Below are 144179 nucleotides of genomic sequence, written 5' to 3'. Positions count from 1 at the left end.
CAGTGAGTTTGGAATATGAATATATACAGTGGCAAGGTACCTATATTTCACATAAAGCAGAATAATTTAATGATGTGTACCATGAAAAGTTAAGTGTGCATATTGTAACACCCAGAGCAACCAATAGTGATAACACCAAATAGGCATAGCTATCAAAGACTAAAAACGGAACTGTAAAATAGAGTAAGAATCACAAAAAAAGTAGGAAAGGAGCAACAGAAGGAAAAACTGGAGGGGATAAATAAAGTAAATTTAAAAATAGTATATATAAATAAAGCTGTAATAACAACTACATTTAATGTTAATGAAGTAAAAATTGTCAGAACAGACAATAAAGAAAATTCTAACTATGAGCTATGTATGAGAAATGTCTTTTAAATACAAAGAAACAGATGCTTTGAAAATAACTTAAAGGAAAATTCTATACCATACAAACCAAAAGAATAAGAAAGATGGAATAGCTACATTAATATCAGATAAAATAAACTTCTAACATAAAAAGTAGTTTCTGAGATAAAGGGGAACAGAGTTTACCATAATAAAAGGAATGGTATATTACTGACCTCAAAACTTATTATAAAACTGCATTAATCAAGATAAAGTGGTATTGGCATACAGATTAATAAATAGAGCTATAAGTTAGAATAGAGAGTCCAGAAATAGATTCTTACTTTTACAATCATTTGATCTTTAACAAAGGCACCAAATCAATCCTATCAAACCTTTTCAACAGTTGTGTTGGCATCCCCAACTCTGTGGGATGTCCACAGAGAAAAAACAAAAAATAAATAAAATAAAATTTGACTTTACTTCAAACCACACTCAAGAAATAATTTTGAGGTTATAAATACATGAAAGATAATATTGAGATTAACTACAAATTAGCTAAAATACTTTTAAAGTAAAACACAAGATATGATCTTTATGATATGGAAGTATATAAAGTGCATAAAGATTTCCTAAAGCAATTATAGAACGAAATATATATATATGTATATATAACATATATATGTATACATATTACTATATATATAGTTATTTATATGATTATTATATAATCTACCTATATGTATATAATAGATTATGTAAGAATATAATATCTATATGTAGGTTATATATACATATTGCAAATGACTAATTAAACTTCTTCAGAATTAATTTCATTTTTTTAAAGATTTTATTTACCTGAGAGCAAAAGCAGGGTGAACAGCAGGCTGAGGGAGAAGCATGCTCCCTGTTAACCAAGGAGGCCAGTGGGTTACTTGATCCCAGGACCCCGGAATCATGACATGAGCTGAAGGCATATGTTTAACCAACTAAGCTACGCAGGTGTCCCCATTTAAGAAATTTTAAAAAGCAGGTCACACACTAGAATAAAATAATCTGTAAAGTATATATCTGACAAAGATTTATAACATATGGCCATACTGATTTACAGCATGTAGTTAGAATACTTAAAAGTTAACAAAATCAATAGAAACAATCCAGGGAAGCCTGAGTGACTCAGTTAAGCATCTGCCTTGGGATCAAGTCATGGTCCCAGGGTCCTGGGATCAAGTCCTACATCAGGGTCCCTACTCAGTGGAGAGCCTGCTTCTCCCTCTCCCTCTGCTGTCCCCATTCTCGTCTTATGGATGTTCTCTCTCTGTCTGTCAAATAAGTAAATGAGATCTTTAAAAAAAAAAAAAAAAAAAAAGGAACAACCCAGTAAAATAAGTGAAATTTTAGCAGACACTCCATCAAAACCATATAAATGTCCAGTAAATACAGGCAGCATTACTAAACATAATCAGCCATTAAACAATGTAAATTAAGAGCATAATGAAAGACCACCTCACATGCACTGGAATTAATAAAATGGTAAAGATGTGAAACAACTGGATATTTCACAGCTTCTTGGTGAATGTGCAAAAATGACCGTATCTTTAGGAAAAATTTTAACCATTTCTTATAAAACTGAACATAAACATCTAAATGTTTCTTATAAAATCTACACTGTGATCCAGCAGTTTCACTCATTGGTAGTTACCCAAGAAAATGGAAAATGAATTGGACTGATTTGTGCAGAAGCTTTCTTTTAAGTTAAACACTGGAAACAACTTTGGTGTTCAGTAATAAGAGATTGGAAGTATGTTTAGGTGGAAAATACACACCACCTGAATGCCTCTCAAAATCTTATGCTGACTGAGATAAACATCTGAGCAAATACTATATGTTTCCATCTATATAGAGTTCTTAAAATGGATACATATGTAACAAATGTTTATAGCTAAATGTGTATGGTGAATCTATGTGATCACTATAAAATTCTCTCAATTTTACTAAATGATTGAATATTTTCATAATAAAAATCTTATAAATTAATAGAAAAAGAAACAAATTTACTATAAGGAATAGATATTTAAATTCTTTACTTGGCTCTTAAGAAACCATGTACTATTTTATTGGGGGGGGTCTTATTTTACTGAGAGCTACTTAATTTTCCTTGCTGAATCCTTTCATATTTTTGAAAATCATTGAAGGGTCCTAGAATTAAGAGTTTATCTTCTCTCTTCTGTTACAAATGTTACCTTGGTAAACTCATTTGGCCTCTTGTCATAAAATACTGTCAAATCACAGTTGTGTATCTTTCGACCAGACCTCTCTTTCAAAACCCAGATTTTTTTCTACTTAGCATCTCTATTATAATCTGGAGTCTAATTGTCATTAAAACCTTAATATCCATTACTGATCTACTGGTGTTTCTAAAACATTCTATGTCTGCCGCCCTTCCTTCCTTAGTTTATTACAATATCATCTTTCCAGTTGATGAGACCAAAATTGTTAGTGTCCCACTTTATTTCTTTATTTTTCTCTCAAACCCAGTCCCTTTGACAGAGTAGTCCACTACCTATTTTTTGGCCCTTAATTCATTTTATTAATATATTTTACATACATGAAATAGAAAAATGATATGTCAAAGAATGATGCTTCTCACTCCATTATTTTATGTAGAAACACATGTCCACCTGCTAAAAATTTAAATTGTGTGAGTAAAACAAAAGGTATATTTAAGCTCGGCCCAAAAGTAACTTTCAACAGAAGATGGTTGCCATTTGCTTTGAATAAGGAGCCAAAATTGTGGAGTGATTTTGGATGGAACAGGATGTATGTCATCTATGCTCTTGAGCTTCTTTTGACTTTTTTTTTTAATTTTTTTATTTTTTATAAACACATAATATATTTTTATCCCCAGGGGTACAGGTCTGTGAATCACCAGGTTTACACTCTTCACAGCACTCACCATAACACATACCCTCCCCAATGTCCATAACCCCACACCCCTTCTCCCAACCCCCCTCCCCCCAGCAACCCTCAGTTTGTTTTGTGAGATTAAGAGTCACTTATGGTTTGTCTCCCTCCCAATCCCAACTTGTTTCATTTATTTTTCTTCTACCCCCTTAACCCCCCATGTTGCATCTCCACTTCCTCATATCAGGGAGATCATATGACAGTTGTCTTTCTCCACTTGACTTATTTCGCTAAACATGATACCCTCTAGTTCCAACCACGTCATCGCAAATGGCAAGATTTCATTTCTTTTGATGGCTGTGTAGTATTCCATTGTGTATATGTATCACATCTTCTTTATCCATTCATCTGTTGATGGACATCTAGGTTCTTTCCATAGTTTGGCTATTGTGGACATTGCTGCTATAAACATTCGGGTGCATGTTCCCCTTCGGATCACTATGTTTATATAGGGTAAATACCCAGTAGTGCAATTGCTGGGTCATAGGGTAGTTCTATTTTCAACATTTTGAGGAACCTCCATGTTGTTTTCCAGAGTGGTTGTACTCCACTACCTATTTTTAAAATATATTCAGAATATAGACACTCTATCTCCAGGAGTCCTGTGCTTGTCTCCTAATTGTCTCTTTCCACCAACTCCATTCTCAATAAAATGGAATAATCCTATGTTAAAACAGAAAGGAGATAATGTCATAACTCATGGTCTCATGTGAGTAAAAGCCAAAAGCTTACAAAACTATCTAGCTTCCTATGTCTTCTTTGACTTCATCTGTTATTACTCTCATTCAGGTTTGGTTACCTTTCTACAGCTTGCTGTATCTCAGAATGGCTGGGGATATACCCCGTAAGAGAATTGTATAGGCTGTTTCCTCTGACTGGAAAAAATATATTTGGCTCACTCCTTCACAACTATGACATCTGTACATAAAAGTTGCCTTTCGGGTGCCTGGGTGGCTCAGTGGGTTAGGCCGTTGCCTTCGGCTCAGGTCATGATCTCAGGGTCCTGGGATCGAGTCCCGCATCGGGCTCTCTGCTCAGCAGGGAGCTTGCTTCCTCCTCTCTCTGCCTGCCTCTCTGCCTACTTGTGATCTCTCTCTGTCAAATAAACATTATCACCACTGCTATTCAACATAGTACTAGAGGTCCTAGCCTCAGCAATCAGACAACAAAAGGAAAGTAAAGGCATCCAAATCGGCAAAGAAGAAGTCAAATTATCACTCTTTGCAGATGATATGATACTAAATGTGGAAAACCCAAAAGACTCCACTCCAAAACTGCTAGAACTTGTACAGGAATTCAGTAAAGTGTCAGGATATAAAATCAATGCACAGAAATCAGTTGCATTTCTCTACAGCAACAGCAAGACAGAAGAAAGAGAAATTAAGGAGTCAATCCCATTTACAATTGCACCCCAAACCATAAGATACCTAGGAATAAACCTAACCAAAGAGGCACAGAATCTATACTCAGAAAACTATAAAGTACTCCTGAAAGAAATTGAGGAAGACACAAAGAAATGGAAAAATGTTCCATGCTCCTGGATTGGAAGATAAATATTGTGAAAATGTCTATGCTACCTAAAGCAATCTACACAAATAAATAAAATCTTAAAAAAAAAAAGTTGCCTTTCAAGGAGGCTAACTTAATCATCTTGTACAGTGTTGCAATCCTTCAATTTTACCATACCCACATTAATGACACCAATTACCTCGTTTTTTTTCTCTCATGTGATTTATTATTTCTAATTTATAGTTATTTAGTTAGTTTTTACTTTGTTTCCTTATTTGTCCTTATAGAATACAAACTCATTGGGAGTTGGGATTTTCAATTTTTTTTTTTTAAGGATTTTATTTATTTATTTGAGAGAGTGAAAGAGAGAATGCACAAGCTGGGGGGAGGGGCAGAGAGAGAGAGAGACAAAGGAAGCCGACTCTCCTGTGAGTGAAGAGCCCCACACAGGTCTGGATTTCAGGATCCTGAAATCATGACTTGAGTCAAAACCAAGAGTTGGATGTTTAAGTGACTGAGCCACTCATGGATCCCAAACCTTCAATGACTTTCTCACATCTATAGTGGGGCTGGCAAACTTTTTTTTTTTTTTTTTTTTTTTGTAAAGTTCAGACAATGAATATTTTGGAGTTTGGAGGCTACATAGTCTCTGTTTCAGTTATTCAGCCTGGCCCGTGCAGTACTAAATCAGTCACAGGCAATACCTGAATAGATGATTGTCACTGTGATCTAATAAAACTTAATGCAACAACAATCTGTTAATAGTCCAGAATTAGTCGATAGACTTGGTTAGCTTTCATTTTAGCAAACGATGTTTTACAGAATCATGTTGAAACAACCGACAAGAAGAGAATCTGAGTATCTGTTCTACTTTGGATTTTCCTCTATTTCAACTCACACCACCACTATGAGCCAAAGCATATTTTATTGCACTTGCCCACCTTAATCTTTCATCGCCTCCTAATTTCTGTCACACATTCATCTTCCTCCTGACACTAAATAACTTAGATACTGCACTTCTGCTTTTGAAATACTCAGCTCATTTCCAATTAAAGTCTAATTCTACATACCAAATGACAAATTACATTGACTTAAGTTCTCACAATCTCTTGTGTATCCATTCATTACATGCTCCAAATATCCTCCCATACTTCTTATGGAAGCCTGGGAAATGTGTGGGATTCCCCTATGGTAAAATGTCAAGGGAAATAGTGATACATGAAATTCAAATTGATGCAGCCCCATAGTACTGAACTTTAGCTTGTCAAACAATTGTGAGGATTTATTCCCTTCGCTCCATGCTAATAATATAGCACTTACGGAGTGAAAAATAGAAAGAATAAATGAAACTAGTGTTCAAAGAGCCTGAAGAATTTGTTAACATTCATATCTTGTGGACTTCACCTCTTTTAGGCAATGAAATCTCAGATTTATTTGGTTACCCTTAGAAGAAAACAAATTACTGTGACATTCCCAAAACATTTGTAATTCTATCCACAGGCAGCTTTAGAGCTTCTCCTTCATTAAGGCTGCATTCTGTAGCTGCTGTTGTCTGTTAAAGTCACAGTAAACACTGTTGACAACCAGCTGTTCCTTTCTTATACCATAACTGAACTGCTTAGTGTAGATCATTACTTGGCTTAAATCCACACACATTATTTTTGCCACTCAAACAATAAAAATATTAATCTGCAAATATTCCTAATGTGAATTTTGAGTAATATGACACATTTCCCTAAGAGAATTATATTTCAAGTTACAAAATCCATTCTTAATTATACTCGAGAGTGAAAATACTATTGGATATTTATATTATTACTCTTTCTGCTTGGAATAGTGACTGGTTAAGAGGATTTGCTTTTTTTCCCTTCATGTGACATGACATTATTAAAAATGTTAAAGCACTATCTGTCAACTTCAGCTGTCAATTGTTCAATTACACTGAGCTTAAATTTTAGGCATTTAAAATGAATGTCATCCTTCTTCTGAAGTAAATACTGATATTTTCATCTTTGAATTTAATTCATGCAGATATTTTTTAATCTGAAGTTCAGTGAGATATGTGGATGTATTTTAGCAACCTTAAATCCTCTGAGTTCATATGCACAATTGTGCATGTCATTTTTTTTTCTGATGGGAATAAAAGTCTGTATATAGACATCAGTAGATAAAAAAATTGAATGATGAGCCAAAATGATCACCAATAGAAAAATGATTGCTATGACTTTAGTACTGAAAATATAACTTTTCAGTTTTATTTATCTTTTGATTTTGGTAATTTAGACTCTAAAAATTATTCTGCTTATGGATTTAAAACCTTTAAATTAACATTTAAAGATAATTTTGATATCACACACAGAAGGATACTGAATAAGATTTAAAAGAAATAATAGTAGACCCATGTCATTTGCTGAAATCAATAAATAACCTAATGTGACAAATGAATGTATTATAAGACAGAATTTTTCATTATGTTTCTTATAGTGACATATGACCTTGTGATATAGGACAGTTACAAAAACTTTTCAGGGCTGTGATGTAATCAAACTTTTCAAAGGTCTGTGCCAGAGGACTGACTGATTTTTTACTATATGCCATATGTAAAATCCCCAACAAGTTTTTGATGGTTGCTTGAATGACTTTGTTCTTTAGATGGCTTTCTCTATCAAAGTATTTTTAAACCATAAAATCAAGCTTTTGGAGTCTGTTCATCTAGCAAATAGGTCTGGGCTAGGCTAGAAGAGAGCTAATAGGGCATATTTCTAATTACCCTTATATTGCATTCAAATTAAAAATAAAATAGAATCCAGTTTCAGAAGAGTGAATAGAAGAAAAGATGGTTAACCTTCCTGTACCTTTAGTTTTATCATTTGTAAAATCTCTTCTAGCTTGAAAATGCTATAACTTCAGTTTCAAGAAAAGTCTAGCAAATGAATCATAAAAAACAATACTGCATTGATCAGTCTAATGGTTTGAATAAGATGTAATGAGTATCAGTGACCCTCTCTGAGAAATCAAGCTATTAAACTTCTAAGGTCAATTCCAGCCATCAGCTATTCATATATTTTCACATCAGCTTCCAGGTACATTTATTTCAGCAGAATCTGGACCTATATACTTGAATCAATAATATACAATGAACACAGAGGAACGATGTCTCAGGGTAATGAAGCAGACTTCATAAGCAGACTTCCTCAGGCTTATTGGATTGGCCAAAGAACAGTACTTGCTAAATTTTATACTGGGTTGGATTAATCACTCTTCAATGCTGTAGAGCAAGAGAAACAACAGAAACTCCAGCAGAGGTATATCAGAGATAAGAATTTTCTGAAGTGAAATAAATATGTGAGCCCTTCCAAGCTGCGATGGTCTGCTGAAGAACAACATAACTTCTGTTATTTTTTAACTCTATTAAAACGCTTGGCTATATTCATTATTGAAATGTGTAGAAATTTTAGTGATGAGAGTTAATTTTCATTTTGTTTATGTTTTATAAACATATATTTTCTTATATACATATATTTTTATCCCCAGGTCTGTGAATCACCAGGTTTACACACTTCACAGCACTCACCAAATCACATACCCTCCCCAATGTCCATAATCCCACCCCCTTCTCCCCAACCCCCTCCCCCCGGCAACCCTCAGTTTGTTTTGTGAGATTAAGAGTCACCAAGATTTTGTTTATGTTTTATACCAGAAGAATTGACCCTTTTCTTCAGTGAAATAGCACAAATAATTGCTTCTATTTAGAAAAATATCCAACTACAATTCTCAACACTTTCTAAGATTTGTAATTATTGTAGGGAGAGAAAGAGAGAGCACACAAGAGCCGAGAGGATGGGGCAGAAGGAGGGGGAGAGAGAGAATCCCAAGAAGACTCCTCCCTCGGTGTGGAGCCGTAGGGGGCCCTCAATCTCACAACCTTGAGATCATGACCCACGTGGAAATGAAGATTTGGACCCTTAAGCAACTGAGCCACCCATGTACCTCCAATTGCCAATACTTTTAAAGATTAAAGATGCTAATGAGAAAGATTCCTCCATCAAAATATATTAGAAATAAGCATGAGCAATTAAGATTAATGAATACAAATATAATATAATTATATTATAAAATATAATATAATATAAAATGTATTTATAAAATAGTATAAATACAAATATATTATAAAAATATAATATAAAAATATAAAATATAATATATAATAAGAATTATGAATGTTAAGAGCTAGAAATCATTGTTACATCTGTTCTCTTTGCCATCAGTTATGGTCAGTTAGAATCATAGATCATCTTTACTGGAATAACTGTATCTAAGTTTTGTTTTGTTTTGATTTGTTTAATACTACTCTTTCATTTAAGACCTTTGAACACCATGGTTTACTTTTGCAAGGTAGGAGGTTTGAGCATTGATCATATTAATGATAGATAAATTGAACATCTAAACTGATTTACATTTAAAAAACATATTTCCTTATTCAAGGAAAAAGGTAGATCTAAAATACGGGGAAAAGATGAAAGTGATTCTGTGTAAGAAGAGTTACCATTATAAATAAACCTTTGAAAAAAATAAATGCAGGGGCGCCTGGGTGGCTCAGTGGATTAAAGCCTCTGCCTTTGTCTCAGGTCATGATCCCAGGGTCCTGGGATGGAGCTCCACATTGGGCTCTCTGCTCACCAGGGAGTCTGCTTCTTTCTCTATCTCTGCCTGCCTCTCAGCCTACTTGTGCTGTCTATCAAATAAATTAATAAAATCTTTAAAAAAAAAAAGAAAGAAAGAAAAAAGAAATGCATAAAGAGGATATTTAGGTGTTTTTCCATTGTGAAGTGCAGTTCTCTCTCTCTCTTTTAAGATTTTATTTATTTATTGGACAGAGAGAGATCACAAGTAGGCAGAGATGCAGGCAGAGAGAGAGAGAGAGAGAGAGAGAGAGGAGGAAGCAGGCTCCCTGTAGAGCAGAGAGCCCAATGTGGGGCTCGATTCCAGGACCCTGGGATCATGACCTGAGCCGAAGGCAGAGGCTTTAACCCACTGAGCCACCCAGGCGCTCCAATCTCTTTTGAGCCTTTTCAGAGAACTGGAGAATAATTATTTTATATTACTTTTTAGATATCTGATCTAACTCTTAATAGAAAATCAAGAAAAATTATCTCTATGATTACATAGCTGTTTTGTTGTTGTTGTTGTTTTGGGTTTTTTTTTTTGTATTTTTCTAATTTTGTTTTTCTCCAAATTCCTAAAAGTAAGATAAGATTTTGTTTGGAGGAGGAAACTCAATGTTTAAAAACTGATTTAGCTCAGAAGTCTTTTATTTATGAGAAAATATATTCAAATCTAACTCTTATAGAAGAAAAACTAACAAAACTAACTTCCAAACAAAAGTAACTTCTTATAGAAGGACAATAATGAGTAAATTAAAAATTTTACTTTCAATTTTAATATTTTTCCTAAATTCATAATTGCCTATGTCTGAAAATCTGATGATGAGATAAGAAGTAGAAAGTGTTCTAATCTAAAGTATGACACCCTTCAAATACTGATTAAATTACCTGTACTCTATTCATGTAGTAGAATCATAACATCAAAACTGGAAACTAAAATGTTATTCAACTGTTGAAAGAATAACCCATCTTGTTACATGAAATAGTATATAGAAAACTACTGACTAATAATGAGGAATGAACTCTTGATGCACAAAACAACATAGATGAATTTAAATTCATTGCAAGTGAAAGAAGTCAGACTGGAAAATACACATATTATATGATTCCATTCATATGAAATTCTGTGAAAATCAAAATTATAGTGACAGAACAGATGCCTGCTTTCCATTGTTTGAGGATGAGTTGAGTAGTCAAATCAAGGAGAATGATAACAGAATTTTTTGGCATGATAGAATTGTTGTGTATAATTGATTGTGATGGCATATGTTACATGACTATGTATTTGTCACAACTCAGAACTGTCTACTAAAGGGAATGAATTTTTTTGAATGGAAATTAAAACAATAAATTGAGTTGTATAGCTATTTTCATTATCTATATAGTTTTCATGAAAAATTTATGTTAATTTAGTTATCACAATAGAATTTATTGAACTTTCATTTTATTGATACTTAGCTATTTTCTGATGTTTCAATGTTATACCTCTGCAAATAATATATTCATGCATGTCAATCCCTCATTCTCCATGTTTTGAAAAATTTCCCTAAATATATTCTTTACTGTTTAAAACCTATTTAAAATATAATGTCTATTTATCTTTTGAAGGGATTAAAATGAATTTTGACATGTCACATGATTAATAATTATATTTTCCCTTATCCAAATTTGATATTGCCACATTCATTTTCTCATTTTTATTATAATAAAACACACATAACATAAAATTTGCCATCTTAACCACTTAAAGTATACAACTGTATAGAACATTCATATTGTGGAAGCAGTGTCATCAGAAATTGCCAGAACTTGTTTCATATTGTAAATCTAAAACTCTGTACCCATTAAACAATAGCTCCTCTTTCTCCTCTTCACCTAGACTCTGGAAACACCATTCTACCTTATTTGATTTGAACTACTCTAGGCACTTCGTATAAGTGGAATTATATAGTCTCTGTCTTCTTGAGACTGCCGTATTTCACTTAGTATAATGTCCTCAAAGTTAATCCATATTGTAACATATGTGACAATTTCCTTCCTTTATAATGCTGAATAATACTTTATTATAATATATATTCAATATTATATATATTAATTTTTATATATGATATTTTTCTTATCTATTCAACTGTCTATAAATATTTTAGCTATTTTCATTATTTGTGAATAATGTTACTATGAACATGGGTGTAACAAAGATCTCTTTGAGACCTTATCTTCAAAGCTTATGGGTATACCCAGAAGTGCAAATTTTTTTTTAAGATTTTGAGGTTTTTTTAATTTATTTGAGAGAGAGAGAGAGAGAGAGAGAGCAAGCAGCGGGGAGGGGGAGTGGAAGAGAGAAATAAATAGAGAAAAGCCCAACTCAGGGCTCTCTAACAGGACCCAGAGATTATGACCTGAGCTGAAGTCAAACTGCTTAACCTACGAGCTACCCAGGCAACCCCCAGAACTGCAATATTTTGAGGAAACTTGTTTATTTATTTTTTTCCCCACAATAGCTGTACCATTTTACATTCCTGCAATAGTTCACAAGTGTTTCAATTTCTTCACACTCTTGTCAGCATTTATTTTCTATTTTGTTTTGTTTTGGTAGTAGTTATCCTAATATGTGTGAGGTGGTATCTACTATAAGTTTGATCTACATTTCCCTAATGATTAGAGATGTTGAACTTCTTGCAGTTATCTGACACTTCTTTGAAGAAAAGTTTATTCAACTCCTGTGTCCATTTTTGAATTATAAGCTACTTTTTTTTGCCTTTTACTCTGAAAATATAAAGATGCACAAAACATTCTTAAATTTCATGAAGTTCGATTTGTCTATTTTTTTTTCCTTTTACTTACCATGTTTTGTTGTCGTATCCAAGAAACCATTGGCAATTTCAATGTTGTAATCTCTGGTCTAAATTTTCTTTTAAGAGTTTCTTAGTTTTAGGGGCACCTGGGTGGCTCAGTGGGTTAAAGCCTCTGCCTTCGGCTCAGGTCATGATCCCAGGGTCCTGGGATTGAGCCCCACATTGGATTCTCTGCTCCGCAGGGCTGCTCCGCAGGGAGCCTGCTTCCTCCTCTCTCTCTGCCTGCCTCTCTGCCAACTTGTGATCTCTGTCTGTCAAATAAATAAATAGATAAATAAGTAAATAAATAAATAAATAAAAAGAGTTTCTTAGTTTTAGGCCTTACATTCAGGTCTTTGATTTATTATAAGATTGTTTGTTTTTTTTGTTTCTTTCTTTCTTTTTTTTTTTTTTTTAAGATTTTATTTATTTATTTATTTGTCAGAGAGAGATAGAGGGATAGAGCACAAGCAGGCAGAGTGGCAGGCAGAGGCAGAGAAAGAAGTTGGTTCCCCACTGAGCAAGGAGCCTGATGTGGGACTTGATCCCAGGAGTCTGGGATCATATCCTGAGCCAAAGGCAGCAGCTTAACCAACTGAGCCACCCAGGCCTCCCATGAGTTTTTCGTTTTTGTTTTTTTAATATGGTGATAGATAATACTCCAAACTTTATTATGTTTTTCTAGTGTGAATATTCAATTTTCCAGGTGCTATTTGTTGAAAAAACTGTCCTTGAATGATCTTGAGACCTTGTCAAAACTCATGTTTTTTGAGAGTTTATTTATGGGTACTTTATTCCACTCTATTGGTCTATATGTCTATTGTTATTGTATAATATTGCTTGGATTTCTGTAGTATAGTAAATTTTGAAATTAGGAAGTGTGAGTCCTTCAACTCTGTTCTTCTTTTTCATGATTTTTTGTGGGTATTTGAGATAGCTGAGATTTTATATGGATTTTAGAATGGCTTTTTCTGTTTTAACAACAATAAAAAAATCACTGGGATTTTGAAAGAGATTGCATTAAGACTGTAGATCATTTTGGAGATAGTAATAACATCTTAAAATATTAATTTTCCAATCCATAAAGATGGAATATTTTTCCATCTATGGCTCCTTTAGCTTCTTTCAGTTATGTTCTATAGTTTAAATCATATATGTTTTTTAACAGCTTGGCTAAATTAATTCTTAAGTATTTTATTTTTGGTGCTTTTGTAAAGGGAGCTGTTTTCTTACAATCCTTTTCAGATTATTCGTTGTTTGTATATAGAGTGGAACTGATTCTTTAGCATTGAAATTGTATCCTGCTAATTTATTGAATTCATTTATTAGTCCTAACAAGTTTTTTTTTTTTTTTTTTTTTTTTGTGGAATCTTTAGGGATTTCTGCGTATAAAATCACATCATCTGTGAACAGAGATAACTTTACTTTTTCATTTCAGTTTCAATGTCTATTATTTCCTTTCTTGCCTATTTCTTCTTCCAGTGCTCTGTTTAATTGAAGTGGCAAAGCTGGTGTATTTGCCTTGTTCCTGATCTTAGAGGAAAGATTTTAGTCTTTCAACATTCAGTATAATAGTCCCTGTGGATTTTTTATATATGAATAATGTTATAATGAAGTAGTTTCCTTGTATTACATAACTTGTTGAGTGATTTTATCATAAAAGGATTTTTTGGTCATTATTTTGGTCAATTTTTTTCCTGCATCAGTTGAAAAGATCATGTTTTATCTTACCTCTGTTAATCTGGTGTATTACATTAGTTAATTTTTGTTTTTTTGAACCATCCTTACATTTCCAGGAATAAACATAACGTTTAAGTTGAGATGAAATAAAATGTATTACAACCAAGTATAATGCATGAAAGAAAATAGACATATTAGAAACACTATATTATGACCAAGGAAATATAAATGATTGCTCTGGCGGAGTGGAATTTGAGATACTTATGACCCGATTGTGGAGAAACCTACATCCCGAAGTAACATATGAAAGGTTGTTCATAAACTTGAAATTTCCTAAGAGTAGATCTTAAATGTTCTCACCTTACACACATGCAAAAGTTATTATGGCAAATGATGAATGATTAACCTTATTCTGATAATCATTTTGTAACATATATTTGTATCAAATTACCATATTGCATATGTTAAACATATACAGTGTTATAGTCAGTTATATGCAACAGTATTAGGGAAAAATAATCCAACACCCAAAACCAAAACAAAACAAAACTGACCAGTTTGGTCTTAATTCTTGTATTGAGAAAGATCCACTTAATGGATTTAATTAAGGGAGATATATATCTAGATAAGTATATGTAACTCTATCCATTTTGTTGAAGAATGTCTATATTGACTAGGATTGGTTTTAATAATGTCATAGAAGTGAACATTACCAACCACAAAATATAGAGAAAAAAACAATTTATGACAGACTTTTAAGAAATAAGTTTCAAAATAAATTTTAAACAAATAATGTATATCTTCTATGAAAATGTTGATTCCAGCACTACTAGTTACTGACAGTGTGATTGCAGACAAACTATCCTATATATTAGAGAGTCTCAGTGTCAGCACTATTAATATTTTTAAATGGGTAATCTTCAGTGTTTGTGTGAATGAGGGGAAATTTGGTTAGGTGAATGCATTCTGTGAACTATAGGATGTTCAGTGGCATTCCTGGCCTCCACTGTCTAGTCATGACCTCCTATTCATGGCAATCAAAAATGTTCCCAAATATTGCAAAATGTTTCCTAGGGAACTAAGTCAACTCTGTTGTAAACCACTGCGTTATACCCTCTATAAACTCACTGTCTTTAGCAATAATATAGGATCTTATACTGAAATAGATGGTTGGGAATATTAAATTAAAATATGTTGTTTCTGATTGCCATGTAATGCTACTTATGTTGTGTTTTCTTTATAATATATCTTAATATATACAGGTGGTTTGTTTACTTTTTGAAATATGTGTAAATTGTGGAGATAACATTTCATAAAGATTTCTTCATTAATTAAATATATAAACACATGTTTCTCTCTACTTGTCTGAAAAATAAATTATGAACAAAGGAAGTTATGATTATGTTAGATTCTTCTGGGGAAAAGAAGATTGAGAAGACATGATAAACTCAGGTCAGTAGGTATAACTCTGTGTTTTGAGATAATGGAGAAAGCAAAGCTCCAAGAGGAAACTATAAATTTTCTTATGCAATTTGAACCCACTGAATAGTTCTCTTAAATGAAAAGAAGGTAATTATATGAATGGAAATATATCATAAATGTAGGGGTAGTTATTAGAACCATAACTGAATAAATAACTGAAGAACCATAACTGAATAAATAATCAGAGAAGTAAAGGGTAGCTGTTGGAGCAGCAAAAGAGATGCTAGAAGATAAGAGGTTCTCTAGTTCTCTATTTAATACAAATGAAACTCCAAATTATTTCTTTGCATCTCAGCTAGACTGTAACTGATTATGACCTACTGCCAAAGAAAGGGAGCTTCAGATGGAGATAAACTCTAAAAACCCCTCTTATGTTTAGTCTCTAGTTATTGAAAGGGATAACTATATTTATGATGACTAAGAAATAATCTCTCCTGTAGAATTTTAGTGCATTAGTTTGTTTGGGCTGCTCTAGCAAAATATCATAGGCTGGATGACTTAGGGGAAAAAAATATTTCTCACAGTTCTAGAATCTGCAAGTCAGACATCTGGGTGCTAGAGTGGTCAGGCTGTGATGTGGAACATTTGCAGACTGCCAACGTCTCCTTGTAACTTCATATGGTAGAAAGATGTGAGAGAGCTCTGTAGGTTATCTTTTATTAGGGCACTGATCCCACTCATAAGAACTCCACTCTCTGGGTCTAGTCACTTCCCAAAAACTTTACATCATAGTATCACATCGGGGGTTAGAATTTTGCAAAAAAGTTTTGAGGTGATATAAATATTCAGTTTATTATATTCAGACTGGGTTAAAATTATTAAAATTGTGCTTTAAAAATTCCTTGTTTTATATATTTAGAATACACTTGATATTTCAGATATTCTCAATTTATACCACAAATGTTTTTATAAATGAAATTAATTGATGATTACATCTTTATTTAACATTTGTGAATTTTAAGTATTATATGTGTATAGCTGTAATTTTATTTCAAAGACGTTAACTCCAAATTGAAAAAAATAGAAATGATTTCTATCAAGAAACTACAAAGAAGAAATTCATAGTTTCTTATGGTAAAATGCCAAATGTTTCTGAGTTTGGAGCTCTAAATCAGTTACAAACAGAAACAGACATTAATCTATTACACACATGAGTACACACACACATACACAAACATCTTTATATAGGTATTTTTTAAAATTTTAATTAATGAGTCTTCTCAGGAGTCTTTTCAGAATATGGAGAATGTTTTAGGAAGTTCCTGGCTCAGGAGAATGTTGCTGTAATTAGTAGGCACTGCATATAGGTTGTGTGGCCTAAAAACAACTGAATTTCTGAATTCCTAATAGAGCTCAAAAAGGATATTAAAAGGTAATATTTAATTTTCAGTTGCAAACTGCATTGCAGAATTTAGCATGGCTTGTGACTTATGTCCTAGACTCACTGGAATCAAATAATAACAAACTAAAATACTGTGAATGTACACATTTAAAAAATTGATAATCAAATTTTTATATTTGAATTAATATTCAAATAGGTTTATACTCCTTTATAGTTTGAGCTGCCAAATCTTTTTGAGACCTTAGAGATGGATTAAGATTTTTAATCTTCTTTTCTGTAAGAATTGCAAATTTGTCAATTCTCTCATTAAAAGTAAAAAACTAAACTCAAGATCAAGCATTTCACACATATAAATGGCAATCTCCAAACGTAAATCTCCTTTATTGTCAATTAAATGAAAAACATTCTTATCAATTTTATTTGGTTGAATTTTATCTCTTTACTGTTGTTGATTTTATACTGTACTATGAAGTTCATGTTGTTATTTAGGGGGAGGTTTTCTGTTCTACTGTTTTATCATTTGGAATAGCCAGTGCAAGTCTTTTTTTTTTTTTTTTTTTTTTTTTTTTTTAATTTTTTTTTTTTAATTTTTATTTTTTATAAACATATATTTTTATCCCCAGGGGTACAGGTCTGTGAATCACCAGGTTTACACACTTCACAGCACACACCAAATCACATACCCTCCCCAATGTCCATAATCCCACCCCCTTCTCCCAAACCCCCTCCCCCCGGCAACCCTCAGTTTGTTTCGTGAGATTAAGAGTCACTTATGGTTTGTCTCCCTCCCAATCCCATCTTGTTTCATTTATTCTTCTACCCACTTAAGCCTCCATGTTGCATCACCACTTCCTCATATCAGGGAGATCATATGATAGTTGTCTTTCTCTGCTTGACTTATTTCGCTAAGCATGATACGCTCTAGTTCCATCCATGTTGTTGCAAATGGCAAGATTTCATTTCTTTTGATGGCTGCATAGTATTCCATTGTGTATATATACCACATCTTCTTGATCCATTCATCTGTTGATGGACATCTAGGTTCTTTCCATAGTTTGGCTATTGTGGACATTGCTGCTATAAACATTCGGGTGCATGTGTCCCTTTGGATCACTACATTTGTATCTTTAGGGTAAATACCCAATAGTGCAATTGCTGGGTCATAGGGAAGTTCTATTTTCAACATTTTGAGGAACCTCCATCCTGTTTTCCAGAGTGGCTGCACCAGCTTGCATTCCCACCAACAGTGTAGGAGGGTTCCCCTTTCTCCGCATCCTCGCCAGCATCTGTCATTTCCTGACTTGTTGATTTTAGCCATTCTGACTGGTGTGAGGTGATATCTCATTGTGGTTTTGATTTGTATTTCCCTGATGCCGAGTGATATGGAGCACTTTTTCATGTGTCTGTTGGCCATCTGGATGTCTTCTTTGCAGAAATGTCTGGCCAGTGCAAGTCTTTAACAAAGTTTTTCCTTCTAAAAATCATTTTTTATTCTATGTAGATTTCAAAAATACCTATACTTCATCAATTATTTTGTGCTAACTAAATTCTCCCACCATACTGTATAGCTTTTCCTCATACCCCAAACAAGGGTTTCTTTTCTAATGACCTTTGTGTTCCCTTTCATTTCTATTGGGAAAACCAACAGAAGTTAGCATTGTAATTTTAGCTATATACCAAAAAATTAAAACATGGTATTGTGGTATTGGATATGTAAGGCAAGTGAGTCTTATAGATATAGATATAGACATAGATATTATAAGTATTATCAAAATAGACCCATATCTAGACTCTAAATGTACAACTTGTAGAAAATGATTTGGGTGCATCAGAAGAGCAATATCATTTCCTACTAAAATCTGAATTTTTTTCGATAAGATATTCAAGTTTTCAGGTATGCAAACAAGCCAATGTTATTTGCTGATCATATATATTAATAATGTAGTGTGCACATTTAAATATTCATAAAACTAGAATTCATAAAATTACAGTGAACTTACATAAAATGTGCACACATTGCAACATTTACATTTTTCAGGTGTACAAGAATTTACCAAATTAGACCATATGCTATGTAACAAAGTCTCAAAAATTTCAAAAACAAAAAAAGTAAAGAAATAATTTAGAGTATGTTTTCTGACCACATGGAATTAAGCTAGATTAAACAAAACATCTAGAAAAGAAGCCTAAATTCTTAGAGACTAAAAGCCTACTCTTAAATAATCCATGAGTCAAATAAGAAAAATATAAATTAAAATATATTTTTACTAAAATGTAAAATGTAGGGACGCCTGGGTGGCTCAGTTGGTTAAGCGGCTGCCTTCGGCTCAGGTCATGATCCCAGCATCCTGGGATCGAGTCCCACATCGGGCTCCTTGCTCGGCAGGGAGCCTGCTTCTCCCTCTGCCTCTGCCTGCCTCTCTGTCTGCCTGTGCTTGCTCGCTTTCTCTCCCTCTATCACTGGCAAATAAATAAATAATCTTTAAAAAAAAAATAAAATGTAAAATGTAAAATAATAAATGCATGACACATCACAACTTTGGTACCACATCAAAAGCTGTGGTTAGTGAAACATTTATTATAAAATTGAAAATGTTAAAAATAATTTTGGGTCCATTCTGAGAAAGTTAGAAAAGAAAGAATGGGGGAAAAAAAAGAAAATAGAAGGAAAAATATGATCATTACAATAGATGAAGAAATCATTTGAGAAAACTCAATACTCCATCATTTAGGGGCCAAGGGCAGGCAGCCCCAAGATAGGTCACTTTGACATGAACATTATTTTGAGTTAATATCTATCAAACCCAGCAGATTAAAGAAAATCTCTTTACTTTCCCCTCAATTGCCTCTTTGTACCAGGAAGAGAGCTATTAACAGAGATTCCTCTTTACTAAGAAATTTATCTGCACAGTAGGACAACCTTTGTTTTGGAAACATCTTTCACCTTACTGACAAGGATCTCTCTCCCCTTTGTATCCTCAAGTCCCTCTCTGAGCATATGTAAGTATCATGTTGTCTGTCTTTGGAATTTCCATATCTGTGTGGAGTCTCCATTTGTTTGTTATCAAATTAGATTTGCTCCTGTTAATCTGCCTTATATCAATTTAATTCTTCACCAGCTAGAAGAACATTGAAGGATAGAGGAAATTCTTCCTCTTCAACTATCATAAACATTTAACAAACTAGATATAGATGTAATATTCCATAGTCTGATAAGGAAGACTTACAAAAACCTAAAGGAAACCTTATAATCAATGATAAAACTTTGGAAATGTTTCTAAGTAAAAATGAAAATTATCTCTCATTTATACAATATTGTACTGAAAATTTATATATTTGCACATTGCATGATTAATGCCAAGAAAATCCAAATTATCTCCAGAAAACCATTAGAAATAATGTAACAAATAGCAACAACAACAAAAAGAATAATGCAAATACTTAAAGGTAATTTTATTTTTCAGATTTTTATTTATTTGACAGACAGAGAGATCACAAGTAGGCAGAGAGGCAGGCAGAGAGAGAAGGGGAAGCAGGCTCCCTGCTGAACAGAGAGCCCCATGAGCGGCTTGATCCCAGAACCCCAAGACCATGACCTGAGCTGAAGGCAGAGGCTTAACCCACTGAGCCACCCAGATGCCCCATACTGACATGCCCCATGTTCCCATACTGACAAGTGGAAGATTAGAAAGAAAAGATATACATTAAAATAGTGATAAAAATATTTGTTAAAATATATCTAATGAAATTCATAACGATCTCTACATGGAAACAATTTTATTGATAAATTGTAAAGACCATCTAAATAAATTGAGAGATTGTGAATTATAAAACCCAGTATCTCAAAGATCATTTTTTTTTTCTTAAATTAACCTATAGATTCAATAAAATTTCCATTTAAATTCCAGGAGATTCTTTTTAATTTACAAAGTGATTCTAAAATTAAAAAATATATATATATGGCCCAAATATAACCAAAACACTCTTTAAGAAGAGGAAGGAAAGTGTGATTAGGACAAATGTCACTTGGAAAGATGATTAAATGAAGATAAGGTAAAATTAGTGCAAGGTTAAACCTGAAGCCAAGCACAAAAAGCATGTCTGACCAGTGGAATAAAATTGTGAACCTCTAAAATTAACTTACATATATAGTCACTCAATTTGTAAAGATATATATTGGGGTTAGAGTAGAGCATGAATTCATCCAAAATACCTGGTTGCTTAGTAACATGGAGGTCGCTGGGGGCAATGGAAGGTTTTGGAGAAGGGATAGACCTTTGGAATGCCAAGGCTTGCGTGTTAACTCTGCTGTAGGAATGATCCATGGAGTTTCTTCCCCAAAGCTATCTTGGGCCAAACAGCAGCCCTGTGATATAAGAAATGTATGCATTGTCTCCTAGGCTATGTTTTTCAGAACTCTTAGAACATGCAAATTAGCACATCATATCTTTCATTCCTGTAAACTGATCCTCCTAGTTCCAGGAAAACCCCATGATGCACATCACGTGCTTGAGAAACAGTGTTAAAGACTTAAGATTATCCTAAAGGACCAATAAAGGTGTGAGCAAAAAGAATAAAGGGTCTTCATCTCTGATCATTGACCCTGTTGTCTTTTCCTCTCTTTGAAAGCAAATTTGGAGTAAACTTTCTTCCATCCACACAGTGAATACTGGTCATTCCTGGCAGGTATAAGGCAATGGGCATTTTTTTTTTTTCTTTATAAACAGTTTTAGGACATTAGCTATCTGTAATAAAAATGCATTTTGGCCTCCATCTTAATCTGAATACAAATCTATCCATTCCACATAGATTAGAGCTCAAATGTGTAAGATAAAATATTAAAGTTTCTAACAGAAAACTTTAAGAGGCAAAAAAACTTTTGAAAAAGACACACAAAATATATACATATATACAAGAAAATGATTAGACTATATTAATGTTAATGTTGCTATTAAAATATGCATTGAGGGACTAGAAAAGCAACTCACAGAACAAGAGAACACACTAGTTCATAGATCCATAGAAAAATAAAGAGACAACAGAGAAAATATAGATGGGTATAAAACAAGGAACTCACAACTTAAATACTAAAGATATCCTATATATCAATAAGAAAGAAATTCAATAGCTTTTTGGGTAAAAGACAACTGTTCACAAAAGAGGATACCCATATGACTATTAAGCATGTGAAAAGGTGATTAACTTCATTAGCTACCAGAAAAATGCAAATTAAATACACTGTGATATATCAGCACATACTCAACCAAATGTAAAATGGAAAATACCGTTTGTTGGAAGAACTGAATGTGTGAAAGCTATTTATTAAAGCTGAAAAATAAGGATACCCATTATACAGCATTATACAGCAATTCAGCTGCTAGATACATATTCAATCAGCCTATATATAAACTATATATAAACTATATATAAATTCTAGTTTTAGGTTATCACAAATAGCTCAGCTATGAACATACTAATACTTTTTTGGATATATATATATATATATATATACCCATGAAATTTAAATACCCATTAAAATTAAATGCCCATGAAAATTAAAACCGATAAAAAAAATCAAATAAAAATCAAAAAGGTATCACACACTAGTTAGAAGAAAAATATGCAAAAATACATGTAACAATACTTATTAACCTTGCATGGTTTGAATAAAGAAACACAGGAGTAACTCTTAATACATGTAAAATTAATCTGTGCTATTAGAAGTCACATAATTTTACTTTTAGGATGGATAGGGACTATAAGGTAGGTAGTGGGTAGGGTACTCAGGGCTGCTGGTAATATTCTCTTTCTGCAACACCCTAAGTACATTTAATATGAAAAATTAATTAACACTTAGAAAAATATATATTTTTTGGTATATGTATATAATAAAATTTCAATATAAAGTTTAAAAAAACTTTAAAGGAGTTCCTATTGTAAAATAATGTATGCAGATATTTAGCCATATAAAATCACATGAAAAGTTCAACACATGTTAAGTTGATCAGTGATTATATGAACATATAAAATATGAGGAAATATATTTGTAAAAGATGCTAGAGAAAGAAATGTAGGAACCAGCCTATGAAGAGTTTGGTATGTTTAATGATGGTTATTCTTTTCTTTATTTATAGTGAAATAGACCATACTTGTACATGCAAAAAAATATAGAAAGCATAGGACAATAGAAAAAATATCAATCTTCCTAATCCAAAATAATTCTTAATATTTTGATATCTTTTTGTGGTATTCTTGCTTTTATATTATTACTCTGTTTATATATAAATATGTTTGATCTTATCATCTTTGATAATTTTTTTTTTTTTTTTTACTTTGGTGTTGTAAAATGCCTGTAGGTTTAGATAAAGTGCTTATCCAGTTTTACACTCTGTTTTATTCATTTAATCTCTCACATGAGGATTTAATTATGCCAATTAAAATTCATAAAATATATATTTTAAAGCTACATGGTACTCCATGATTTAGAGCATGAACTGATTTGTTAGATCCAATAGCCATTTAGTCTACCTTTAATGTCTGCTTATGTATTGTAATCATGCTTATGCATATATATTACTATGCCTGTATCAATACTTTCTGGATGAAATTCTGGAGATTGAAATATTATTTGATGCACAGTGTTAATTTGAATATATATCCTAATTTTAAGATATAATAATAGCCTGATTGATTTTGGTGAGAAAATGACTAGAGATTTCTTTGGACCTAAAATCAATAACTAAGATTTAATTAATTTACCTGAATTTATTTTACCTATGAAGCTGTTATAGCACTTTTTGTCCTCATTATGTCCAGCTTTTTGTATAGCAATATTATATGGCTAGTCTTTCCAGAACAGTTTGTATTCATGGTTGCACAGTTCAGATTGGTCAATACATATGAAACTGTTTAGATATGGGAGCTATCAGAATTTTCTGGAGTGGTATCTTCTTCAGGGACAGTTTATGTACCCAGAAAAATGAGGTTTTGTGTCCTTCCAGGCTTTTCAAAAAGATGCATTTTCAACATGGGGGCTTAAGTAAGTAGGAGAAGAATCAATGAAACAAGATGGGATTGGGAGGGAGACTCTTAATGTCACAAAACAAACTGAGGGTTGCTGGGGGGAGGGGTTTGGGAGAAGGGGGTGGGGTTATGGACATTGGGGATGGTATGTGCTTTGGTGAGTGCTGTGAAGTGTGTAAACCTGGCGATTCACAGACCTGTACCCCTGGGGATAAAAATATATGTTTATAATAAATAAAAATTTTTTTAAAAAGATGCATTTTCAGAAAGATGCCGTCCCATAGGCTTTAATAAAGTTCTGCATATTCTAACAGAATGTCATTCAGGGACATGTTTGGCAAATACAGGTATGCTAGTGGTTATGGGAAGCTCTTACGCTTACAGATTAGACTTATTGGCACGGGAATGGTTTTAGCTCTGTTCACTCAGTCCAGTAAATGACTTCTTTTTTTTTTTTTTTTTTTTTTTTTTTTTTTTTAAATGACTTCTTAAAGATTCGAAATCTAGGTCCACCTTGCCTTCACTTCAACTCTTCCCTAGAATCTCTGACGTCCCATGGATGGAGGTAGGGCTCTTCCAAATTTTCTTCTTTATAAAATGAAAGCAAAACCCAGAGCATCCCATAGCAACTAAACATTTCTCCTTTTGTATATTACCGGATTCTTCTAAATGTCCTGCTGTGTCCTCTCTTTATCCACAACTTTTTGCACATAAGAAACAATTAATTTTTAAAAGAATATCACATCACATTATATTATTTATTGTCTTGCATCTTTTTTATTTCAGTTATAATAAAATCTAAATATTGGGGCAACTGGGTGACTCTGTTGCTTAAGCGTCTGATTCTTGGTTTTGGTTCAAGTCATGATCTGAGGGTCATAAGATGGAGCCCCAGGTCAGGCTCCCTGCTCAGTGCAGAGTCTGCTGGAGATGTTTTACCCTCTTTCTCCCTGCCCCTCCATCCTACCGTTGCTTAGTCTCATGCCCCCCCTTTCTATAAAATAAATACATACAATCGTAAAAAAGATCTAAGTATTATCCTCTTGTAAATTAACTTGATGCAATTTCTTTATGTGTCTCCTCTAACACATATGTATTCTCATATTCTATAGCAGAATTGAGTTTTCTACAATAATGCATCAAGTAATGTGAGATTTAGAGGCCTATGGGTCATGCATGACGTGTGTCTCCACTATTTCTCCAAACTCAGTGGCTCAGTGGGCATGACTCATTCTCTTATTAAGTATATTCCATTTAAACTGGATAGCTCACTGATCTTCAAGCATGCCAAGTTTTTCCTGTCTTGGTGGCTCTACACACACACACACACACATAGTGACTATAGGTGACTGAGTGTGTGTGTGTGTATATAAAGTTTCATTTGCCTAAAATATTCTTTCTGCTGTCTTTCACCTTGCTAAATACTCTGAATGTCTGCTAAAAGGTCATCCCCCTACAGAGTAAATTCTTGACCACAATATCTGCCTCATCTTATCCCTCAAATTCCTATTTTACTTTCTCATAGCACATAAATCATTTCCTTATACCATTGATCACAGTCCAAATTAGTTTGTCACTCATTTATTTATTTTTTATATTCCAATTTTGTATCTCAAATGCTCCAAGAAAGAAGAAATTTTAATTTGTTGAGGAAAGCTCAGCCCTGTATTTTAGGTACCACATACTCATAAATATACTTAATAAATTAGTAGAAATTATGTTATATAAAAAGAAACTTGGCCATATAATTCAAACATGGATTTTATGATATATAATTTTTGAGAGCAATAAGAATTGACAATAATTTGAAATAACAATTTTCTACAAGAATATTCGGAAAGGATATTATAGGTTACTTACCTCAAATATCTCATTTTATAGATAGGAATGCTCATATCTAAACAGGGCAAACTTTAGCCAGTGTCAGATATTTCACAATAATTCCTAAGGGATTTACTTCTTATTTCTATAAACTTCTTAAAGTAATAGTATTTTTTTTTAAATCTTATTGGATTATAAATCCTATTATATTCTCTTTTGAACAATAGATAAAGTGTAATGATTTCCTCTACTCGGAGCTTCTGTCAGGAAGCATGAAAAAGCTTGTGGAAAATAAACCATCTGGTGACTGGTTAGTAAGGAGGAAATCAGGAGAGGAAGAATGAACTGTAAGAATTTATCATAGAAATAACACTGATTTCCAGGCCAGTGGAATTACAAAATACACAGGAAATTATTCTTTGTGATTGTTTTGAACAATTTCTTTTTAAAGATTTTTATTTATTTGTCAAAGGGAGAGAGAGAGAGAGAGCAGAAGCATGGGGAGGAGAAGGTAGAGGGAGAAGTAGGCTCCCGCTGAACAAGGAGCCTGATGCCGCACTGGATTCCAGGACCCTGGGATCATGACCTGAGCCAAAGGCAGCTGCTTAATCAACTGAGCCACCCCAGAGCCCCGGTTTTGAACAATTCTTATATTTGTTGTAAATAATAACAATTTCCCCCTACCAGTCTTACAGAGCCTCATTTCTCAAATAGTTAAAGTGTATGTAAATATGTCTTCTTTATGTCTTCTCAATAAAATTAATCTAGGATGATTATAGTTTCATTTATTAAAAATATGTCTTAGCATTTTTTCTCACATATTTTAAGCACCATTATCAAGCTAAAGTTAAAAACCAAAATCTCGTTTTAGCAGGGAACTTCTGCCTCTGGAAATGCTTTTATGCATTTCGTCAACCAAACCTCCTCTGAAGGAAGGCTAATTATAGGCTTCAGTATGCACCTGGGTGAAAATTAACTTTTAAGCAGCCTTTAAAATAAATGGTTTTTAATTATTATCATTATGCAAAAGCTGCATAAATGCCCTTAATTGTGCTTATAAAGTAACATTTGCTATAATCACCCTTAATATCCAGGAGGAACATAAAGGTTTTCCTTTCTTCTTTACTAAAATAAAAGTAGAAAGAACCCTTATTATCAATTCACAGGTCATTTTATTTTATCTTATGAGAGTAAATGTTTTAATTGCAATACATCAACTACTAAAACTTAACATGTACTGAATACTAGTTACTTAAAGTTGAACTTAAAATACCTTGAAAATATGTTTAATTACTGAAGATTAAAGGTCAATATACAAGATATTCAACTATAATGTTGAAATTTCTGATTTGATAATGTTTGGAGATTAGACATAACATGTCTATAGGGAAGATAAAACATGCACATTTATAAAATAAGAATATGCTTCATTTACTTAAAAGTCATTTGACTTGACATATTTTTTTCTCTTAAGAAATGATAGTGCCTGGAATTGCAGTGTGTGTGTCTGTGTATGAGTCAGAGAACAACTTTTGTTTCCACAAAGCTTACTAAAAAGCAAAATGCACTAAATGTCTATTTTTATTCAAAATTAGAGGCAAAACATTTTTTTTAAAAACACATGCAAACAAACTGAAAACACCTATAAAATAGCAGCTTGAGGTAGACATGATGAAGGGGTGGAGAGCAGGAGCAGTATGCTGTGATAATTTGGGGTAGCATAGCAGCGGACTTAACTTTTGTTGTTCTCTTTTCATTATTTTCTTTCTCCAGCTACTTTTTATAAGAAATATGTGAGAGATGAAGATGTGATATTTTAAAAACACTGTTTGCAAATTTTTATTTGGAATTAGAGAAAGTATTATTCCAGACAGTGATTCAAAAAAGTAACTATTAGTATACTAATAGTTATCACAGGTGGTTGATTACATAGATGTATCTGGCGTATGTGGTTTAAAACATTAGTACCTCCTTTTAAGACTTTTGCATGATTCTGTGTTACTTTGCTGAATAGGTATTAGGGAGTTCAATTTGTTGTCTTCCTCTGAGATATTTTAATGCTATACATTTGGGAATGATAACAAAGCTTTTAAAATGGTGCTTTTGTTATCTTTTGAATAATTTGACACACATATTAATGATAGATACCCACAGATGAATACATACTTACACTTACCAAAATATTTAGTCAAATATGCATATAATCTAACAGCTTTAATAAGGCTATATTTTTTTAAAAGATTTTATTTATTTGTCAGAGAGAGAGAGGGAGAGAACGCGAGCACAGGCAGACAGAATGGCAGGCAGAGACAGAGGGAGAAGCAGGCTCCCCACTGAGCAAGGAGCCCAATTCGGGACTCCATCCCAGGACACTGGGATCATGACCTGAGCTGAGGGCAGCTGCTTAACCAACTGAGCCACCCAGGTGTCCTGAGGCTATTTTGATATATATGGAGAAATTTGAAAGGCTCTAGAAATGAACAAATCTAAAGAATCCCAATTTAAAAGTGAAAAAAACTCAAATTTGAAAAATAAATATTTAACGATTTTTCTATCAGTCATCTCCCTGTCATATACATGCATATTCAAATACACACTCACACATATGCAAACAAGCTTTGAGAGGACATAGGACATATTTCCACTCTCAATCTCAAAAGATCTTCAGTGTATTCTGTCATCACATATAATCAATTTGAAATATATATATATTTTAATATATATTTATATATAAAGATTATTTATATGAAAATATAAATATATATTTAATATGCAGTATACATTCAAATGATTTAGTAAAATGTCTAGAAAATATTTTAATTTTTATAGTTTCAGAATGGCAACATAGAATGTATGTATGAGTAAATGAATATGATAAGTTACATGTTTAACTTTTAATATAGGTAGAATTTTCATAAGAAATTGAAATGTACTTTTCAATAACATGTTGAACAATAAAGAAAATAATAAATTACTATCAAAATATGTAAAATTCAAGTGACTTAAATGTCACAATTTTTTTTTTAACCTTAGAATTCAGGTGTTTAATTGTCTTAAGCAAATAGTATTATAAAATATTGAATGAAGTAAAATCTTGTTTAAGGATCAACCTTTTGAAAATATATTGGGTACTATTTTTTATTAGTCATATTTGTAGTTTCTACTTTTTATTTGCCTCAGGTTTATCCTTCTAAAGATTTTTATTTATTTATTTGACAGAGAAAGATCACAGGTAGGCAGAGAAGCAGGCAGAGAGAGAGGAGGAAGCAAGCTCCCTGCTGAGCAAAGAGTCTGATGTGGGGCTCAATCCCAGGACCCTGAGACCATGACCTGAGCTGAAGGCAGCAGCTTAACCCACTGAGCCACCCAGGTGCCCCTGTTCTTCTAAATTTAGCTAGATTCTACCATTTAATACTTCTACTCAGTAAAAGTACTGTAGGTTTTTTTTTTAAGATTTTGTTTATTTATTTGACAGAGCGAAATCACAAGCAGTCAGAGAGACAGGCAGAAAGAGAGGGGGAAGCAGGCTCCCCACCGAGCAGAGAGCCCAATATGGTGCTCAATCCCAGGACCCTGAGATCATGACCTGAGCCGAAGGCAGAGGCTTAACCCACTGAGCCACCCAGGCGCCCCTCAGTAAAAGTACTGTAGTTTTTGAAATTCTGTTAAGTATAGTCAACAATTGCCCATGTCTGATTTATTGAGATTGTATAGTGTTCTTCTATACACTTTTCCTACAGTATGAATGGAATCATTGCTGATTTTCTATGCATATAAGAACTGAATTTCTTCAAATAAATCTTATGTTTCTTTTGTGCCCACAGAGACATCTGGATACTCATCAGAAGTGTAAAAATCCCAACTACAAAAAAAAAAAAAAAAGAAGAAGAAAGAAATAATTATTCTTATTCTTTCTTATTCCTATGATAGATATAGCAAGTTATATTAGAAAAAAAAATACCATATTTAGCTCTGAAAATATTTCTCAAGTACTTCATACTTCCATATCAATTTTCTTTACTAATATTAATTACCGAACATAATATATGTTCAACTATTTTTATTGTATGATTGAATAAACATAGAAAGTACATAGCAGAGGTCAAAATAAATCCACATTTTTTTTTTAATTTCTGACACAAAGTATTTCCAAATAAGGAATTTTTAACTCTGAATTCTTCAGTAGGAGCTTTCTGTATATATATACTATACATCTGCACACACACATGCATATGGCAAACTGTATTAATTATGATTCAAAAAATTTATACAGTGGAACAAATAATGGATGAAATGGATGTAATACATACCCTTTCCAATACATGCAGCCCATTTCAATTTAAATCTCCTATGTGTGTTAAAATGCCCAGCATTTAAGATCACACACTCATGCTCCCAGCCTTCCCTTCAGAGACATCATGGACACTTGAAGGACACAACACATACACATGTCTGTGTTCGTGCACAAGAGAGAGTTTCAAGTGAAGTGCATTATTACCACCATTTCTGTTAACAAATTCTTGGTGCTTAATAAATATGTTTGGGCTACATTTTCCAGGTTGGATTAAGCTATGGTTACCTAGATAATTTTGTTTCATTATATTTTAATACTGCTAAAAATATCCAAGATAAAAATAAACATAGAAGCCCCAAATCCTTTTGCATAAATGCCAAACTTTAGCACTATAGAAATTTGTTCTCAGAAACCACTTCTCCCAAAGGTGCATTTACTTAAACGTCAAAAAACCTAGGTCTTACCTGGCAGAGTTTGTGTCATGATTGTGAAACTAATCCATGATCCAATCTATTAGATTAAAACATAAATTAATAAATACCTAGATTAATATAGTAGTTTTTTTCATTTGTGATATTATATAGGTAATGTGAAAGCTTAAAACACAGTAAAAAAACTATGGGTAGAAATAAATTTCCCCCAAATAATACTTTTGTTGTTAAAAATGATAGTCATAATTCCATAAACAGCATCATATTCATAAAACAAAATGAAAGATTTTGTTCCAAACACTTTGAAGATATAAAAAGGAATCCTGAAATATCTTAAGACATTTTATATGAAGATTATATTTTTAAGTAAATACATGTGAAAATATTCAATTTTTGCAGGAAAAATTGTGGTTAAATGTTCCAATTTCCTATGTTTATAACTTGAATTGAAATCATATATCATAATTTATATCCCTGTGCCAAATCTACAGATAAAACCTGTTTATAATCATATATATTAAAGTTTAATATATATGTAAACACATAAACATATGCATTTAGCATATCATGGGATAAAGTTTAATTATTTACATAAATAAATAACATACCTCATAGGTGTAGTTAGGACATGAAACCAAGAAAAACATCCATGTGAAGGGGTTATAATTTGGACTTGGAAAACATGCATTAATTCCTTTTAGAAAGAAGGATATAAAATATCAATGATGATACATATTGCAAATTTAATCATATGTCTTATATAATTCTAAATTCCCTGGAATAACTTATACTACATAAAATGTCATCACGTATTTATAGAAACCTATTTCCTAAATTACTCAGAATCCCAGTTTCAAATGTTATGACCTTTTGACTCAAACAGAGTATCTGTCATTTTGTATGTCTATAGCTATGTTACAATAAAATTACAGAATATACCATGATAATCAGTTCTTTAAATTCCAATATATAAAGGTTATTTTGCATAATAGATGCAGCTGAATTGCATAGTGAAATAGTAAATGTGCTTTAACAATTGCATGCCTCTTCTTTTTTAGTATCAAAGAAGATGATGTTTTTGGTTGAGATTATTAAATACTTCAAACCTCCCTTTCTATTTAATTAGTGAAAATCCAAAGGGAATTTTATAAGGATGTCATTTATATTAGAAAAGTGTGAAAATCTCTCATAAGAGGATTACAATGAATATCAGCATAGTTAATATTCAGAAATACCACATAAATTACTTCTGCTTAGCAATCAGAATTGTTATTTACAGGTTTCATTATACTTAGCATATTGTCACTTGATTTTTGTGATTTTTTTTTGCCTTCTAATTTCTTTCAAGAAATGTTTTAGATAACAAATTTATAGTGATTTCAAGTTGAGCTTTGAGCAGTGACATTTGTAAAAGTAAATATGAATTATTACTGTTTATTCTCCATAGCAAATTTAATCAGATAACACATTAACTAATCTGTTTTAGTTATAATTCTAAAGTCATAATGAAATGTCAGTATGTTGTTTTCAGAAATGTAACTATTGTTAAAATATCAAAGTAAAAATATATATTAGGTACTGTGCAGATTTCATGTACTGCTTATTCACGATAAGGATAAATACATATACCATTTAATATTACAGATTCTCTTGATAACGTACATGCAAGTGCCTTTTTGTAACATCCATATATTCATCAGAAGAAAGGTGATTGAGAAACCTACTATCCATGTTATAAAAACTGCATTTCAGAGGTGGAAGATGCACAAAAGATAATCTGGGTTAAACCTAGTTTATGACTGTTCAGCCTCTAGTGGTAGTGGAAATGTTCAGGGATTCACAAACATGCATTTCGTCTACTTTGTAGATTTAATAACCAATATGTCTTGGGACCCAGAAAAATATATGTATATAGATACTATCTCCTGTATCTACTTACTGTTAATGTTAAGATGTAAGTCTAGAGGTTACTAATTTAGTACTTGCATTCCCATGAAAGGTTTTCTCAATCAATAGTTACTATTTCTAATAGAACTTCTATTAAATAAAAGTCAGAAGATTTTTTACATTGCAGTGCTGCACTTCCCAGATTCTTCTTCAGGTATGAATTTATTCCATGGCTTCAGCAATAACTGCTGGCAGAAAACTTTAAACTCTCAGCATCTTCTATGAAGATTGTCAGGCAGAAGATAACAACCTCACACAAGATCATACTTAATCTTTGGTGTAGCCACAATCCAATATTTGACCAATGTGGTAAGTAAAGGATTCATCTCAGAATAACACTGATTGTTCACTGCACCTGTAGCATGCCCCATAGGTTCATCTGAAACTTCCCTCGAAATTGCAGACTCTCAATTTTCTCCCCAAACATGACTATTTTTTTTCCATTCATAAAATCACTCTCTAAGATACCTCCTGAATGCTAATCTCCACTTCAGCATCTGCTCCACTTCAGCATCTGCATCCTAGAAAACTGAACCAACAGCACTTTTTTTTTTTTTTTTAGAATGGCATTTTAAAGTGGAATGACCTACTGAATAGCCTGCAATGAGTACTCCATCGTTGACTGTAGGTCCCAGATAGGGGTGGGTACAAGAGTAGCTCTGCAAATATAAAGACTTTCACCAGTGGTATGCTGGCTGCTATACTGGTGGAAAGGAATGCTTTATTTGGTCCAATGAAATTAAGTGGGGATTACTCTCAGTGCTCTTGATAAAGACAGCTGAAATTGAAATTGACAATTGGCAATTAAAATCCAGCTGTGAGAAAGTTAGAGGACCTCATCTGAGAAGCTCTAATCTCTTGCAATGAGAGAAAGACAGAGAGCTGAAGACCAGGACAAGGACTTACTTGAAAGAGTAGTCAGGCTTCAAAGAAAAGAGAACTCTGATCCAAACTAGGTCTGCTAAGCCAAGGTTGTTGTTCACAAAATCTTGGAATATATAGATTTCCATGTACTCTCTGAACCTGCAGAAGTCATCCACTCACCCCTATTAAAAGTTAGCACACTCCCTTGCTTAAAGGCAATACATATGCCACTATGTTGCAAGAAAATCCCCTCTAGGATATTCTCCATGCCCTCTCTTAATTCCTAAGTTATAGGCTAGGGTTCCCATTCAAAATAACCTACTTGAGTTTGCTCTGGATCTGATAAGGGAACAACAACAACAACAAAAGATTATGCCCCAATGGACATACAAAACCCAGCTACCATGTGGTAGCACATTATGGCATATTATAGCATGTGATTGGGGTGCTTGATGAAAAAGGTATAATATAAAATTGGACAAGAGTAGGTTTATTATGTTGACACAGTCTTCTGAGATAAAGGAAATAATGTTCTGCTAAAATGGTACAAACACACTAATGTGCACCTGGAAGCATGAGCAGAGTAATGGCACACAGTAAGTGAGGAAGAAATGTTGGAATTCCATAGCAAGCAGGGGAAAAGGTATCAAATGGTCTGGAAGAGCAGGGATCCTAGACTAGTCTATATAAGGCTGAAAAAGGAAGACTCCTTTCTATGGGAAAATTTTTTTTCATGTCCCATATTTCCATTTTTTTTTTTATGTTCTTAGAACTTAGAGCATTTTTCAAAGCTATAAGGAATGTTTTTGTGAAAGGGGCACACCAGCACTAAGATTAGTGTTGTTTTTCTGCAGTTCCAGTCTGCATATAAGTGATGTCATCTTAGAATTAGGATGAACTAGTAGTGATCGAGATTTAAGGATCCATACTTCCCCTTCTCCCAAATCAAGGCATTTTTAGTGTCAGTACTTAGCTGTCATAAGCCAGAATGTGTAGTAAATTCAGAAAAAGTTTGATCCACAAAGCATTATGGACAGTTAAAATAATGAAACATTCGTAGCAACTAGCTGATGTTTACTCAAGACCACTATTTCTGAATTTAAGGAAAATAAGAGATGAATAGAGATGAAAAGAGATTTGGGGCAGCTGACTTAATATAAAATCCTTTCCCAGTTTTTGGACTTCAACCAGTTGTAAGACACTAACCTCATTGGTAGAAGAGCACCCTGGGACCTCAGGAAAGAAGACCCTGCAACACTAGAACAAGTATCCATGAAAATTTTATCCTCCAGTTGAGGATTTAGTAGGGGCACCTGAATGATTGGCTCAGTCAGTTAACCATCTCTTGATTTCAGCTCAGGTCATGATCTCAGGGTTGAGAGAACAAGCCTCATATTGGGCTCCATAATGGGCATGGAGTCTGCTTAAGATTCTCCCTCTCTCTCTCCTTCTCCCCTTCCGCTGACTTAAAAAAAAAAAAAAAAAAAAGAGAGAGAGAGAGAGAGAATATCTAGGTTATGCCAATAGATAATCCCTGAGACATTAAATGAGAATGTTGAGGGTAAAAGGAATCTACCAATTTGTAGAGAAGAAAATTAGCACAAATCAGTTATTTTACCAAGACCATGTACAGTGGTTAAGGCTGTGTACTCTCCCACTAGCATGTCTCTTTTACATTTCCCCCAGAAAGAGAGGCCTACTGGCATCTTCACAAGGCTACTACAAAAAGTATACAAATTGGATCTGTGAAAAAAAAAAAAAAGAAAGAAAGAGACTGTGATGGTTTCTGTGATACACTGTCAAGATCCCCAGCAGGTATGATGTACTTCTTCCATAAATGCTGGAGTGCTCGTAGCAGAAAGTTTTCAATTATCAGACCCTCTGAGAGAATGGTTTTTACTAAAGAGAGCTGCCTTATCCTTTGTCATTCACATTTCCCAGAGAGATCCACACCTAAGTTACCTTTTTCCTACTCATTCCAACATAAGACACAAGTCAGCAAGATTATCCTAGCATCAGATACCCCTATAGAATTGACTGAGGCCACCCATGAGACAGCATCAATTTCTCACTTAGCAAAATTCTCCTTGCTTTCTTCTTTTCCATACTTTGTAAGAAACTTCTTTTTTTTTTTTTAAATTTTTTATTTTTTATAAACATATATTTTTATCCCCAGGGGTACAGGTCTGTGAATCACCAGGTTTACACACTTCACAGCACTCACCAAATCACATACCCTCCCCAATGTCCATAATCCCACCCCCTTCTCCCAAACCCCCTCCCCCCGGCAACCCTCAGTTTGTTTTGTGAGATTAAGAGTCACTTATGGTTTGTCTCCCTCCCAATCCCATCTTGTTTCATTTATTCTTCTTCTACCCACTTAAGCCTCCATGTTGCATCACCACTTCCTCATATCAGGGAGATCATATGATAGTTGTCTTTCTCTGCTTGACTTATTTCGCTAAGCATGATACGCTCTAGTTCCATCCATGTTGTTGCAAATGGCAAGATTTCATTTCTTTTGATGGCTGCATAGTATTCCATTGTGTATATATACCACATCTTCTTGATCCATTCATCTGTTGATGGACATCTAGGTTCTTTCCATAGTTTGGCTATTGTGGACATTGCTGCTATAAACATTCGGGTGCATGTGTCCCTTTGGATCACTACATTTGTATCTTTAGGGTAAATACCCAATAGTGCAATTGCTGGGTCATAGGGCAGTTCTATTTTCAACATTTTGAGGAACCTCCATGCTGTTTTCCAGAGTGGCTGCACCAGCTTGCATTCCCACCAACAGTGTAGGAGGGTTCCCCTTTCTCCGCATCCTCGCCAGCATCTGTCATTTCCTGACTTGTTGATTTTAGCCATTCTGACTGGTGTGAGGTGATATCTCATTGTGGTTTTGATTTGTATTTCCCTGATGCCGAGTGATATGGAGCACTTTTTCATGTGTCTGTTCGCCATCTGGATGTCTTCTTTGCAGAAATGTCTGTTCATGTCTTCTGCCCATTTCTTGATTGGATTATTTGTTCTTTGGGTGTTGAGTTTGCTAAGTTCTTTATAGATTCTGGACACTAGTCCTTTATCTGATATGTCGTTTGCAAATATCTTCTCCCATTCTGTCAGTTGTCTTTTGATTTTGTTAACTGTTTCCTTTGCTGTGCAAAAGCTTTTGATCTTGATGAAATCCCAATAGTTCATTTTTTCCCTTGCTTCCATTGCCTTTGGCGTTGTTCCTAGGAAGATGTTGCTGCGGCAGAGGTCGAAGAGGTTGCTGCCTGTGTTCTCCTCAAGGATTTTGATGGACTCCTTTCGCACATTGAGGTCCTTCATCCATTTTGAGTCTATTTTTGTGTGTGGTGTAAGGAAATGGTCCAATTTCATTTTTCTGCATGTGGCTGTCCAATTTTCCCAGCACCATTTATTGAAGAGGCTGTCTTTTTTCCATTGGACATTCTTTCCTGCTTTGTCGAAGATTAGTTGACCATAGATTTGAGGGTCTATTTCTGGGCTCTCTATTCTGTTCCATTGATCTATGTGTCTGTTTTTGTGCCAGTACCATGCTGTCTTGATGATGACAGCTTTGTAATAGAGCTTGAAGTCCGGAATTGTGATGCCACCAACGTTGGCTTTCTTTTTCAATATCCCTTTGGCTATTCGAGGTCTTTTCTGGTTCCATATAAATTTTAGAATTATTTGTTCCATTTCTTTGAAAAAGATGGATGGTACTTTGATAGGAATTGCATTAAATGTGTAGATTGCTTTAGGTAGCATAGAGATTTTCACAATATTTATTCTTCCAATCCAGGAGCATGGAACATTTTTCCATTTCTTTGTGTCTTCCTCAATTTCTTTCATGAGTACTTTATAGTTTTCTGAGTATAGATTCTGTGTCTCTTTGGTAAGAAACTTCTTTTAAACTTATTCTATATCAGATTGTATCTACCAGGGAACACATTTTGTGACATCTTGTTTAAATAATAAATGTTAAATGATCTCCCTATACATAACTTAGGACTAAAGCACTTCTAAGGAAGAGATATTATTATAAATTTTAATTAATACATAATGGGGAGTAAAAATTCAAAAGTAGCAGAAATTTTTCAAAGCCAACAAAAGAACTGGTATTTTTAAAAAGGAGTTTATGTAAGAAAACAAGAATTTACTGTATTATAGAAATCTAGAATTCATGATAAGAAAAAGAATGTCTACTCTGAGAAATGGTCTGATACTTGATAGGTCAGAACACTGGATATGAAGAACTGAAAGGAGATGAAATGATTTGGAAGCAGTGAGACCAGATGGTTTTCATCTTAGAAAACACTGCTTCCATGAAAAGAAAAGTAGTATCAAAGAGCAGTACATGGGGAAGACATAGCTTGGAGGTTTGGAAGAGAAGGAGAAGAAGAAAACAGTTTTGGGAATTGTGAAGTTAGGATAAAGGAGTGTTTAAAGAATCAAAAGACCCAGTAAAGAAACCCCCCATCCCCTCCAGAATACACTTTAGGGACTCTACTTCAAGCTTCCCATCTGTTATTCCTCTTTTAGGACAATCCATACACTTGAAAATGAACAGAAGTTGATCGGCATTTGTATAAGCTTCCTATGTCAATAAAATAGGAAGGTATTTTCTCCAAGCTGATAAAAACATCCCCCTAAAAAAGAAAATTGAAAAATTTTAACAGAACATGCCTACACAGAAGCATTTGCAGATACCAGAGTACATAACTATTAAGAATTGCAAAACTCCCTCTGCCGCAGCAACATTTTCCTAGGAACAATGCAAAAGGAAAGGGAAGCAAGGGAAAAAATGAACTATTGGGTTTTCATCAAGATCAAAATCTTTTGCACAGCAAAGGAAACAGTAAACAAAATCAAAAGACAACTGACAGAATGGGAGAAGATATTTGCAAACGACATATCAGATAAAGGATTAGTGTCCAGAATCTATAAAGAACTTAGCAAACTCAACACCCAAAGAATAAATAATCCACTCAAGAAATGGGCAGAGGACATGAACAGACATTTCTGCAAAGAAGACATCCAGATGGCCAACAGACACATGAAAAAGTGCTCCATATCACTCGGCATCAGGGAAATACAAATCAAAACCACAATGAGATATCACCTCACACCAGTCAGAATGGCTAAAATCAACAAGTCAGGAAATGACAGATGCTGGCGAGGATGCGGAGAAAGGGGAACCCTCCTACACTGTTGGTGGGAATGCAAGCTGGTGCAGCCACTCTGGAAAACAGCATGGAGGTTCCTCAAAATGTTGAAAATAGAACTGCCCTATGACCCAGCAATTGCAATATTGGGTATTTACCCTAAAGATACAAACGTAGTGATCCAAAGGGGCACGTGCACCCAAATGCTTATAGCAGCAATGTCCACAATAGCCAAACTATGGAAAGAACCTAGATGTCCATCAACAGATGAATGGATCAAGAAGATGTGGTATATATACACAATGGAATACTATGAAGCCATCAAAAGAAATGAAATCTTGCCATTTCCGACAACATGGATGGAACTAGAGCATATCATGCTTAGCGAAATAAGTCAAGCAGAGAAAGACAACTATCATATGATCTCCCTGATATGAGGAAGTGGTGATGCAACATGGGGGCTTAAGTGGGTAGGAGAAGAATAAATGAAACAAGATGGGATTGGGAGGGAGACAAACCATAAGTGACTCTTAATCTCACAAAACAAACTGAGGGTTGCTGGGGGGAGGGGGGTTGGGAGAAAGGGGTGGGATTATGGACCTTGGGGAGGGTATGTGCTTTGGTGAGTGCTGTGAAGTGTGTAAACCTGGTGATTCACAGACCTGTACCCCTGGGGATAAAAATATATGTTTATAAATAATAAAAAATTAATAATTAAATAAAAAAGAATTCCAAAACTCAAAATAGATATGGCCAAGAAAAAAAGAATATGAAAGGTGATTGTACTCAAGAAAGAAATTGTAGAAAAGGAAAAAAGACTTCTCAGTAATACAGACATTTCGATTTGCCTGAGTGGAATGTTTAATAGAAAATGAAAGATATTAACATATAAAGATATAACTTATATATAATTTACCCCCTGATAATGCCCACAATGCAACAAAACAAATTTTAAACTTCTAGAAATTAAAAAAAAAAAAAAGACATGAATCAACCTCCTGGAAGATTGCATCATGTTTTTGGGAAAATTGTCTTGAAATTATGGACTCTAAAACATATCTGACAAAATTAATAGAATTAGTGGTAAAGAAAAAGTCTTTTGAGTCTCAAGGCAAAAGGACCAAATCAATTAGTAGAGAAGACAAGATTAGATTGGCATCTGCTTTCTCGAGCTACATACAAGCGAGATAAAAGATGAAGTAAATACTGAAGAAAAGTCTTTTTCACATGAACAATTCCAAAGTCCTGTTTGACTTCAGAAACAGAATGATTGAAAATTTTCATTTTCAAATCATGATACCATAATCCAAATAGATGAAGAAACTTGAGCAAAGTTTTCCTTTGTAATTCTATATATTATATGAAAAAAAATATTTTGGAAAATGTTTCACCAACCTGCCAGAAATGTGCAAGTCAAGAAAATGTTAAGACAACCAGGTAGATGTTAAAAAACACTTGAGGCAATGCAGCTTTATATTTGCAACTAGACTGATAACAGCATGAATTCCAAATGTTGACTATCGCCATTTGAAATTATAATTAGGGGCGCCTGGGTGACTCAGTGAGTTCAAGCTTCTGCCTTCAGCTCAGGTCATGATCCCAGGGTCCTGGGATCGAGCCCCATGTAGGGCTCTCTGCTCAGCAGGGAACCTGCTTCCCCTCTCTATCTGCGTGCCTCTCTGCCTACTTGTGATCTCTGTCAAATAATAAATAAAATCTTTAAAAAATAAAATAAAATAAAATTATAATTAAATTATGTATCATACACAAAAAACAGTATGAATCCATACCTATAATTAAACCTGAATGAGAGGATTGATTTATGAAGAATATCATTATATAAACACTGTGAATTTTGTGAAATACTTTAAACTAACTACTAAATTCAAAATGTCCTCCCTGGCATTGCTATTTCAGAGCTATGGAATTTGCCAAACAAAGATCACTTTTATTAGAAAAAAGTTTAAGTCACTTGAAATAGAGTGGGATTATATAAATTTTAATGTAAATTAGATCAAGATTGGGAATCAAGCTATAATATTGGCATTTATCCTGGATTTTGTACTGCCTTAATTCTTAATCCTCTGTTTATTTTTTACAGATTTAAGTGAGATTGCCATTTGACGTGAGGGCCATGAACATTTCATTTTAGAGAAACCATTATTAGAAAATATGATTTAGTTCAAATATTTGAAAAATTTAGGCATACAAGAGCTAGAATTGGGACATATTGTCATTAATGTTTCCAACTATTGCTTTAAAAATTGTTTACTAAAGGCTTTTAAAAATAGTAAGTAACATTGTTTAGAGAGAGAGAGAAAAAAAGGGACTAACCTGTATGATTGGGATGAGCCAAGATTACATTGATGAAATGATTTCCAGCTTCACAAATCTGTAAAATATTTTAAACTTTTCAGGGTGATCTATATATTCCTCTTTTAAAATCATATTCTATAGGGGAACCTGGGTGGCTTACTGTATTGGGTAGCTGCCTTTGGATCAGGTCAACATCCCAAGGTCGTGGAATCTAGCCACAAGACCTGCTCCCTGCTCAGTGGGGAGTCTGCCTCTCCCTTTCCATTTGCTACTCCCCTTGCCCCTCTCCCTGCCCCTCTTTCTCTCAAATAAATAAAAATTTAAAAAATTAAAAATTATATTTCATAAACTTACCAATATTCATGTGATATATTAATTCCAAAGATCCAAGTTATTACTCTAACTGCAGGGAGAAGGAATTTGTATCCTAACAATGATGAAAAAAGCCACTGTAGATATATATTGAATTAACATAACGAGTCACATTGAGCTAGAAACTTTGAAGATATTATTGATCCCTTTTGATAACTGGGTTAAAGTTCCTTTGTTAAAAATCTGGTTGTGCTGATTCTATGCTTTCCACTTGTTTAATAGGTTAAGTTTCCATGCCATGAAGCGAAAAGTCAGGTCAGGAAATACAGACTTGGCATAGGTACGCATGCTCTAAATTCATTAGCACTGTAGCAACCCTGTTACTGCAACGGTGCTAGTATGATGCCCACCTGGTTTCAATGTAGTTTAGAGAACTGAGTGTAAACAGTACTGTCCTACAAAGACATGTGCTGCTTGTCTGTCATCTGACCGTTCCAGTCAATAGGCCACAATGACCATCTAAGAATCATTAAGTCTTACTGACATCTCCAGGGTTGGGGTTAATAATGTTCCCAGTTTGCAGGAGCCCGAGTGGCTCTGTCGGTTGGGGATCTGCCTTCAGCTCAGGTCCTAATCCTGGGGTCCTGGGATCCAGTTCCATATGGGGCTCCCGGAGCAGGGAGCCTTTTTCTTCCTCTGCCCCTAAACCCCTGCTAGTGATCTCTAGCTTGCTAATAAATAAATAAAATCTTTAAAAAAAAAGTTCCCAATTTGCAATGTGTCCTCAGAAATTAGTACCCTTTCTTTTGTCATATATACACCTCATCTGATTAACACAATGTATATATTCAAAATTTAATACTTTGTTTATTAATAACATTGTTATCTGAAACCGTTATTGCTTAAAGTCATCCAAATTTTCACTATAATATGTCCTATAAATTAAGCATGTTTTTAATTATGTATCTTTCATGCTATTAATCTCTTACCATATATCTATATCTATATCTATATTCAACAATTTCTGTATGGATTTCTTCACATGTAATAGTTTTCTAATTTTAGAAGAGGTTCCAAGTTTCTCAAATTATCATTAGGAATAAAAGCTGAATTTTACATTTTCAGATAATAATTTTATAGTTGAACTTATTTATAGGTGAATGTGGGGTAAGAGTGTGAGCCATTGTTGGATGAATTTGTACTCAAATGTCTCATCATTTACTTTTTAGAGGTTATATGATTAAGACATCTGAAATACCATTTCTTCACCTAAATGCTAATATTACATCCTGTCTCATGATGGTTATTTTAGGATGATTAAATGAAATCAAGTGTCGGATATATGAATTACCCAATAAAACTATGATAAATTTAGTTACCAATGTCATTAATTAAAAACTTCTTCAGAGAATAACTCTACATTGATTAATCTTATCTAAATTTCTATCTTACAAAATGGCAGCACTACAAAACATGTAATTACTAAATTAATAATTTGTCATATTTGTTGTCTTCTTATCTTTTGCTCACCTTTTAGTCAAATCTCATGTCATACTTATTTTTAATCACTCACAGGGCCAAATGCAAAATGGAATATCTGATAAAAAATCTTATTAATAAGCCAATTAACTTACCAATTTTTTGTGAACAAACAATATTTTAAAAATTATAGTTTTTTTCAGGAGTGTCTGAGTGGCTCAGTGGGTTAAAGCCTCTGCCTTTGGCTCAGGTCATGATCCCAGGGTCCTGGTATCGAGCCTCGCATCGGGTTCTCTGCTCAGCAGAAAGACTGCTTCCCTCTATCTCTCTCTCTCTGCCTGCCTCTCTGCCTATTTGTGATCTCTGTCTGTTGAATAAAAAAGTCTTTTAAAAAATTATGTTTTTTCTTCTGATAAGACATATTCATTTTATGATTATCAATATTTTAAGCTCACTCAACCACCAAACTTTTTTCTCTTCCCTACTTTTCACAATACAACTAAATACAAACCATCAATCTTCTACCCAAAGTATAGGCCATGGAAAAATGAGCATTTAGGCTTCAGTTAGACCACTAGTCATATACTAATGTCATAATTTATCAGTATTTGCTCCTTCCCCATAGCACGACAAATAAAACATAAAACCCACTTAATAAATATAAAAGAAGGAGATAAAAAAGTGGTAAATAATCCAACTTTTCCATCTGCTATCTACAGATAAAATGCATATCTATATAAATTCTAGGGGTAGAGAGAGAAAAATCAGCTATATCTATATGTTGAGAAATAGTTTATCATCAATTTAGCAAATCTGTAATGTATTTTAAAGAGCAATTGTGACTATTTTCATCTTTCACCTTAAGCACTGGCTTTAAAACTATGAAGAATGAAAGTGTCCACTATAGCTTAATTGACCTGGATAAAAGTGGTTGATATAATTTCCTCTTGGGTCAGAGCTGAATAAGATTAGGAAATTCAGTCAGTGCTATAAAACTCAATATATGGTTCTATAACTGAATAAAATTTCAGAAGCACATTAAATGTGAAACATTGGAACATTTTCCAGCATGACTTACACATTTCTCCTGGACTAATTCTTCAGTAAATCAGATATCTTCATTTGGCACATTATATATAAACACAATGATTTCAAAAATAATGTTTGAAGAAGTTGCTATCATTAGGTTTGATTTTTCCTTTACTTAAATATTAAATTATCTTATATAGTAAAACATACAGATGTGTTAGAAGAAGCCCAACTTACAGAGATCCACTTTTATGTAATTTCTCTAATGTTATTTATTGCAAGCTTCAGGAGGTGAATATTCTCTACTATATCAGTGAAAACAATAAGTCTATAAAATAAAATTGAGGGGCCCCTGGGTGGCTACATTAAGGTTTACCTTTGGCTCAGTTCATGATACAAGGATCCTGGGACTGAGTCCTGCATCCAGCTCCCTGCTCAGTGGGGTGTCTGTCTCTCCATCTCCCTCTGGCCCTACCCCTGCCGTGCTCTTTCTCCTGCACTCTCTTTCTTTTAAATAAATAAATTAAATATTAAAATATTAAATATTATTAAATAATAAATACTATTAAATAATAATAATAATAATAACCTCAAACTCAACACTCAAAAAACCAGATAATCACGTCAAAAAATGGACATTGGGAGATAGAGAGAAGTGAGTTGGGGGAAATCGGAGGGGGAGACAAATCACGAGAGACTGTGGACTCAGAAACAAACTGAGGGCCTTGGAGAGGAGGGGAGTCGGGGGTTGGGTGATCCTGGTGGTGGGTATTAAGGAGGGCACATATTGCATGGAGCACTGGGTATAGTGAATAAACAATGAATCTTGGAACACTGAGAAAATACGATTAAATTAAAATAAAATAATAATAAAATCTAAACACACTAATGCAAAATTTGTAACCATCAAATAGGCTCTGTCATTTTGTCTTAGTAAAATTGCTTTGGTTTCCACAGTAAAAATAAATAATCTTTATTCTGCGATCTAATAACATTTTTATAGGAATGAAAATGATCTATATTATTTCTGTATATATCTGCTCTGCCCAAAGATTTATATATGTTATAATTATTATTAATTATTGGCAGATATAAGTTTATAATTTGAGCAATGTAACAGCCATTTTATAAATATAATTTAAAAATTGAATCTGCTAAAATGTTTCTCTGATAATCAGGTTTGTTTTGAATTTTGAAATCAGGTAATTTTCTCTATTTCTAATGATAATAATAATTATTATAAGTCAAGTCTTATTTATCTTAATATTTCAAGAGTAAGGAAAATCTTGGATTACTCGATAGTTACGAAAAATTTCATCATGATATGCATCAACTATTATAATCTTGAGAAGTTAGTCTCTACTCTAAAGGATAAAACACATTTGCACAGACATGCTATTTGGTAATATAGGCCAATATTACACAGTTTTGCATCAGGAGTTTTATAACTAATGATAACATATCATGATGATAACATTATAAAAATTTTTCTAAATCCTAATCTCTACTTTTTTAAGTTAGGAAATATACATTTCAATAAAAAAAGGACAACATGCATTGTGTTCCAGAGTAACTATGTACTATGTTAATTATGGGTTTATCAGAAAATATATATACTAACAAACAGTTTTTTCATTAAGACATTTTTTAGATCAGCTTACAGAAAAATTAAAGGGATGGTTCCAAGATTTCTCATATATCCCTTCCTCCTAAACATGCATATCTTCTTCCATTATCTATGTTCTCCACCAGAGTGGTACTTTTGTCACAACTCATGAACCTACATTGACAGATTATAATCACGCAAAGTCCAGAGTTTACATTAGAGTTCACCCCTGGTGTTGTATATTCTGGGTTTGGATAAATATACAATGCCACATATCCATCATCATGGTATCATACAGAGTATTTTCACTGTCCTAAAAATCCTCTGTACACCTCTTCTTCATTCCTTTCTCCACAACTCTTGGCAACCACTGATCTTGTTACTGTTTCCACAGTTCTTTTTTTTTAATTTGTTATGTCATATAGTTGGGATCATACCATATTTAGCCTTTTCAGAGATTTTATTTTACTGAGTAATATTCTTTCAAGCTTTCCCTGTGTTTTCTCATGGCTTCATGGCTCATTACATTTTAGCACTGAGTAATATTCCATTGTCTGGAGGTATCATAGTCTGGATGTATCATAGTCCATTCACCTACTTTGGCACATCTTAGTTGCTTCCAAGTCTTGGCAATTACGAATAAAACTGTTGTAAAAACATCCATTTGTAAGGTTCTGTGTAGACATAAACTTCTGATTCCTTTGGGTAAATACCCAGGAGCACAACTGCTGGATAATATGGTAAAAGTGTATTTAGGTCTGTAAGAAACTGCCAAACTGTTTACCAAAATGGCTAGTTCATTTTGCATTCCCACAGGAATGAATCAAAGTTCCTGCTGTTGGTCCACATCCGTATCTTCATTTGGTGTTGTCAGTGTTCCAGATTCTTGGCCATTTGAACAGGTGTATAATGTTATCTCATCTCAATTTGCATTTCCCTGATAGGATTCGATTTGGAGCATCTTTTCATATGCTTATTTGCTAACTGTGTATTTTACTGGTAAGGGTCAGTGAAGATCTTTTGCCCATTTATTAATTTAGCTGTGTGTTTCTTATCCTTGCATTTTAAGAATCCATTGTATATTTCTGATAATGATCTTTTTCAGATGTATCTTTTGTAAATATTTTCCCTAAACTATGCTTTTCTTTCTCATTCTCTCTCTCTATTTTTTTTTTTAAGATTTTATTTATTTATTTGACAGACAGAGATTACAAGTAGGCAGAGAGGCAGGCAGAGAGAGGAGGAAGCAGGCTCCATGCTAAGCAGAGATCCCAATGTGGGGCTCGATCCCAGAACCCTGGGATCATTACCTGAGCCAAAGGCAGAGGCTTTAACCCAATGAGGCACCTAGGCGCCCCTCTTTCTCATTCTCTTGACATCATTGCTCACAGACCAGAAGTTTTTAAGATGAATGAAGTCCAACTTACCAGTTATATCCTCTGTGGATCCTTCTTTAGTGTTTTATCTTAAAAGTCATTATGGTACCTAAAGTCATCTAGGTTTTCTCTTGTATCATCATCTAAGAGTTTTATAGTTTTGCATTTTGTACTTAGGTGTGTGATCCATTTTGAGTTAATCTTTGTGAAGGGTATAAGGTCTGTGTCTAGATTGTTGTTTGTTTTTTTTTTTTTTTGTATGTATATATCTAGTTGCTCCAGCAACTTTTTTTCCATTTTCTTCTTATGCTAATTCTTTTTTTCTTATGCTAAGGGGATACATATATCAACAAAACAAAATCCAGGAAGTTGTGCAAACATTAGAAAAATTAGCATTTTCTATTTACTTTATATTATATAAGATTGACCTATGAATTTCCTTTTTTCCCTTCTACATAATAATGATTATCTTATATGTTGATAATCTTAATACAATATAATATTAAAAGCACTTGACTTAAACACAGGTGCTTTTCTTTCCAAACTATTTGCATATGTATTTCTTTTTTTTTTTTTTAAGATTTATTTATTTTATTTGACAGACAGATTACAAGTAGGTAGAGAGGCAGGCGAAGAGAGAGAGAGAGGAGGAAGCAGGCTCCCTGCTGAGCAGAGACCCCCCGATGCGGGGCTTGATCCCAGGACCCCAGGATCATTACCTGAGCCGAAGGCAGAGGCTCCAACTCACTGAGCCACCCAGGAGCCCCTGCATATGCATTTCTTATGATAAATGTGAAAGGCACACACTTAGACATTCAGTTATTGTGAATGAAAAAAATATTAACCTTGAAATATAGAATGTTATGTTCTCAATGATACAGTAGGCATCTTCAATTTAGGTGATATATGTGCAAACTCAAACAAGTCGTTTGTTTTTAAATCCTATATTAGAATCAGTTTCCTGAAACTTACATCTTAATACCATATTTATTTGTGAAAATTAAATGTGTTTTGCCAATATGTAACATTATTAAGAAATTCAGGGCTAGCAGGACTTTTTAATTTGTCATCAAAATTTATAATTTTAGGAGATTGCATGACCCTTCTGTCTCATTTCTGAATTTCTATTTGCAACAGAATATAATTACATTCAAAATTTTGACTTTTACATAAGTTTTTTTTTTTCATATATACAACAGTATCTATCTCTATATAGTACTATCTCTAAAGGAATAGGTTGTTCTTTTTATATTAATTTAAGTCTATGAATGTAATAGTCAATGTTTGTTATGTGCTTAGGAATGTGGAATTAAAGTTATCACACCTATTGTCTGTATTGAATTTAGACAATGCTACTATTTATCACTATTTGTTTTGATACCTTAGCTACTTACAAGACAGCAACTGTGATAAAATTTTATGACTTGCCTAATTCTCCTTCTTATTTTTCCTCATTTGAAAGGTATTTTAAAAAGTACTGATTAATAAAATCTTGTGTAAAGTTTAAGTACTAGTAGTTTAATTAGGAGGCAAGGTCTTTAAAAGTCTGCGTGGAAAATATATATTACAAACCATTAGAATTTTGCTTGTTTCAATTATGCCTCTTTTTCTCACTTACAAAAAATACTAAAACTGCTATGGCAAGTGTTTTAAAATGCAGTAACTTTTCTTGCAGTGCCCGGATGGAATAGTCAGTTAAGCATCCACTCTTGGTTTCGGCTCAGGTTGTGATCTCAGGATCCTAAGACTGAGCCCCATGTCAGGCTCTGTGCTTAGGGCAGAGTCGGCTTGAGACTCTCTCTCCTTTTCCCTCTCCTCCTCCACCTCAAATAAATAAATCTTAAAAAGTAAAACAAACAAAAAACAAACAACAAAAAAACCCTATAACTTTTCATAAAAGTTTTCTTTATACTAGAAGCATGGATTCACAGCTATACCATGTTAGAGAAAAGGAAATAAATCAAGAATATTATATAAAATGGGAGATGTGTAAATATTTATACAGAAATAACAGAAAATAAGTTTCAAAAATGTATAGTGGCTAACATTATGAGGAGGAGAAAAATGAGGGAAAACAGATATGAATCTAAAATATATTTTAAAAAAAACCAAATATGTGGTTATTGCTTTTTTACCCACTAATTAATTCTTCCAATGGCTCAAATTTACTGAGTACTTACTATATAGAGATCATTTGACTTGATACAAGAGGATCAACAAAAAAGACATCAAAATAAACAAACTGAAACCTTGCTAATTATGAGCAATATACACATGTAGAATGTTAAAATGTGGTGATATATTGACAAGAAATTAAGAATTATGAATTAAGAAATTATGAATAATAATTTCATAATTAAGAAATTATGAATAAAGAAATGATTTTTGTTCTTCATTCAAGCAAGGAGTATTTCTGTTATGCACAAAACTAGGTGTTTAAAATATTAAAGAAGGACCTGCCCCTGCCACAGCCAATAAGTAGAAGATGTTATTAACTAAAGTATTAATTAAAATACACACACATACACACATAAGCATGAGAACTTTTAACAAAGTGGTGTGATCTGTGCCTTGTTTGAAATGGTGGGGTAGATATAAGTTGTGCAATACCAGCTTCACAAAGGATATAGACTTATATATAAATCAAGGGAATTTATCAATACATCAGGGACCAGGAATCATGGGAGTTAATCTATCAAGGACAATGAAGAAGAACATAAATAAAGAATAGAAGCATAGGTTATATAGTGGAATTTTATGGGGTAAGAAGGAAAATCTGTGTTTAATGAAATAGTGCATTTTGGAAATAATAATCTTTTGTATTCAGATTGATATGTTCCCAATTCCAACAATGCATATGTAAAGCTAAATAGAATGATCTAAATAACTGGATTGAGAACGCTTAGAAAAGACATTTCATCCAAAAAAGCAGACTGTTTTCATTCAGAATAAGTTAAATTAACATTATGCCAAGGGGCTTTTTAGATGTCCATCTGTTAGGCTCGAAATACTTTTGTTCTTAGAGGTTTGTAAGTGTATAGACAATAGGAAGAATTACTAAGTAGGATTTTTTTCAAATTCTACTAGATTCCCAATTATTCTAATCATCCTTCATAGATGAGTAGAACATTTTGATTAAGAGATTTAGTGAGCTAAAAAAAATTTAGAGAGCTAATGGCTTGATTCAGGGTAATCATTTGACTTACTCCACTTAATATCATTAAGTATATAATACAAAAAGAGATCATATTTTCTACATGTGAAATCCTCAAATATAATTTGTTGTGCATTCTTTTTTTTTAAATATTTTATTCATTTATTTGACAGAGAGAGATCACAGTAGACAGAGAGGCAAGCAGAGAGAGAGAGGAGGAAGCAGGCTCCCGCTGAGCAGAGAGCGCGATGCGGGACTCGATCCCAGGACCCTGAGATTATGACCTGAGCCGAAGGCAGCGGCTTAACCCTCTGAGACACCCAGGCGCCCCTGTTTTGCATTCTTAATAGCACTACAATTAGAGCGTGAATAGCAAGTAATAAAAGTAATACATACCAAAAAATTGATAGCAGATACTGCGACTTGCCGGTTTCCAAACGCTAGAAAGTAGAAAAAGAAGATCTAATTCAAACATTCATATTTTGGATTGCCACACTATAAACACAACTAAAGCAATATTGATTGGGTATTACTACCCTCTAATCCAAAGTATACACTGATGTATGTAATTGACCCTTTGGGATAATACGTATGCAATCTGAAGGGATAAAAACATTTTTGCTTTCAACATACACTTTTTTTCTAAGTCACCTAATTATATTTGAAATACAACAGGTATCTATTTTAAATTTCTATTATTAAACTCTTTAAAGGCAGATTTAATCTTTCATTTGTTACCTTAACAGCCCGTAATATAGCATAATATATGATGGCACCCAATGATAGCTCTTGTTTTTTAATGTTTAATAACAAAAGAAATATGCTAATAAAAACAACTTTTATTTTTTGCATTGATATTTTATGATAGGTAATATTTTAAGTATTTTTAATTTTTTCTGCTAAAAACAAATAAATGAGGCAAGTATTAATGTTCTCATCTTAAAAAAAATATATAGGTTATGCAAATTCCCAAATAATATAGAATAAGGAGTGAAATAGAATTTAAGACATTGTCCTAAAGTTACTTTTCTCATGGCAGAGAAGGTGGAATATACAAAAGTACCAAAAATAAATTTTTTGATACGTTCATCATCTGTATTAACAGTTGCATTTCCTTTTCTTTCACGTATGTGTACATATAAATTGCGTTTATGTAAACACATTTACAAAATTGCAATGTCTCATTTTAAATCTTGCATATTTTATAAGAATATATTTAAAGGTTTTTCTAATATTATTAAACTTTCATGATAAAAGCTATGACAACATCTCATTGTAATGTATAATGTGGCTAAGTTTAAAAACATTAAATATTATCTAATTAGTGCTACTTTAATTTTATATATGATAAGTAATACTGCTTCAAACATCTTTCTTTATAAGTCTTTTATGGAAGTTCCAGTTCCATGGGCTAGAAATTTAAAGGATAATTTAGTCAAAAGTTATATAAGTATCTATGTATTGATATATGTTATATATGTTATATGTATGTTATATATGTATCTATGTATAGATATAGAGATATATACACAAATACATATATAGCATATATATGTATGTATATATATGCATATGCACATATTTAAAATATGTGGAAGTATTGGAAGTTTTTTTTTAACAAAGTGTTTATATCTAACTATGAAATAAAATACATTAATACATTAATGAAAAAAATTGGAAAGCAGATAAAAATGTAAATGGAAATAAAATATATTAAAATCCCATTATCCATGGTAAATCAGTTAAAATTCAGATTTTCCCCTGGGAATATACATATTTGTTATGTACACAAAAGTGTTGAACACTTTTATAATCACTTATTCCTCAATATTATATTTGCCATACAACTAAGCAACATTTGCCATGTAATTAAACATTCTTCTCCAGCTAAATTATATATATATATATGTGTGTATATATATATGCATATATGTATATATATATACTTGTATTTTTTTATTTGTGCCTATTTCTAGACTAGACTTCATTCATTCAATAATACTTATTAGGAGAAGGACAGGCACTATACTGTGTGCTTGTGATAAAATCAATTATAAACTAAGCCAAAAGCAACTCTTATTTTAATAAAAATTACTGTCTGACAAGGAAGCAAATAATAATCACAAGTTAACACAGGAAAATTTGCAACCCTGTTAAGTGTTACTAAGAAAGATCTCTAGGATTTAATGTGAGAGCTAAAATGAATGATTTAATCAGGGAGATCAAGGAATGCTCTCAAGTACAAGGATGAACTCTGGTTTAGAAGTTCAGAACATTTCACATAGCAGGACAGTAAAGACATACCTTGTTTTCATTTTTAAATGAGAACAAATAATGATGTGATAAAAACAAGTACAGGGACAAAAAGTACAATTTTAAATATTTTTAGCTTTTTATTTCCAAAAAGCAAAGTTACAGAGAGTGTAATCTGAAACAAATTTTCTAGAAAAAAATTTAGCCATCATTAAAACTTTCTGTAATTTTTTTAAAGATTTCATTTGTTTATTTGTCAGAGATAGGGAGGAAGAGAGAGTGAGCACAGCAGGGGTAGGGGCTAGCAGAAAGAGAAGGAGGGTCCCAGCTGAGCAAGGAAGCAGAGGTGGACTACATCCCAGGACTCTGGGATCACAACCTGAGCAGAAGGCAGAGGCTCAACCAACTGAACCACCCAGGTGTCCCATAACTTTCTGTAATAATTTTTATAATTTTTATAATATTTTACATTTTGCAAGAAAAAAAGGTTGTTTTTCTTTGATTGCTGCTGATACTAATATTTATGTATTAAGTTTTCTGAACATATGCATGCCAGTTAGCAGTTAATAGAATATTCCTGCCATTGGGAAGTTTTCAGTTATGATAATTTGTTTCTTATTTACTTTAAAATATTTTCAAGAAGTATGAAAAATGTTTTCCTTAATGGTATATGTGGTGGAATTACATAATATATTGTTTTATATTCAAGTTAAGGTGTGTAAATGTACAGATATTATTAATTTTATGCAGTCAAATCTGTTGAGACTAGGACTATACATGGTATTTTTTTCACTTTCCAGTTGGAATCAGTATTGTAATGTTACATATGTTTTCACAGAATTTGGGGTCTGTTTACATTTTATGCATTTAAGAGTCTTGAGAAAAATAAAATTAGACTTTCAAGTCCTCATTTTCCTAATCGTAATAGAGAATATTAACACTTACATAATAATATTTCTTATGATAAAAGAAATAGAAAATTTTACAACTATTGACAAACATTAAGTTTTCAGTAAATATTTTGCATATGTTAACAACAATCAGCTTCTATTAGTTTGCATCACATATGTGAATGCTGGGATGCCTGGGTGGCTCAGTCCATTAAGCATCTGCCTTTGGTTCAAATCCTGCTCCCAGGGTCTTAGCATTGAGTCCTGCATTGGGCTCCTTGTTCAGCAGGGATCCTGCTTCTCTTTCTCCCTCTGCCTGCTGCTCCCCTACTTGTGCTCATTCTCTCTCTCTCCTCTCTCTCTCTCTGACAAATAAATAAATAAAATATTAAAAAAAAAAGACATGTGAAGGTAGTAGTATTTTTCAGAGGCTCCTCTTATTCTATGGAGCAAAAATATCTGTCTGTAATATTCTAAATTTAGTAGGTACCTCTCTGATAAAATATTTTTAGAAACTGTATGATATTATGTAATTTTCCCCTTCAGTATTCATAGTTGCTAGTATTTAGAAGAATTTAAGTTTTGAACATCACAATGATTTACTTTTAGCATGCTCGACTAGATTTGCTGATCTTAGTACAGATTCTATTGTTGGCATTTCAAGCCCAGTTATTAAGATGGTTTAACTTATTTTATCAAATCTAAAATAAACCCTGACTACTACCTTTATTTCCATTTCAAATTTCATAAACACCAGAAACAGACCAGAAAAAATAATTGTCAGTTACCTGTGAAACCTCAACCCTATAGCACTAGAGCCCTGTGTGTGCCTTGAGGGCTGCAGTAAAAACCGAAGAGAGAAAAGTGCACAGCAAATAAAAGAAATGGAATTCTGTGATGAGAACAGCTATCCAAGTTTAGGGAATGAGGATTTAGGTTTGGTGCATTGTGCTTTCCCCCAAAGTGCTTCACCTGAATCAATGATCAAGACATTTAAAAAAGTTATAAACTTTATGTTACAGAAACAAATTGCTTCTATTTTTTTCTTATTGAATTACATTTAATATAATAATTTCATATTTATTGCCTATTTTTAAAAACCTGATAGGTGAGTTTATGTGATTATGTGATTATATGGAATTTTTCTTCTTAATCTTCATTCTTTCATTTTTGCTATCTGTCATTTTAGGAGGTTTACAATCAACTCATATTTTTGCGAGAGTTCCTACAGAGAGAAAATAAATCAAAGCATGTCAGTCAAATTTGGTCTTTTAAGTCTACATAAAAATGTAATGCAGTGTGATATGGAACCTATTTAAAATTGATATTTTTTCATTATTTGCTTCTTTTTTAAAGTATTCCAGGTTGTTCATCATTTCTGTGTAGTTTAGAAGAGAGTTCTGATGTTGTCAAATCAGTATTGTTTCATTAGAAAGAAATCCTACATACACGGTGGTGTGTACTGTGGGTGATTAATGTAGTAGGCAATCCAAGAAGTAAATCCCCAATAAAAGGCACAGCCCTACAAATAAAACATAATATAAGTTAGAGAACATATGTAATCTATCATATCATTTGAAATCATCCCATACACCTACACGACACACTGAAGCTTTTCTTTTTTTTGGTATGAAAAATGGTATGCTCTAAGCAAGATAAGAAATGACTCCTCACCCAATAAAGTAGCATTTTACAAGTACATATTTGATATTACTAAGGAAAGGGATTACTTTGCTCAACCCTTATTAATATAAATGGGTACTTAGGATATAAGGCAAATGTAACAATATATTTTAGAAATATTTTTCAATGGTCTTTGACTATAAAGCAATAAATATGGATGAAGTAATAAAATAATAAATAATGTATTGCATAAAATATACTAATACTCATTTTCCAACAGTAAGTGAATAAAATAATGAATTATTTAATGATTAGTAAAACATATCTTGACAGACTGTAAAGGGAAACATTCTAGTTCCAAAAATCCTAGACTATAAAACTGATCTTGTACTGATATGATAAATTTTAATATCTTGTGCCAGAATAGAAGCTAGTCTAAAGGACTTTTGAGGTTTCTAAGAATTTCAGAGTTTTTTGTTTTATTACCATGACAACAATAGAAAAACAATAGAAAGAAACAGGTATTTGCCAAAAAATACAGGAAATTTTTAATAAGGAAATATTTCCTATGGAAAGTAAACTTCAAATTGGAAATAGAATTGGAAAATTGAATTGCAGCATGTCATCCAATGTATATTTCCACTTCAATATTTCATAAAACTTCCCATTTTCTTGACAGCTATTTAATGGGATGGTTATTAACTCCTGAATTCACCATTTTTGGAAGAACAAAGACTGTCATCTCACTGACAGCTGTCATAAATACACGGTGTTGTTTCATCAATGTTATCACACAGATGTATTTTTATAGGAATGTTCATGTATGACATCCGTCGTCCTCAAGCAGCATGTAAAGAATCTGAATTCAGTGCTAAGTATTTCCAAAATTAAGAGTGCCTGAGCGGGGCACCTGGGTGGCTCGGTGGGTTGAGCCGCTGCCTTCGGCTCAGGTCATGATCTCAGGGTCCTGGGGTCGAGTCCCGCATCGGGCTCTCTGCTCAGCAGGGAGCCTGCTTCCTCTCTCTCTCTCTGTCTGCCTCTCCATCTACTTGTGATTTCTCTCTATGAAAAAAAAAAAAAAAAAAAAAAAAAAAAGAAATAAAAAAAAAAGAGTGCCTGAGCATGCATGGCTTGTAACAAAAAGACATGGCAAATCTTTAATGTAGAGTTATTGAACACTGCTCCAGTGAAACAGGTCACTCAGGAAGTGGCATTTCAGGAGCAGCTGATTAAGATATGATAACACAGTTGAACAGAATAATCTAAGCATGAGGAAAATAAATATGATTGTACCATTTTATGGATGACCCAATACACAAAACTTCCCAATAATAATTAAAATTATCAAACATATCAATCTCACCTTTATCAAATTTTTCAAAGGCGTATGTCCTGCAGAAACTTTATGGACAAATAAGGTTTCCAAAAGGTATCGGATATAGTGTATACAATGACAGAAGCAAGCCAAGCTAGAAAGAAAGTAAAACATGAACATAGTAAGTTCCCTTCCAAAAGTCTGGCTTGCCTTAGACACAGGACAATTTTTGTTAGTTTACTAAAATATTATATATTTATTAAGAAATGTTTCTAATAATCAAAACATGAATGCTTATTTTAATACATTTATTCTAGGAATTTTCTAAATTTATTTCACAAGAACAGTATTGTCACAATAGTTTCTATAAATTTACTTCTAATGACGCTCAAAATATTTTATTATACCAGTCATCATCTGTATGCTCACATCTACTCCAACAATATATAATTATAAATGCACTCATAACAAAATGCCTTATAAATGAAGCAGAAAATATACAAGGTTTTTTCTCTAAAGCTGATATACAATGTTACATTAATTTTATATGTATAACATGGTGATTTAAGAGTTTTACATTATGCTATGATCCCCACAACTGTACCTGTCATCTATCATCACACATGCTATTATAATATCACTGACTGTATTCTTTATACTGTGTCTTTCACTCCTGTGATGTATATACTCCGTAGTTGGAGGCCTGTATCTCCCATTCCCCTTTACCCATTTTTCCTGATTCCTCAATCGTCTCCCCTCTGCCATTGAAGACAACATGGATGGACCTACAGGGTATTATGCTAAGTGAAATAAGTCAGATTGAGAAAGACAAATAGCATATGATTTCATTCATGTGGAGTCTAAAAAATAAAATGAATAAACACACAAAAAAGCAAAATCAGACCTATAAATACAGGGAACAAACTGATGCCAGAGAAAAAGATGCACAAGTTTTAAAAATATTCAAAATCTACTTAGAATTCATTTGACATTTTATAGTATTCAGAATAGCTTTTTATCGTCTGGTTGTCCTTTAGCAAGAACCATACATTGAAAGGTTTGAATTTATTTATTTATGGAGTCAGTACAGCTTTTGTTTCCTTTAGTTTATGTTTGTTTTTTCCCTCCCTAACAAATTGTAGTATTTTCGTTGTCTCTTTGTGTGTTTCTTTTTGTTTCTGCTTTCCAATTGAAAAGCTCTTGTTGTCATCTATAAATTGCTTTAAAAGTAAATGTCAGATATGATTTATAGAAGTATATTTTATGGATTATGCTTAAAATATATTTTTGTTAAAATCCATATTGATTTTGATAAAATATAAAATTTCAAAAAGCGTTGTTGCTATTTAAGAAAATCAATATGGATCAAAAATTGCACACTTAAATCAATAAAGCTTGAACAGAAAAATCAGCATATCATTTACTGTATGTACAAACATTGAATATTCATGGGATTTTATTTTAACAGAATGAAATAATGATTTCTGGTTAATAATAATAGTGACTTTTGGAAAAATGAATAGATAAACATAAACCAACCTGCCTAAATCATCAGTGAATTTACTACTACTCACTAATTCATAAAAAAAAAAAATAAGTGTGCACCTATTAAGGGAGAGGCATTTTCTATGTATGTATTTCTCTAAATAATAGACAAATTCTGTGAGAAATCAAAAACAAAGTATGGATATCCAGGGGCAGAGCTTTCTAGACAGGAAGACAAGAAAAAGGAAAGGTTGTGATTTAGGAAAGTTTGAGAATTGTAGGTTCAAAGGATTCATAAGGGAATCAGTATCTCTCCTACCTTTTTTGTTCTTCATAGGAATATATACTTGAATGATAAAATTTTCTTCTTTCTAAGAAAGCATAAAGTGAGGTTACGTCCAGCTCTTTAGCAGAGGACTAAACGAGAAATTTTAGTTCATGCTATGATTAAATTAGTTAGCCTATTTTTCTGATGTTATACTGGTATAGTACATACAGCTCTATCTTCTCTTTGGATGCATGTTACTCTCATGGTTTGTCTCCCCCTCCATTTTCCCCAACTCCCTTCTCCTCTCCATCTCCCCGTGTCCTCCATGTTATTTCTTATGCTCCACAAATAAGTGAAACCATATGATATGTTACTTTGCACAGTGTTGGTAACTCACCATGTTTGATTTCATTGCAAATATTTCCATTTAATTATGGTTGACTTCCCTTCAAATATCCACTATTTCTCTGTGCAGTGCTAAACTAGGTGAATATCCATGAATAGGTTTGAGTCCAGTTCTTTTTCCCAATTATAATTAAAACAAACAAACAAACTCATCCCTTATCACATATGTTTCAAGATAAGAGTACTGTGAAAGAAAACACAGTCTTGGGGTCACTGGGTGGCTGTTGATTAAGCAATTGCCTTCCACTCAGTTCATGGTCTCAGAGTCCTGGGATTGAGCCCAGGGGGCTCCCTGCTCAATGGGGAGTCTGCTTATCCCTTTTCCTCTGGTCCCTCCTCCTCTCCCAGATCATTGGTTCTCTCAAATAAATAAAATCTTGAAAAGAAGAGAAAAGAAAAAAGAAAGGAACAGAAAAGAAAAAGAAAAGAAAGAAAAGAAAAGAAAAAACACTGTCTCAGTTTTATAGAACTATGCCAAGTTTCTCTTGTGGAAGAATATGAAGACAATGTTCGAATAAAATGCTGAAGACATAAGAGATTTTGCTATTAACGGACTTTGAATTGCAGAGGTAGAAGAATTCCAGGAATTGGGAAGGACTCTGTGAAAGCAGCACAGATAAACTGTGGGGTTTATCAAGATGTATGAGAGAAGAGGGATGGCTTGAAAGTATGAGGTTAATAATGTGGAGGACCTAAGCAGAAATTTAAGTGTCCAAATAGACATATCTTCTTGCAGTCAAGGCAGATGATCCAGCTGTGTGTCCTATGTATAGGAAAGGTTTCTAGGACTGCTCTTCCATCCCTGATGATGCAGTTAGAAGTCCTTAGGGAGGTGTGGTCTCAGCCTCAGTGCAAGCAGTTCATTTGATCCCTAAGGCAAGAGAGACCTTGACAATTTCAAGTATGTGTCCCCTATCTTAACTACTGTTGATTGAATAAAGTTCAAACAAGTTTAACTGGATCCGTTTCACCAAACGGTGCGTCCCCTTTTCATTACTTGATGGGGATGGAGGTAATATAGGTAATACTGCCTTAGTTCCAGGGTGCAAAAATTTCTAAGCAATCCGAAGAATTTTGTGGTAGTTGAGTCACATGTAGATCTAAGCTAGCAGAAAAATATTTTTGAACTCTGTGAAATGATTCAAAGCCATTTTGGAGAATTAACAGAGTGTGGAGCAAATGGACACAGCATTTGAAATTTCATCTTCTTAACTTTGAGAAATAGTAGTCACTCATCTTAAAGTTGGGTTGCCTCAGAAACCATGTGATTATTTTATAGATCTCTGCTAGACACTTAAATTTCACAAGTAGTTTGTGTGTTTGTGTGTATCTGCTCTGAAATGATTTCCTACAAACTTAACATATTTGCTATTTTGGAACAACATAGTGCACATTTTTATCACTGAGATGTTATAAAACATTCTGTGTTTGTGTTTAAGAATAGTAACCAACTGTCAGTCAATTTCTTTAGAATGCCACTAGGAAAATAAGTGTTTTTTTTTTTTTTTTTATGATGCGTTATATATCTAGTAGATGTAATATGTTGATCTAAAATATGAGTACATTTATATTGTCTTTACATTGTCTTTATATTGAACTTTCCACCCCAGACTTTCTAAACAAATTGGTCATTCCCTTATTCCCTTCACTAGAGAGAAAATTGGTAATGTTCCACTAGGCCCTGCACAACTTGACCATCATCCCTAAGAACCAATTTCCCTTGCCTCTCTTCGCTTCTGCCATACTAGATTTCTTTTTACTCCTACAAAGCACCAAATTTCTTTGTACCATAAATCATGTGCACATGAAATTTCCTATTTAAAATCTGATTCATTGCTCCAGAAAACAAAGAAATAATTCAAATGCCACTTTCTTAGAAAAGCCACCTCAGAACTCCCACCCAGGTCAGGTTCCTCTCTTTAATAACCTAGAATTTCTCAATGTGAAATAAATATGTTTGCAATTGGTTCATCTATCATTCAAAATATTCCTATTGAGTGTTTCCTGTAAATCAGGTAATGTTAAGCAGTGGAAATAAAATGGACACCAAAGTACATCCATTTTAGGACTTTATAGAGGGAAATACACAAACAAGTGATTATGTGAACATATAATTTTAAAGTAATAAATTGTAGAAAGGAAGAACATTTCAGTGGCATACTTGCATTGGGAAGAATAGGAATAGCTATCATGGGTAAGAAATACTGAACTTCTATTTCAAGCTTATGTAAGAGATAAGAAAGAGCTTACTGGGATGAAGGAGGAGGGATAATGTGTGTCAATGTCAATGCATGAAAGGGAACATAGTAGGTATCGGAGACAAGAAAGTGCAGCTGTGGTACAGAAATTAAGTGTAAAGGAAAGCTCTATATGATATGAGAAAGTTAGGAGTCGTATCACTCTCTTTTAGTATCCTTATGTCCTTATGACCTAAATATTTTTTCTTAATTTATTTAGAGTTTAGTCATTAAATAAGGTTCTTTTTTATGTTTTTAACAAATTGCTAACACCACATCTCAGTGTGGTGTCTTGAATAATAATTATTCTCTTACTTTTCAATTTGGTAGGTGGAGGGAGAGAGAGACACACAGAGAGATTATTCTCACAGTATGTTATATATTCTGCTTGGATAATCACCCTCACCTTTTTCTGTACTTTACTTTTACTTTTTACTTTAAAGTAAAATTTATTTTGAATTTTGACTTACTAAAGGTAACATAAAACTCTTCTGTTTTTTCCTGTTTTTTAGGTCATTGTTTCTTTCCTATAAATGTTGCCCATGAAAAGTACATATTTTATTATTTTATTTAGTTTTATATCTTAAGCCCTTTATATATGACCTCACAACTTTATAACTTTAAATATCCAGATTTCTTTCACTGTGATCATTATGAACTAACATTATCTATGCTTTAAGGTATACTTACTTGTTCCTTGTTTATAAATTTGCAAGCTCATGTGTATACATTATTTAAAGTTACTTAAAATATATTTTCTTAAATGTAACCCACTTTAATTTGGTTTATAAACAAACTTTAAAATTTTATCTGTGTATTAATTTATCTAGAGGTACTACATATATTACGTACTGTACCACTGGATGGCATAATCTTCCGGAGCTCTCCTTCATGTCATATATGTATGGGATCCTCAAATAAAAGAGGAGATATATCAGCAGAGGTCCTGTGTATTCAGCCAAAAATACCTGAAAATAAGAAGCTGATTTAAATTAAAAAATAAATTTTTGTAGATATTATTAAGATTTACATAAAAACACAATAAGCATGTCTACAGACTTAGCCTGCTGAATGAACTTGTTGTAAAAGGGACACATAGCATTATCTGTTCTTTAAAATGAATTATACTAGGTGCTAATATAATTCACAAGGAGTCTTACTTAAAATAACTAGCTAAGACTTAAGGAAAGGACAATTGTAAGTGGTGAATTTAAAATAAAAACAAATAATGAAACTAATGTAATTATTTCTTCATAATTTGTACACAGTGGTTTTCATTTAACCAACCAAACTATCGTAAATATATTTCTTTGTGTCTCCCCAAACCCATTTACACTCCATCTTCAATGTGAACTGTTCTTATCACTGAATGGAATTAGCCTCAGTGACTTTTATTTTTTTTTCCCAATTTACACAGCTGGGTCGTCTTGAATTTAATTGATTTGACATCGATTCAAATTGAAAAAAAATAATTTTCTCTTCTGGAAATTTTAGACTTTAATTCTAATGAGTCTAAGTAGATAGTTAAAAGGATTGCCTTCTGAATTCTGGAGTTGAGTCAACCTTATATATGGAGAGAGATATCTGATCTATAGAGAGATAATCATTAAGATTTGGAAAGATAATTGGAAACAAGATTGATTGTATAAAGATTCTCTGGCAACTGGCTTTCTGATAGTTTTCTAAATCTATGATGGTCCATTATTAGTTTTCTTTTGATGCTAAAACCAGGCTAAAGTCACTCTGGAATTGATACAGAAAAAAGAAAATAATTTATCTCTGAGTGTTCAAAGAGGAAGAATTCAGACATGACAATGATAAATTCAACTGCCATTACTCCTTTGCTTTGTCTTTGCCAAATCTCATTTTCTAAGAAAGAAAAACTTAAAGCTGCACGTTTTACTCAAATATCCAGGTGTGCATGTTGATTAGAAATTATGTTATTTCCCATTAGAACTTTGTATAACTACATGGTTAGAATACATGATATATATGCATGTTATATATATATATATATATATATATATATATATATTTATGTCTGTGTGTATGTATACACACAAGTATAAATATTTTTAAAAAGATTTTATTTATTTATTTGACAGGCAGAGATCACAAGTAGTCAGAGAGGCAGGCAGAGAGAGAGAAGAGAAAGCAGGCTCCCCGAGGAGCAGAGAGCCTGATGCGGGGCTTGATCCCAGGACCCTGGGACCATGACCTGAGACAAAGGCAGAGGTTTTAACCCACTGAGCCACCCAGGTGCCCCAAGTATAAACATTTTTATACGTAGGTTTCTTAAGGTATACTTTTTCCATCCCATTACACATGGAAGACTTTTATATGAGGTAAACATGCAACATCTGATTAAGTCAGTACAAAGCAACTTTTTTACTGTTAAACTGTATTAATTTATGGCATACAATATGCCTGACTATTCAGAGGTAAAGAAAAGTATTTACCACTTTTGCATGTCTGATAATAGAGTTCAGTTAATACTCCTGAATTAGAGTAATTATTTTATTACAACAAAAAGCTAAAAATACTTATTTCAATGCCATCTCTAGTCAAGTTAATTTTGAGCAAATCCTCTGGTAATATATCAGTAATGAAAAATGTTATGAAAAATAGTTAACCTTGACCACATGTCATTCTTTATTAAGTTAATAAAAATGCTATCACAAATATGAAGTTTCTTTGGATCAGGAAATTAAACTACAGTCTTATCTCCATCATACCCTAAAAATAAATCAGGAGAACCTGCTGGCTTACAGTAATATGTTCAGGGAGGCCCAATATTTTATCATAAATATTATTCATGCTGAAACATGGAGGTTAAAACAGTAGTAAAGTATGAAGGCTATATCCTGACCTGAAAGCAGTAGAGAATGATAAGAAATAACATTTGGACAATGCATCTTTCAAAAAAAAGGTCCATTTGGGTGCAAATAGGAAAAAAAAAGGGGAAAGAAATGTTTTATTAAACTTAGAAAATAATCAGAAAATAGCTGTAAAGTAAATAAAAAACAAGGACCAGATAGAGAAATATTAATAAGACATACTTCTGAAAAAAAAAAAATTCTTCTCCTACTAAAAAGAAGCAAATCCAAAACCAAAGCCAAATAAATAAATATGACAGTTATAAGCCCTAGGATATCAGATGAATTTATAAAGACTAGGAAGTCCATTATAAACCAAAAGTTTGCTAGAAGTTATATATTCAAAATAAGCATATATACTTTCTTCTTACCTTGAAGATAAATATATATAACATCTATATTATATAATATATAATCATAGTTATAATTTATATATAATGTACTTTTATATGTATATATATAACATAGCTATACCATAAATAAGTTATAATTATATAATTATATATATTATACTACTTTTAAATTCCAATTTATGTCTAATATGAAATTATTTTCATGCTTTGCCTTTATAGAATGATCACTGTACTAAACTAATGTGCTGCTTTAAATGTAAAATTTAGGGCGCCTGGGTGGCTCAATGGGTTAAGCCGCTGCCTTCAGCTCAGGTCATGATCTCTGGGTCCTGGGATCGAGAGTCCGGCATTGGGCTCTTTGCTCAGCAGGGAGCCTGTTTCCCTCTATCTCCCTCTCTGCCTGCCTCTCCATCTGCTTGTGATCTCTCTCTGTCAAATAAATAAATAAAATCTTTAAAAAAAATAAATAAATGTAAAATTTAAACTGATAGAAGGCATAGGATACAAGGCATCCTAGGTAACTGAGTTTTTTTTTTTTGGAACTTCAGTGGAATATTCAACTTGGGATGTCTAAATCGAAAAAGGAAGAAGACAATAAGATGTTTTAGAAATGTAATTTGAAACACACAGCTACAATTGTTGAGAACTGATTAGAATCTTTGTGCTTAGACTGAGCTTAATGCATTTCATCCTCTCGAAGAAAAGAAAACTTCTTAGTGCTATTATTATTGGGATGGTGTTGGCTTTACTTATTTTTTAAAATTACAACTGACAGTTGAAAACAAAATAAATTGCATATTTCAGAGTTGTTGAAAATTACTGATAAAATAAAGTGGTACCATCCTTAATCTTCTAATGATGGGAGAGCTATTTAAATTATGAGAGAATTTCTCAGCAGTGATACCACTTTGTACTGAATGAAAATCACTGAAGTTAATATAATATTAAAAGAAGTTTTTCTTTTGTTTTGTTTTGTTTTAATTCAACCATTATATTCATAACATGTAAGGAAGAATTTTATTCTAGGTTATTCAAACCATTGTTATTCAAACCATTCAAACCATCAGCTTGAAAACTTGATCAAAATGTTTTTCAGGGTTCAAAGAGCTACTGAGTCATTGAGAAATAGAAGGTCAGGATTTTTTAAATAAGACTCAAGAATAGTGATGGACTCTAGGATTTGAAGTCTGATAGCATCCTAAGAAGACTAAATCTTTAGAGGGTGCCTGAGAAGGGAGGGACAAAAATTGTTGGTTGGCACCTTTTAAAGACAGAAATGGTCTTATAAAATCACCAGGATTTGGGTTAAGATCTAGAGGCATGATGAAGCAGAAGGAGATCTGTCTTTACAGGTACTAAAGCTCAGCCTGAAATCATTACAGCCATCAACTGGATTAAGACACCTAGACCAAATGGCATTAGTCTACCTGGAGGATGATCAGTTTGTCAAACTGATGATCAGATTTGTCAAATCAGTTTGACAGCAGAGTAACATGATTCTAGGCCTCAAGTTGCCTTTACAAGATGTTCATGGGTGCCTGGATGGCTCAGTTGGTTAAGCAACTTCCTTGGGCTCAGGTCATGATCTCAGGGTTCTGGGATCAAGTCCCACATAGGGGTCCCCTTTTGCTGAGGGGAGCCTGCTTCTCCCTTTCCTTCTGCCTGCCACTCCCCCTGCTTATACTCTTTCTCTCTCTATCAAATAAATAAAATCTTAAAAAAAAAAGACACCAAGTTGTTCATATATAATTTCCTGCACTAGGTCAGAAATATAAATGTATAACAGGAGTAAAGATACTGTAATCATATCCAAAAGAAACAGGAGATATTCAAAAGAGATAAACCGAAGATCTACATAGTAGAATTATGAGACACATTTAAAAATTATCTTTTATATACTCAAAAAAATAAAAAAAGTTTTGAGTATTTTAGCAGATACTTGAGACCTCCAATAAGAAAAATATGGAATTGAAATATGAATCACAGGAGGAGAATACAAAGAGAACAGTGGAAAATGAGATGCTAAAGTGATTATGATAATTTTTCAAATTAAATATTTATACCAAACAGCATAACACTATAAACCCAAAGCAGGATAAATAGAAACATAATTGTAACTATGGGCATCATAGTCAAACAGTGTCAAACAAAAGAGAAATTTAATTTGAACCAGGGAAAAGACACATTATTTCCAAAGAGCATAGTGGACTTTTCAACAGGAACTTGGGAATCAAAAATCAAAATAATGAAATTTTGTAAAGTGAAGACAAATATAACTGCTTATATGGAATTATTTTTTCCAGAAAAACATTCTCCCCAAATAGTTAAATAAATACATGTTAGGATAAACCAAGTTGAGAAAATTCATCAACAGCAGAACTAGAATAAATCACTAAAGTCGTTCTCCATGAAGAATGATAATGCTCACAGATATAAACTCAGCATTAGAAGGAATAACTAAATTAAAGTAAAAATTATAAATCTAAATAATTATTGACATATAAATTTATAATAGTGGATTTTTATTTAACAGTACCTAGAAAACTAAAATATACCACAATAGAAGGTTAGTTAGAAAGCGATTAAATATCATAAAGTCATTCAATTATCTATGAAGTATTTTCACATCAGTAAACCTAAATTAAACAAATTTTATTAGTGTTCAGTATTTTAAAGATGAATGTTATAATCTCTTGGGTAATCAGGACAGTTGGTAAAAAATATATATATACATATAACCAAAATAACCAAGAGGCTAATAGAAAATAAAACACGACAACTAATTCCAAATGGGGAAAAAAAAAAAAAAACAGAACAGGAGAATTGTAGAACACAGGAAACAAATTGAAAGAAAATACTAAGCTTGGTGATAAAATTAGGTATTTCTTTACAATAAAAATAGACTCTGATTAAAATGTAAAACATAAAAAACTATTAAACTATTAGAAGAAAACACAAGAGAAAACTCCCAAATCTAGAACAAAGCAAAGGGTTTTTACATATGGCAGCAAAGACAAAATCCTTAAAACACTAGCAATTTACACTGCACTAAACTTGAAAACTTTTTGCACAAAAAAAAAAGAAAAGAAAAAAAAAAGACAACCATAAATCTTATTCAGAGAATGGAAAGACAAGCTAAGACTAAGAGGAAATATTTGCAAACCACTTAGCAGACAAAATACTTTATCTAGACTGTAAAAGGTACTCTTAAAACTCAACAGTGTGTACCAGATAAATGAAAACTTATGTTCATAAAATACCTACACAAAACTGATAACAGTTTTATTTATTGTGAAATACTGAAAGCAACCCAAATGCCTGTCAGGGGGTGAAGGATAAACAAACTGCTACATTCCTACAACCAAATATTACTCACCAATAAAAGGAACTGAGTATTGATACATATAATAAACAGGATGGATCCCCAAAACACTACACTTAGAGAAAATTAAACATCAATATAAAAAAAATTGAAAGACTGTCTAATTTTGTTTATAGCATTTGACACAGGACAAAAATAGAGAAATGAAGAACAGATTGGTGGTTGCCCCAGGATATGGAATATGGAAACGAGTATATAAATATAGAGATTAATATGAAAGAGTTCTTTTGTGGGGATGAACAATTCTGTATCTGATTGTGGTAGTAGATATCTGAATCTTTGCAAGGTATAAATTGCATAGAACTATAGGACACACAGGAATGAACATAAAAATGGTGAAAAGTGAATTGGATCTTTAATTAATAAGATCTATATAATGAGGATTATTATACTAACCTTCTATCCTGTCTTTCAATAAGTTCAATGAGGCAAATATTTTCTCAATATTCCGTGACAGCACACTGCTACTTGATGAAAAATATTCTTAAAATCTTAATTTTGACCTTGCTATAGAGATTGTATCAAAAAAAAAAAAAAAACCAGAAATCCAAGAAAATCTAACCCTATGATAATGCTTTTATATAGAAGTATTTTATAAATGTACAAGAATGTTATGAGTGGTAAATATTGCTTTTATTGTATAATTTAGTAGATATAAAGTGGGTATGATTGCAATGTAATGTGTATATTTTTAGCATTTAATAGGATTGACTCATTTGGAGCAAAAGATGGTGTGAACAATAGGGTTGATTTAAAAATATTCACTCTATTTCCAGAGTTCTCTTTGTCACCTAAATGATTTTCCTTTCAAATAAGCTGTAATTTTCTAGTACAATTGTCCTAGAATTCCACCTTAGCACTTTACTTTCTCTGCTCAGTGCTTATCCAAATGATGCAGTTGGAATTTCTAATGAACTCACCATTAATGTCACTAGTCATGACAAAACTTCTGTAGACAGAATTTCCTTTTCATCATAATGTGGACAGAGGCTATGAATATTTTAACCTTTGGATATCAGAAAGTGCTTGTCCAAAATCTCCTTTAGTAAAGGTCTGTTGATATCACATTTAAGTATTAAACCCTTTGCTTACATAATTCATGCATTAGCAGGCTTTTTTATAAATATTATACTTTACAAGGATTCAGAATACTCTAAACTCAGGTTTTTTTATGCAACAAACTAATACTGAAAAGCTCAACCAAGGAACTTTGAAAACTAAAGGAACTACTTTACCAATAACACCAAAATATAAATAATGAGCTAAGTACAGAAAAATAATTTTTATTAAAGGAGATATTGTCTGAAAAATAAAAGCTGTGACAATATTCTAATAAATGCAAACTTGAATTTCTCTATTTGAGAATTAAGTTATAACAAATTAGCTGTCTTGTGTTTGCAATAATTTTAAAAATTGAGTGTTTTTATGGAAAACTTAAAGCGCTATGTCTGATTATGTGGATTGTTAATGATGGCAAAAAGAAAAGCTATCTGAATATATAAAATATTAAAAGTGCAATCCCATCACAGATATGAAGTAGAATGTAATTGGAAAAACTTTAAAACTCTAAAAAAAAATAAAATAAAATAAAACAATTGAATTGAAAAAAATAGAATGATTGCACTATCCTTTGTAAGTCAGTGTCAAAATTATTTATCAATTAACTTTTTGCCACAAAATGTCAGTTAGTATTTCCTCTTGATACTAAAGCTACTCCATCTCTCAATTCCATATCTCATGAATAGGTCAATGCTTTTGAACTAGTGTTAAGTATTTTCTCTGTTCCTTAATCCTCCATATCTTAATCTCTGTTTCTTAATTCTCCACACTGTAGTCTTCACTCTTCTAATGCCATTGGAGTCAGTTGCCACCACTTTGAAAGTTCCTCCTTCAAGGAGAGCTGAAGGCATTCCATGACCACTCAACTCAAAGAAGTCTCACTACTGCATTCTGATTTTCCAAAACCTTTGCCTTAGAACATTTCTTATTGAATATTCTATTGCCTCTTTTTCAATGTCAAAAGACTCTTCTTATCTCTCGGTTCCTAGAAGGAAAAAACTGAATAAATATTATTTAACTAACAATGCACAGAGGATGCAGAAAAAGAGCCAACATTTCAGAAAAAGAATTTATTCTCCTTCCTCCAACGGTGTATTTCCATGGCTCTAATTCCTGTATAAAATTTTGGCCACAGTTCATCGTAAGCACTTAAAATGCCATTCTGTACAGTATTTTGTTTCATTATGGATTTATTTGATAAAAATAGTCCTGTCAAATTTTTCCTATCAAAATGTGGGACATGTATATTGCATTTCAAATTGATACTTACAGTAGTCCAACTGACCTGTTGACCTAGGTCTGTAAAATAAAGAGTGACAATGGAGGAAGCTGCGATGCTTTGAATCGATATGTAGTCCTTCAAAAAAGGCCCACCTTAAATAATAAGGAAAAATATTTTAATATAATTTCAAGGCATAGTGATTTTAACAAATAATTTTTAATGTGAAAAATTATGAATACTAAGGATAAATCATACATAGAAATTGCAATGTATAATAAATATTTAAAGTAAAGCAAAATGTAAACAAACCCATTTTATAAAATATCTAACAATTTTTCTTTTTTTTTTTAAGATTTTATTTATTTATAGGACAGAGATCACAAATAGGCAGAGAGGCAGGCAGAGAGAGAGAAAGGAGGAAGCAGGCTCCCTGCTGAGCAGAGGACCCGATGTGGGGCTCGATCCCAGGACCCTGAGATCATGACCTGAGCCGAAGGCAGAGGCTTTAACCCACTGAGCCACCCAGGTGACCCACAATTTTTCAAATATATGGTAGTTTCCCACCTCTACCTAAACAAAGTGCAGCCTACATCTAGCTACTATCCTGTTGTGTTCTGAGAAAATGTAATATTAGATAATATCATAATTGAATATGATACAAGGTATTTTTAAAGCATAATTTGGTAGGAGGCACCTGGGTGAGTCAGTGGATTGAGTGTCTACCTTCAGATCAGGTCATGATCTCAGGGTCCTGGGATGAAGCCCTGTGTTGGGCTCCCTGCTCAGTGCATCTCTCTCTCTCTCTCTCTCTCTCTCTCTGCCACGCTGCCTGCTCATGCCCTCTCTCCCTCTAAAATAAATAAATTATATATATATATATATATATATATATATATATACATATATATACATATATATGTATTTTTAAAGTATAATTTGGGGTGTCAGTATTCATAAATGTCAACTGTTCTCTAAATTCTTTTATTATATGATAAACTAGGGCAAGTAGATTTTAGAGGTCATTGTAATTATCAACAGACTGACTTGATGTATGTTTTAAAAGATCTCTATGGATGCTGTGTGGAAGCTGGGAGGAAGGGAGGTAAGAATACTTAGGAAGAAATTCATCAAGAAGAAATTTTTTGGATTAAGATGGCACTGGTAGAAATGTTAAAAGTTCATCAATTTTAGATATGTTTTCAACACAGAGCAGGTTCAGCTTGAGAAGAAAGTATTTCAGTTAAATAAAGACAGCTCTTAGATTTTTGGCCTGGGCAATTAGGAATATTAAATTTCATTAACTGGCAGGGTGAAGACTGGGGAAGGAGAAGGATTTGGGGGTAGAAATTAAGATTTCAGTTAAGGTATGTTAAGTATGTGATATTTATTAGACATTCAAGTAGGAGCTAGCAGTTGGGTAGGTGTGTCTATAGATATTCGAAAGTCATTAACATGTAAAGCCATGCCATGTGATGAGATTATTTAAGTGTTCAGTTTGAAAAGAAAATGGAAACTGAAAGAGATTTCTAACACTATGGCTTTCAAAGTAATAAGAGAAACATAGAGCAAAGATTACTGAAAAGGAGTTTCTCATGAAATCAGAGAAGAATAAGCAACTAATGTCTTAGAAGACATGTGAAGGAATGTTCCATTCTTAATAATAAACACGAGATAAGCCCAACATGTGTGTCCTGAAAGATATGTACAAAGATGTTCATTTTAGCATTATTTATAATTATAAAACAATTGTAAAACCTTAAATCTTCATAAATGAGACAATGGTAAATATATCTTGTTTTATTTAAAGAAAGATATACCACACAGAAAGAAAAGTGGACTAGGGCTAAATGAATCTCAGAAGTATAAAGCCATTATTATTGTCATTGTGGTTGTTTGTATTTTTATTATTCTTTATGCCAATCTATTTGTGATTTATCTTTATCCCCAGTCATGAAAAAGTGCCATTTCATTCTCTATTTTTTTTTTTTTTTTAGATTTAACTTATTATTTGAGAGAGAGAAAGCAAGAGAGAGAGCATGAGCATGGGGGAGGGATAAAAGGAGAGAGAGAGAGAGCTGAGCAGGGAACCCAGAGCCAAAGTGGGGACCCTTCCAGCACCTTGGGATCATGACCTAAGCTAAAGGCAGATGTTTAACTGATTGAACCACTGAAGCACACTCCATTCTCTATTTTTCCAAGATACAAAAAATATTAATTTATGACTATTTTTAGATGATTTTCAGAATCCAATTACAATGATTTACAATTACAGATATTTTATAGTAAGGTAAAAATGTGCAATTTTTATGTGTTAATTTTGAAAATGATATTTGATAAAGCCAATATTATATGGTAAACTATCATTCCCTTGTCTGGGTCATGTTTTGTGGCTTTATAAGAGGGATTACTCAGGTAGGCCTGAGTTAATCATGTATTATTTGAATCTGCATGAATAGGTAAGTGAGAAGAATTCAGATTCAAAGTACTAGAATCCTGGTACTGTATCAAAAAGATTGCTGGATGAAGATGGAGAGAACCATATGGCCAGTAAAGCAAATAGCCTCTAGGAACTGTAATGGCCTATATAATGCAACAAGTAGCAATGAAATAGGAACCTCTGTCATAGAGCCACCAAAAAAAAAAAAAAAAAAAAATCTTCAGACAATAAGAATGAACTAAGAATGAAAAAAAGAAATAGAATTTTCTAAAAGTCTTAAGATGAGAATTCAGTTCAGCCAACACCTTGATTTTGACACTATGAACAAAGAATCCTGCCATACTGTGTCTTCAAGCTAATAAATGAGTGTTATTTTAAGCCTAGTTTATGGTGATTTGTTACACAGCAATAGGAAGTTAATGCAACATGGATCAAGGTAAAGACTTCAATATACAAATGGCCATTATCATTTTGACAATCATGTATAAATGTTAATAAAGACGAAATAATCTGAAATCTCTGTACAACCTGAAAGCGCTGAAAACATCTTTCCAACATACATCTATTGACACCTTGGGGGAGGGGATTAGTTTCTACTCCTGTATCACTCTTGATGACTTCGAGAAACAGACTATTGGCATATTTTTAAAATGAAGTCCCATCATTATGGCATTTGAGTAGAAGGAGAGAATCCAGGCGTATCATTAACCATACTACTCAGATTCAGTAAACAGGGAAACCTGTTTTTGGAGTTCTATGCCTATGTCCTTTACCAAAGGGAAACAAATGTGTAGCGCCAAGAACATACTCATAAAAAAGAACCAGTGCCATGGGTATCAGGCTTCAGCCACTTAAGGCCCCTAAATTTTCTGCCAAATTGTTTTTTAAAAAATCTTCTTTTTTGGGCTTTTCTTCCCCCTAAATGGGCCAGATGCTAGGGTATATACCTAGGGGGTTGTCAAGGCTCTTATATAAGGGGCATGGATGATTAGAGCCAGGGTTAGGAAGGAAATGACCAAGTCTACCCATGTTTTACCTTTCTATTGTAGAAATCCAATGAGTTTAAGTGTTAGAAATTCAGCTCTGTGCTTCCAGAACATTATTAAGTATATTAATCAAGGAAGGAAGAAAGGACAAATTTTAGTTACCAGTTTCTATGACCGTTGTATTACAGTTGTGACTGTAGGTTCTTACCCTTCCCATATGCACACCATTTACAGTATGACTTTTAGTATCCCCTACAAGAGTTGATGCTATTTCTGCACTCCCTTGAATATGGCTTAGCCTAGTCAATCACTTTAGCTAACAGAATGTAGGGCAAGAGATAGGACACTTCCAAGCCTGGGCCTTAAGAATTCTTGAGTGCTTATGCTCATTTGTTTGCACCCCTGAATCCACCATGAGAACAAGTCCCAAATATTCTGCTGAAGCATGAGAAACCAAATAGGGTGGAGAGGATTGGCTACAGTCATGGCCACCCTAGATCAACCAGTCACCAAGAACCCACCAGCTGACTGAAGCTGATTGAGTGGACCCACACAAGTAATGCTAAGACCACCTCAGCTCAGCACAACCACTGAGCTTAAAAATTTAAAAAAAAAAAAAAAAAAAAAAAAAAGTTGTTAATTGCTCTTAAAGTCTGTTTGTTATTTCCTTTTATGTTTTACTGCTGTCTTTTGTGTGAGGAAACTGTAAAGACTAAATCTGCATGATGTCCTTGTTCATAGTATAAGCATTCTGGGAAATATGGCAGGAAATAAATGTAATATTTAGGCCTTATCTAGTTTTAGTGTTAAGATTTATTTCCCTAATATTAATACTTATAACACCAGTTATAACTAATTGATGAAGTTATCTACCATGTGTCAATCATTATAGTGCTTTATAAATATGACCTTATTTAACACTTATAAAACACAAACCAAACCATGGGTTAAGCTCTTTATTTATTAGCTCTACTTCATGAAAGAAGATTCTATAGATAGGTAAGAAGAGTCAGGTTTCAAAATTCTGTGTTACTCCAAACAACCTCTTTGTACCACATCCTGCTTATCTTGCTAAAATAATTGACCCTTTGTTTTTTTTTTTTTCAAATATGTCATCACATTTCTATTCAAGGACACTTAATGACTATATTTCATTCAGATCATATCCTGTACATATATGGGAAGGGAAAAAAATAAATATATGTGAGGAGAAAGTAAAAAGTCACATTCATTAGAAAGAATAAACAGAAATTCCTAGTTTCTTGTAGTATCCTTCAAATTGAACTATATTTTATATTGATGCTTATGGCATTCTAGAGTCTTCATTACATAAAAGTCAATTTAGTAAAAATACTATATAATTTGATGTTATTTGAACATTCATGTGTTGAAAGGAGTTTATATAGTTGTCATATACTGGGCCCTGCAGAGGCAAAAATCAGGAAGATAATGAATCTTCTCCTTTAATCTCTAGCCAGATAGGAATTTGTCTTGCACATTTGAATTTGGAAGAATTTGAGATCATGAAGAAAGTATGACTTCCAAGAATACCATGATTCCTATTTCTTCAGCGTAGAGGTCTTGGAGAAACCTGGAATGTCTAAGAAACAATGAAAACAAACAAAACACCTTAGAGAGATGTGAGGAAATCATCATTTGTCCTAAGTCCTGAGTATTAGCAAAGGTACCAGAAAAAAGAAAAAAAAAAAAAGGAATTCATCACTGTATGGAAAAATTTAGAGACTGAAATTCCTTAATAGATGCCTCTTGTAAACTTACTGTTATTGACTTCGTGTAAGTATTCTTCCAAAATTTATATGCTACCACAGCTCTTATTTAACAAGTCCAAATTTAAGGTCAAGTTGATGTAATATCACTGACTATGATTCTTTTTTTAAAAAAATATTTTATTTATTTTTTCAACAGAGAGAGATCACAAGTAGGCAGAGAGGCAGACAGAGAGAGAGAGGAGGAAGCAGGCTCCCCGCAGAGCAGAGAGCCCAATGTGGGGCTCAATCCCAGGACAGAGCCCAATGTGGGGCTCCATCCCAGGACCCTGGGATCATGACATGAGCCAAAGGCAGAGGCTTTATCCCTCTGAGCCACCCAGGGGCCCCACTGACAATGATTCTTAGTAACAGTGACTTTGAAATGTATCTACTTATAAATTTTTTAATGGAAAATAGGATTTAATAGTTTGAGAAACTTGAGGCTTAATACTGGATATGATATTTTCCCTTAAATTCATTCATTTTTGCTCTTCCTTAGCTCATTTATTCTGCTGCAAAAAGAAAGAAAGAAAGAAAGAAAGAAAGAAAGAGGAAAGAAGAAAGAAAAGGGAAGGAAGGAAAAAAATATTGAGCAGTATCCCTGAGAACATTTTAAGTGATAATAGAATGAGGGAATAAAGCAGTAAAACTTTTAGAAACAGAGAGATGTTAGCTCATATCCTGCCTCCAATGTACATGATGGTGGATATGTGAAAATTATCTCCTTGAGACTAAAATTTCTCATGCAAAAAATGAATCACAAACTTATGTGGAGAATCAATATAACTGACTTAGAGCACTTACTACAATGCCTACCATTTAGTAAGTGATAAATAAACATTATCTATTGGTGACAGAAAATAGATTCCAAATTAAATAAATAAATCAGTGAAAATTGATTCTTACCTTGTTCTAGCTGAAGGCCAACTTGGGAAGGATACCACTGTGGACCTTTCAATGAAAAAGAAAGCATTTAATTGTTAGCACAAGTGCAATACACGTTTTAAAATCTAATATTTTTGGGGTAGATCCCTGATAGTGCAATTGCTGGATCATAAGGTAATTCTATTTTAAACTTTTTGAGGAACTTCTATACTCTTTTCCAGAGTGGCTGCACCACTTTGCATTCCCAACAGTATGAGAGGGTTCCCCTTTCTCTGAATCCTCACCTACACCTCTCGTTTCTTGTCTTGCTAATTTGAGTCATTCTGACTGGTGTCAGGTGATATCTCATTGTAGTTTTTTTTTTTAATTTTTTATTTTTTATAAACATATATTTTTATCCTCAGGGGTACAGGTCTGTGAATCACCAGGTTTACACACTTCACAGCACTCACCAAAGCACATACCCTCCCCAATGTCCATAATCCCACCCCCTTTTCCCAAACCCCCTCCCCCCAGCAACCCTCAGTTTGTTTTGTGAGATTAAGAGTCACTTATGGTTTGTCTCCCTCCCAATCCCATCTTGTTTCATTGATTTTTCTCCTATCCACTTAAGCCCCCATGTTGCATCACCACTTCCTCATATCAGGGAGATCATATGATAGTTGTCTTTCTCTGAAATAAGCCATTGTAGTTTTGATTTGTATTTCTTTGATGATGAGTGATATTGAGCATCTTTACATCCTTTCAGGTGTCTGTGGGCCATGTGGATGTCTTCTTTGGAAAAAAATCTTCTGCACATTTTTTAATTGGATTATTCATTTTTGGGGTGTTGAGTTTTAATAAGTTCTTCATATATTTTGGATATTAACTCTTTATCAGAAATTATCATTTGCAAATATCCTTTCCCATTCTGAAGACTGCCTCTTAGTTTTGTTGATTGTTTCCTTTACTGTGCAGAAGCTTCTCATTTTGATGAATTCCCAATAGCTTATTTTTGCTTTTGTTTCCCTTGCCTCAGGAGATGGATATAGTAAGAAGTTACTATGGCCAATGTCAAAGAGGTTACTGCCTCTAGGCAGTGATCTGTTACTCCTCTAGGATTTTTATGGTTTCATATCTTACATTTAGGTCTTTAACTGTATGATCCAGCAATTACATTACTAGGTATTTACCCAAAGAATATAAAAATACTAATTCAAATGAATAACATGCACCCCAATGTTTATAGCAGCATTATCTTATCTACAATAACCAAATTATAGAAACAACCCAGGTGCCTCCAACTGATGAATAAATAAAGAGGTAGTATATATGTTGGATGGAATATTGGCCACAAAAAAGAATTAAAGCTTGCCATTTACAATAATGTGGTTGGAGCTAAAGAGTATCACATTAAGTGAAATAGTCTGAGAAAGACAAATGCCATATCATTTCACTCTTATGTGGAATTTAAGAAACAAAACAAATTATCATAGGGTAAAAAGAGGAAGAAGCAAACCAAGAAAAAGACTCTCAACTACAGAGAATAAAGTGATGGGTTAACAAAGGGCGGGTAGGTGGAGGGATTGGTTAAATAGGTGATGAGGATTAAGGAGTGCATTTATGATAAGCCCCAGCTGTTGTATGTAAGCACTGAATCACTACATTTTATACCTGAAATCAATATTACACTGTATGTTAACTAACTGGAATTTAAATAAAACAAATGAATAATCCAATTTAAAAATGGGCAGAATATATGTATATACATTTTCCTCCCCATGCCAATAATCTAATAGTTTCTTCTGGAAGACAGATTCAATCTTAGGAAGTGCATAAAGTAGTTATTCAGTGTCATAAGTGGAGATAAATCTTGGCAGTGTGCTGATAAGCATGGTGGATAGCTATGATAAGAGCTTTAGGGTTTTTCTGTTTTTGTAATTTTTCTAATTTTTTCCTAATTTTCAGTTTTTCAACCTGGGCACTGGTTACATAGATGTTCAACCTGTGGGCATGTACTAAGGTATATGACATAGAACTTGTGCACTTTATGTAAGTTATTCTTCAATACAATGTTTAAACACCTTCATTTAAAACTAAGGAACATTGATCTTATTTTTTTTTATATTGGTACCTGAAAGTGGGTTATTTTCTTTACCAAGAGTAATATATACTATTAGAATAATATTTATTATTGACTTTTAATAATTGGAAGCCCATTGATCATAGCAGACCATCACTTTAGTATATTTTCCTTATACTGTCATTAGGAATAAATACATAGTTTACTAAAAAATTCTACCTGGATAAGAAAATCAAAATACATTTACCAAACACAGCCCTAATAGAAAAAAATGGATCACAATTACCAAAATATATTTATTTTCTCTTAAAATGAACTCTGCTATCATTTTAAAGATTTTATTGAAAATTTAACTCTTAACTTTGATATCCAGTATTAAGCAAACTAACTCGGTTTATAATAAAAGAAGAGTACCATCAAAGAAACATTCTACATTGCTCTTTTGTTTTCAAAACATTGCTTTTTAAAGTGGCAATAAGAATGATGATAATAAGACATAACTAGACTATCTCAATAGATTCTAAATTTATTGCAAAAAGACAATGTATATATGCACATTATCATGGACAAATAACTATAAGTCAAAATTGTAATCACATATTTAAAACTATTTAGGAGGCGCGCTTGGGTGGCTCAGTAGGTTAAAGCCTCTGCCTTTGGGCTCAGGTAATGATCCCAGGGTCCTGGGATTGAGCCCCACATCGGGATCTCTGCTCAGGGGGAATGTGCTTCCTCCTCTCTCTCTGCCTGCTTCTCTACCTACTTGTAAATACTGTCAAATAAATAAATAAAATAAATAAAATATTAAAAAATTAAAAAATAAAATAAATAAAAAAAAACTATTTAGCATATCCAACAAAATATGATAATAGTATTACAAATGAGCAGACACAAAATTTAACTTAGATATTAATTTTTTAAATTAGAGGATATGAAGGTAAAGACACTTTTGTATTTGTATTTACTAATAAAATTATTATTATTTATGTAGCTATTGGTTGTTCTGGAATGTATGCTAACATTATTTTCTGAAAGATATTTTTAAATAATTATTTTTGTTACTCATAGTGAAAATCTGCTACAAAGAAAATACAATGAAAATGCATACAACAGAGACTTCCATAGATTTTTTTTAATTTTGTTTAAATTTTATTTATTTTTTTGACTGTCAGAGATCACAAGTAGGCAGAGAGGCAGGCAGAGGGGGGCGGGGAGCAGGCTCCCCGCTGAGCAGAGAGCTGATTCAGGGCTAGATCATGACCTGAGCTGAAGGCAGAGGCTTAAACCACTAAGCCACCCAGGCATCCCGAGACTTCCATAGTTTTAACTGAGTTTTGAATATGGGTAATTGCAGAAAATACAAATATAATTGGAATCCATTTATTTTGAACAGATGGAGATTGAGCACCTATGACAGGTGTATATAAAAGCTCCCAATTTATGTCTATTTAAATAATATGCACATGAGATCCTGCTTTCAACAGCACTTTGTACTGCCTCATATGGTGGAAATGAAAAACTATCATTCTAAAACCATAGATCTGTCTGTGAACTAAATGGCTGAATACTGGCTGAACCCACAATGATACATCAGAGAAGTTAGAAATTCTAAACACTTACTGGGAAACCCATGTCTTTCTAACTCTGTCAACATGGATAAAAGATAAATGAACTTTTGGAATAAACTTGGCATTTATAGGTTGTTACCTTTTAACAGTGTGTCCTAGTGAAACATAGTTATTAACTGATTATATAAGCCTTTAAATTGGTTTCAGTCACCTTTTCAAAGAGCACAGGATACATTTGCTGAAATATTCTGTGCTTGTTGTAGGAAGGTAGAATAGGTTTGAAGAATGGCAGAAAAAAAAAAAAACAATATAAATGATAAAGAACATATGTTGCCTAAGGATTTTTAGCATGGATGAAAAGTCTAGAATATTATATTGTGGAATACATTAAAGTTAGACAACTGGCTTATAAATGAATTATGACTACATAGAGGATCTAATGCATCTGCCAGTCTCCAAAATTATCAAGATACTAAACTTGATTTGTGTAACTTTTTTTTTCATATTCTAACCATGAATTATAATTCATTTCTTGAAAAATGGAAGTGTTTATATCACTAAGGGATAACATTTTATTTTATTACTTTTTATTTTATTTTAATTCATTTGTATTTTTATTTACTTATCAGAGAGAGAGAGAGCACTAACAAGGATGGGCAGAGGGAGAAACAAACTCCTTGCTAGCTGGGACCCCGATGCAGGGCTTGATCTCAGGACCCTGAGATCATGACCTGAGCCAAAGGCAGATACTTAACAAACTGAGCCACCCAGGTGTCCCAGGAATAACATCTTAAATGAATAATATATGTAATACAATATATATGTACTTAAACATGTAATTAAAATATATTTATTTTAGCAAAGTAGTATTTTCCAAACTGTTGATTGTGAGTTATTAATAAATTGAAAAATGGAATTAGTGTATTATTCTTAGCATTACTTAAAGGAATAGAATAGAATAGAATAGAATAGAATAGAATAGAATAGAATAAGTAGAGATGGATCAACATAACCCTGGATACAATGTATTGCAATAAATTCTATATGGATTAAATGTTGTTTCTTGAACTTTTGTTCAATAGTTTAAATTGTATAAGTACATTTTATTTTTATAAGACCAATAATAATTTCTTATTCTGAATCACCATCAAAAAGTTTTGAAATCCATGAATTCTAGAATACTTAGGCCCTCACTTATAACCCTCAGTAAAACTTGCCCTTTACTCTGACCTTTTTCTTGATTCACCAATCCCAGTAGGAAGAATAAGTTCTGAGAGCAGTTAGGGATTAAAGAAATTTAATAAATGTGATGGAACCTCCATATTGAACCACAGAGACTTCTGAGAATTAATGAAATTATAACCAATTTTTGTTGTTTACATCCTGGGTTCCTTATGGCTTGTGTGAGAAAATATAAAGAATAAAAGAAATAGAATATAGACCTAAGAAGTATGCTATGTAGAGCTGGCTCTGTTCAAGAGTTTAATGGAAGAAAGATGATGTTCTACAAGCTTCTACATGGCTCAGGTTAATTCCTCAATATTCCAGGACTGGTTGTAGAAGAAAATAAACAAATTTGTCTGACCTATTCACTGTGACCTGCCACTAGATACTAACGTACCAATCAAAGCTAATCTTGGAGATGACAGTTCCAAAGATTTAGAAACAATGAAGTCTTATTTTCCAAATAATTAATATATACAAGATAGGAAATAGATTCTAACTGTGCTGAAAAAATAACAATGACTCCTGTCAGGGGAAAAAAAAAAAAAACAGAAAACAAGAAACAAACAAAAAATCCTCAAGAAAATGTAGCATTATTATTATTTCTTAAAATAATCTCTAGGCCCAGGGTAGGGCTTGAACTCACAAACCTGAGATCAAGAGTCACATATTGTACCACTCCAAGAAAACAACATTATGAATTAAAGTGTACCAACTGTTATTTCTAATAAACCTCTTAAAAGAAAAAGTAAATCATATGTGTATATAATTATATAGTATATAACATAATAATGTACTTACATAATTTATCGTTGTTTATATACACAGTAGCTTATTTGACAAAAGACTGAATACAATTTATAGAAATCAAATTTATCATCAACATATTTTTAGTAATAACAAAATAATGGGATGATAGAACAGACAACTAGACCAGGCAGAAGAGAGAATTAGTTAGGTGGAAGATGGACCAGAGGAAATTACTCAGAAAGTAGAAACATGAAATGATTAAGAAAATATGAAACAGCTTAAAAGAAATAGGGGTTAAAAGTGAAAAATATATTAAGCATATGCAAGCATAAGAAAAAATATTAATTACAATGGTAAAGTATATATATTCCTCCCATACCTCATATTGAGGACAACTAGAAAAGTATGGAAAATATTTTCTCAAATTTTCCACAAAACATGAAGAATTATGAAACCAAGCTCTGGGAAGGCAGAAAGTCCAGAAAGCTTAGTCTAGCAACTGAAGCACAATCCCCTAGAGATATCAGCCTTTATGGGAAGAAACAGCTGAGCAGGACTTCCCACAAACTCATAAGCCTAAGGTAACAGAAGGAATGGGCTACATCCCCAATTGAGAGGTAGAAGCCCTGGTAAAAGCACAATATCCCAATTGGTTTTGAAAAATAAGAGCAAATCAGAAATAAGTTAGTTCCTACAAGAATTGAAGCTGAATTTTGAATCATCTCATTTCCTGTTTGGATTCAAGTGACCTGTAACCTCCACAGTCCTGCCCAAGGAAGCAAAATTAATTAACCTCTGGAGGCAGATAACTCCATATAGAGTCTGTTATTATATTTATGTATTTTCACATTTTTCAAATTTTCATGGATGGCAATTAAACTGATACCAGATTTCTAAATAACAATAATAAAATACATTGGACAATTCTTCTAAATGGTGTATCTTTTAAAGAAAACACAGGGACATTACTAGAGTGAGAAATCTCACACTCAGTAGACTCATTCTGCCTATTATTAGTTGAATACCTAAAGGACCAACTTTTAGAAAAATAAGTTTTTTTTTTTTTTTTTAAAGATTTTATTTATTTATTTGACAGAGAGAAATCACAAGTAGATGGAGAGGCAGGCAGAGAGAGAGAGGGAAGCAGGCTCCCTGCTGAGCAGAGAGCCCGATGTGGGACCCGATCCCAGGACCCTGAGATCATGACCTGAGCCGAAGGCAGAGGCTTTAACCCACTGAGCCACCCAGGCATCCCTAGAAAAATAAGTTAATTCAAGGATGAAAAGATAAGGTAAACTAAATGTTGAACAAAGGAAATGGCATATATGGGGATACTTCCATATAAAATATCAGAATATATATACATATATGGAATTCATTTATATAAAATAATATAGATAACAGTAATAATAACATATATGCATACACAGAAACAAAATACTGGACAACAATAGCATACAAAATGGAAAGCACCCCTAAAATTGAAAGCATTCTTAAGACTTAGATAATTCTAATTACATTGGATTATTAAGGAAGAATATAGAAACATTGACTAATCTCAGATTTTGATAAAAAGATTTTTCTTTCTTTCTTATTTATTTATTTATTTATTTATTTATATTTGAAAGAGATAAGGAGGAGCAGAGCGGGGGAGAGAGAGAGAGAATCTTATGCAGGCTCCACAGCCAAAGCAGAGCCTGACATTTGGCTCAAACTTATGACCCTGAGATCATGAGCTGAGACAAAATCACGAGTCAGACACAACTTATTGAGCCACCCAGGATCCCCAAAAGATTATTTTTTTTAAAATTTTGACAGATATTGTAAACATGTTTCTATTAAGCCAAACTTTTTCTTATTAATAACTTCCACATATATTCCTTTTTCTAATATCCAAAGTATACTACTGTCTCTTTTCCTCTCAGTCAAAAGATACGCTCTGACTGAAAACTTCTTATATGTGCAAAATGAAATTAAAGTATAGGAGATATCAATCAAGTAATAGAATGCTAAGTAAGAAACATGATGTCATGACAGAATGTCCTGTTCTCTTTGCATTGACTCCTTGGTTACACTACTTTATTAATTAGTACTGCTATAGTCCTTCCAAACACTATAATCCTATAAGAAAGCCTGAACAAAAGGGAAGACACATGAATTCTGTTTCCTTTTTTATAATAAATAAACACCAAACATATTATACAAAGCTCCTTATGCACTAAAATACTGGCTGTTGATTTAATATTGTTGAGTCAGTTGTTTCATTTGGTACAAATGATTCATTCAGCACAGTACTTCACTAGAACTAAATGGACCATTCTTTTCCTTGTAAACCATTTATTTGCAGTCTTATAAATGCCAACTACATAATTAAGTGATCAAGATAAAATAGAATCAAAGAAGCCAGTAAGATATGATATGTGTGATAGTGTTTATACATCTGAAAAATAAAAGAACCATTTCTTATTTCATCCCAACAACAACAAAAAGTTTTAACACTAAAGCTGGCACCAACCAATGTATATAATTTTGCTGACCTTGAAAAGAAAATGCATCTGCTAAAGAATTTGCTATTATGAAGTGCTCAAATAAGAAAGACAGAGTGCTATCACACTGTATAATCAGCAATCACAAGCAAGGCTTCTGCAGGAAAACAGACATGGTTCTAAAAATGGAAAATTTAAAAGCTGCATAAAAATATTCAGAATTATAAAAGAGAGCATGAAAGGAAGAAGCATAAAGTAACAAGCCAATTTCACAGTAAATACAAAGCAGCATAAAGCAAGAATAATGTGGGGCCAGGAGAAGAGCACACAGATTATAAACAGACTATTCCTTTACCCTCACCGACTTAAATTCATAACCAGTTTTTTCTCCAAATTACCTACCATACTTCTAAGAAATTACCAGAATTGATCATCATGCCTATATACCCATTTACACTGGACACCATTAGCTATTAAGTCTCCCAGAATATTTATCAACATAATGATACTTCTTCCAATTTTGCCTTGCTCAGTCACTAATCAGACCCAATTGTCCACCTCTCCATGCCTTCTAATACTCCCTGAATACACTTGAGGGCACTTGCAGTCTGACAATAGCAAAAAAATTTCTGAATGATCAATTTCCACTCAAAAAAGTCCCTCCATCTTCTTCTTTTAATAGAAAACTTCTCTGCATGATTCTTTTTTTTTTTTTTTAAGATTTTTATTTATTTATTTATTTGACAGAGAAAGATCACAAGTAGGCAGAGAGGCAGGCAGAGAGAGAGAAGGAAGCAGGCTCCCCGCTGAGCAGAGAACCCGATGCGGGACTCTATCCCAGGACCCTGAGATCATGACCTGAGCCGAAGACCGAGGTTTAACCCACTGAGCCCCCCAGGTGCCCCTGCATGATTTTTAACTAAGTATTTGTTCTTCACAGTAAACCCTTCCAATTAGAGGCATGAAAATGTCTTAGGAATCCTTGCTATTAAATGTTGTTTCCAAAATATTTTCCTCCATTCTCCTTGTGGATTTCATATAATCAAACCTAACTTTATTTCTTTCTGTTGGCTTCTCTCTTGGACTGGTCTTTCCACTTAAAATATTCATTACTTTAGCTCAGAACATGCTCTCCACAACTACTCATTTATCATTGTTACTGACTTCATGTTATTTATTTATTTGTTTGTTTGTTGATCACATACTGATACACATCACACACACACACACACACACACACACACACACACATTTTACAATAATGTTGCTACAGATACCCTCAGGCACTTGGGTGGCTCAGTTGGCCAAGCGACAGCCCTCAGCTCAGGTCACCACCCCAGGGTCCCGGGATTCTTCAGGCTCCCTGCTCCCCCTCTGCACCTCCTCCCACCAGCTCTCTTACTCTCTCTCAAATAAATAATCTTTAAAAAAAATACCCTCAATATTTTATCTGGATTCTTGGGTGTTTTCTAAAAAACAATTACGTGTTTATTTTTGTTTTATTTTGAAGATTTTATTTCTTTGACAGAGAAAGACAAAGTGAGAGAAGGAACACAAGCAGGAGGAGTGGGAGAGAGAGAAGCAGACACCCTGCTAAGCAGGGAGCCTGACCCTGGGATCATGACCTGAGCCCAAGGCAGGCACTTAACGACTGAGCTACCCAGGTGCCCCAAGACCATTACGTTTTTGCAGATATGCAGATAATACCTTAGTTCTCTTAATCTCTCTCTCTCTCTCAAATAAACACATAAATAATCTTTAAAAAAAATACCCTCTCAATTTTATCTGGATTCTTGTGAGTCTTCTAAAAGACAATTACATTTTTGCAGGTAATACCTTTGTTTCCTTTCCGTGCTTAAGATGTTTTCAGCGCCATTTTACGGAGCTGGTTCCAGACTGTATAATTGGGCTTTGGACTGTCACCACCCTAACTCACTGACCAGTCATCACATTACTAAAGCAGGACAGCTAGACATTATGTAGGCACTTAGTTGATATTTTCAGAAAAACAATGCATCACCTATGAATTGTTCCTGCTGCAAAATTTGGATCTGAATTCAACAAACGTTTGCAGCTACCTTGTAGGTGATAGCAAACACAGGGAGTAGAGAGGGAGTAAGCAAAATGACACTATGAGGAAGCAACACAATTATGTGAAAATTATCCAAGAGAATGACTTAGTCACCTCAATAAATAGTATCCAAAAAACAAAAGTGGAAAAAAAAAAAAAAAAGCCTGTTGGAACTGAAGATTCCTATGCTTGTTCTTAGCCAAAAGGCCAAGAAGCAATGGAACTGAAAATTTCTAAATGTGAAACCTGGAACTTTGGATCATGATATGAACCAAATTTAAGAAGGTATTTATGAGCCAGTAGGGGAAATCTGAATATGGATTAAGTATTTAAAGCATTGGTTATTTTCTTAGGAATTATAAAGGCAAGGAAATGTCTATATTTTATTTATTTATTTATAGATATTTTATTTGAGAGAGACCACTCATGCGCAGAGGTGCAGAGGGAGAGGGTGAAGCAGACTCCCTGCTGAGCAGGAAGCCTGTCATAGGGCTCAATTTCAGGACCCTGAGATCATGACCCAAGCCAAAACCAAACATTCAACAGACTGAGCCACCCAAGCCCCCCAGTATCCATATTTTTACTAGCAGCTGCTTGTGTGTGGCTTAGTGGGTTAAAGCATCTGCCTTCAGCTCCGATCTTGATCCCAGGGTCCTGGGATGAGATAGGGCCCTGCATTGGGCTCCCCACTCAGCGGGAAGCCTGCCTTTCCCTCTCCCTCTGCCCCCAACTCCAGTTTGTGCTTGCTCTCTCTTGTACTCTATCTCTCAAAAAGAAAAAAAAAAAAAGACCATGGGCTTAAGTCTAGTGTGCCTCCATTGTGCCACAGGAGTGCCTTGTAACTCTGCAGATTTGGATCTCTGTTTTGAGAATCACATAGACAGCAGTGGCAGAAGCAGCATAGATGTTTTATAGAGTCTTAGTGCACTATCCGCTTGAGGAGCATGGAGCTCAGTAATTCAAATCTTCATATTATGATGGTTATTTAAACAGTGGCTGTCTTTGCCTGACACATGTGACTACTCAGCATCCAGGATATCACAGAGGTAATCTTTACCCTGAGTGCTCTGCAGAGCAGGAGACAACATCTAGTGAGACCCTCAAACAATCAGTCATGGGTTAGAGACTTTCTCCTGAAACTACACAGGTAACAGGTAACAGCTGATGCTAGAATCTAGACACACAATTCGTTCTACAACCTGCAGATAGGTCTAGACTGAGACACATGACCCAGAGCCACATTAGAGAAGAGCTCAGCCCTTTCTTCTATCCCTAACGCCAATAATTATGAAAACATCTGACACAGGACAGTTGAATTTAGTCAGTTAAGCATCTGCTTACCCCTCGAGTCATAATCTTAGGGATCTGGGAGTGAACCTCACATCTGGCTCACAATACAGCACTAAGAGCTCCTCCTCTTCCTGCGAATCAGTAGCATCTTGTCCATCCTCTGAGTGCCACACAGAACATCCTTTCTGTTTACTGCTGAGCTCTGAATCTCTGTAGGTGATTTTAGTATAACTTTAATTTCCTGTCTTTTTGTTCCTCAATTTACTCAAATTAAGATTTTCTATCTATTCACTCACTCTTTCCCTGAGTCTTTAAATATATATATATATATATATATTTTTAATTTATTTATTTAACAGAGAGAGATCACAAGTAGGCAGAGAGAAAGGCGGGGGGAAACAGGCTCTCTGCTCAGCAGAGAGCCCAGTGAGGGGCTCGATCCCAGGACCCTGGGATCATGACCTGAACCGAAGGCAGAGGCTTCAACCCACTGAGACACCCAGGTGCCCCTCTTTCCCTGAGTCTTATGCTCACCACTCCTAAACACAAATTTCAAGCATCTTTCTCATCACAGCCATTTCTCCTTCCTATTGACTTAAACTACTATTTCTAACTAAAATATTCTTTGATTTATCAAGTACTTTCCAACAATTGCATTCTATTATTAACTATTTTTCCCACATGTTCATTCATCTCTAAGCTCAATTCTAAGGTCTAGAGCTGCAACACACAACCTAATCAATGATTAACTACTTTGCACTACTTTTCCTCTGTCTCACTCCTGGGCAAACACTAAAGAAACCTTGTTTTACTCAACTATTTGATATCCTGTATAAAATTTGAGTTCTTTGGATGACTCCTATACAGAGAATCTCCCTGATGCTATCCGATCCCATATCAATCCCATACTTTTTTTTTTATTACTCTGCTTTTGATCTTCCTATCTAAAATGATTTTATGTACTTCTAAAGTTTTTTTGTACATTTTTTAATTGTACAACCTCTGTGAGAACAGATAGACATAATTTTTATTACTATTGTATATGCAATGATTAGAAGATATTAGAAGATTGCCTGGCACAAGAATGTGATTTTATAAGATTTGAATAAATATATGGCCTTTTATTGAAAAAGAATTGGTAGAAGTTATATATATATTTAACCAAATGTGATATTAGTTATTACATAATAAATCCTTTTCTCTATGTAAAAAAGTCAATGTTTCTTTGCTAGTTAACTACATTTGTAGACATTCATGGTCTATACTTTACTCCTTACTATATTCTACTAGTCCTCTTATAATTTAAGCAAGTTATTTGCTTTTCTTACCTGTTAAGGGAAAAAACCTTCTAAAATTATAACAAAGGCACCTAACTATTAGGGATGTTGTGAGTGTTAAATGAAATACTATTTACAAAGTACCCAAAACTACTATTAACTAGTTTAAAATGTGATATTAACTTTAATTTTAAAACAAAGCAACATAAAACCTTTCAATCATTTGTACAGATATAAGATTTATTGCTAACAAATATATACATTCTTGGACATAGCTTCTGCAAAATCATACCCTGAAAATAATGGGTTATGAGAAGTAATGAGGGGTATATTATTTTAAATCTGTACACAATACAGAGTTGTACACAAAATCTGTACAACTCTGTATTGTGATCACTAAGAGAAACCAATAATAATTACAATAAAAATACCACACAGTTGAAAAGATGTTTAAAATAAATGAAAAAAAAAATGAACTACAGAAAATGTGCGGCTTTACTTTGTTTTAATAAAGTAAAAGAAAGGTTGATGAAATTGTGTGTAAGAAATATTTTCAACAGCTGAATAACAATAAGAGGCAAAGAGACAATCCACACTTCCAAGGTAGAACATGTGAGCAAATTGAGCCAGGTAAGAAACAGGTATTGTGATATAGTATCTATTGGTCCACAAAGTAATGTGTTCATGTTGTGTTCTCTGCATTTAACTACTGTTCATTCCTCCTTCAAAATGATACTACACTCAGAAAAAAAAAGTATATGAATAATTGTAAATTCCACATTAGGCTAATATTATTCTATTTATCAATCATATGTGAACTGATTATTGTCACAGAAACAATATAGCAAGTAAATAATTAAATAGAAATAATCTCATAAGGAAAATACAGTTGTTATCTGGGAATAATACCAAGAAAACATTCCTCACCCCACCCTTCAAATTATCTACTAAATAGAGTTTTCTTTGCTGCCACCAAGAAACATATACACATGTAGATATATAGAGAGTGAGAAAATTTTGAAGGCCTTATATGCAATCAGGAGCTTGAACTTGATGTCAGAGGGATAAGCAGAGATAAGATACTAGAGCCAATAAGTGTGTGAGAAAAATGTATCCAAAAGACTATTATTGGCATCTGCATGAAAAATTACACAGATTTGAACTGTGACTATAAGAAGGTAATGTGCTGATTTCAGATATTCCAATTGTACAGAATTGGTATTTGTCTTTAGTAGCAGTCAGTTATTTAATAGTTAGACACTACTTTCAGAAAACTGTATTTTAATACCCAACCTAAGAATTTAATTAAGTAAATAAAGGTATAATCATACATATGGCTGTATGTACATATATCTACACAGTCACACATACCTATGCACATACACATATAGTTTTTCTTATAACTGGTCTATTTCATTTATTTGGGGGCTAGGGAAATACATTAATTTTCCATTTCCCAAACCCAGTAATTCAAATATAAACAGAATGCCTTGGATGGGGGCACCTGGGTGGCTCAGTGGGTTAAAACTTCTGCCTTCGGCTCAGGTCATGATCTCAGGGTCCTGGGATGGAGCCCCGCATCGGGCTCTCTGCTCAGCGGGGAACCTGCTTCCTCCTTTCTCTCTTCCTGCCTCTCTGCCTACTTGTGATCTCAGTCTGTCAAATAAATAAAATCAAAAAAAAAAAAAAAAAGTAAAGAGGAATGCCTAGGATGAGTATGGTTTCTCATTATCAAATTGTGGCAAATAGTGAGAAATCCAAAACTTTCAGCAGAGGCAGATAAATAATTCAGTTCAAAATCTTCTATGTTAATAAACCTTGAGCATTTTAATGGCATTTTTACATTGCAAAATAATTCACTATGGACTAAATTCATTATATATTATCCCTTGAGCTACTTCATTTCCATTTTCATCCGTTCTTGAAGTATGGGAATATACCTTGAATGTTTCCAGATTGAATTTATTCCTTTAGCTTTGTGTGTCAAAATTCTAAGAAATTTGCTGAGGTGTCTGCAAAAAATACAATATATTGAAATGCTACATTGGCAGTTTATTATTATATGGTTGAAAGTTCTGGGAAAGAGTTTTAATTTCATTCACTCATTAGTGTTAATTTCTAAACCATGGGAATTGTTGAGAGCACACAAAAAAAGAAAAAAAAAAGTATGTCAAATTAAATGAAAGAATGTTGAAGACAACTTAGGAAATACTAGCTTTTAAGAAGCCAAATGAGAAGTCCTCAAAGAGTCTGAGAATGAAGGGTCAGACAGAAGACAAAAAAAAAAAAAAAAAAAAAAATCTGTCTTAGAATCAAGTGGACGGTGTTAGAATCAAATAAACAGAAAAAGACAATGAAAGCTGTATACCAACCTGAACCTGAGAGTTCAGGTTACACATAACTAAAAATGATCTACTGCCCCAACAAAAGGGAAACTGCCAGTGACCTTAGAAAGGTCTTTGGCATACTGACAAAATAAAGTGTTTTGAAGTGAGTGCTGAGTGACGGAGAAAGGAAGAGTCATGGTATTGCTATAAGTGGTATGCAAGTTGGGGAATTCTTGATGAAAGAATTTTTAGAAAGCTTTTGAAGATACAGGAAAAAAAAAATACTCAAAGGAGTAAATCGACTAAGGATTTAGAGAGACGATTGCCCAGTGGAGCTAAGAGTATGATCTGGATTAATCTGTAAGGGAGCAGTTCAGATAATATACAGAAGTTTTAAGTTAGAAACCGATATGGATCAACTAGTAAGAGCTCAGTTTAGATAAAGTACAAAATATAATTTAAGCTAGATGATAAATCAGAAGAAAGATAGTGTTCTAGAGACTGTATCTCTCTGAGTTCCAGAACAAAAGAGTGAAATGTTTAGAATCATAGATGGACAAGTTGTTTGTTTGGCTTCAAATATTAAAATTATAACTAATATCAAATCACATGGTGTGGACAAATGGTAAGTAGCTAAAGCAGAGTGGAAGTGAAAATTCCAGAAAAAGCAAGTAGTTTTGAGACTAGCACATTGGATTATTATCACTTTAGATGTAATTTTCAAAGTAATGCCAGGGCTTGAAATGAAGGAGAACTCTAATAGCCAGAATTTATTAGATGCCTCAAAGAAAATAGAGAAAGTTTGGGTAGGTAAGTACAAACAAAGAAGAATGAATAGTAATATACTCAAATGACATGCATCTTACAGCATGGAGATTTTAAGTGAGAGAAAAGTTTATGACTTAAATTTTTAAAGTAAACTCGATAAAAGATGAGAAATTTGAGAAATAAGACAGAGGATCACAGGAGAAGGGAGGGAGAAATAAAACAAGATGAAACTGAGAGGTAGACAGACCCTAAGAGACTCAATCTCAGGAAACAAACTGAGGGTTGCTGGGGGGGAGGGTGGTGGAAGGGAAAGGGTGGTTGTGTGACGGACACTGGGGAAGGTATGTGCTATGGTGAGTGTTGTGAATTGAATTGTGTAAGGCTGATGAATCACAGACCTGTATCCCTGAAGCAAATAATGCATTACATGTTAATAATAATAATAATAAAAGATGTACTGCAGATTGTGACAAAATTATAGATTTCACTTAATAAACATTTGGCCAACCTCAAAAAGATACTATAAAAATGTCAAAAATATTCTTCCTACATTAAAGCTTTGACTTTTTCACATTATTTATGTACATCTTGGAATTTTTTTTTAATTTATTTGAGAGAGACAGAGAAAGCATGAGAGGGGAGAGGGTCAGAGGGAGAAGCAGACTCCTTGATGAGCTCAGAGCCCAATGCACCACTCGATCCCAGGACTCTGGAGTCATGACCTATGCCAAAGTCAGTAGCTTAACCAACTGAGCCACTCAGGTTCCCCCATCTTGGAAATTATTAACATTAAGTTTTTAGACTAAAAAGACCCTAAAGGGGAATTAAGATAACCTATTCTTAAGAACATAAAGCTATAATGAGTTTTGACTTGTTAATAAAAAATTTTTAAAAATATTTATAATGTATATTGTTTGGAGTTCTTGAAAATGTTTTTTCTACACTAAAAATGTTAGTTAAAAGATTTCTTTTTTCATATAAATTCATTCGTTAATTTTTTCAAAACAAATTTTAGATAATCTCTATATTTTCTCAGCTCTATAGTAGAAAATGTAAATATTTTAACTACATATAAATTTTATGACAATTCTCTACCATGTGATCACACACACATATGCACCCCTGAGGTCTATATATTAAAGTGCACATGGTATACAGATAGTACATAGTATCACCATACTATCACTTAGGAGATACTATAATTAAAGCTTTATCAATGTGGATTTATTCTAAGAATGTTTTACTCCAACCCATTTCATTAAATAATTAGTACTCATTAAAGTAACTGGTGGAAAGATGAGAGTGGTATGCAGGCTCAGTTTTGGTAATTACTGGAAAATTAAATGCAATGGTAATATGGAAATGTTTGGATTATTATATATACACAATATCATGTCCCTGAAAATGTTTGTAATTCAAGCTTATGAACAATACATGAAAAAGATATCAAGGAGTTATTTAACCAAAATTATCAGTAAAAGAATGGCAAAATCATGATATCAAAGAAATAAAATAAATTCTCTAACATTTTGATATTGTTTTGTAAAAAATTGAAGAAGTTAATAAAAATAAATATGAAAGAAAGAAAATAGCTCTATAAATTCACTAATAATAATATACAATTAGAATATAAAATCCTAAAAATAAAATATAATTAAAATGGTGAGAATTTGGTACTCCATCCCCTATACCAGGATAAATTACAGATTTTCTTTTAAAGTTAGGTGAAAAATAAAACTATAACTGACAAGTGTGAGAATAAGGCATAAATCAATGTCTCTAAAGATTAGATGATGAAAATAATACTTCTGAATAGGCTACACAAAACAGAAAACACACCAAAATAAATAATTAATTGGAATAATAAAAACAATTTTTCTAGCAAAATTGGGGAAAAGTGTTTATGTCCTATATACTAACCCATAAAGATCTTCTATCTTGTTAAGAAGCAAAAACATCAAAGTAGGTAAAGATATGTGTTAAGACCATGGACAATTTCCAGAAAAAAATATTAAAATCTCAAATAAGAAAATATTAATTCACAAGTGAATCAATATACTGATTATTTTTTCCACACATCAAATATCAAAATTTATTAACTTGTTAATATCCAGGGCCATTGAGGAAAGGAAGGAAGGTCTCTAAACTACTGTTTTAAGTCTATAAACCAGGAGAGAAAATTTGGCAATACATGTTAGGATTTCAAATAAGATTTGTTTTATGATAGCAATCTTTTCTGTTATTATTTTTACAAATACACCTAAAGAAGTTCAAAACCATGAATTATTCTGGTCAGTATCTTGATGCATGGTACATGTTAAATGTTCAATAAATATTTTTCAATGTTCAACATTGTTGAGTAAGTAAACATAATATTTCTTTATTATAGAACAATTTGAATGTGTATCCAAAAAAGTCTATCAACCATCCAAAGTATATCTCCAGTGATGATCAATATATATCTAGAAAATATGTTGATAGAAAAGCTATTGGAGAACATTATGTAAGATATGTGAAATTGTATATATAGTCATAGAGAAGAATCTCTAGCTTTTAGTAAAGACATTAATAATATTCTTTGTGAGTTTTTGTATTTTTGGAAATTTATCTTGTGTGTTCATTATTTTATTATAGTATAAGGTGAAGCTATGGTTATCTTGCAAAAATAATCTCATTAATTGAATCTGATGCTTTGCCAACAAAATACATATATATCAAACCAAAAAATGATACATGAAAATGAGACATTTGCGGCCACTTGGGTGGCTCAGTAGGTTAAGCACCTGCCATTGGCTCAAATCATGAACCAGGGTCCTGGGATAAAGCTCCAGGTATGGCTCCCTGCTCATCAGGGAGTCTGCTTCTACCTCTTCTTTTCCCCCAACCATGCTCTCTATCTCTCTCTCTTAGATATATAAATAAAATCTTTAAAAAAAAAAGAAGACATTGCACACTAATATCTTTTGGGATTATAGAAACTACTGTGATACATGTTAGCACATCTGAATTTAACAATGAGATTATTTATTTTTCAAAAGATTTGAGGTAAGATCCAAGTAACTTTAAATATGACCTTTTTATGAAACATGAAAAATTAAAGATATTTTAATCAACTAGATGACAAAATATATAAGAATAACCTATTTTAGACATTTTCTTGTAATCATGAAATATCATTAATAAAGCATTCAACAAGGTCATTTTCTTGTCTTTAGATTGTTTACATAGAATTTCAATGTGATGCATTCTAAGTTTTTCTGAAAATGTCCTTAAGGGACAAAGTCTCAGAAAAGAGAGGACTAATGTTGTTAAGACATGTCTTAATAGGCTCCCTTGCTATTTTACATTACTCACAACATTTTATGTCCATAATCTTTTATGTTCATAATTTAACCAAAAAACAGTATCAAAAAAGAAAAATCAAAAAGAGGAAAAGAAAGTAAAAAACAAAAAGAACATTGCCTTTTCATTAAAGTTTGCAAGATAATGACATCATACCAGTGGCTTTAGTATTCTGTGTGTTTTCTGGTTTTGCATTATTGAGAATATTCCCTTATACGGTATCATAACTAGTCCAGATATTTCACTGTCCAGATATCTATTTCCTTTGAATTTAAATTTCTTCACATAATCACATATTCAAATATAAATTTGAAATCACTCATTTGTTAAAGATAGAATATCTTTATTCTATATTTGGCAAGTCTATAATATAGTCAATTGCTCAAGTTCAAATAATTCTATCTCAACCATTTTGAACTTTGGAGATTATAAAACAAAATTATTTTATAATATCAGCCTTTGGGAATATCAGCCTGTCATTAAAGATGAATCAAAGCAGCCCTAATGTTGCAGAGTAATCCACAGATTTAAATGTTCCAATATGAGAGATGAAACAACTTACAAACAAGATCATACCTCATGCACTTTGGGAATTATATTAGTTATGATAGTTGTATTATATGAAACTTGACTGGCAAATGGGCATTTGTTCCTAACAACTTAGTCTCCTAAGATTCTGCAAACAATAATGCATCACATAGGTAAACTGAATTTTTGACACTTCTATGAGTTTCTGATAACAGTAAGTACACAGCAATGTAAATTTGACCAGTATTTTAAAGTAGTCACAATGAGAAGAGGTCTATTTTCAACACCTGGTGCATTAATATGTGCCAGTGGTTGACCCTATGATTGGAACTGAAGCCACAAAAACAATTTTGGCTTAAGTAAGGAAGTTAAGAGAAGTACTTATGACAAGGGCTTTTAGTCAGTTAAGACAACAGAGAAAACAATATTGTATTTTTCTATATATTATTAGCTGAATTTCACAATAGAAAGCATTAATGAGATACCATAAGAAACCATGTTCTGAAAAATATATTATTCCACTTTGTGGTTGCAGTACCTATGTACACTGTAATGAAATAAATATGATATGTAGTGCCTTTTCAAAATATTATCTCAAAACATTTGCAGTTCTTAATATGTTGGTGGATGATACATTTTTTAGTTCCCTTTTTTATCTCAACTTGCCACTTTTGAACAAATTAATCCTCAATATCTCTAAAATTTCAAGATTAGAGAAGCAATCTTCCAGTATTACTTTTTTTTTAAGATTTCATTTCTCTCTCTTAATATATAAGTTGTTGACTATTTTGAAATAGACTTATGAAAAATAAAGTTGGATATATCCTGTCAATTCCTTTTAAGAATCAAGAGAGCAGGGGTGCCTGGGTGGCTCAATGGGTTAAACCTCTGCCTTCAGCTCAGGTCATGATCGCAAGAGTCCTGGGATCGAGCCCTACATCAGGCTCTCTGCTCAGCGGAGAGCTTGCTTCCCCAACCTCTCTATACCTGCCTCTTTGCCTGCTTGTGATCTCTGTCTGCCAAATAGATAAATAAATATATCTTAAAAAAAAAAAAAAAAGAATCAAGAGAGCATCTGTGACCATACAGAGTAACATTTACTAACATTAATGTAAAATAAAATTTTAATTATTTTTTTTTAATGAATGAATTCAACATTAAGCAATTCTGGAAAATCATTCAATTTGTGTGTATGTGTGTATGCTTGTATAGACAGATGTTTTTCTGTATGCTACAAAGTCTTGATGGTTAGACAACGAATATCCATCTATAGCAGTACAGCATAATACTTGATAATTTAACTTGAATGAGTATTTGTTGAAATAAGTTAAATTAAATAATTTTTGTTACTCAAGTAGCAAAAAGAAAAAAATACATATATATTTTTTAAGATTTTATTTATTTATTTGACAGAGAGAGAGAGATCACAAGTAGGCAGAGAGGCAGGCAGAGAAAGGGGAGGGGAGGAAGCAGGCTCCCTGCAGAGCAGAGAACCTGATGTGGGGCTTGATCTCAGGACCCTGAGACCATGACCTGAGCCTAAGGCAGAGGCCTTAACCCACTGAGCCACCCAGGCGCCCCCCAAAAAGGATTTTTTTTTTTAAAGATAAATTGAAAATACAAAAACCTGGGTGCCTGGGTGGCTCAGTTGTTAAGTGTTTGCCTTCAGCTCAGGTCATGATCCCAGGATCCTGAGATGGAGCCCCATATTAGGTTTCCTGTCCTGCAGGAGGCCTGCTTCTTCCTCCTCCACCCCCACTCCCCCTGCTTCTGTTCCCTCTATCGCTGTGTCTCTCTCTATCAAATAAATAAATAAAACCTTTATATAAAAAAAGAAAATACAAAAAAAAAAACCTAAACTATAATTTTGTGAGACAATCATGTGAAAACTTGAAAAATATTTCCTATTTTTTAAGTTACCAAATATTATTTGGCTTCAAATTGTATCAATTCTCTCTTTATTGAAGAAAACAAGAATATGTGGAGTAAAAATTGTTAAAATGATGTATATAACATGCTTAATAAGAAGAGATATTTTGAAAATCCTATTAAATTTTAAATGGGTTAAATGAGATTTATAAAAATTCACTCTTTTCCTGAAATATTTTGCATGAGACTTATCTAGAATGTGGTTAACTAATATATTTCTTTTGTTATTTCTAGCTCAGGGAGACCCATATAATCTATTTTTTTTTTTTAATGTCAAGTAGCACATTCCTTAGAATTTCTTCAATGACAAGAACATCAGTATTTTTTTTAAATTTTTTCAGTACATCAGTATTAACAGGATTTATTAACTTATCTCAATCTTGAAATTTAACTGTAATATTAAAAAAATTAGTGAGATGTTTGCCCATGAGTGTAGGGTCTTACTGGACTGTGGTGATTAGATTTCTAGAAGGGAACTAGCCACTTAATTCCCATAACATTCACAAAATGTAACCTAGTCTGTTAACACAAGACTGAATAACCAGTCAAATTTTTCCATATCTTTATCTAAATTCTTGGTGAGACTCATAATTTCTGCTGCTGAGGAAACTATTATAGAAAGAATATTAACTACTTATAGAGTTAATAGTTAGCTTTTTAAAGAAAAACATTCTGCCACTTCTTCCCGTGGTTACATTTATCATTTTTCTAGCTCCTTTCATAGAGAGATCAGGGAATTCTACAGCCTTGTCCAGGAGGCTCCTTTCAGGTTGCTTAGAGAATACTCATCATTCTATACTATGTGTCATAAATCCTTCTACTGTGTTATCTTTGTTTTGAGTTATTTTCCTTGAACCTTTCAAAGTGTATCATTGTTTATGTCCTCCTGGCCTTTTGGCAAAGAATTATATGCATTTCAACTGCCACAATAAATTATACATCCCTTTAGTGTCTGAAACTGCGATTGGTTTGCTAATTCCATTGCTTTTTCTTGCTTCTTTCTCCTACTCCCCTCATCCTCCCCTGACCTCATGCTCTCTGGGGGAACTCAGAGACAAGTAGTCCAATAAATTATAAACATCATTGAAACTTTGTATGGTGATACCAACTAATAGATAAAACATAGGCCATGGGTAAAATGACTTGGTTTGTCTTTCAGAAACTTCTTTGATGACACTGAAAGAACGCACTAGATACACTTCAACTGATTGTTATTCACTTTTTACTTCAGTTCACATATCACACTATTGCTGAGATCAGTCTTACAGGAGAAAATTCCATTGACAATTCCAAACCTTCTTTGCACTCACTCCTCTTATTGTTATTAACATTATTAATCATCATTTTTATTAACCATTGTTTTTAATTTAACAACTGATCTTATATGGTGCCATGTGACATTAGAGAGATTTCAATTTTTATAACCAAATGTGAACTATGCATAGAATTATACTAATATTATTCATTACATAATTTCTTAAAACTAACTTTCAAGTTAGTACTCTATTTGCAAATGGGGGAATTAGGATAACATTTCTGAAGTAAAATATACAGGTAATATCTGAACTTCTTCCTGGAAAAACAACTTAAAAATATGACTCAGTAAAATAGAGACAATGGAGATTAGTGGTTTGAGTATAGGTTACAGAGTCATATTCCCTGAGTTTGAATTCCAGCTTTGCCATTTATTAGCTATGTGACCCTGGGCAGGTTATTTAATCTTTCTAAGAATTTTATCCGTAAAACAAAAACTAAAATACTACTAGATAATCAAAAAGTTGTATTTTTAAATATTTGCTGCCCAGAAATATTCTTACAATATTAGTAACAAGGAGTGACTATTTGATAAAAGTTGGCTATATTTATTTTCCTTACTATAAACATCAATGCAAAGGAACTAGAATAAGACATACAAAGATATTATAAGGCACAATATTTGAGAGCAACAACTAAACTTTGATGTCGGCTATAATATTTCAATTAAAAATGAGAGTATAATTAAGAAAAATCAAATATTTTCATAGAGAACAAAAAGGCATTTATATCTTGATGATTTAGTGAATCTTTTAAAGATAGATTGTTCCAAATAATATAGAAAAACATGAGCACACATGGGGAAGGGAAAGGGATACTTTAAGAGACACTTTAAACTTAATAAACAATTTTTAAAGTGATTCAAATGTCCAAAAAAAAAAAAAAAGAAAAGAAAAAATGATGCTGTAATCATTGACAGAAAGTATGCAATTTAACAATAAGAAATACATTTGAAGAAGAATTAGAGGTTTTAACTATCAAGGGACAGTTATGTGGAGAAAAAGTTTACAGGTTTTAGAAATAGATTTTTCAATAAAAATAGATTTCCGTAGCCCAGGGATGGCAATGAAAGCTAAGAGAGCTATGTTTTTTAGGAATAATGTTTGAAGAACACAAGGATACTAATACTTGAGACACATTAATTTGAAAAAAGAAGAGAAAACAATAACAAGATAAAATCACAGGAAAAGAGCTTTTCTTTTCATTTTCCTTGCCCTTCATGGTTTCCTCTAATTCTCTTAAACATGGTTGTTTATCAATTTTGACGATTATGTTACCAGTCCATAAAAAATTGGTGAGTAGAAAAATTCATGGAATACTTACCTCATGGTGGTATTATTCTGATTTTGGAGGGCTCAAAACATCTATTTTGGGTTTGGCAACCAATTTCAACATGTGTCAGGGGGAGGGAGGGTGTTCCTCCATAACTATCCACGGTTGGGACACCACCGTGGCATCCTACAATTTAACTAAATTCTGACTCTGTATACCTGGAGGTACCAATAGATACCACAGGTTAAGAGTTCAGTCCTATAGGACTACCTTTCTATTACTTCAAAAGCCAGTTGCAGGGGCGCCTGGGTGGCTCAGTGGGTTAAGCCGCTGCCTTCGGCTCAGGTCATGATCTCAGGGTCCTGGGATCGAGTCCCACATCGGGCTCTCTGCTCAGCAGGGAGCCTGCTTCCTCCTCTCTCTGTCTGCCTGCCTCTCTGCCTACTTGTGATCTCTCTCTGTCAAATAAATAAATAAAATCTTTAAAAAAAAAATGCCAGTTGCAAGTCCAGTTTGTCACCTGTTCTTCTGACCAACTACTTATAAAACAGTTTCCCATGATCTCTTCTTCAGGTATCAATAATTTGAGAAAGCTGCTAACAGAACTCAGATAAATATTTTACTTATTAGGTGACCAGTTTATTACAAAAGGATATAACTCAGAAAGAGTCTGGTGGAAGAGATGAATACAAAGATGGAGAAATGTCTCAGATCTTCAATGATTTGTCCGAAAAAAAACAAAACAAAACAAAACATACTTCCTGAATATCCACATGTTCTCTAGAAGCTCTCTGTATTCAGTCCTCTTGGTTATTGACAATTGATTCACACTTTAGACCTTCCCCTGCCCAGAGGCCTGGGGGTGAGACTGAAAGTTCCAAACCTCCTATCAACAAGCCCCCATTCTTAGGTGTAGTCCAAAATTTGTCTCATTAACATTACAAAAGACAATTTTTGTTGCTATCATTACTTAAGCTATCCCAAGGTTTTTAGGAGCTCTGTGCCAGAAACTGAGATGAAAACCAAATATACATTTCTTACTATAAATCAAAATGTCACAGCATCCTAATTTTTTTCTGATAATTTAAGAAGAAGCATGATCTAGAAACACTAAAAACCATTTACTACCTACAATTTTCCAAAAAAAAAAAAAAGAAGAAGAAGAAGTGTTCAAACCTTAGTGTCAAATAAAGATCCAAAACATTTCTGATGAATTATCTAGAAAGAAACTAATCATCAAGTGTTTGGTACAAATGCTCATATTAATCAAAATCTCACATGGTTAATCTTGTCAATTATATACAAACTTTGATATATGCTTTGAAAATATAAACATTGATGTAACTCTGAAAACATTTAACAAATCTTATGCAATTCATTATTACATAAAGATTGAATCCCATTCAGTATTCTTCAAATGTTCATTAGATTTTATATCCCACCAATTTTAAAATTGGATTTGTCAATGTTAAATGAACAAAACTTTTAGAGTCTCTAAAACATAAGAGAGTTTTAAACAAAGATTACAGCAGAAAGAAATAATAAGAAACAAAGAAAAGTAGAACAGATCAATGAAACTAAGACCTGGTTCTTCAAAACAGGTAATAGACCTGATAAAACCCTAGCCAGATTTATCAAAAAGAAAAGAGGAAGGACCCAAATAAATAAAATCACAAATGGAAGAGGAGAGATCACAACCAACACCAAAGAAATACAAATGATTATAAGAGAATATTATGAAAAATTATATGGCAACAAACTGGGAAATCTGGAAGAAATGGACAAATTCCTAGAAACATACAAATTACCAAAACTGAAACAGGAAGAAATACAAAATCTTAATAGACCCATAACCAGCAAAGAAATGGAATCAGTAATCAAAAATCTCCCAACAAAAGTCCTGGGCAAGACGGCTTCACAGGGGAATTATACAAGACATTTAAAAACATTTAAAGAAGAGTTAATACCTCTTCTCCAAAATATAAATGGGAAGAAAACTTCCAAACTCATTCTATGAGGCCAGCATTACCTTGATTCCAAAACCAGACAAAGACACCACTAAAAAGGAAAATTAGAGGTCAATACCACTGATGAATAATAGTATTCAGAGCACAAAAATTCCCAAAAGATACTAACAAATCATATCCAATAGTACATTAAAAGAATTATTCACCTTGATCAAGTAGGATTTATTCCTGGACTGCATGGCTGGTTCAATATTCACAAATCAATCAACATGATATATCACAGTACTAAAAAAAGGATATATATGTGTGTGTGTATTTGTGCATGCATGTGTGTGTATATGTGTATATACATATACATATGCATGCACACATATACATATAGGTACATATATACATATACATGTGTGTATGTATATATGTACATATATGTACCTATATGTGTACATATATACATACACACATATATATATATGTATATTTACACACATAAATGAATATGTAAGATATATTATATATTATTATTTACTATTTGTTCATTATTTATATATAAATATATATTTATATATAAATTTTTACTTAAATTCTAGTTAGTGAACATATTGTGCAATATTGACTTCAGGAGAAGAATTCTACTAGAAGAATATATATATATATATATATATATATATATATATATACATACACACACATATACACACACATACATATATATACATATATATAAATTATAAATATATACACATATATACATACTTAATTTTTTTTCAAGAGAGAGTCTTATTTGAGTCTAAGTTAGGATAGTTGCCAGGGAAACATGCTCTTCACAGGAAAGAAAGTGCTCTGGAGAATGAAGAGTTTTTATATGGTTATATACTTTGTACTTCTTGTAAAAGTTCAGAAGATTATAGATTAGCATATAGGCAGGAATCACAAGTTTTAATGTTAAGGAATTGAGGCAGTAGGAGCACTTATTGATACCCATGGAATAGATAGTTTTCCCTTAAGCTACTCATTTATAAGCAGGTGTACAAGGTATGCTTAGGGAAGCCATTAATCAGCCTTTGGTTTAAATGAAGTTTATATACAGTTCTGTTAACCTAGAAAGAAAGCTAAAATGGCTTCTCTTGTATACCAGATCTTTAGAGAGTTTTTTCCTCATTCATTTTAATTATAACTATGGTATTTACTTTCACCAAACAATCACAGAAGTCATCATTCACAATAAGTGGTTGATGGCTAGTTCTTTTAGAGATTATGCATGAAATTATAATAGTATTCAGAGCACTTTATCTTGTGATTGCAAATCACTTTTAGCTACAAAATCAGTAAAGGTTTTTAAAGATTTGATAAAAAAGGTGTTTTTTAAAACTATTTAGATGAAATCCTACCTTTATACAACTTTGTACAGTAATGGTATTTCTAATCTCTGCTTTAGATTCCTTGCCTTCCTTCCTAAGACAAGTAATGACAGAGTTCTGAAAGCATATATTCACTACACCTTTGCTTTTAAAAATCTTTAAATTCTATTTATTAATATATCTTCTATTTTAACCATGCTATTGTATTCATCAGTCTTCTAAGGAAATCTAGACTATAAGAACTTAAATACTTTTGAGTGTGATAAAGCATAACAAAATAAATTGTAACATTTGGGCAGAATTTTTCCACTATAATTACTTGTTTTTCTCGAAAACATTTTGATTGTTGATTGATCAAAGCCACAAAGTGGAATATAACATTACAGATTTAAATTAGTACATACACAGTTGTCTGTGGCTTCTTAGAAGTCCTTATAATGTTCTAAAATATTAACAATTATTCTAATAAAGTCATATTGTACCCCAAAAAGAGACTGAAATTAAATTTAAAATAAATAAATCATGGAATAGTTGTTGATTTGAGTAACATGAAATAAGGTTATGCTACTCAGCTTTAATATGTAATAGAGGTTTTTTTTTAATTATTTATTTTACAGAGAGAGAGCTAGACAGAGATAGATCATGAGCAGGGGGGGAGGGGTAGAGAGAGAAGCAGACCTTTCTGAGCAGAGACCCAGATGTGGGACTTGCCCTAGGACCCCAGGATCATGACCTGAGTCGAAGGCAGACATTTAACCATCTGAACCACACAGGTGCCCTGAGTTTGTTTTTTAACATAGAGTTTTTATTTTTTAATCTTTTGAAATCTTATAAAATATTTACATAGTTTTAGTCAGAGTGCCACCTAGATTTCCATGATTCTTAATTTTTCAGCTCAGCCCAAACAAGATTTAATTCTTCTGCACAACCTTTGTGAGAAAATGAGAGTAAACAGAGTATGTCTTATAGGGCCGTGAGTGTGATGGTCTCTGAGAGTCTCTAGGAGAGGCTTCAAGATACAAGCAAGAACAATCATCACAAGTATGAATAAAAGCATGTGTGGAGGTACAGAAAGACTGAGTATTGAGGCTGAGGCATTTCATAATTTTTTTTTTTTTGGAGATTACAAAGGAGAAGAAAAGAAATAGATGAAATTGCATGTATGTGAAGTTTCATTAGAAGTTAAAGTTTCATTAGAATCTCTTTCTCATGAAACCATTGTTCTTTCCCTCTTATTTTAACAGCTAATATTGTAATTGTGGTCTCCTTCCTATTCTATTTCTTCACTAGTCTGACTGCTGTGGTATCATCAGGGTAATCTAAAAGATGACTCTTAAAACAAAGCCGAACTAAAAAATTACAAAACCAAGAAGAGGAAAAGATAGTCACTTTACAGGGCAAGAAAATCACAGTAAAGAAAGTTTGAAAATAGAACTAAGAAAAAGGTAAAGCTAAACAGAATCTCCAATTTTATTGACTTACAGATAATTCTCTGTAATGTAACACAGCAAAAAATGTTTTTGTGCTTTGTAAAACTTAAAAACCAGTAAGTTTTTGAAGTGAAATACAATGAATGAAAATTGTTTGAATACTGTATTTCTTTTTTTATTAAAATATAACTGATACATAATACATTATTTTCAGGTGTGCAACATACTGACTCAATACCTATATATATTATGTAATGATCACCTTGAGAAGTAAAGTTATCATCTGTCACCATACACCACTTTTATGTCAACTATATTTCCTATGCTGTATAACACATCTCCATGTGTTATTTATTTCATAAATGGAGGATTGTACTTCTTTTTTTTTTTTTTTTTTAGGATTGTACTTCTTAATCTCTTTTACCTACTTTATCCATCTCCCTATTTCCCTACCCTCAGGCAATCAATTGGAGATTCCGTTTAATGTATGTACCAAATAATAAAAAGCAATCAGAAAAGTGGCACTAATACTAATAATTTACAATGGTAAAAATGAAACAAAACAAAGTTATGTCTTGATTGCCTTAATATTTTATGTTTAGGATATTTAAAACCTGATAACATTGAATATCATGTTAAGTTTCATAAATATATTCAAATAATAGTAGTTTTATGTATGTAACTACAATTGTTAGATTTTTTATAAACCTACTTCTTTACTTTCTGACATAGAATAAATTTTGTATTATGATACCTCTGATTCTGTTTATTTGCAGGCCCTGCAGTTATAATAGGAATTATTAATCTTGTAAAGAAGGAAACACAGTCACCAGAGGACTAGGTTTCCAGGGGGAGAGCTCTCCTTATTTGTCTTTTATCTTCATTCTTTTTTCTCTCAGGTGTTTTGATTGATCTTGATTTCTGGTCTCCCTGCAATTTTTTGACTTTGTTTTTGGTTTGACTTTGTTTAAGTTAAGAATAAACTTTATCGGAAAATTATAAAATAAAAATCTAATTTAAATAAACATCATATAAATATTTCTAAGTAAAAAACAAAGAGACTTCTTAATGAGGTAAATTTAGCTATTAATCAAAGTAAATAATATAGTTTTAATTTACTGTATAAAGGAATCCTATGTGAGAGAGATTTGGCCAGTATAAATACTTGGAGTAAAATTTTTTATTAATATTTTCCTTACATATAAGAAAATACTTGGTCTCAATAACGTCTCTCAAATAGAATGTTTCCTGATATAACAAAAATGTTCAAATATGAAGGAGAAAATAATTTTGTGAAAAACTAAGAGTATTGTACATTATAGTTAGATATGAAAGTGCTCACAGTCAAGAAGTATATACCATATTATTTCTGAGTTTCTATAAAAATATGGTTTCCATACACTTTTCCATTCTAATATGGAACTTATTCTTACGGATACATTTGAAGTAATTTGAGAAAACTGTAACATAAATTCTAAATTATATATAAAACTTACATTCTTTGTGGAATTTTTGTTTAACATCGTGAATAGTAGATGTTTGCACCACCTAAAAAGGAAAATAAAATATTTAGAGAAAAATATGTATTTATTTCTTGTATTTTAAGAAGAAAACATAATTTATTAAAGTATAAAATTATTATGAAATAACCAAGGTGTTTTGTTTGACTTTTTAATCATTACTGCTTTGATAGCCTTGAAATATTGCATCTGTATGGCTTTTTTAAATTTTGTTTTTGTATAATGCAATAATTGTGTTAATTTATGAGCTTCTCTAAATGTACATCTCAAAAATATATTTTTGAATCTTCTTTGTCCATGATATTCAATTTCTGCTTTCCAAACTGGTAAGATTACCAATTAAAATAAAAAAATTAAAAAAAAAAATATGACTAAATATATGAGATAGACAGAAGGTAAAAGAGTTTGTAACAGAAGAGCTTCAGTATATGAAGTTGATTTATGGGCAACAGAGGGAAATGTTTACCTCAGAATATCATAAGGAAAAATATCCTATCCAAGCCCCCTCATTGGTAACATTATTAAATATCCTATCCCAAAATGTTATAGTTCTATCAAAATTAATGCTATATATATATTAGATGAATAATTAAGTTTGTTATTGTTATGACCATCTGACTTTGTTCATACCAAACTTGCAAACTGAAATTTTTCTCCACCCCTGACCCCTTTCACTGGCTTATTAAAAACAGCAACAACAACAATACTTGAAGATCTATTGCAAAGGACATATCCATGACCATATGTTCTCTAAACACATATAGACTATTGTGTTCACAGTGTATTTTATTGCTACACTTAAATCTTACAGCTATTTTGGGAGAGTGAAGTGAAGAATAAAGTGCATAAAGGATGGCACAGAATAACACTCCAGGCAATTCTAATTAACATTATTATATGTAATATTTAAATAAATATTAAAAGTATGACAATGAGTGCACTGATTGTACCATATTCCACTCTCTTATTAATAGACTTACAACCAAGGGTGTGCTACATTATTCACAGAATTTTTTTTTCTGATTTCTTCTATGTGTATGGTTTTCTAAATAAAAATGTTCTTAGATTGAAGCACAGAAAGAATGATGATATTAATTCTCATTTGGGTAGTGCTGTAAATAAGCAAAGGAGCTTAAAGAATCTGTTTGAAAATTCCAAATAACTCCTAATATTGCTCTTGTTTGGAAGATGGTAGACAATATTTTTAAAACAGTTTTTAGAGAGGGTAATATATATTTATATACTTGAACATAACTATATTTCATTTTAATATTGATAATTTAGCTTTATATATGAATTATATTTTTAAAACATGGTGCTTTGTTTTAACATTGTTCATGGCTTTATCTTACCATTACTTAATTACAGAACAATTTTATATGTTGCTTCCTCTTGTAAGAATGCCTAAAACCCACATACTATTTTCTAGAGTATCAATTATTTGTCCACCCTTCATTTCAAGAGCCATTTAATCTGGAAAAACAAATAATTTTCATGATCAATAACTCCTTAGAGTTCACTGTTACTCAACTATCACTTGATGAATGCATATTATCTTGTGTTTACATGCTAGTTGTTCCAACTATCTCTGAAGTCCTTGAGTACAATGACCTGGTGTTATTTTAGTCTGTGCTTCAATATCTAGTGTACCATATTGCATGTAATAATGTTTAAAGTCACTTTTGTTGAAATAAAAAAATAAAGCTGTGAATGCAAAGTCATGTGAAAACAGAAGTTTTTAAATCTGGTATGAAAAGTCTTTCTCAAGTACATTTCTGGGGAAAAGCTACATGCTTTACCAGAATAATTTAAATGAAAGTCTTCTAATTTGATATATGCATTTTTTCTCTGAATTTGCAAATTTTCAAAACGAAGATTATACTTTCCTGAAAGAAACCTACATGCAGAAATGGGTTGTTCTTGCAAGCTTTTAACAAAGTTTTTAATTTACTTTTTAAAAATTACATTTGACTTTCACATGTTAGAAAAGTGCTGATTTTGAATAAATCTTTGAGAACTGCCCTAGCTGGAGCAATTTTAGTCAAATACAGAAGAAAAAAAAATAATTAACTATTAAATGATTCAGACAGTATTGCTCAATTAGCCACAAGACTGTGCTTGATCAACTCCTCCAGCCCTTCAGTTGTACTCAGAGCACAAAGAAAGGAAAAGATGATAATTAACAGAATATATAAGACTTTCTGATTACTAAAATGCATGTCTCTGTAGCTTCATCAGGAAGTTTATTCATAATAACTTCTACTTTTTAGCAAGTTTTAATACCTCATAAAAAAGACAAACTATCATCACAATAATTTATTCACTTTTATAAATCACAATTAATTGTGCAGATGGGAGAGATAAGTATTCTGACATCTGAAATCCTGAAATTCTCTTCATTAATGTTTCTTTCTCATTAGAGGAAATTAATCTTAAAATGTTAAGTAGACAAGGTAAATGGTGTTTGTTAGTTGAATCAAAATTTACTTCTAATTCCCACTGATCATGATTGAGTTTTGGGTCATTATTACTTTATCCAATATTCTAAATTGATAGAGTTTTTTTTTTTTTTTAAGATTTTATCTACTTATTTGACAGAGAAAAAGAGATCACAAGTAGGCCAAGAGGCAGGCAGAGGGAGAGAGGGAAGCAGGCTCCCTGCGGAGCAGAGAGCCCACAGGGAGCCAGATGTGGGGCTCAATCCCAGGACCCTGAGATCATGAACTCTGCAGAAGACAGAGATTTAATGCACTGAGCCATCCAGGTGCCCCTGAATTGATAGACTTAAAGCTTTTCACATCGAAGTGAAATCTAGGATTTGCTTGAATTTGCCACCTACACACATACTGCAATATTACACAATTAAACTCTTTTGTACTATTGCGACTTTCTAGAACTAAATTTTAGCTACTCTGTCAGGGTCTCCTTGAAATGAACAGATGTCTTCAGAATACTGCTTATCCTGCTTAAAGAAATGGAAATTAAGGGATAAGGTCAAACAACAACTTCTTTGAAATTCATTTGACAGTAATTACAACGCACAAACCAAAAATTGTCAGTAAACTTTGTGTAAAAAAGAAATGTGTCCAACAATAAAGACAGAAAACAGAGTAAAAGCTGAATTGAATAGAAATGAATAAATACAGAGGCATGAAAATACACACACACATACACACACATACACACACAGGCAAAATATCTGGTGCAGTTTTGCTAACTGGCATGAACATTTTGTTCCTGGTTTTTGAGATACATGGAAGAGTATTAACCTAGAGAATCATATTTTAAGATTAATTAATTCAAGAAGGAGAAAAATATTCCTCTAAGAATTTCCATTGGAAGGTTTTACATTAGCTAATGGAATACATACTTGCATATACTGCATAGATTTTAGTTGGAATGGATAAGAAGTACTCTGAGTGAACAAATATTATCTTACTTATAAATAAACTTCAGATCATAACTAAAATATTTTTATGATACATTTTCAGCTTTATTGAGGTAGCACTGAAAAATTAAATGGTAAGATATTTAAAATGTGCCATGTGGGGATTTGATATACACACTCATTATTTGTTAAAAAGAATTTCCCCCATTGAATTAATTAACACATTTATCACCTCATATTATTTGTCTATGGTGAGGACATTCAAGTTCTACACTTTCATCAAATTTCAACCATACAATATAGTGTTATCACCTATAGTCATCGGGTTATATAATAGATTCTCTGACTTTCTTCATCTTATAACTGAAATTTTGTACCATTTTGCCAACCTCTCTTCTTATTTCCCCCACCCTCCAGCCCCTGGAAACCACTTTTCTACTCTGTTTCTAGGAGTTAGTTTTTTTGTTTGTTTGTTTTGTTTCGTTTTGTTTTTATTTAATTCCATTCATAAGTAATATCATCCAGTCTTTGTCATTTTCACTGTGACTTATTTAACTTGGCATAAGGCCCTCCAGCTTTATCCACATTACTATAAATCACAAAAGTTCCTTTTTCTGGTTGCTGAATCATATTCCATTTTATACACACAACCCCGCCACACACACATATATACACACCATATTTTCTTTATTCGTTCAACTGTTAATAGACACTTTGGTTGTTTCCATACTTTAGCTTTTGTAAACAATGTTGCAATAAAAAGGGGCTACAGGAATTTCTTTGAGATGACAGCTTTAGTTTCTTTGGATATATATCTCAAAATTGGATAAATGGATCATATGATAGTTCTATGTTTTAATTTATTTTATTTTATTTTTATTTTTTGAGAGAGAGACAGGGTGCAAGTGTGTGGGGGAGAGACAGATGGAGAGGGAGAGAGAGAATCTTAAGCAGGCTTCATGCCCAGCTAGTCTGAGGTTGGGCACTTAACTCACTGAGCCACCCAGGCATCCCTATTTTTTTATTTTTTATGATAGTTCTATTTTCATTTTCTTGAGGAACCTCTATACTGTCTTCCACAATGACTGTACTGATTTACAGCCTACCAACAGTGTACGATGTTCCTTTTACTCCATATCTTGGCCAACACTTGATATTTTTTGTCTACAGTTGCAAAGTGATATTGTATTGTGGTCTTAACTTGCATTTTCCTGATAATCAGTGATGATGAGCATCTTTTCATGTCTGTCGTGTATGTTTTATTTGGAAAAATACTATTTTAACCTCATTTGCCCATTTTAAAATTGGATTATTTGATCTTTTGCTTTGATTGGTATGAGTTCCTTGTCTATTTTATAAACAAACCCCTTAGTGGACATGTGGTTTGCAAATATTTTCTCCCATTCCATAAGTTGCTTTTTCATTTGGTTGAGAATTTCCTTTTCTGTGATTTTTTTTTTAAGTTTGATGTAGTTCTTCTATACAGTTTAAATGGAAGGGGAAAAAATGACAATGATATAGAAAACTTCTCTGTCTTTGTTCTAAGTTTTTCTAATGATTAAAGGACCTTTAGTAATGAACTGACAAAATCATGAAATAATATTTAACATTTAAACTATCACTTTTTAAGAAAAGGTTTAATCATGCTAATTCAAGTTTCATTAAATGCATTCTTAAAATAGGTTGTGCCAGAAAAAGTGGTTGAAAACAACACACACTTATTTTTCTCATACACTACACGTATATCACAGACTGGCTGGTGGATCGACTGCGCATTTTCCTCACTCTAGGATCTATACTGAAGAAGCAGACATCATATGGAACATTGCTTATTTCCTAGGCAGAAGTTGAAAAAAAAAAAAAGTGGTGAAATTAGATTATGTTCTGAAAGCTTCTCTCAGGAAATAAATGCATGCCTCTCACCCTCATTTCAAAGCACAAAACAAGTTGCTTCAAAGAAGTAGGCAAGTTTAATTTTACCAATTTCCTGTGTGAGAACCTGCCAAAAATTCTTAATAAACAGCGTTAATGTTTACAAGAGTTTATCCTTCCAATCATCAAATATTTGACCCTATATCCCTTACATTGCAAAAGACACATCTTATGTCCTCATCTAAGTATTCATCTTCTTTTTTTTTTTTTTTTTTAGTATTCATCTTCTTGATGGAGAGATACAGATATATAGGTAGGTTAAATAATATATATTTTAAACATTGTTTCTTAACAATAACTTTTATTAATTTCTTTCAAAAGTTGTTTTGAAGGACAGGCTTCTAGAATGCACTTTTCTCAAAGGCTTAAATGTAGAAAAGGCAACCGTGTAATTTATAATCTCAATGGAGACAATTTTAAGTGTAAATACTAAATACAGCATGAAACTTGAATAAAAATGTATAATACAGGTAAGGAGTTCTACCACTTTCTCTTCTGAACATAAAGTGTCCTAAACAGCTATTATGGACCTAAAGAATCTGAGTATTACTGAAACCTAGAATTTAGATCAATTTCAATGCTTCATATATACTATTTGCTATTCTTTCATCTATTACTTTGATATAGATCATCATGTTTCATCACTGATATGCATTTGCTAGCTAGTGTAATGTTTTAATTAAATTGTGTATCTCGTTTTTGTTTTAAATTAGTGTGTAATGGAGAAACCACATTGAAAACCATTAAGAATACTGCTAACAGTCGTAACTAACATCACTGAATGCTTAAAAAGAGTCCACCCCAATTCCAAGACCTTTACCTTTACTAAGTAATTTAATTCACATACCATCTTTATGGCTTCAGATACAACATTATTATCTTCATTTTACATGAAAGAAAACTGTGACTCTGAGTAGTTAAGTAATTTATCTGGGGACACAGGTAACAATTTACAAGAATGGACTTTGAATGCAAATACCCTGGTTCAAAACTTACTCTTCATCATGGTACACAACAAAACAGAGTGGGTGAAAAAGGTGAAGATAGGGGAATGGAGGAAAATGTATTGAATATTTATCATTGTAAACATTGCTTTATTAACTATACAGATAGCACTTGGTCATCATAAGCAATCTTATGAAGTAAATGACACGGAGACTTTTTAAAAGATGAAGAAATTGTAGTCATGAAATATGAATATCTTCCTGAAGTTACATGACCAGTAACTTAAATAATATGAATTAAAAAAAAAGAGGAAGTATTCACTGTCATGTCATGCTATTCATAATATTAATTCCAAGCATTATATTTTAGATATTTATTTTACAAATCAATTGCCATTATACAAATGCAAATAACATTTTATTTTGTTAATATAAAAGGATCCAAGCTAACAACAATTATGATATGTAAATATGTGTGGAGTTTTTTGTTTCATTCAAGAGTATTAATTGAGCACCAACTATGTACCGGTAAATTTTCTACGTCTTAGAGCAGAAAAACTCTCTCTTTCTCTCTCTCTCTCTCATTCTATTTTAAAATAATAACCAACACTTAAACAGTGTCTTATATGTACCAGGTACTTTTCTATTCAGTTAACTCATGTGAACTCCTTACAACCCCGAGTTAGGTCCTGGTTGACAGAGTGGAGACTGATGCACTTACCTGTTAAGAGAGCTGTGTCCTGTCCCATAGCCAATAAGAAGCAGAACTGGGTTAAATATAAGTAGTTTTATACCTGAAAGCACTTTCTAAAATACTATGGCACAATGGCACACATAGAACTAATATTCAATTATAAAGAATATTTAAGAAATGAGATAGAGAATAAATACATATGTAATATATTCAAGGATGATAAGTTCTAAGAAGAAAACATAAAAGAGGTAAGATATCAGCATAATGGAAAGAAGAAATATGATTCTGATAGGAAGAAAAAGATAATATGAGCAAAAGCCCAAACTAGAAAGCAAACTACGCAGAGAGCTTGAAGAAAAGTCTTCCAGCAGAGGTAGCATGAAGGACAGAGACTGTGAGGGATCACCACATCCAGAGTATTCGAGAAACAGCAAGCGGGCCAGTGTGTTTGGAGCAGAGTAATTCAGGAACAGAGTGTTTAAAGACATGACCAGAGAGATGAAGGTTGGGAGTAGGAAATAACCTTCAAGAATATGGGATTTTCTTGGCTTTTCTCCTGAGTGATATACGTAGCTGTTGGAGGGTTTTCATCAGAGCAGTGACATTTGGTGAGTGCTGTGAAGTGTGTAAACCTGGTGATTCACAGACCTGGGGATAAAAATATATGTTTATAAAAAATATATGTTTATAAAAAATAAAAAATTTAAAAAAAAATTAAAAAAAAAAAGAATCAATCTGGCTGCTGTAAATTGAACAGAAGCTAGGTGACAATTAAAATGATAATGTGATAATTAATGATTCACCTATAATAACAAATTGCAAGTTCTGTTTCACTTGGTGATGCTGTGGAACAGGTATGAGCTATAAGTACAGAAGATACAGACTATAGTATGTTTATTGTTTTGCTACACATGCCATGGGGTTTGGTAGATCAGTTGGTATGTTGGAAGTGGTAATGATTTGAACTAAGATGGTAAAGTTCAGAGGTATATCATATATAGAATAAAACGATTTACTGATTGATTGAATCTAGTACAGACAGGGAGAAATTCTAGAGAATCGAAGCAGATTGATAAAGTAAGGTGAGACTTTCTTTGTCAGCTCATTTAAGAATTAGCTTCACATGTGAATTCTCTACTGATGGAAACACTTTGATCATCTTGCAATCGCTTGCTGAGTGTTAGAGTCTCCAACCTCCCAAATGAATAACCATGAGGCAACAGCAGGGGCCCATCTGAAAAAATATCACATTCCATCTCACATGCATTATGTATTATAGAACTCCACATGTTGGTCCCTCCTTTCAGGATGGATGTGATGGTGAATGATGTGAGTATTTATAAAAGACATAATCTGGCAGAGGGGATATAGTGTCATTGTGTGCAGAAGAGAGCTAAACTGTCAGTCCAGATTTTTTTCTATTATAGCACAGTATAGATCCAAGAAGAAATCGCTCAAAAAATAAGTATTTAGTGGAATTGTACTTACATATTTAAATCATGATATACATGGACCATTAATTTAAGTTACAGGAATTCTATTGCCAATAAAAATCTAAGAAGACATTATGTTACCCTGAAACTAATAATACAGTTTATGTTAATTAAACCCAATTTAAATAAAAAGGAATCTAAAAAAGAAAACATTATATCTATGCAATGCCAGAAATGCTGATTGAAAGTAAAAGCAAACAAGACAATTATGGATCTCTTTTTTTTATAGTTGTAGAAAAATGTACTTGATTTTTTTTTTTTTTATTCTCATTTTGAAATTAAGCAGATTTCCCTTTAGCATGCAACAGCTCAGGGTTTGTGGTTGTTCTTGCTGCTTATATGCTTCTTAAAATGTTGAGTTAAAATTCCTGAGAAACTACTTTTGCCTGAAGAGATATTTGATGTATCTCTTCAGGCAAAAGTAGTTTCTCAGGAATTTTAGTGTGAAAGCTTTTTGAAATTTTCCTAACTGTACAAAAGTAGTAGAATATATCTAGAACATCTCAGGCATTCTATGTTAAAGTCTTTATTAAATTAAATTCAGGTTACAAATGGATTTTATTAAATGAAGTTAATGAGATAATAAATAGATATTAAATGGCACAAAGACCAGTACTGACAAATGAAGTACTTAGTTATATAGCCAGTAATTCATGGAATGTTTTGTTAAAAGAAATTATAATTACATTACATTTTTATTTTTAAGAAATCAAATAGCCAATAATTAAAAAGTCAGAAACTCCCAAACATGAAGTAATATAAAATGTTTATTTTGGAGGCAGTGAAAATATGTAATAAGGCAACTTCAACTGCAATAAGAAAAAAGACAGGTGATAATTAATACACGGTTTTCACAAAATGGTGTTAAAATGATGAGTTTATAAGAAGGCAGAGGTACAGCTTTCTTGACTTAAGAATAAGATAAATTTTCAAATAAAATATCCAATATGTTGATATAGTAGTCAGTTCACAATAAATCTCTCTAAAAAGAGAACTAACTTCTCATAGGAAAATAAATGAGTGTGACATTCATAGGCTTTATGTGGTGACAGACTGGTGGACTCAGGTTACTTAGTTGAATCCCAGTAGATCAACAGGGATTGAAAATTATTTGATGACTGTCAGTTTAAAAATCCACTAATAAAATATAACATATTAATGTTACGGAGCCTGAAAAGTTTGCACATTTGAACCTCTAAAGTGGGTAGAGACTTCTTCTTTGCCTTCCTTCCCCAATTCTCCAGAGGTATCTCTGTAGCTCTGTGCCTTCGTTAAAGGCTGAAAAGCTGAGGATATAAGGCATTTAGAGGAGATAATTTCTACTTTAGGAGATTGCCCCTTACTGTTAAGAGATACCCTCAGGATGATCTGTCAGATTGCCCTCACTGTTTATAACTGGAGGAGGTTTCTAAAGCCACTCTCAGTTTCTGCAGTAAAAGAGAAAATCGCCCACGTGGACTCAGTCAGCAGTTCGTTCATGCCTCTATTTTGGCTTGTGTCATATTATCTTGTGTTGGACAACTTACATGTGATTATCCATCAAAATACAGAGACTTTCTGAAGAGGAAGGAACATATTTTTGGTTTGGTTTGGTTTGGTTTTCATGATGGTGTTCCCAGGGTCTATTATAGTTGAAGATCGGTGCTCTTCAATATATATGAAAAAAAAAAAAAAGAAAAAAAAAAAAAACAGGAAAGAAGGAAGGAGGGGGAAGGGAAGAGAAAGTTCATATTCTAAGGTTCTGCCCTTGAAAGATACTCTTGTAAGAACTTGAAAATCCATTTTACTTTATGGGTAATACCACCTTAAAACAATGATTGGCTCCAAACCTTTGAGCTCTTATCATGTAGCCATGCAAATAGCACAGTTTTCACAGCAGATGCTAAAATGCAATATAAGCGAACATAAATCTAAGATCACTTACATTTATGTATAATTACACAAATTCTAACAGAAATATAAATTTCACCACTGCTATTTTCTGTGTTATTAAGAAGCACAAATGCCTATTATGAGGATATTAAAAGGCTTAAATAATAGCAATGTCAGTTTCCACTTTCTGCAATATTATACCTTCAGACCTCATGCCCTGAGGCCTTTAGATAACTGAAAAAACAAAACAAAGCAAAAATGGAATGTTGATTTCTTAACATTGCCTTAAGTTATTCCTCATTTGTTAAGTACAACTGTTACGAGTTACAGTACAGGAAAGAAAGTTGTTACTGGATAATTTTGAGCAGTAAGGTCTATAAAAGGAACAATTAAAAATAGTATTTTATATTTAAGTAACATTAAGTTCACAGCAACTCATTCAGTAATGATATTGATAGCTCTTTAGTGGGCTACCCAAAAGTATCAGTAAAATGTTAATCTGGTGAGGTACATGCCTAAAAAATAATTTCTTTTAGTTTATTTAGAGAAAGGAATCAAAGAAAAGCACAAGCATATCAAAGCAAAATTATTTCTCAGAAATATGTTATGTAAGCACAACTTTTAATCTTTTTTTTTGTTTGAACTGTTAGATAATGAAAGAACTAGGAATCCCTTCAACATGAACTTTCTGATAACCAAGACACTCTGTTCATCTTCAGGTTTTTTCAAGAGTTTAGCTAAGCTGAGATATTGCCGCTTTGCTGTCTGTTTTGTGTGACCAAGCAGCCTGCAGTGACCTTCTCCTGACACTAGGCCCTCAGACAAGGACAGGCCCAAGATAGCAGCCCTCGGAGTCACAACTAAATGTCCATTCTGATGGAACACTTCCAACAGGCTTTGGGACTAACAGTCTTCCCTGTTTCTCAATGACTTTTCTTAATGTGCCCTTATGGTAAGACTTCTTTGGGGTTTACTAAACCCCATCTTTTGGTTTGAATTGACTAACTCAGCCTTAATCCAGGAATCCCCAGCACTCCACTCACATAACCTAATAAAGACATGTGCCTCCAGTCCTGTCTGTCTCTATCTGCACCCTGTCTCCTCCCGCCTCCCGTGTAGCTCCCTGAAACCCGCTAGGGACGCCCTCCAGAGCCTGTGGGTAATCAGCTTCCTTATTTTCACTTCTCTTGTGGTCTGTTGTCAAACCTCAGCTCACCACCTGGCACCCTGGGTGTTAATTTGACAAATTTGTAACAGGTTTGGATATAGAAGATTGTCTTGATTCATTATAAGTTCAAACAGCAAAATCCCTGTTAAACCAAACCTAACTGAAATAAAATAGTAATGGAATATCATATTCTCTTTATTTACAATAAGATAGTAATGGGATATCATATACCTTTTACCTACAATAAAACAGTAACGGAATATCATATTCCCTTTATCTACAATAAGATAATAATGGGATATCATATACCTTTTACCTATGATAAAATAGTAATGGAATATCATATTCCTTTTACCTATACTACTGCATTCTATTCTATTGTACCCAGATGTATACACTTGTCTAATCTATGTGGATCATAACAACATTAGATAGAAACTACAGTATATTTATTAAATAACTATTCTCTTTTGTTACATAAAGGGTGTTGACTAGTAAAGATTAAATCAGAAATATATGTGTATGTATTAATTACTTTAAGGCTCAGAAATGTCTTAAAGATGTGCCCCATATTTGATTTAAATTGTTTTTTATTTACTCCTTCCATATGGGTTATAAGTACATACAGAAAGAAAATAAATTAACTTCCACACTTTTATTACAGTGTGAAAATTTTGTTAAACCTTCCTTCATTTTATAGTTTTTAATATATTTAAATGATATGAAAACTTTTGTTTTATTTTAAAATTTGTAGACTTTAATTCGTTAGCAATATTCAAGGTTCTGTGCCATAGCATTTTCTTATGTAAATCTCTACTAGAAGATGGCATTTATTCAGATGATTCTAGTGACATAGCTGGTCTCAGTAAAATTTTAAGGGAAAGAAAAATAAGGACATTGCCCAATGTCACAAGCTGGTTAAGTGTGAGAGGTGCTTGGGTATCATCAAAACCCAAGCAAAGACCATGGTGCTATGGTGCCTCCTAAATGTGGCAGGTCTGAACAGGCTCCCAGAAGAGGCTCCCAGAAGATTTGCTTCTCAGTTTTACTAAGCTCTCTGTCTTCAGTCTTTCTTTTATCTTCTTTTTTTAAATTTTTTTAATTTTTTTAAATGTTTAAAAAAATATATATATAGAGAGAGAGAGATATGTATTTTTTATTTGACAGATAGAGTTCACAAATAGGCAGAGAGAGAGAGGAAGGGAAGCAGGCTCCCTGCTGAGCAGAGAGTCTGATGCAATGTAGGGCTTAATCCTAGGATCCCTGGATCATGACCTGAGCTGAAGGCAGAGGCTTTAACCCACTGAGCCACCCAGCGCCCCTGTCTTCAGTCTTTCTATTATCCAGTCTATCTTCCACATTGTTACCAGATTTAATTTTTTGAATGTTGTACCTTACAATATTATCTCCCTGATTTGAAAGGAAAGAGAAAGGCCAGATGCTAGAAAGTTAACTAGGCCTCTACCCTCCATTCCAGCCAAACCATCTATTCTGTTAGTTCCATTTTGCATCATCACACCATCAACTTAATTACAGTAACCCAGAAAGCTTGCTTACTACTTTTCTGCTTCTTTGCCTTTGATATGCTAATTCTTCTTCCTGGAATGGTCTTTGTCCACCACTCATATATATATATCTCGCATTTAGTAAGTTAGCTTATTGTTTTTTATACACACACACATACACATATGAACTGAGGTATAGATGGCATACAATATTATGTTAGTTTCTGATGTACAGCATAATGATTGGACAATTATATGCATTATGAAATGCTTACCACAATAAGTGTAGATACTATCTGTCCCAATACAAAGTTATTTCAAAATTATTTATTATAACTCCTATGCTGTACTGTTCATCCCTACAGCTTATTTATTTTTTAACTAGAAGCTTGTACATATTAATCCCCTTCACCTAATTTGCTTATCACCCCAACCTCTGGCAACCACATTTGTTCTCTGAATTTACGAGTCTGTTTCTATTCTCTGTTTTGTTTTTTTAGAGTCCACTCAAAAGTGAAATAATATGGCGTTTGCCAAGAAAAGAGCAAAATGTCCTCTAGGTCCAACCATGTTGCTACAAATGCTGAGATTTCATTCTTTCTCATGACTGAATAATATCCTGGCACGTGTGCAAGTGTGCATCTGTGTGTGTGTACCAACTTCTATATGATTTCAACTATTCCTGGACACTTTGGTTGCTTTTAGACCTTGGCTATTGTAAATAATGCTGCAATAAACACAGGAGGACATATATATATGTGTATGTGCGTGTGTGTGTGTTTCCTTTGGGTAAATGCCCAGTAGTGGAATTATTGGATCATATGGTATTTCCATTTTCCACACTGGTTGCACCGATATAAATTCCCACAAATAACACATGAGGGTTTACTTTTTTCCACATCCTCACCAACATTTGCTATTTCTTATCCTTTTGAAACTAACCGTTCTGACCGGTTTGAGGTGATAGTGTGATTTTGATTTGCATTTTCATGATGATGAATGATATTGAGCATCTTTTCATATGTCTATTGACTGCATGTCTTCTTTGAAAATATGTCTCTTCAGGTCTTCGGTCAATTTTTAACTGTATTATTTGATTTTTTGTATTGAGTTGTATGAGTTCTTGATGCATTTGAATATTGACCCCTTATTGGGTATATCATATATCTTCTTCCCTTAAGTAAGTTATCTTACTGTTTTGTTGATGAAGAGACTTGCTCATTGTATATTCTTGTTTCCTTTGTCCGTGATTAAGTGACCACATAAGTGTAGGTTTATTTCTAAGTTCTGTATTCTGTTCTGTTGACCTGTGTGTTTATTTTTATGCCAATACCATACTGGTTTTCTGTTTTATTTTGTTTATTTATTTATTTTTAGCACACTGTTTTAATTGTGACAGCTTTGTAGTAGAAATTTGGGATTGTGATATCTTCACTATGCTAATTTTTCCTGGGATGTTCCTTCTTGTTTCTTTTTATTTTTTGAAATTTATTTATTTATTTATTTAAGAGAGAGAAAACAGTGCACGTACAAGCAGGGGAAGGGATAGAGAGAGAAGCAGGGAGCCTGATGCAGGGCTCAATCCCACGACCTTGTGATCATCACCTGAGCAGAAGACAGAAGCTTAATTTACTGAGCCACCCAGGCACCCTCTGGGATGTTATCTCTACCTTACCCATGCTAATTAATTGTAACATACATATTTTTAAAATCCTTTTGAGTCCTTCCTTACACTCAGTTTAGCTTTTCTCATCTTTATGCCTAAACCTCTATCAGATAAAAAAAAAGTATTCTTTCTCTAGTCTTCATAATATAATTTGTGTTAAACTTGTATATGCTATTTGCCATGTTATAATTTGTTTTAAAATTCGTAATCTATCTTTCCAATTTGACTCCTGTATATAGAGGCAAGGAAATATGTTTAATTTTCAGCCTCAAGTAATCTAAAGTATAGTAGCTACTCATAAAGTAATTATTTATCTAATTTGAATAACATATTTCTTGGATATATGACCTTTGAACAATATTGGTTTCAACCGTGTGGGACCACTTGTTCACAGATTGTTTTTGCAGTACAGCACTGTACATGTATTTTCTTTCATTGTGGTTTTCTTAATAATACATATTTTCTTTTATCTAGTAACTTTGTTATAAAAATGTTGTATATAATACATATAATATTCAAATTATGTGTTAACCAACTATTTATCTTATCAGTAAGGCTTCCAGTCAATAGTACATTATTAGTACTTAAGTTTTGGGGGAGTTAAAAGTTAAACATGGATTTTCAACTGCATGGGGGTCAATACCCCATATCCCAAAATTGCTCAAAAGTTAACTATAGCTACAATTTCATTGTTAGTTTCTTTACATATACTGTTATCTGTGTCTTGTGCACTTTTTTAAACCTGCATTTCTAAAATTAACTATTTTAATTCAGCTTTGACTTAATAGGAAACAGGATTTCTTTTAATAGTATAATACTCCCTCATAATTTTCTTCCTTAGCATTAACGTTTCTCTTTTCATTCTATATTTACATTTCCTAGAAAAACATGATTTATTTACTTTCTTTGATCCAAAGACATGTTATTTCAGCTATAATTTTTGTAGTATATTTATAATTCAGATGTTTGGAAGTTATTATTTTACCTTGTTAGTCAAGAACATACAATTTTTAGAATGAAATACAAGAGGAGCCTGGCTATGACATTCCAATTTTGCATCCAATACATATTTGTTTATTGCACAATAGCACTTAGGTCATTTTCATGTCATGCAGCTCAATGCTTCCTAATTGCGTAGAACAAAATATTACTCCTTAAGAAATTCTGTGATATATTTGTAAAATACAATGAAATAAATTGCTAGAAAAAATGAAATTTTAATAAACTAGTTATATTTCTCATTTAGAAAAAAAATGTATAATTGAACAAGAACAAAATTAATCTTTCAAACTCTTGGGATAGCTCACAAATGTTCATTTTCAAATACTAGGCTATTTAATGGAAATTTCAGCCAATAGTTCCTGGGACATATAACATATCTGCTTATTGGGGATGGTAAATGGCACACAAAGAAATTGTCATCTCAGTTCGATCATGAGGAATGGACAGAAGATTGTGACAGAACACTCCAGGCAGAGGAGTCAAATTTTACCCAAACTCAAAGAATGGAAATTTACAGTATTTTGGGGGGGGCTGATGAGTAATACAGAATGTTAAAAATGGAAGAATGAAGAAGGGTAAAGTATAAACCAAAGTATGTGAATCAGACTACAGGAGTCAATATAGAGTTGAAGAATGAAGGAGGTGACACAGTAAAGCTTTCAAGACTTCTGCTGCCTATGAAAGAAAGGCTTCCTAGGAAACTCAAATGTCATATTACCCATAGAGTTTCATCTAGACTGGATTTTTCCCCACATCATTGTACCTAAATTGATCTGCTTAAACTAAACAATGAACATTATCCCACTTAATACAAGGGGTACTTGTTTTATTTCTTTTTGCTTCTCAGCTGTATCCACTGGTTTTTCCCTTCTCACTGAAGTATTTCTTCTAGGTTTCTGTGAGGAAAGAGTTACCATATTTCTTCTGTTTCTCTGGAAACTTCTCCTTATTTTCTTTTTCAATCCCCGCTTTTATTTAAGATCTGTACATACTGGAATTCCTCAGGCCTCTATCATTGGTTCTTTTCTTTCCTTATTCATTATATTGTTCTTTCTAAATTTTTATCTTCTATACTACAGTGGCTGCAAGAGACACCTATACATTTGTAATCCCCAAGTCGACATATTTAAACATGACCACTTCCCTGAGTTCTAAAACTTCAAACCCAAGTGCCTGCAGGTTATCTCTTTTTGGATATTTCACAAAGACCTCAACTTAAAAAGAACAAAACTGAGTGCTTGCTTCCTACCTGCTTCTCTACTTGTCTGCACTAAAAACAAGAAAGCAAACAATTACACACTTGAAACTAATATTACACTGTATGTTAACTAACTGGAATTTAAATAACAACTTGAAAATGATTTAAAAAAAAGAAGCAAAAAATAAACAGAAACCAATAAAAATGACTCCGTAAATTATGCCATTCTCAGGATCTCAGTTGCTCAAATAAGAGTTTAACATCATACTTGCATCATCCTTGGCTGTTATTTTTTACAAGCAAAGAAGTCCTGTTCTATCTCCTGTATCTGTCATATTCTCATATTTCTCTTCCATTGTACTCACACATAAACATCATTCCTCCAAGGAAATTCATCTGTTTCACAGTTTATCTCCCTTTGTTTACCACTTCAAATTACTTTGTTTCCTCTCACTGTGTAGATACCTTTGCAATTAACATTACTTATACAGTGCTTGGCTTCCACAGGAAAGAACAGAATCTATGAGAATAAGAATTGCATATCTGGCCAAGTTAGTGCATTATCTTGAACATGTAATAGAACACTAGACAAATGTCTTAACAAATACCTATTGAATTAATAAAAGGTTCATTGTGACACTATGAGACATCAAAATATACAGAGAGTTGGAGAACCAGTGAATCTGGTAAATTTCAACTCTTCTCTTTCAAGATGCATCCCCCAAAACTTATTCATCTATGTTTGACCTTCTAAAAGAGTATCACTGCATCTCATATATTACAGGAATTAAAATGACATCTTCTTTATACCTTCACCATATAAACAGTTTTCTTCCATGGTGATAGATTTCAAAAATGGAAAATGTAGACATAATTTAATTGAATACATTCAATAGTTTATATTTGCTTTAAAAATGCTATACCTGAGGACGCCTGGGTGGCTCAGTTGGTTAAGCAGCTGCCTTCGGCTCAGGTCATGATCCCAGCGTCCTGGGATCGAGTCCCACATCGGGCTCCTTGCTCCGCAGGGAGCCTGCTTCTCCCTCTGACTCTGCCTTCCACTCTGTCTGCCTGTGCTCGCTCTCGCTTGCTCTCTCTCTGACAGATAAATAAATAAAATCTTTAAAAAAAAAAAATGCTATACCTGAATAGTTTTCTAAAGTATATTCATTTTTCTCTACTATATATTGATGTTCAATTCTTATATATCCATTGGCACCTTTCATGGTTTATCATGGCACAAGTACCCAGTGCATATTATAAGATAGTTGGACATAGGATGCTAGAAACTGATGTTACAAAGATGGTCCCTATGACCATACTTCCTAACTTTTATAACATTTTATTTATTTATTTGCAGAGAGATAGCAAGTAGGCAGAGAGGCAGGCAGAGAAAGAGAGGGGGAAGCAGGCTCCCTACCTAGCAGAGAGCCCAATGTGGGCTCAATCCCAGGACCCTGAGTTCATGACCTGAGCTGAAGACAGAGGCTTAACCCACTGAGCCACCCAGGTGCCCCCCATACTTCCTAATTCTAAGGCTTCCTAATAATTTCAGAATGGAATCATAATGACTATCATAAAAAATGACAAAGTTATTACAGTTATAATATTAGTTTAATTATTTTCCTCATCAGTGGAATAATAATATTACTGATATACTGCCATTATTTAAAAATATAACATTCATTTACAGAAAATCAGACATATGGTAGACACATTGCTATGTTTTTCATATTTACAAGAATATAAAAACCCTAGATATTCCTGGAAGATACATACTTATTGTGCTTTGATTTGTAATTTACCCTACTTGTAAAAGCAAGAATTAGACTAGTTAAGTAACATGTTACAAGGATAAAACATTAATAGTTTGCACAGCTCAAATACAGACACAGATGCCTGACTTCTGGGCATAAACCACTGCATCACATTGCCTTTCATGGCATTATGTATTTGTTAAATAAAATAGGTTCTTTTCTTCGGAAAGAAATCTAAGGCAGGGCAGATGATACTAAAATATACTAAGATCAAAGTACACTGATTCCTTTGAAATTAGAATTTCATGGTGTAGTATGGAATTTCCAAGTATATCAAAAAAAAAAAAAAAGGAGTGGACACTGAGCCTCCTCTGGGCTCACAGAAAATGATTATGTTAATTACTTATTTGGGGAGGAATCATTCATCTCAATTCTTTAATTTTTAATGACATAAACATGTCGAGCGTATCTGTTGCTTAATTTATTATTATATAAGATACTTCAAAGATATTTTTAATTTCTAGGTTTGAATGTTAATTAATGTTATTTTATGTCTCTATATAAAAAATAAAAACAAACTTTGGAAACTTTTTTTCATATCAAATAAGAGAAAAAGATATTCTTCAAAAATAGCACCTTTAACAAAACAGATGAACCTAGGGGAAAGAAAAAACAAGAAGGGAGGCAAATCCTAAATGGGACTCTTAACTACGGAAAACAATCTGAGGGTTGCTGGAGGGGAGGTTGTGGGGCATGGGCTAAATGGATAATGGGTAAGAGGGTGGGCACTTATGATGAGCGCTGGGTGTTGTATGGAAGTGCTGAGTCACAAATTCTACTCCTGAAACCAATATCACACTCTATGTTAACTAGATAAAGTAAAATAAAAATTTGAATCTTTAAAAATAGAAAACAAACAAAAAAAGAAGATGCTGATTGAAGGATGAAAAAAAAAAAGAAAGAAAGAAAAGAAAATAACACCTCTGTCCTGAAACACATTGTCTGTATCAGAAGTTAGAATCAGATGTTCTGTCTCAATCATGAAATTAAAGAGAACATGAGAATTTGGGCTAATGAAAGTATTAGTACAGGGCACCTGGGTGGCTCAGTGGGTTAAAGCCTCTGCCTTCGGCTCAGGTCATGATCCCAGGGTCCTGGGTTGGAGTCCCGCATCGGGCTCTCTGCTCAGCAGGAAGCCTGCTTCCCCCTCTCTCTCTGCCTGCCTCTCTGCCTACTTGTGATCTGTCTCTGTGTGTCAAATAAATAAATAAAATCTTACAAAAAAAAAAAAAAAAGAATGAAAGAAAGTCATTAGTATCTGTCAAGTGGTAGCATATAGTCGCTAAGATCAAAGCCCAGAACATATATTGACCAGTTCAAAGTTTGGTTCTAATACACACTAAGTTCTTCATTTCAAGTGTCTGTGCCACTGATCTTCCTTTATAAATGGATGAATAGTAATACTTACAACCTTTTTACAATAAATGATGATAAAGGGCAGAGATACTGGGTTATATCTCAAGACAAAATAAAAACAGGTTCCTATTAAAAACGTGCTTTATCTCAATTCAAAGTTCATAAGCTGCCATACTCACAGGAAGAAGTAGGAAGAAGAGGACTGAGGTGAAAGAAAAGAAAAAAGCGGCCGCGATGGGAGGAAGAGGTGAATGAGAGAGGAGGAAGGGAGGAAGAAGAAAAAAGAAGAGGAGGAGGAGGAAGGAGAGGAATAGAAGAAAAATGATATCGCCACTTGTATATACCTGAAATTCTAAAAACTGCCAGAAGATATTTTAAGACAGATGCCATTCTCATTTTATAAATGAACAAATTGAGGCCTATATATTGTTAGCTGCATGCTTCCCAAGGTAAAATATTAAGTGGCAGCATTAGAAATTAAGAATTCTTGGGCACCTGGGTGGCTCAGTGGGTTAAAGCCTCTGCCTTTGGCTCAGGTCATGATCCCAGGGTCCTGAGATCGAGTCCCGCATCGGGCCCTCTGCTCAGTGGGAAGCCTATTTTCTCCTTTCTCTCTGCCTGCCTTTCTGCCTACTTGTGATCTCTGTCTGTCAAATAAATAAATAAAACCTTTAAAAAAAAAGAATTCTCAAAATTTCTAACTAAAGTATCAAAATTGCAACTTTTATTCAATCTGACTACCCTATAATTCTCTCCAGTATTTTCTGGTAAAAACTGATATCTGATATTTTTACCATTAGAGGGATTAGGAAATAACTGAGTGCTTTCCTTTACTTATAATTTCTTTAACATACAATGGTTTATTAGTTTCAGGTGCACCATACAGTGATTCAACAATTCCATACGTCACCCAGTGCACATCACAGTAAGTGTACTCCTATAAGTAGTCTTTAAAATGCTTTTTAAGGTTTTGACATAGAGCAAATAAAATAATAAGAGAAAGGGGGCTCTTGAGGTCAAGTTCCTTGGAGAAAAGATTAAAGAAAAAAGAATGGGAAGATATTGGAAACATTTATCAATCCTAGCTTTTAGAGTTCTTGCAGTGCTCTTGAATCATCAATATATCACTAGATAAGCTTCTGACATTTTACAAAATAGAAGTGAGACAGGGATAGTGAGCAATTGAAAATAACTCACTGTTAAAGTTTTCAAAACTATTTTTCATATATATTTTATGGTCCAATAAAACCAAGAATGGTATTTATATTTTATGTCAGCTCCCTATCTTAACCTTGATTAGTCATATTATTTTAATCACAAATGGGACATAACTAAATTAGTTAAATAAATATCCCCATCTTCATTGTCTGCCTTATGAAAAGCTTATTAGCTTTTTATTATCAGAGCATGACCGTCAGTAAATTATACACTAACACAAAGTTAAATCCTATACATCTTTGTTGGGGGCAAACCAGAAAGAACTTTGGCATTTAGTGAAATGGTTTAATCAAATGCCTTTTACGGTGAATATATTTTTTCAATAATAATTTTATTTAGAGTATAGTAAAAAGTACTTTCAAGTATCCTACTCCTCCAGCCCAAAATGTCACTTCTAAACATGTGGGCATTGTCAAATCCACACATTTCTTGAACTGGCATCATTTATTCAATACATGTTGGTTAAGCACTTTTTTATGTGTATATTTATTAAATACTTTATTTGTGCCAATCACTGTTCAAAGTGTTGGAGATACAGGAATTTGAAAAATAAATCCCAGATTTTGTGAAGTCGGCATACCAGGAGCAGGGCAAATAATAAACAAAATGAAAAAGGAAAAATAAACAGTGTGTTAGAGGGTATTAAGTAGTAGCAAAGAAATAGAACAGGAAAGGGTAATAGATAATACTGGTATATTTTACAATTAAAAAAAAAGTAGTTAAGAACAGCCCCCAAATAAAAAGTGACAATTAACTAGATCTAAAGAAGACACTGTCTAATTTTATGTAGGAAATGATAGTAGCTGAAATGGTGTAACAGGCTAGTCCTAGTTGCTATGTAAGCAATGTACTGAAGGTGCTAAGAACAGAAGTGGAGGAAAGATTTAAGAGTGCTAGCAGTAGAGGTGGTAAAAATTTGTCACTTTGGATATATTTGAAGGTATCACTGAGAAGATGGATTGCTTGTGGGGGGAGTGAGATTAAGATAAGAGTTATGATGTCTCTTAAGTGTTTGGCTTGAGATATTTGAAGGATGTAATTGCCACTTACTGACTTGGGAAACTCTGTGATAAAATCCGGGGGTGAGGTCAAGTGCTCAGTTTCAGATACACTATGTTTGAGATGCCCAGCAAACATCCGAATGCATGGACAGGTAGTACATAAATAGATGCACAGAGAAATGTATAGGTAAATACATTCACAGCGGCATGCATAGGTGTCTACATACATAAATAAATGAATTTTCATTCAGAAGAAAAGGAGGAGCTGCAGTTACATATTTATAAGTCATGAATAGATAATATTCAAAGCTATTGGACACAATAAGATGGATTAGAAAAGATGGGGAGAACTTCTGATGACCGAGTTCATGACAATGCATAATCCATTCAGTCAGATGACGAAGCAGCGGCAAGAGGAAAGAGAGAAACAATGAAGTAGGTTTTTAAAAATATGTGTCTATGAACCTGAAACTCACACAGGAAAAGTGTTTTAAGAAGGAGGACATGCTTATCAGTAGCAAATGTTGCTGACACACTAAAATAAAGTGTGAGGAATAACGTTTGGATTTAGCAAGGAACTTACCACTGATTCACTGGTGATCTTGGCAAGTTCAAATTCTTACAAGCTATGGATGTAAATCCTTGAATGGAGTAGGTTTAAGATAGAATGAGAAGAGAGAAATGTGGGTAGACAATATGAACAGGATGAAAATAATCAGAGAAATAGGCAGAAGGTGGAGAAGATAGTGAAGGCAAAAGGTTTGGGTTTTTTTTTTTTTTTTTGGTGTGTGTGTGTGTGTGTGTTATGTGTATGACATTAAGTAAAAGAACCTGATTCAGTATATATTCTTTGACCCCAAGAATTCTCTCAATGCTTTGTTTCATGAATATGAAACAATTTTGTCAATTTTGAATTTTAAATTAAAGTATCTAGATGTAAACTAAATTTCTACTAGAGTTCAGCATATATTACTAAAATACATACATTCCACTCAAGGTCGTTGAATAGTTCTATCTAACCTAAACATCATAACAATTCATGTCAATGGGCAATTACCAAGAGGTCAAATTTAAAGTCTGTGCCAGTATCACAACGCTCATCACTTATTTTTTCGTGAATATTTATGCACATTAATTTTATCTCTCCAAATGATTATTAAAACTAAGAAAAATACAGCTTATCCCACATTATGTTCAAGTCACCATGCTAAGCATGCTACATATATTATTCCTATTTTTCAGTCTAAACCTACAAAAATATGTTTTATTAACCTATTTTCTAAATAACATGGTGGTGATCAGCAATTCAGCAACTTCCCTGAGCCTTGATCACTATGATTGAGACAGCAGGGATTTGGTCTGGATATACTCAGTTCCAAAGTACATGACCTTTAACTTTTACTACTTTTCAACACAGTGCTTACTGAAAGACCAGGACTCAGTCATAAACAACACTTATTTAGTATACTGAGTAGAGCCAAGAACAAGTTTAAGGCACTTAAGATGACCTTACTGCTAATATAGCTGTTACTTTGTCCAAGAAAAACAGTATCTTGAACAACAACAACAACAACAACAACAAAATCAACCTTTCTCGTGTTTATAAATTTGAACTTTTAAGAGTCATGGAGCAAAAAAAAAAAATGTACATTAATCCAGATTTTTTTCTTTTAAATGTCTTGCATTATTGAGACAATTTATCAAATTACAAACAAAAATGAAAGAAAACAAAATCCAGTTCTTCTGACAAGCCAAACATTTCTATATTGTGAGTTGCACATCAGATGGTATCATTGTGCAATCAAGGCGGTGTGTAATCCAGAAATAATCCCCTTGTTGGCCTACTGACTTTCCCCAAAGGTTTGCCACTGGAGATCCAATTACCAGAACTATTCAAATGCAGGCAAAATTTCTGAACCAAAATTCCTAAGGCAAATCCTTATTTCTATCTAAAAAAAATAAAATGCTGGCTCTCTGCCTGCTTATTTTATTTAATGTATGTATGTATGTATTTTTGCAATAAATAACTGAAAATGTAAAACTCCATGTTTTACCTTCAGACACAATCTCAATTTCAAAATTTAAATTTATGGGAAAATTAGTTTGCAGCCCTTTCGCAGGTTCTCATTACTTTAAGGTAGATTTTGCATCAAAGTTTAGACACATACCAGAAAGGACACAAAAACCAGTCTTATTTTAGAATCTTGGTCTTTGGGAATCCTTGAACAATTTAACATCCATTTTATTCATGATCTTTTTGCCTTCAATCTAATAAATGATAATAATAAACACATTTTAATTTTTATAAATAATATTTATATATTTATATTTGTATATTTATCATATTTAATATTTATATATAATATATACTATTAAAATATATACTATATAAAATATATGCTATATATTATAGTATATTATATATTATATAAAATATATTATATATAAAATATACTATATATAATATATTAAATATATGTCTATATGATATGATGTAATGTACATTATGTTATACATAAAATATAAAATACAAAAATAATAAATATAAAAGTAAAAATAAAAAATGAAATGGAATAATAAAATAATAAAAATACATTATTGTATTTCTCTTATGAGTTTTAAATTTTCAAGAGTGACATAATGCAAACATTAGCAATTTGAATAATTGTTTCAGTTTGTTTTCTTATTCATGTATGATATCTAAAACCCCAAAATTTTCTTGAGATATTAAAATAAAAATAAATTGTAGCATGCATGAAATTCATAAGTGTTATTAGCAATACATATTCATTATTTATATATCATTCTAGTGGTACTATAGAAAAAGAATGTGATTTAGAATTGCATGGAAATAATTCTGAATCTCTTGCATTCCACTTATGACCTGTATGAATTTGTAACAGTTATTTTTTATTTCCATCTGTAAATAAAAGTTAGTGTCACCCAACAAACAGGTTGGCCATAGCGTCATAACTACTAAGTGAGAAAATACACATGATCTTCTGTAATTAAAAGCAGTAAACAGTTTTGTCTCTTGCCTTCTTATCTAGAATTATAGGGTGAGTATAGTTAAAAGAAATCAGTGACTGGATTTTATTTTTAGAACAATAACAAAAAACTTATCTAGAATGTCTTTAAAGAAAAATAAATGAAGATATATTGTTTTTAAAAATACCAATCTTTCACAATAAATTAAACTACCAGTGACTTTTCAAACTTATGAAACACTGAAAACGTTTTAGATATTATATACACATATGTATATCCATGATGTGCACGTATATTTATGTGTTAATTTTCTAACTTTATCTTGCCTGAGTGACAGATTTGTGATATGAATATAAAAGTGTAACATATTAAGCAAGACTGTTTTTTAGGAGCTTAAGCACTTTGAAATAAGTAAACATTTCATAAAAAGTGAGATGTTCATTTTTCAAGACAATTAACTCCAAATAATTTTTAATCAACTAAACTTTATCATATATGCTAAATATTTTTTAGTAAATTTAGCACCTTTTGCTTGTTATTTTCTAGGAGCACTAATAACACTCTATGGTAATTTGAATATGTAATTAACTACATGAAGAGAATAACCTAGAGAAATTGTGTTATGACGCTGAGAAGTTGAGTACTGAAAATTTTACCTCTGGACAACTGTCAGCGTTAGCAAGAAAAACCAGAACCCAATAATTATTTGCTACCATTTAAACTGATTGTGAAAGACACAATACATATCTTCTACTGGAACAATGTATGAAGTATCTATCCTACCATCCATAAAACTAACATTAAAAGCCAGGAATATATTTTGAGACAACCTTCTAAGCAGTGAATGAACTGGTCAGCAATCTTTGGGGCAGACAAGAGAAATTCAATGAATGAATGTCACTTACCTTATCCACAATACATATCTGCTTTCTTGTTTGTGCATCAAGTATTTCAATCTCAAAGTGCACAGTTTTTGAATGTTTAGATACTGGAGCTGCTTTTAGGGGGCCTGTTGAGAGCACAAGTTGCGACAAACAGTGAAAGTTTCTCAAGTCATTCCTCAGCGTGGACCTGGTAACTCCTTGGGAAAATATTTCTCTCTTGCGTTCCGAAGGAAGGGACTTGTGCCTTTTGAACATTGTGTGAACTAGTAGGAGAATCTGTCATGTCAACAGAAGACACTTGCAAGTAAGTTGCCTTGCACCAGTTTAAATACTGCTGGTAAAACCAGGAAAGGTCAAGTGCTATGCCTTTCCAAGAGTTCAGTTTTATTTAGCCGGCTTGAAAACAATGACTGATCTATTTCTATATATAACGTGCTATTGTAAATTGCGGCAGCATAGAGGATTACTTTACCAGCATTCCAATTATTTCTTGCTTTCTCCTTTTAACTCTGCTTCTTAATATGGTCACTACTATCTGAAATCCCGAAGCGAGAAAAGAGTAGAAAGAGTTTTTATTATCTTTGAATTCTGTATGCACTAATCTTCAAGCACATATATTATTATTCACACATTCACATTTAGATGTATTTAAAATTAGCAAAGGACTATCTTTTAGATAAATTTAAAAACATCTATTGCATAATTACATAGCAATTTTTTTATAAATGCTGCCTAAGATAGAGATTTGTGGCATGTTTTAAATACATATACATAAATGCAAATATATAAACATATTTAATATAGAAATATCAAACATGCTATATATAACATAATGTAAGTAATATATATTATATATATATATATAAATGTGTATATATATGGAACAAATGGATGAATTCTTCACTTTCTACAGGGAATAGAAAGTTGGCAAGTCATCCATGAGATCAGAATATGTCAAAAGCTGTTTTATAACTTGAGGAAAGAGAAGTAAATTTCATTTGAACATTTCTACACATTATATATTATTGACAAATCTCTGAATTTATATACAAAATTAGTACTAAACAGTACATGTACCACAACTGTAAACTATGGCAAATTGAAATCTCAAAATGAACAACAAAAAATGTTAAACAACCTGGAGAGATACTCCAAGTACTCAGATACCAGTGTATCTGATGGACGCCTGGGTGGCTCAATCAGTTAAGCATCTGCCTTCAGCTCCGGTCATGATCCCAGAGTCCTAGAATCGAGTCCCCCATCAGTCTCCTTAGTTGGGGAGTCTGCTTCTCCCTCTGCCTGTAGCTCTCCCTGCTTAAGCTCTCTCTGTCAAATAAATAAATAAAATTTTAAAAAGAAAAAAAAAGAAACACTGAAAAACATTCAAAACATATTGTCACTGATTCAAAGGGATATTACAAGAAAGTCTTCTGAGATGTCATTTCTAATGATACATGAAAAGCAAAATGGTTAACATTACAGAAAGTTGTGGGGTTCCTGGGTGGCTCAGTCCATTAAGTGATTGAGTTGAGTTCAGCTTAGGTCTTTATCTCAGGGTGGTGAGTTCTAACTCCATATTGTGGGGCGTACTTAAAATAATAATAATAATAATAATAATAATAATAGAATGGTGAATCTATACAGCTATGAGGCAAATATTTACTTTTATCATTAAACAAATTAACATATTGATTTTTTTCTAACATATTGATTTTTAATTTTGACCAAACATTATGCAATAGAGAGCCATTTACACATGGTTCGGTTATCATTTTTGTCCTCTAGACAACCATTATACTCAATATTTAATCTTTTGAAAACAGAGAAGACAGGGATATATATATATATCTGTGTGTGTGTGTGTGTGTGTGTGTTTGCATGTCCATGTAATTACAGACACATTCAGACGCACATGTATGGTGCAATTTCATCACCCCAGTTGAACAGAACTCAAATTTGGAATCATCCTTAACATCTCCCTTTCTCCCACACCTCAGTTCTGATCCATCAGAAATCCAGAACACAGGGTGCCTAGGTGGCTCCGAGGGTTAAGCATCTCAGGTCGTGATGCCAGGATGTTGGGATCGAGTTCCGCATGCCAAGCAGGGAGCCTGCTTCTCCTTCTTCCTCTGCCTCTCTCTATATTTGTATAAATAAATAAAATCTTAAAAAAAAAAAAAAAAAAGGAAATCCAGAACACAGCCTTTTCACCACCCCATGCTACCTTCAAAACACCAATCGCATCTGTATTGCTTTTCCAAACTAGTCTCCCTGTGTCAACACTGGCCAATCTAGAACCACTTTATTTTTATTAAAGATTTTGTTTATTTTTTTGACAGACAGAGATCACAAGTAGGCAGAGAGGCAGGCAGAGAGAGGGGGGAAGCAGGACCCTGCTAAGCAGAGATCCCAATGTGGGGCTCAATCCCAGGACCCTGAGATCATGAACTGAGTCAAAGGGAGAAGCTTAACCCACTTGAGCCACCCAGGCGCCCCCAGAATCACTTTAATACAGCAGCTAGACTGATCAGGGTCTATGCTAAAGCAGATAATGCAATAATCTGCTAAGCACACAGCAGAGTCTTTTAACAACAACAACAACAACAAAAAAAAAAAAACTAAAGTTCTGTGTAAATGTCTACAAGGTCTGCATCATCAGTACCTTGTTATATCATTGATCTCATCCCTTAAACCATCTACAGTGCCTACAATAGTGTCTGGCACACAGTAGGTGCCCAATAAACATACACATTTACAGTCAGTCAGTAAGTGTATCTTGGAGTTGTGGGCAGATTGGTGTGATGCTAACAGAATGCTCAGATAAACTATTGTCTTATATTAAGATGATATAAAAACAACCTGCATGTCTCCTCAAATATAGTTTCTGTTTTTAAAAACAAATAGTCTAAAGGACAAATTGAATGATCTCCCATTGACAAAGCTGGAATAATTCAATTAAGAAAATAAATATTGATGGTAATATAATCTAACTCAAAGAATATTATAAATATCCATGAGTCTATATTTGTATGAATAAATTATTAAAAATAATAAATAAATAATTAAATAAATGAATAGGGATAAGGGACAATTTTCCTTACCCAACAATTACAAACAATGTATATGGATACTTTCCTCCTGAGTGTGGGTTTCACTTATAGACACACTTGTAAAAAATAATAAATGGAAGGGAAAATGAAAACTTTATAGAGGAGAAAACTAGCAGGCAGACAGAATTTCCACTGAGAAGTCAAGTTGAATATCACCATGCAGACTTATATTGGTCTCATGTACACCCACTAATGTCATGAGAGAAAGATACTTCCTCCTTTATTCTTCTAAAATTCACTTTCTCATTATAACTATGAGAAAACATCAGACAAACACAAACTGAGAGACAATACTTAATAGTCTTCAAAACTGTCAAACACTTGAAAAATAAGGAAAAATTAAGAAACAGTAATAGATCAAAAAAGAATATATAGTAACATGACTAAAAAAATGACATGTCATCGAAATTGTTTTCTGGAACAGAAAAAGAAATTAGGAAAAATGGTTAAAAGAGAATGACATTTGTAGTTTATGTGACAGTGTTGTGCCAATGCTAATTTCTGAATTTTGATAAAATACCATGATTGTAAAAGATGTTAAACTTAGGGGAAGCTGGATAAAAAGTACACAAAAAGCCCTCCTTACCTCCTTTACAATGTTTTTGTACACAAAATTCATTGTTTATGCAATACAAAGCATGAAATAAACACACACCATCACCAACATGTAAAATAAGGAATGGATAAAGAGAAACAATGGAAATGAAAGACATCTTAATGAGTGAACTGTGCCAAATACCTCAAGTAAAAAAATTTGGGGAGAGAATGAAAAATTTTTCAGATATTATGCTATTCCTTATTGCATCATGTATTTTTTAAGTAGTTTTAAAAAGAAAATGTTTTATATTTGGGGACACCTGGGTGGCTCAGTGGGTTAAAGCCTCTGCCTTTGGCTCAGGTCATGATCCCAGGGTCCTGAGATCGAGCCCCTCATCGGGCCCTCTGCTCAGTGGGGAGCCTGCTTCCTCCTCTCTCTCTGCCTGCTTCTCTGCCTACTTGTGATATTTGTCTGTCAAATAAATAAATAAAATCTTGAAAAAAATGATTTATATTTGCTAAGTTGTGCTTATAAGGTTATTGCTAAATAGATCCTAATGAAATAACATCCCTAATTAATATTTGTTTAATATTAGACCTGGGATGCACCTTGGTAAAATAGATTCCAATTTAAAATATGTTTAAAATAGAAAAAGTTTGGGCATCTTGGTGGCTCAGTCAGTTAATCATCTGCTTTAGGCTCAAGTCATGATCCTGGGGTTCTGGGATTGAGCCTCATGTTGGGCTCCCTGCTCAGCAGGAAATCTGCTTGTCCCTCTCCCTGCTCATGAGCTCCCTCTCTCAAATAAACAAACAAACAAACAAATAATCTTTTTAAAAAGTAGAAAAATTTACAAAAAGATGAAGTGTCAAATAGGAGTCTTTATTCTAATTGGATTTATTTATAATGAAGTTTGAAGGAAAAGGGTTAAGAAACTGTTCTCTTTTTTTTTTTTAAGATTTTTTATTTATTGATTTGAGAGAGACATAGAATGAGAGAGAGAGAGCACAAGCAGGTGGGTGGGGCAGAGGAAGAGGGAGAAACAGATTCCCAACTAAGCAAGGAGCCCAATCCCATGACCCCAGGATCATGAATGACTAGAGCTGCATGGAGACTTAACCAACGGAGCCACCCAGATGCCCCAAGATATTATTGTTCTTTACCGTCACAGTTTTCATTTACTTTTGACAGAAAGTTATTCATTTCAGCTCATTTTCCATTCGAAGTATCATTTCTTCTTAGGTTATTCAAAATAATTAATAGATTTATTTTTAAAGCAGTTCTAGTTTACAGAAGAGAAATACTTAATTGAATGTACAGCATTTCCACATTCTCCCTGTTTCCCCCACAACATAAATCTTCAATCAGTAACATCTTGTATTAATGTGAAATTTTTGTTAAAACGGAACTAATAATGACAGATATTTATTTATTAAAATCTGCAGTTTGTTTTAGAGATTAGTCTAAAACTAAAACTTAACTAATTAGTTAAGTTTTTGCTTTGTTTTGTTTTGCAACTACTACATTTATTATGGTGCAAAGTTTGAAGTTGGGGGTTTTTCTTTTTTCATTTTATTTTATTTTATTTCTTTTCAGTATTTCAAAATTCATTGTTTATGCACCACTCCCAGTGCTCCATGAAATACATGCCTTCCTTAATACCCACCACCAGGCTCACCCAACCCCCCACCCCCCTCTCCTCCAAAATCCTCCGTTTGTTTTTTAAGTTTTTGAAAAAGATAAAAAGTCATGTATCCACCTTGACAGTATTATGCATAATCGTTTCACTGACCTGAAAATACCTTGTACTCCAACTTTTCACAGTTACCCCACTCTAAACCCCTGGTAATGACTGATCTTGCTGTCTTTAAATTCACTTTTTCCACCATATCAGTAGTTGAAATTATATAGTATGCAGTATTTTCAGAGTGCCTTCTTTCATTTACGGTATGCTTTTAAGTTTCTTCCATGCTTTTTCATAACTTGAGATCTCTCTCCCTCTCTCCCTCACATGTGCATGTATGTGTGTATAAGACCTTAGTGTAAGGACATAACACATTTTATGTATTAATTTATTTATTGAAGGACATCTTGATTGCTGCTATAAGATTATATGAATATAAGTTTCAAATTACTGGGTTAAATAACTAGGACTGTGATTGCTTGATTGAATGGTATGCCTAAGTTTAGCTTTGTAAGAAACTATTAGACTGTCTTCCAAAGTGGTTGCACCATTTTGCCTTCCCACTTGCAATAAATGGGAGTTTGTTTTGTCCCATATCCTGACCAGAATTTGGTGTTGCCAATGTTCTGGTTTGGGCCATTTTAATAAGCGTGACTTGGTATCTCATTGTTTTAATATGCCATTTTCTAATGACAAATGATGTGAAACATATTTTGGAGCATCTTTACTTATGCTTATTTGCCATCTCTATATCTTCCTTGGTGAGGTGTCTCTTCAGAACTTTTGTCTATTTTGTAATGTATTTTTCTTATCATTGAGTTTAAGAGTTCTTTGTATATTTTAGACATAAGTCCTTTATCAGATATGTGTTTTTCCAAATATCTTCCTCCAGTCTGTGGCTTCCCTTCTCATTCTCTTAATATTACGTTTTGCAGAGCAGAAGTTTTTAATTTCAGTGAGATCCAACTTATCTTTTTTTTTTTAATTCATGGATTATGTTTTTGGTATCGTATCTAAGAAGTCTTCACCAAACCAGATAACCTAGAGTTCCTCCATGGAGCACTGGGTATGGTGCAAAAACAAAGAATTCTGTTATGCTGAAAATAAATTAAAAAAAAAAAAAAAACTAGAGTTCCTCCATATTATCTTCTAGAAGCTGTATGCTTTTACATTTTACATTTAGGTCTATGATCTAATTTGTGTTAATTCATGTGATTTTTTTTTTTTTTTTGCTTGTAAACATATTTTATTCCAACAGTCACTTATTTATTAAAATTTACATTTAAATTCTAGTGAGTTAACATGTAGTATAATACTGGTTTCAGGAGTAGAATTTAGTGATTCATCACTTACATATAATACTCAGTTCAACACGGTAAGTGCCCTCCTTAATACCCAGCATCCATGTAATCCATCCCCTGCACAGCTCCCTCCAGCAGTCCTATTTGTTCTCTCTATTTAAGAGTCTCTTATGGTTTGTTTCCTCTAGCTCTCCTTTCCACCCTCCCCTATTTTCATCTGTTTTGTTTCTTAAATTCTACATTTAAGCAGAACCATATGCTATTTGTCTTTCTCGGACTGACTTATTTTGCTTAGCATAATTAGGTGAAATATTTAAAGTTTGTGTATAGATTCATTCTCTTTGCTTGGGGTGCTTAGTTGTACTAGCAACATTTGTTGAATAGACTACTTTTTCACCATTGCATTGCCTATAATTGGTGGATTGTATTTGTGTAGGTCTATTTCTAGGCTCTCTACTCGTTCCATTGATCTGGTTATTCTTCTGCCAACTTCACATCATCTTTATTACTGTAGCTTTAGAGTAAGTCTTGATGGTGAGTAGTGTCAGTCAACCAACTTTGTTCTTCAGTACTGTGAGGGTATTCTGTCTTTTCTGTGTCTTGGTTCAGTTTTTTATCACAGATATTCCATTTGTTTCCAAAATTGCATTGTATATTTTCTAAATCATAGTCTGTCAAATTTGAATATTTGCAGATTAACAATGGAATTTCTCCTAAAATCATAGGATTGGGGATTTGCAAAACTGATATGCCTTTGCTCTGAATCAATGGCAAAAATGCAAAAAAAAAAAAAAAAAAGGAAGGGACCTTAAGCCCATCAATGGATGAATGATTGTTACTCCTTCCTATAAATATAATATAAATTAAAAATATATAATAAATATAAAAATAAAATATATAAATATAAATATAGAGAAGTAGTTCACTTCTCTATTTTAACATTCATTGTCAGATGAACACCAAACAATGGAAATTGTAGTCACCTTTACATGTTTGTGACATTTAACCAAGAACTGTCATGCAACTAAGTTTCATGAGGCAGAAATCAGATTTAGTTTTGTCCACCACTCTACCTTTAAGGCATAGAATAATTCCTGGCATATAGTAAGTATCCAACATTGTTGAATAAACAAATCATCATTTAAATTAAGTTTTTCCCTCTAAACCGGGATATTAATGAATGGTATCATACTAAAGTAGTCACTAGAGTTTAAGAACATCTTTGAATGCTTATGGGAAAATCTTATATATTAGTTACAAAGAATTAGAGTTTAAGAAGGTAAGGCATGAGCAGAATATCAAAATATACAACAAGGTACGCTATTCTTAGAACCTAGGCAAATATATAAACAAGCAACATGTGTCTAGGAAATAACATTATTTAGTGGAAATAGTATGGGTTCAAGAAGTTACTTCTAAATAGTTATGGGATCTTAAGTTTCTATTATCTTCACACTTTGATAATGTTACAAATTTCATGAAATTTTTATGAAGTCAAATAGGACAATACATGTGAAGTACATAGAGAAGTTTCTGAAAACTAGAAGACATTCAATATATACTCACAAGAGTTTCATGCTCTGCTGACTGAGCCAACCAGGCACTCTCAGTGTATACTTACAATGTACTTTCTCAGTGTTGGTCTCCAAAATCAGATTTATGTCTCCCAAATCAGATCTATGCCTTTCTTCACCCCATCATCTCATTCAAGCATTCAAATTATTTCTGCTCTCTACTTTTCTAAACCTGAATAGTTATAGTACTAGTTCAGAGGAAAATGAAATTTATTCATAATAACCACAGTGATGGACAGTGTTCTAACCTAGTTCCATTGACTCCCCAAAATATCTGCAAGTATATTATCCTCTTCCTCTGTGAAGTTTATATGGTCTTATTTTTTCTCCAATTTTCCCAGTTTTAGTGATACCAATGAACTGTTAAATGGGCTCTGAATCAGCAGGCTAAAATCGGATAGGAAGGACCTTAGTAATACGGAAATAAATTACTTTCTGAGTCTCCAGAGGATATGAACTTTCCCAAAATAATATTTTATTTTCTGATCTATTTTCAAGCTTCTGAAAGTCCTGAAACTACTAAGTGGTTAAAATCACTCATGTTAACATTTCAACTGATACATAATAATGAAAATATATGCATAGTAACTGAAAAACTATGTTGGTCACATGAAATAAACCACTCTAAATACTAATGGGACAGAAGAGAAAAACAGATTTTTGATCAAAAGATTAGGATAGTTGATCTGAACCAATTATCAATTAAAAAATAATGGTAAATGCATCAGTTCATATTACAGATAAATCATAGTTCCTCTATTCAAAAAGACAGTGTAGCTGAAACGTACAGGAAAGAGCTCTGGTATTAAAGAAAGAGACATTGAGGGGCGCCTGGGTGGCTCAGTGGGTTAAGCCGCTGCCTTCGGCTCAGGCCATGATCTCAGGGTCCTGGAATCGAGCCCCGCTTCGGGATCTCTGCTCAGCAGGGAGCCTGCTTCATTCTCTCTCTCTCTCTCTCTCTGTCTGCCTCCCAGTGTACTTGTAATTTCTCTCTGTCAAATAAATAAATAAAATCTTTAAAAAAAAAAAAAAAGAAAGAGACATTGATTTTTTTTTTTTAATAAAGATTTTATTTATTTATTTGACAGAGAGGGCACAAGTAAGCAGAACAGCAGGCAGAGGGAGAGAGAGAAGCAGGCTCTCTCCTAAGCAGGGAGCCTGATGCAGGGCTCAATCCCAGGACCTTGGAATCATGACCTGAGTCGAAGGCAGCCGCTTAACCAACCTAGCCACACAGGCGTCCCAAGAAAAAGATATAGATTCTTATTATAAGTCTGCCAGTGTGTGCTGTGTGATTTTGGATAAACTGGGTGGCCTCTTTTAATAGTAGTTATAACATTCATGAAATGAGAAAATTCTCAGCATGATCTCAAATGATACCTGTAACTGATCTCCAAGTTTATTTATCTTTTTTTTTAAAGTTTTTATTTAAATTCCATTATGTAAGTGATGAGTCACTAAATTCTGCACCTGAAACTAATCCTACATTGTACCCAAGTAATATTTAAAATTTGTTTCCTGTTTAAAGTCAGCCATAACAAAATACAAATAAATCTGCATAATAGTCCTTCCCTCACAAGGTTATTGGACAGTTAAGTAATTTTTGTAAAAATGTACGATGAAATCCGTGACATTATTATTAATTAATAAATCAGACTGGAGTGAAAATAATCTGTTCTTCACCAAGACTATGATGGAATTAATGGTTCATCGAAAGGCACATCCATTTGACTAAGATTTAATCTTTTCTTAAAGAAAACTGAATAAAACATAGCTCATCTTGTGTGTCTAAGGTTCAAGGTTTTTTGTAAAATTAAATTTCCATGGAAGAGGAAAACAAAAAGAGGGGAAGAACTTAATTTCAGAGTTTCAAGCTGGTCATGCATTGCTGTTTATCTTGGTTGTGTTTATCTTTTTTAATTTTGATTTGAATGTTCACTGAAAGTTTCCTTTGAATCATTTATACAAATTACAAACTCATCAAAAACCATTCAATCTCAGTCTCTAATTCAGCTCTGCCTGCTTCATTTCCCCTAATTGCGCACTGTGCTTTTATTAGGGCAGTTGGCTATGCTCTCTCTTGCGTTCTTTGAATCATTCCTGGAGAGTTTCCAGATCATTCGGGCCTGGCCTTCCCCCGAGCCTGTCTTAAGATTGCAGTTGTTCGCTGATGTGTGTTGGAACAGGCTACCCTTTATTTTGGGAGCTGAGGCCAAGCCTATTTCCCATCCTTCTTTCGGGGATTTGTTGTCAGGAATGGTGTGGGCTGTAGAGCTTCTTAATCAATGTTCATAAAAGAACCTGAAAAAAAAAAAAAATAAGAGCAACAAAATTCAACACTTCTTAGGTAATTTTTCCCCCTCTACTTTGATAAGTTGTGGGGAAATTGTGGTCAAACAAAAATTTAAGGTTGAGTTTGAGAATCAAGAACTCGGTTTGTTTATTTCTTAATACATGTAGCTGATTTTTTCATTCAGGTGGTAGGATTGAAGCAGGTGAATTTCTTTGTTTCCATAGATCTTCAAGAAAATGTAAAATACATCAGAGACATGAAAATGAGGCAGTACAGAGTGAGGGTATTAACCACCCTCATAATTTGAAATTCAATATTATTATTTTTATTCAATCCTTTAAATGCACATTTAAATAAATTTAAGTAATTAGACCTGAGGTGTTTAAAGTATATTTTCAACTGGAAGCAGAGCGATTGACTATCGATATTTGAACTATCTTGTTTTAAGATTCTCTGGCATTGTCATATTATTTGAATTTTATTACATCTTATACCACAAGTTTTACATAGTTTAAATCTTCTTCGGGGGCGGCGGCGGGGGGTGGGGTAGTGTGTACTTTGAAGTACTTGGAGCACAGAATTGCAGAATGCTAACCTCAGGGTTATGGTCCAGGCAGTGAGCTCCCTGCTTATCCACACAGCAACTCTATAGGGTGGGGTTTATTCTAGATGCAGAAACTGAGGCACATAGAATTTACGTAACTTGACCAAAGCCATAGTCAAAAAGTGTTGACAAACCAGGCTAAGTTCCTAATCACTTCCCAGTGTCACTTCTCATGACCACACCCATTATATGTAAGGGTCTATTATTTATCTTTACATTCAGTGCTTAAAATAGAACTGCGACTGCAAAATGGTAGACACACATGCATTTTTCAACAGCACACTTTCAAAACTCAGGGATCCTTCATGTAGGATATCATCCGTTTGTGGGTACGAGTGTGTGTGTGTGTGTGTGTGTGTGTGTGTGTGATGGTTTAGAGCAATTGGTGTTATTCTTTGGCAGGCTCAGTCTTAGTGAAATAGCAAATGTGGGGCACCTGGGTGGCTCAGTGGGTTAAAGCCTCTTCCTTCGGCTCAGGGCATGGTCCCAGGGTGCTTGGATTGGGCCCTGCATCGGGCTCTCTGCTCAGCGAGGAGCCTGCTTCCTCCTCTCTCTCTCTCTGCCTGCCTCTCTGCCTACTTGTGATCTATCTGTCAAATAAATAAATAAAACCTTAAAAAAAAATAAAGAAATAGCAAATATAATGTTCCCTGACAAATGCATAGGCTCACTCTCCTCCGGCTTTTATTCAGTCTTTGTTGCTCCCTGAGTCACTCGCCCTGCATTCCTACATCACAGTTTTCTGGGATTTACCTGAGTCAGAATGATACCTGGAGTTACTCAATTTCCTTAAGGGCTGAGGTAGACCAGTAATGGGTCATTATGTTTGCTATATTAGAAAATTAAACTGCACTGTGCTGAATAGTCATTTTTTTTCTGTCTTCTGATTTAATATATTATGCAGTTTTTAATAAAAGAATTGTATTTTCTTAAGTTTCAGAATTTATCCTAGTTAATCTATCTTAGAAATAATAGGGCATAGTTCCTAGTATGCAAAAATGAAAGGCATTCAATAAATTTTAATGAATAAATTAATAAATGGAAATAAAATATGCTAAAGATAGATAAAATAATAGTTTTGTGTTAATAAGTATAGTCAATAACATTAGAATATTGAGTTAGAATGTATAGGGACAAGAATATTCCTTTGATTATATTAGGAAAGAAAAGATCCAGTCAAAAATAGTCATATTAAACTCTGCCATGTCTGTCTCTACTGGTAGAATGGAGAGAAACTGAATGAATTAAGAGGAATCACTTATCAGAAAGATAAATCCTGGCTAATGTATCTTCTAGTGGTCTATATAATCACATAAATAGTAAACAATGGCAATTCTTTTTTTCCCCCCAAGATTGATTGGTTGATTGATTGATTGATTGATTTATAAAA

At 33.0% G+C, this 144179-nt stretch overlaps 1 protein-coding gene across 2 annotated transcripts; it reads right to left on the bottom strand.

Moving 5' to 3' along the window:
* Positions 1-29086: 29086 nt before the first annotated feature.
* Positions 29087-132031, bottom strand: TECRL (trans-2,3-enoyl-CoA reductase like). Of its 2 annotated transcripts, none has more exons than XM_059160301.1 (12): positions 131707-132031; positions 105536-105587; positions 75098-75142; positions 69063-69151; positions 60960-61075; positions 55761-55866; positions 54224-54296; positions 50028-50071; positions 40694-40751; positions 30980-31065; positions 30405-30450; positions 29087-29508 (listed from the first exon to the last, which is right to left on the bottom strand). In XM_059160301.1, exons 1-12 carry the CDS (start codon positions 131938-131940, stop codon positions 29381-29383), a joined length of 1077 nt encoding a protein of 358 aa, XP_059016284.1. In that variant the 5' UTR covers positions 131941-132031; the 3' UTR covers positions 29087-29380. The 2 variants fall into 2 exon arrangements, with proteins under 2 accessions (XP_059016284.1, XP_059016276.1); XM_059160293.1 differs by having other exon boundaries at positions 69048-69151; positions 131707-132030.
* Positions 132032-144179: the final 12148 nt, after the last annotated feature.

The sequence above is a fragment of the Mustela lutreola genome, chromosome 1 (assembly GCF_030435805.1).
Source record: "Mustela lutreola isolate mMusLut2 chromosome 1, mMusLut2.pri, whole genome shotgun sequence".
NCBI lineage: Eukaryota > Metazoa > Chordata > Mammalia > Carnivora > Mustelidae > Mustela > Mustela lutreola.
The sequence above is the reverse complement of the archived record's forward strand: the minus strand, read 5'-3'. Positions and strand labels throughout refer to the sequence as shown.

Excerpts from the sequence above, each read along its gene's own strand:
- TECRL (XM_059160293.1), bottom strand. The coding sequence starts at position 131,940 with ATGTTCAAAAGGCACAAGTCCCTTCCTTCGGAACGCAAGAGAGAAATA. Across the intron at positions 55,867-60,959 it reads TTATGCCATCCAGTGGTACA|CTTGGCTTGCTTCTGTCATT; the intron begins GTACGTAATATA and ends CTTTCTTTCTAG. Across the intron at positions 54,297-55,760 it reads CTTTGAAAAATTTGATAAAG|GGCTGTGCCTTTTATTGGGG; the intron begins GTGAGATTGATA and ends TTTTATTTGTAG.